The sequence below is a fragment of the Momordica charantia genome (genome assembly GCF_013281855.1).
Source record: "Momordica charantia cultivar OHB3-1 chromosome 3 unlocalized genomic scaffold, Mcharantia_2.0 BLBB01000003.1, whole genome shotgun sequence".
NCBI classification, from domain to species: domain Eukaryota; kingdom Viridiplantae; phylum Streptophyta; class Magnoliopsida; order Cucurbitales; family Cucurbitaceae; genus Momordica; species Momordica charantia.
The window spans coordinates 18,485,500-18,626,288 of record NW_028275161.1 but is presented as its reverse complement, the minus strand read 5'-3'; the positions used below and the strand labels follow the sequence as shown (position 1 = coordinate 18,626,288).

At 33.2% G+C, this 140,789-nt stretch overlaps 19 protein-coding genes and 1 long non-coding RNA gene across 27 annotated transcripts; 10 read left to right on the top strand and 10 right to left on the bottom strand.

Moving 5' to 3' along the window:
• Nucleotides 1-2,269: 2,269 nt before the first annotated feature.
• LOC111010907 (gibberellin 2-beta-dioxygenase-like) lies at nt 2,270-4,287 on the top strand. Its single transcript, XM_088121971.1, has 3 exons — nt 2,270-2,759; nt 2,861-3,206; nt 3,386-4,287. Exons 1-3 carry the CDS (start codon nt 2,359-2,361, stop codon nt 3,647-3,649), a joined length of 1,011 nt encoding a protein of 336 aa, XP_087978097.1. The 5' UTR covers nt 2,270-2,358; the 3' UTR covers nt 3,650-4,287.
• A 2,857-nt stretch (nt 4,288-7,144) lies between these two features.
• Nucleotides 7,145-10,243, bottom strand: LOC111010941 (SGS domain-containing protein). Its single transcript, XM_022284530.2, has 5 exons — nt 9,946-10,243; nt 9,438-9,587; nt 8,239-8,478; nt 8,092-8,151; nt 7,145-7,472 (listed from the first exon to the last, which is right to left on the bottom strand). Exons 1-5 carry the CDS (start codon nt 10,054-10,056, stop codon nt 7,368-7,370), a joined length of 666 nt encoding a protein of 221 aa, XP_022140222.1. The 5' UTR covers nt 10,057-10,243; the 3' UTR covers nt 7,145-7,367.
• Nucleotides 10,244-17,670: 7,427 nt separating this feature from the next.
• On the bottom strand, nt 17,671-21,593 carry LOC111010908 (glucan endo-1,3-beta-glucosidase 11). 2 transcript variants are annotated; one of them, XM_088121437.1, is made up of 5 exons: nt 21,330-21,593; nt 19,703-19,759; nt 19,309-19,616; nt 18,475-19,224; nt 17,671-17,902 (listed from the first exon to the last, which is right to left on the bottom strand). In XM_088121437.1, the coding sequence occupies exons 2-5, from the start codon at nt 19,746-19,748 to the stop codon at nt 17,813-17,815; spliced, it is 1,194 nt and encodes a 397-aa protein (XP_087977563.1). In that variant the 5' UTR covers nt 19,749-19,759; nt 21,330-21,593; the 3' UTR covers nt 17,671-17,812. The 2 variants fall into 2 exon arrangements, with proteins under 2 accessions (XP_087977563.1, XP_087977562.1); XM_088121436.1 differs by lacking the exon at nt 21,330-21,593 and having other exon boundaries at nt 19,703-20,524.
• Nucleotides 21,594-23,912: 2,319 nt separating this feature from the next.
• On the top strand, nt 23,913-34,090 carry CUL4 (cullin4). The gene is made up of 17 exons (XM_022284289.2): nt 23,913-24,342; nt 25,212-25,327; nt 25,448-25,794; nt 27,735-27,915; nt 29,101-29,223; nt 29,386-29,673; nt 30,293-30,418; nt 30,578-30,679; nt 30,809-30,862; nt 32,236-32,342; nt 32,443-32,503; nt 32,585-32,716; nt 32,877-33,014; nt 33,119-33,199; nt 33,291-33,371; nt 33,577-33,657; nt 33,767-34,090. The coding sequence occupies exons 1-17, from the start codon at nt 24,012-24,014 to the stop codon at nt 33,878-33,880; spliced, it is 2,463 nt and encodes an 820-aa protein (XP_022139981.1). The 5' UTR covers nt 23,913-24,011; the 3' UTR covers nt 33,881-34,090.
• Nucleotides 34,091-36,560: 2,470 nt separating this feature from the next.
• Nucleotides 36,561-37,121, bottom strand: LOC148212503 (uncharacterized). The gene has a single exon (XM_088122240.1). The coding sequence runs from the start codon at nt 37,119-37,121 to the stop codon at nt 36,561-36,563; it is 561 nt and encodes a 186-aa protein (XP_087978366.1).
• Nucleotides 37,122-42,275: 5,154 nt separating this feature from the next.
• On the top strand, nt 42,276-44,299 carry LOC111010871 (uncharacterized). Its single transcript, XM_022284450.2, has one exon. The coding sequence runs from the start codon at nt 42,825-42,827 to the stop codon at nt 44,244-44,246; it is 1,422 nt and encodes a 473-aa protein (XP_022140142.1). The 5' UTR covers nt 42,276-42,824; the 3' UTR covers nt 44,247-44,299.
• A 3,062-nt stretch (nt 44,300-47,361) lies between these two features.
• LOC111010877 (uncharacterized) lies at nt 47,362-48,123 on the bottom strand. Its single transcript, XM_022284455.2, has 2 exons — nt 47,779-48,123; nt 47,362-47,692 (listed from the first exon to the last, which is right to left on the bottom strand). Exons 1-2 carry the CDS (start codon nt 47,977-47,979, stop codon nt 47,519-47,521), a joined length of 375 nt encoding a protein of 124 aa, XP_022140147.1. The 5' UTR covers nt 47,980-48,123; the 3' UTR covers nt 47,362-47,518.
• A 4,402-nt stretch (nt 48,124-52,525) lies between these two features.
• On the bottom strand, nt 52,526-55,038 carry LOC111010867 (Galactose oxidase/kelch repeat superfamily protein). The gene has a single exon (XM_022284444.2). The coding sequence runs from the start codon at nt 53,887-53,889 to the stop codon at nt 52,672-52,674; it is 1,218 nt and encodes a 405-aa protein (XP_022140136.1). The 5' UTR covers nt 53,890-55,038; the 3' UTR covers nt 52,526-52,671.
• A 7,151-nt stretch (nt 55,039-62,189) lies between these two features.
• LOC111010932 (9-cis-epoxycarotenoid dioxygenase NCED2, chloroplastic) lies at nt 62,190-64,145 on the top strand. Its single transcript, XM_088121969.1, has one exon. The coding sequence runs from the start codon at nt 62,190-62,192 to the stop codon at nt 63,903-63,905; it is 1,716 nt and encodes a 571-aa protein (XP_087978095.1). The 3' UTR covers nt 63,906-64,145.
• Nucleotides 64,146-67,696: 3,551 nt separating this feature from the next.
• Nucleotides 67,697-71,973, bottom strand: LOC111010736 (pyruvate dehydrogenase E1 component subunit beta-3, chloroplastic). The gene is made up of 4 exons (XM_022284256.2): nt 71,447-71,973; nt 71,256-71,356; nt 71,108-71,151; nt 67,697-68,944 (listed from the first exon to the last, which is right to left on the bottom strand). The coding sequence occupies exons 1-4, from the start codon at nt 71,544-71,546 to the stop codon at nt 67,972-67,974; spliced, it is 1,218 nt and encodes a 405-aa protein (XP_022139948.1). The 5' UTR covers nt 71,547-71,973; the 3' UTR covers nt 67,697-67,971.
• Nucleotides 71,974-80,084: 8,111 nt separating this feature from the next.
• LOC111010646 (protein TIFY 5A) lies at nt 80,085-80,923 on the top strand. Its single transcript, XM_022284134.2, has 2 exons — nt 80,085-80,357; nt 80,450-80,923. Exons 1-2 carry the CDS (start codon nt 80,239-80,241, stop codon nt 80,742-80,744), a joined length of 414 nt encoding a protein of 137 aa, XP_022139826.1. The 5' UTR covers nt 80,085-80,238; the 3' UTR covers nt 80,745-80,923.
• A 309-nt stretch (nt 80,924-81,232) lies between these two features.
• Nucleotides 81,233-84,058, bottom strand: LOC111010645 (alpha/beta-Hydrolases superfamily protein). Of its 2 annotated transcripts, XM_022284132.2 has the most exons (8): nt 83,571-84,049; nt 83,317-83,361; nt 83,097-83,223; nt 82,769-82,838; nt 82,636-82,684; nt 82,286-82,383; nt 81,725-81,863; nt 81,233-81,517 (listed from the first exon to the last, which is right to left on the bottom strand). In XM_022284132.2, the coding sequence occupies exons 1-8, from the start codon at nt 83,925-83,927 to the stop codon at nt 81,371-81,373; spliced, it is 1,032 nt and encodes a 343-aa protein (XP_022139824.1). In that variant the 5' UTR covers nt 83,928-84,049; the 3' UTR covers nt 81,233-81,370. The 2 variants fall into 2 exon arrangements, with proteins under 2 accessions (XP_022139824.1, XP_022139825.1); XM_022284133.2 differs by lacking the exons at nt 82,286-82,383; nt 82,769-82,838 and having other exon boundaries at nt 83,571-84,058.
• Nucleotides 84,059-86,195: 2,137 nt separating this feature from the next.
• LOC111010873 (uncharacterized) lies at nt 86,196-87,186 on the top strand. Its single transcript, XM_022284452.2, has one exon. The coding sequence runs from the start codon at nt 86,421-86,423 to the stop codon at nt 86,979-86,981; it is 561 nt and encodes a 186-aa protein (XP_022140144.1). The 5' UTR covers nt 86,196-86,420; the 3' UTR covers nt 86,982-87,186.
• Nucleotides 87,187-91,981: 4,795 nt separating this feature from the next.
• Nucleotides 91,982-95,019, top strand: DEG5 (DEGP protease 5). 3 transcript variants are annotated; one of them, XM_022284323.2, is made up of 9 exons: nt 91,989-92,422; nt 92,535-92,684; nt 92,832-92,894; nt 92,996-93,085; nt 93,525-93,647; nt 93,983-94,070; nt 94,358-94,432; nt 94,661-94,710; nt 94,793-95,019. In XM_022284323.2, the coding sequence occupies exons 1-9, from the start codon at nt 92,204-92,206 to the stop codon at nt 94,853-94,855; spliced, it is 921 nt and encodes a 306-aa protein (XP_022140015.1). In that variant the 5' UTR covers nt 91,989-92,203; the 3' UTR covers nt 94,856-95,019. The 3 variants fall into 3 exon arrangements, with proteins under 3 accessions (XP_087977974.1, XP_022140015.1, XP_022140016.1); XM_088121848.1 differs by lacking the exon at nt 92,996-93,085 and having other exon boundaries at nt 91,982-92,422; XM_022284324.2 differs by having other exon boundaries at nt 91,998-92,422; nt 94,661-95,019.
• Nucleotides 95,020-95,132: 113 nt separating this feature from the next.
• On the bottom strand, nt 95,133-97,097 carry LOC111010777 (Small nuclear ribonucleoprotein family protein). Its single transcript, XM_022284325.2, has 2 exons — nt 96,940-97,097; nt 95,133-95,696 (listed from the first exon to the last, which is right to left on the bottom strand). Exon 2 carries the CDS (start codon nt 95,676-95,678, stop codon nt 95,340-95,342), a length of 339 nt encoding a protein of 112 aa, XP_022140017.1. The 5' UTR covers nt 95,679-95,696; nt 96,940-97,097; the 3' UTR covers nt 95,133-95,339.
• Nucleotides 97,098-100,306: 3,209 nt separating this feature from the next.
• On the top strand, nt 100,307-107,198 carry DELTA-OAT (ornithine-delta-aminotransferase). The gene is made up of 10 exons (XM_022284347.2): nt 100,307-100,743; nt 101,286-101,394; nt 101,635-101,865; nt 102,172-102,331; nt 102,547-102,602; nt 102,948-103,100; nt 104,534-104,631; nt 105,182-105,262; nt 105,520-105,753; nt 106,895-107,198. The coding sequence occupies exons 1-10, from the start codon at nt 100,598-100,600 to the stop codon at nt 107,052-107,054; spliced, it is 1,428 nt and encodes a 475-aa protein (XP_022140039.1). The 5' UTR covers nt 100,307-100,597; the 3' UTR covers nt 107,055-107,198.
• Nucleotides 107,199-113,166: 5,968 nt separating this feature from the next.
• On the top strand, nt 113,167-115,801 carry LOC111010828 (F-box protein At5g46170). The gene is made up of 2 exons (XM_022284397.2): nt 113,167-114,858; nt 115,369-115,801. The coding sequence occupies exon 1, from the start codon at nt 113,642-113,644 to the stop codon at nt 114,836-114,838; it is 1,197 nt and encodes a 398-aa protein (XP_022140089.1). The 5' UTR covers nt 113,167-113,641; the 3' UTR covers nt 114,839-114,858; nt 115,369-115,801.
• A 1,295-nt stretch (nt 115,802-117,096) lies between these two features.
• LOC111010949 (transcription factor TCP24) lies at nt 117,097-124,376 on the bottom strand. Of its 4 annotated transcripts, none has more exons than XM_088121531.1 (2): nt 121,588-123,623; nt 117,097-117,594 (listed from the first exon to the last, which is right to left on the bottom strand). In XM_088121531.1, the coding sequence occupies exon 1, from the start codon at nt 122,991-122,993 to the stop codon at nt 121,632-121,634; it is 1,362 nt and encodes a 453-aa protein (XP_087977657.1). In that variant the 5' UTR covers nt 122,994-123,623; the 3' UTR covers nt 117,097-117,594; nt 121,588-121,631. The 4 variants fall into 4 exon arrangements, with proteins under 4 accessions (XP_087977657.1, XP_087977659.1, XP_087977658.1 ...); XM_088121533.1 differs by lacking the exon at nt 117,097-117,594 and adding an exon at nt 117,657-118,844 and having other exon boundaries at nt 121,588-123,625; XM_088121532.1 differs by lacking the exon at nt 117,097-117,594 and adding an exon at nt 119,275-121,171 and having other exon boundaries at nt 121,588-123,624.
• Nucleotides 124,377-134,626: 10,250 nt separating this feature from the next.
• On the bottom strand, nt 134,627-138,339 carry INT2 (inositol transporter 2). Its single transcript, XM_022284371.2, has 6 exons — nt 137,980-138,339; nt 137,811-137,881; nt 136,552-136,887; nt 136,180-136,287; nt 135,490-136,092; nt 134,627-135,391 (listed from the first exon to the last, which is right to left on the bottom strand). Exons 1-6 carry the CDS (start codon nt 138,119-138,121, stop codon nt 134,909-134,911), a joined length of 1,743 nt encoding a protein of 580 aa, XP_022140063.1. The 5' UTR covers nt 138,122-138,339; the 3' UTR covers nt 134,627-134,908.
• Nucleotides 136,088-136,891, top strand: LOC148212502 (uncharacterized). The gene is made up of 2 exons (XR_015789801.1): nt 136,088-136,283; nt 136,647-136,891. It is a non-coding gene; the product is annotated as an uncharacterized LOC148212502 (long non-coding RNA).
• Nucleotides 138,340-140,789: the final 2,450 nt, after the last annotated feature.

The window sequence follows — 140,789 nt, the reverse complement described above, 5'->3', positions numbered from 1 at the left end:
AAACAACCTAAAAATATAAAATAAAATAATCTACCGTGTGAGACTCATTGTAACTTATCTTAACCCAAAATATACCTAAATTGTCTTGCCATTGAAAATAAACCTATGAAAAGTTTAATACAAAAAAAGACTAAGAGTTTCATAAAAGTAATAATAAACTCAATTACAAATCTATACATTCATCTTTCTATTACCATTAAGTGACAATGAAACTTAAAAAATATCATATAGAAATTAAAACTCTTAAAAAGCATACACATAATCACTCGAGGATGTCGAATTGAAGAGTAAGATTTTTCTGTTTCATTGGAACCCACCAAAGCATCCAAACCAAAAGCTCTTGTTTCTCCCTAATCTTAAGAATCCGAAGCTTAAGCCAAATCTGAAGCTAGAATAGAGGGAAATAAATGATTCTAGAATTAAAGTATATATTTAGTATAGTTGTGCTTTTATATGTATTGGCCAATCTTAATGGGATTATTGAAAATTTATGATAGTTTGCAATTTGGTGTGAAAGAGTCACTCTCAATTGTTATGTTATTTCCAAATGAGGTAGGAATCTTACCATTTAATGATATAGAGAGAGGATTTCATATGAGAAATGAATCCATCTTATTTCCACTTTTGGATTATTGGTAAAAAGTTCAATCACTTTGCACACCATCCAATGGACTCAAAATATTTGATTAGACAAAATCTATATATTATATAATCTTAGTTTTCTTTTTACTTTGTTAATTGCAACTTACAAGACAATATTATTACAATTTTTGACTTCATATTTTCCTTTCTTCAATTAATTAATGTTTTTTTAAAAAGTGGCCAATTTAATAGAGATTACCTCATTGAGATGTATTGATAGATTACTTTTTTTTTTTTTAAGTATTGTCAACATAACATATGAGTGAAGGGTACCTTTTGGAGGATCTCAACTACATCATAAATTTTTTTTGTCATTTGAGTATCCTTTTCTATATGTTGTATATGACTAAAAATAATATATAAAAGATATATTAAAAAATATAAATTTTATAGCATTAATTTCCATAGAGGAAGAACTAGAAAATATAGAAGATTACTCATTAGAAAAAGAGAGAGAGAGAGAGACAAAAGTAGAAAACGAAAAATAAAATAAATATGTTAAAAAAATATTTGAGATCCATTATTATCAAATTAAATGTTTGATACTTATTTACAGTGTATTTACAACTTCTGATCAAATAATTCAATGCTTAGAACTATTCAGATTGTGGCTCATCCGTGGATTTGACACCAATATTAATCACTTTTTTAAAAAATAAAAACACTAAAATTTTTATAATAAAATTTCTAAATAAAATTAAGTAATTTTTTACATTAAATTATAAGTTTAGTTCTTGATTTTTCATGAACATAAAAAATCTAATTGATCATTAAACCTTTAATATTGTATTTAATAAACTAATCAACTTTCAATTTTGTATTAAAATAATAGATATTTATCATTAGTTGGATCATCTTAATACTTAGGTCAGCAAACTCTTTAAACTTGTCCAAAATCAACCTACTCTATAATCTTTAAATAATACCATTAACGTGTCATCCTAAGCGCTGCATTAACAAATTCAACCACAAGAATCTATTAAACATAAAATAAAAAATTCAAGAATCTATTAGAAATATTTCATAAATAAATTATAATATTCAAGGCTGTGTATATATATACATATTATGAAGATATATTTTTTTTTTATGTTTACGGGTGAGCAGACCACTATTAAAAAATTGACAACTACATTTATATAGTTGTTTATTCCATGGTAAATAAAAACATATCATTTACCGTGATTGATAAACACACACAACTTTTATTTTTAATTTTTTTTAAATTAAGAAGATATAAGAAAAAATACACGTCATCACATGAACATGTGTTTTAGTGAATTGTAGACACAGTAAACTGATGAGTAGGCCAACATAGTAGTAAAGAGGAGTAGGCCATTGAAGCCTAAAAATTCGACAAAGCCTTAAAACTCACCATATTCAATTACAAGTAGTAATCAAAGAATCATAATTTTTCATTTTCCAAAAAAAAAAAAAGGTCCCAAGAACAAGAACAAAATATTTTTGTATAGATTCTCATTGGTTATTTCTGTGAAAAGAAAAACCGTGTCCAATTTTTCTTTCTTTTCTAATTCGAATTGAAAAGATAAACATTGAAGGCAAAATTAATAATAAATAAATAAATATTCGGCCTTTTTTATGGTATAAATACCCAACGGAAGCCTCGGCCAATGCCTCCCTCATCCTTTTCACAATTCAAATTCAAACCATTTCTTTCTTCTTCTTGTTGTTCTTGTTGTTGTGAGTTTTGTAACCATGGTGGTCCAGTCTCAGCTGGTGTTCGACCATTTTGCTCCGATCAGGTCGTGCAAACGCACCGCCGTGTTCGAGGGGATTCCGGTGATCGACCTGTCGGACCCGGACGCGAAGACCCACATCGTGAAGGCCTGCGAGGACTTCGGGTTCTTCAAGGTCGTCAACCATGGCGTCTCCGACGAGCTCATCGCCGCCATCGAAGCCCAAGCTCGGAGATTCTTCGAGCTCCCACAGATGGAGAAGGAGAAAGCAGGGCCGCCCGACCCATTTGGATATGGCAGCAAGCGAATTGGCCCCAACGGCGACGTGGGTTGGATCGAATACCTCCTCCTCAACACCAATCCCCAACTCATTTCTCAAAAATCCCTCTTCATTTTCCAAGAAAATCCCGATATTTTCAGGTACCAACACAACAGAGTACTCTGTTTTACTCTGTTTTAGAGTTAGTGCTCTGTTTTCTGGAACAGAGGTGATAAATTGTTGTATTTGTTTTGGTTTGCAGGTGTGCTGTGGAGGAGTATATAGGGGCAGTGAAGGGGATGGCTTGTGAAGTGCTGGAAATGATGGCGGAAGGGCTGGGGATTGAGAAAAGTGCCTTGAGCAGGCTGCTGAGGGACGAGAGAAGTGACTGCTGTTTCAGGATGAATCATTATCCGCCATGCCCGGAGCTTGAAGCTTTGAGTGGCAGAAACTTGATAGGCTTTGGGGAACACACAGACCCACAAATAATATCTGTCTTGAGATCAAATAACACAACTGGACTCCATATCTGTTTAAGGGATGGGAGTTGGGTCTCAGTCCCACCTGATCAGACCTCCTTTTTCATCAATATTGGTGACTCATTACAGGTACAATCCTCTTTTTTTTTTTTTCTCTGCCTTTCTCATGTGGGGAAATTCAAAATGGAGCTCCTTCTTCTTCTTCTTCTTCTTCTTCTTCTTCCTTCTTGTTTGTTCATTGTTCTTGTTGTTTCTCTTTCTGGGATCTCATTGTAATGGGTGGTTTTTGTGTTGTGTTGTTGATGCAGGTGATGACTAATGGGAGGTTTAAGAGTGTGAAGCACAAGGTTTTAGCTGATCCATTAAAATCAAGGTTTTCAATGATCTACTTTGGTGGGCCACCTTTGAATGAAAAGATTGCACCTTTGCCATCACTATTGGAGGAAGGAGAGCAAAGTTTGTACAGAGAGTTCACTTGGTGGGATTACAAAATCTCTGCATATAAATCAAGGCTTGCAGACTGTAGGTTGGGCCCTTTTGAGAAAAAAAATTTAACACCTCTGCTGACCTGAGAAACCCAACAAAAATAATTAAAAAAAAAAAAGAAACTTCCTTTTATGTCACAATGCAAAGAGATAGAAACAAGAGAGAGAGGCTGTTTTGGGATATTTTGAAGATATGTGAAAATTCTTCTGTCATTTCTCTTTTATTCTTATATGTGGTTATGGTTTGGGGACATGAAGTGAAAAAAGCAAAAATGGGTGTAAATCATAATCACATGATAAAATAGTGGAGAAATAATAGATGAATTTTTTTTTTTTTTTTTTTTGAAAGAAAGTGAGAATTAGAGAGGAAAGGTAGAGATAGAGATGGTAGGGAGGGAGGGATTTAGGGAAGGTTAGAAAACCAATAGAATAGGTTTGTTTTTGTTTTCTCATATGTTGTTCTTTTTGTTTGTTAAATATTTGCTTTTGGGTTTAAATGTAATAGTGAAGGACACCCACTTTAATTCCATCCTCCAATTCCATTAATGCCCTTGTCATCATCATGTCACCATGTCCAAATGACACCCTCGCCCTATGCTATGTTCCCCAAAATACCCTTCACTTGTAAATATTCTTGTCACATGAATTACCCTTACCCCCAATCCCCCTATGTATCAAAGCTTGTGGATTTCAATGTTATAATGTAATATATGTGCTTCTTGCAATTTCCCACCTCTCACAATGTAAACTTTCTCCTTTCAAATTATGTTTATGTTAACGACGTAAATGACCATAATATCAAAATGACGTCGAAAAAATAAGAGATCTAACAAAAGTTTATAATAGACATCGATAAGGTGATTTTGAAATGAAATCTATGAGTATTTAAAATATCTTTACATTCGATAATTAATCGAAGAGAATGTGTAAATCGAGCGTCAGCTGGAGGAATATCCCAACATGGACATTGAAAGAAAGAAGTGATGTTGACGAGGTTGGAAAGAGAGAGGAAAAGGGGAAGGTGAGGGTGAGGGTGGGGCACAATTGAGAATAAAGGAAGAAATTTTGTGAAAGGAAGGGGAGGGTTTTCCTTGTGGAGGGCATAACACAGCACCAACACCAAAACCAAAGGGAGTCATTTTCAGACAGGCTGCGTTTGACCCCTTCAATTTTGTAATTAGAAAGGCCATTGCAAGAAAGAATATTGAATATGGCCGCCACAATGTAACTGCGATGGAGACTAAAAAGTATCGATTTTATGATGACTATTTGATATAATTTTGAAATACTTTCGTAATTTTTTTTATACAGTATAAGGGTGCGTATGAAAATAGTCAAAGTATCACTTGGATGATGATTTTGGAAAATGCTCAACAACCACTTGGATGATGATTTTGGAAAATGCTTAACGTTGTTGAGTGACGTGTACTGGACCCTAACAAACTGAGGGAGAGCGAGCTAGGAGGAAGAGACCTGCAAAAATAGGTAGAACACTAAGACACTCAAGTTAGTCCTTAATTCAGATTTTCATACTTGGTTAGGCGAAGTGATGATGTGTTTATAAGGGATGAGTGGGTTGTTACGGTAGAACTGTTTCCAAGATCAGTCACCGACTTTTCATCGTAGATCCTACTCAATGGTGTCTTAACTTTTACCAGTGAGCTCGCTTGATCCCTAATGAATCAAGTAAGTGGTCATGCCAACTTCTTAACTTGACGTAGATTTTGACCAAGGAACTTGATCCACGCATTGGTAGCTCTACCCAACATAATTATACTCATTTCTTTTCTTTAAATTATTCGTTCTAACATCAGTCCCAGACACACCTTAATCTATCAACTATGAGGTCAGTAGTAACTTTGGCAACAAAGTTGAATTTGAACACCATCGTTTTCGAGCGCTCCCAATCCCAATAATCCCACCGCTATGTGCTGTCCTTGTTCGGCCACCTCTTCAATATGCTATTCTTGCGGTTTCTTCCACGATTTGCTTTTCTTTAACAAAATAATAATAATATTGTAAATAAATAAAAATCATTCCTTTTTTAAGTTTTTTTATTTAAAAACAACACACATATTTGGTCCATTTTTTTTAGTTAAAAATCTTTTTGAAGTCTTTCCATTTAAAAAGAAACACACCTATTTGATTTTTTTAGTTAAAAATACTTAAAAAGGGAGATTCCAAACCTTCATATTGAGAAAATTCTTAATCAATTCGATTATGTTTAAATAGATTATTTGGTCATAGATTCATATGTACAACTCAAATGTTTATGGTAAAAGATCATATCAAGGCAACGTGGTCAACTAATATTTTCCTAATTCATTACATATTAAGATTCAAAGACTAAAAATTTGTTTGGGATGACTTTTAAAAAAATACTTTTTAAATAAAATATTTTTTTCAACAAATGCTTTTGAAAGAATAAGAATTACTCATTTAAAGTGTGTTTAATATAACTTCGTGAGTGCTTTTTAATTTACAGTATTTGGTAATAAATAAAATAATATTTTTAAAAACTGGATCCCTTAAAAAACTTGAAGAAACCTTTGAGAGATAATGACTAAAAAAATGCTTAAACTAAAAGATATGTCACACCCCTCTAAATCATTCTTTTTTAAGTAAAAATACAATACAATGTGTACTAAACAAATATATATATATATACAACACAACGAGTAAATGTGCTCCTAAACCTTCTTTTTATTTGTGTTTAACCTAAAAAGAATTACAAAAATCTTATAGATTTTATTGTTTAGCTGCAACTAATAATGAAATTATCCTTAACCCTTTCTTACCACTTTGTCTCATTAGATTTTGTAACACTTTAGTAATGATGAATACAACTTATAAACTTTAATCAAAGTAAAAAAATCATATTAATGGTAATCACTAGTTAACCTACTTATTGATTAATCATATAAATGATCTTATGTACTATATCACTAATTAATCCATCTATTGACTAATTTATATATTAGTTAATTGAAGTCATAATCATTCATATAAGTATATTATATATATTTTTTTTGGTTATATTTGTTATTATTTTCTAATTGCTATTATCTTTTATAAATTATGTCACAGTTGTAATTACCCATTCTTAACTTTTATAAAATTGGGCCTAAAAGCATGTTATTTCGATAGGCCGTATGAGATTTTCAATGGTCGCCCGCAGTATATGGTTATTTCAAATTAACCCTTTATACATGATTTCTTTCCAAATAAAACTTTCACATTTCAACAACAGGTACGTCAAATTTCAAAACTTTGAAGTAACAACTAATTAATTATCAATATAAAAGGATAAGAATATGAATCAACAATTTTTTTTACCTGAATAAGTTAAAAAGGTGTAAATATAAAAACACTTGCCACATACAAAATTTTCCCTCAAAAAATAGTGCCAACCACCCATGGTAAAATCAGACCATACAACAATCCATGATGAACTGAGTTAATTTTAGTTAAACCCAAGTCAATTACATAGATTCAAATAAATCTAGTCGCATTACCAATTACTAAAACCAACCCAAAAAAAATTTGGGTTCGGTTGATCAAATTTAATTTTGCTCAAAACAATACCATAACCATGCCAAGTTGAACTTTTTATAGATCATAAAAATGTAAAGCAAGTTTTATACAAACTCCTTCAGAACTAGAGGAATCGAAAGGATTCAAACCGTAAAAGGAAAAGCCGACAGAAGGCAGTTCATTGATCATCACAAAAAGATAACAAAATATGATCTCATCGAGCTAAAAATCATTCCTAAAAGATGATAATTAGATTTGTCCAGCCAATTGTTCAAGGAAACCCTTTGAGTGGATCAGCGGTCTTGCCGGATCTGGCATCAGTCCACGCCTTTGCTATCGTTCTTTTCATCTCATCATCTCCATCGTCGTACATATTCTGCAGTTCCCATGATGTCAGCCATAATGAATCAGCAATCACACAGAAATCAGTGTTCAGCCTAAAGACAGACGCAACTTCATGTGTATCCTAATTGTTTATAACATTTGTCAGAGGCGTGTGTACCCACCCAACTCATACACCAGAACAGATATCCATAGCTATCACGAGTTGAAAACCACTTGACAAGTTTGGTTTTGAATTTGTTCAAAACAAAAATATAGCCCCGATAAGATCAAGAATTAGTTAGTTGGGATTGATGTAACATTTTGGGCTCATGAACTATTTTTTGCCGTGTGTAAGCTAAAGCCTACCTCAACTAATCTCATAAGATAGAGACAATTTTGATGTGTAATTTTAATGTGTGCCGTAAGTTATCTCCTTCAAGTCCATCTATATGTTACTTGAATGAATGAATCACATCATCATCTTTATCCACTCTTTTACCTCCCCAAAACTAATGGATGCTAACAACCAAAGCAGATATACTACCAGCATAAATGTGAGAGAGAAATTTAGGACCACCCCCAAAAAATCAAAGAAAGGGAAAGAAAGAGAAACATTCCTTCCTTTCCAACCCATAAACCCATAAAACCTCCACAGGCTAAGATGCTGTTACCTTCATTAAGTCCATGATTCCTGCCATTGGGTCACGTTCTTTATCTAGACCTGGCTTGAGCTGTAAGATGTAAATAGCAACAAAGTTAGTTGAATAAATACCTCAAAGATACAACTAAACCTCCACATACTGTGCTAAATAACTTGCCTTGTCCTCCTTCAAGTGCAAGTCTAACCAGTTCCCTTTTGAAGCTTTATACAACGTGATCACGGCCCTCGTTGGTTTAATCAGCAACTTGCACTTCTCAGGCATGATTTCCTTGTTCAACTTAGGAATGGCAAACCGGTAATTCTTCCCCTTGACATCGTGGAACTTGATATCGATTGACATTACCTTGTAGTCAGCCTCTACTTTTTCTTGCTCAATTTCTTCCAGAGATATATATATCTACAGCCCCCAAAAAGATAAATGATATGACATCCACCCGGATGGAAGAACATAATAGTTTAAAATATTAACACGCTCTAATTTTCATCAATGTTTTTAAAGGTTTTTGAGGCTTACGCCTTTCTTGAGGCAAGACTCTTAACTTTTAGCATCGAGACTTATGCCATCTTTGGACTATAAGAGACTTATGCCTCCATCAAAACCTCGCGAATGATTAGAAGAATAATATTAATTTACCCAATTCTTAAAAAATATAAAGGTTTACTTGTGTATGAAATTCTAATACATGTGCAATTCAATCTGTTACTCTTTTTACTGCATAAGGATTGAACAAGGGACATGTAATGGAGGCTTATGAACAAGGGACATGGGAGTTAACTACTCTTTTTACTACATATACTTTAAAAATGTTGAAGACAAAAATTTAAAGAATAAGTCAAATCATATTAGTGATGATAGTAGTGATGTTAAACTTGTCTCTTTAGAAATTTTTATGTAAGTTGCGGTGATTTCTTTTATACTTTTACATTATTATATTTAACAATACTTGATCACACAAATTTAGGATTTGTATAGTTTTTTAATTAAAATTGAGGCTTATGCCTTTTCAAGAGGAAAAGGCTCAATCCACATCTAGTTTTTTTTTTTTCCTTTTTGTGATAACCGTGAGTGTCTAGATCAGCTTACGCACACATCGACTAATCTCACAGGATAACCGCCTGACCCTACAACATTTGGTGTCGGGAAACACCATTTGATGCCGGGAAACACATAGGAATTATTACTTCCTAAGGTAGGTGACCATGGAGTTTGAACTCATTCTCTCTTAATTAACCTTAGCCTGTTGGACCAATAGGCCAACCATGATGGTTTCGCCTCTAGCCTTTTAAAACATTGATTTTCAAAACTGGGTTCTAAATTCTAATCGTGCCATGTAATGGAGGCTTAAAGTCTTTTACCTTCACTTTGTCATTGTCCTGATCCCAGCTGAATCCAGACAGTGGAGTGTAAATAATAGCTGGACCGGTGGGCACCTTAGCTGTTGAAGTTGAAATAGGAGTGGCAGTGGGAGTTTGTACGGTTGGAGCAGAGACGGATTCTTTCGACATCTGAGCGAATATGGCAATATAATTTAGGTCAGACAGGAAAATACAGAATCCTAATACAGATAGCAGCATAAAACGATTAAAGCAATATATGAAATTGAGGAAACAGACGTATATAGCTTAGAATTGACTTCATTATATTATCAGCCTCTCAAAACCATGGGAAAATACCTGAATGAATATTATATTTACTCCGTAAACTAAGTTTAACAGTATGACAAACCATGAGCTAACAGTAATTTCTACATTTCATCAACAACGCAGCAATAAGTAAGATCATTAAACAGGTGCGAATTAGTCTAAACATCTGGAAAATTCAAGAGAGGAAAAAAGAGTCCCAGTAAGAGAAACAGAGAGGAACCTTCTCTAAGTTGCGAATCTCAGAAGAAATGAGAGAGACAACTCGAGGTCTCTTGGCAATGCTCTGGAGGTGACGAAGCTCCTCCAAATCAAGAGACAAGTCTTCCGCCATAACCTGAATCTTCTTCGAGCTTGAAATGGAACTGGTATCAAGCAGCGGGAGAGAATTTGGAGGAAGAAGATGAAGGAAAGTGCATAAGCTCCGACGGCGACGGGGATTTCTTGCTGCGTCTACTTGGAATGGAAATCGCTAGAACCAGCGAGGGTTCTGGAAGGGCAAATTTTGGATTCCTTAAGAAGGTTCTGGATTCCACTTTTCTTTTTCTTTTTTTTTTCCAACTCCACGTATTCCATCCATTTAATTTCACAAATTATATGAATTAATTTAAAAATTATATGAAATTAGTTCATATGATTTGTGAAATTAAATTTTTATAACATATCAATTCTTTTATACATATTTGACTATCCAATATATAAAATAAGGATTCAAACTCATGGTCTCACAATCAATGATATATATCTTATTATTTATTTTTATAATATCTTTAGGGATATTGGTTGACATCAACGTCTACATTATGTCCATATTTCTCCTGATATTTTTATAAAATTAAAGCATCGACATTTTCGTTAGTCTTGAATTTAACACTAAAATGACAATTAGAAAGTAACAAGTGTACATTCATAGTGCCCTTCTTCTTCTTCTTTTTTTTTTTTTTTCTCTTTTTTCCTTTGTAAGTACAGTAAATTCGTAGCTATTCAGTTTTCAATAAATTGCTGTATAATATTTCAGTAATTGTTGTAGCATACTCGCCGCTGTTAATGTGGGCTTGGCCCAAATAAATTCAGGCCTACAATTCTATTTGGACCCAACCCATAAGCTTGATGGATCAGATCAAAATTTAGGGGGAATTCAACCTTCGGTTGTTTTTTTTCTTTTCTTTTGTATTTTAATGGGATTTACCCTTTGAATCCAATCTTATTTTTTATCGGTTCATTAGATTTTATCTTATTAACCTTTTTAATTGTTAAACAACATTTTAGTAACTTTATGAGATAGTTAATTATTTTCGATTTGAACTTTATTTTAAATTTTGTTGTTAAACTTTTTTCACATTTCGTTCAATAAAGTTATCAGAATTTATTTGTTTAAAAATTTTATTGTGTTTTTTCAAAATTTTAAGAATTCTTTTATTATTTTGTGAAAAAAATATTTATTTTTTTTATATTTGCTCAAGGTTACCTTTAAAATTCTCCATTATATCCTTCTATCAACAATTTGTTAATAAAAAGTTAATAAATCATTAAATTATTGTTTTATTAATATATTTAGGCAATGAAATATTTTGTCTTCACTCACATGCTTTCTAGTAAAGCAACTAGGAGGTCACCTAGGTCACTCAAAAATCAAGTACGCTTAAATTTAGAGTTCTTACGATTGAGTTAACGAAAAGGAAGGTGCACATTGTTAATATAAGTAATGACTATCAATTCTTTTAAGTCTTTCTTGACCATTCTTCAACGATCTTATGATCTCTCTCATTCGGATGTGGCATCGGTTCAATATTCATGTACGCCTCCTCTCTACTCGGGTATTACACCACCCATTAATAAAATTTGATCCAACGATTAACATTTTTTTTCCAAGTGGCATGTCCATATAGCAAGCTCACATATCAAATGTGCTAATAAAATAATAAATTGTCAAATGTGCTAATAAAATAATAATTTAATGACATATTAACTTTTTGTTAACAAATTTTTGTAGGTGAGTGGCTAATTGAGATGAGAATCTTTAATACATCAAGACTAAAATTGAGAATTTTGAAAAATTAAAGACAATTTGAGAAAAATCTCAAAGCTTAGGACCATTAGGTATATTTAACCTTTGGTATTTTATGTTAATAATAAAAATGTTATTTTTAGAAACTCTTGAATTTTTTTTTTTTTAACACATTCATTCGGAGGTCAAGAAAGGGTTGGAAGACAAGAACCAAATAAAGGGGGAAAAAAATTAAACCTATTTTTATCTTTATACTTTTAGGCTTTGTTTGTTTTGGTCTATACATTTTCTAAATGCTATTTTAATTTTTGTATTTTTGTCTATTTTAGCCTATATACTTTAAAAAGAATGTAATAAAAGTCTTTTATGACATATAGACTTCGTCAATCTATCTAGTTCTTTGACTGTTTTGTCCTCACTCACATGCTTCCTGTTGGAGTTCTTACAATTGAATTATCGAAAAAGAAGGTACACCTTGTTAGTATAAGTAGTGACTATCAATTCTTTTAAGTCTTTATTTATCATTCTTCTACGATCTCATAATCTCTCTCATTCAATACGGTAATTGTTTCCTATTTCTTGTTTATTTGGTTTTTATTTAAAAGAAGAACATAAACATATCTAGTATTTATTTCTTGTTTCTGGTTACCTAAAATTAAAAAAAAAAAGTAAAATTTAAAAATGTTCACGAAAGAAAGCAAGTTTTGAGATGGGATGAATCTATTTTTGTGTTGTCATTTTGAAGTTTTTAAATTGACCAAAAAAGAGTTTGAATGGTGATGGGCGATAGTGTGCGAAAGCGGGGAAACAAAAAGCCAAACGCAAAATTCGCCCATGCCCCTCCTACGTGGAAATTATACATATCTTCACTTCATGAAAGTCATTTCCTTTGCTTTTCACCTTTGAATCTTGAAAATGTCCAAAATATCAAACCTAATGCTAATGAATTTGATCCATATCCATCATTTCAATACAACCAAAGGAGATTGAAAAAAGAACCTTTGACTGCCCAATTGCCCACCAACACAACAAAGTTTAAAATAAATGCAGGCTCCATATCCAACTACGTCTAATTCCATTATAAACACTTTACACAAGGAGTTGGTGGATAACAAATCATTTCGATGTTAGGTTCTGTCGTTCTTTAGATGTGCTTTTGAAGTTCTTTTTATCCCTTGCTTGGGTCGAATATCCTTTCTTAGTACTTTCTTTGACAAAGTACTTTTGAGTTCTTTTGACTTTTCCAAAGTCATTTTTATATTAATGTCGATGAGCGAGGATTTTGAGGGAGACGTGCCTTCAAAGTATGGTAAAAGTATTGTTAGTTAGGATAAAAACATTCTCAAACATATATATGGAGAAAATTCGTGTAGATATCACTTGGAATTGAAAAGTAATAATCGATTTATAAAAATCATCGCCCTTTGTATTCAGTGTCACTTGAACTGCATGTAAATTAAGGGTTTCCCTCTTACCCATATAGTAATAGCTAATGAAAAAATGAGAGGAAACAGCCGTAGTTAACTACTTAATTTCACAATGGCTCATTCGCAGGTTGTTTGAAACTTCTTTCCACTGTGGTTAAAAGTTCCTTGTCAACATTCGAATGTATTGGTTAACCCACAAGGCAAAGAGAGGTCCTAATAAACATATTTTTTTAAATTACCAATGCAAGCAAATAACAATAAAATAAAATAACCCTTTACTTAATTAAGATATTTGGATAGGTGAGGTGTCCTGAAAATTTGTGGAAGGCACATGATCCCCACGTTGGGTTGATATCATATCACATTTATAGGCCAATCCTCATCACTACCCTCAAAGGCTGACCATAAATTGTCTGCACTTCCATCCCTAACCATCCATTTCACAAGAAAGGGAAACTAAAGGCTAAAAAGGAAGCTCCTTTACAAGTTTAGAAAGCACACCAAACCACCAATATTAATAAAATAAATTCCTTTTCTTTCTCTTTTTCTTTTAGCCACAGAAGAAAGCACCTGGCCGACCATATTATCACCCAACAATATGCAATGTCCCTTCACTTTTTCACACTTTTTTTTGGCTTCTTTCTCCGCCCCCTGGTTTTTGGGGGTTTTCTTCATGTTACAAAAAGTTGACATTGTAATCTAAATCTTGCTCCAATGATTATTTAGTGATGGAGATTGTATAGGAGAGATAGAAATTCTTGGATCTATGGATTGGGGTTTGGAAGAATCCAGAATTTGTGATATGATAAAAGTGTGTGTCGGTTTCTTGATTACGATTATACAAGTAAGACCTAGGAAGGATGAACGGAGAGAAATAGCCAATTTCGGGGACTATGTATAAGCCTATAAAATAATTTTGGGAATCTTTTGTACAAATCAAATAAGGACATAGTTTACACATTAATTAGAAATGAGGAGATACTTTATATATACCTCGTATTATGACACATGATTCGAACCTACGATTGTTTGATTCAACATATTTTGGTTGAGTTAGGTTTAAGTTTACTGAACAAAACTGCTCTGTTGATGATAAATAAAACTGTTAAAGATTAGTTTGAAAAGTGGATGATAGGGAGATATAGGAAGAGGGTTGGTTGTTTGTCCTGCCATGCTGACTCTATATTTTATCATTTTCAAACCATATTTAATTATTAATTAATATATGAAGTATCCAAAAGCTAATAATTTGAAATCATTTAAAACACTTTACACGCACTAAGATTAATTTTATAAAAAAAAAAGGTTTAAGAAAAAATCTTCAGATGTGATTTCTCATAAGGAATTCGAAGTTTAGGGTAAAGTGTTATACAATAAGATTACAATTTTTCCATTAAAAAATTGTCCTAGGAACATTTGTTTGGTGAGAATCTAAGATTCTTGTGAAACGGACATTAGAATTCTTAACATGACACACATCTGAAATAGGTTTCGAGATAAGTCAATCAGTCTACAAACAAGAATTGGACAACTTGACCCGCATTGCCCGCCGTAATAAATAAGAGAGAAAATTTAATTTGTTTGGAAATTCACATATCAACGATATCTTACTCTACATTTTTTGCTTTTTCGTTTGTTTTCATATATTTTTTGTTTTCATCTATTTTTTATATCTTTATTTTTACTTTTATAATTTAGATATATTGATATATTCATTGAATAATAAATACTTTATGTAATTAAATATATTTATATATTACATTTACTTATAAAATAAACTTAAATTAAATGATATAGTATCTCAATTTATTTTTAATATTTGGAAGGAATTATTATCAATTAATATTTATTTTAGTTATTATTTTAAATATATAATTTTAAAGGAAGGTTTTTTAAGGACCAAACATACCTTTAACATTTTTCTTCTTTAAACAAATATAATTTGAAAATATGATAAATAAATTTCACCTCATATAACATTAATTATATAATTGTCTTTGAAAAAAATATTAAAAGTTTAAAATGAAATTTATATTTAATATTAATAACTTTTTTAAATCTTATATCAATATAAATTCTACAAAATAACATAAAAAAAATTAATATATACGGTATTAATTTTAAAAACAAAATACTAAATTAATAAAAATAAATTTCTTATATAAATATATTATACTAAGTTTATATATAAATTATATATATATATTAGTAAGGATATTTTTTAAACATTCCATAAATTTACAACATTCCAAGAATAAATCCTTCAAAACAAAATGTAGCTATGCAAATATTTTTTCATATCTTTATAAATTTTCCTACAAAATAAATATGACTATATGTAGATGTCGGATATTTAAAATTTCAACCATCTATTCCAAACATCTGAAGATATGAGACATCTACGAGTCCTTTAGTTAAAAAAAAACATCATTTATGATATATATAATGCGCATATATACAACGGGTTATTTTTTCTTTACTTTTTATATTTGTTTGCTCATTTCACATTGGATTTTCAAGTGAAAAAGAGAGAAGAAAAAGCAAAAAACCTACAAAAGCCCTTCCAACATAAAAATAGCAACAGTTACATATGGATAATGGATTCCACGTCCCAAAAGATACACTTTTTTTCCTTCTTCTTATTGCAGCCAAGGATGCAGGGCATTCATACAAAGTTTTATGTCACTTTTTTTAAATGGTTTTTTTCAAATCTCTTTTCTCTCTTTTTTTTTCGGTCTAAAGAAATATGATACCAAATAATTGTACTATAATATGATGTGTTATAACAGTAACTAATATTCTTTATAAAAAAGTTTTTAAAAGAGAACGTAGTACGCTTTCGATGAATGTTTGGATTATAAATTTGAATTTCTTTCCTTTGTAAGGTAATGTTGTAAAAGAATTTGTTAAAATAAAAAATATTAGTTTCTCAAAACATTACACAATATTATATTTTAGTACATAAAAAATTAGGGGGAAATTTTTAATTTTTAGCCCTAGACAGGTTGTATTTCAATTTTCACGTTGAAGTTTCAATTTCATAACATTAAACTCTGAACTAAGATATATGTTGCGATTTTTACCCTCTATTCAATTTTCGTTAATTCATCCACTAATTTTAACCTTAAAAAACTCTAAAACTCATTAATTTAATAAAAATCATATTAATTATCATTAAATAACTTGATCAAAACTTACACATTTCAAAAAAAAAAAAAAAAGAAAAGTTTGAATCCTAGCTATAAATTTCATGCCAAATATATGTTGCATAATTTATTGGATGCACATGATATTTTTTTTTAATGATTTTTCAAACAAAAATTTATGAGAATGTCAAAATTGTGGCATTTTTAAAATTTAAAGGTGATTGTTGCAATACTTATTCGAATTTAAGATTTTGATGCATTGGAATTGAAGGATTTAAGATAAAAATGGAGGTAAGAATAAAAATTATTTTTCCCAAAAGAGTTACATATAAAAACAAAGTAAAAAATATATGATCACGGTCAATGTTACATATTTTCTATATAGTTTCATGATGCATAAATGAATTTCTTTTTAGTACAACATGTAAGGATGGTGGATTTGAATTTAAGATTTTTTAGTAAAAAGTAGATGTCTTAATTAACTAGTTAATGACATATAGTTTAATTGTTAAACTATATGCTTAGTTTGACATGATAATGATAATGATAATAATGATAATAATAATAATAATAAAAAAAAAAAATCAAAATCATAACTTATAAAATCACGTAGTAAATTTGATTATTTGACAGGTTAATATATAGCACTTTTTTTTTCTTTTCATTTTTTTTTTTGGTACGAAGACAATAATTTCATTTTAGATAAGATATTAAGGAGTTGTTATTTTAACTTAGTTTATTATTATTATTATTATTATTTTGAGAGTAACTTAGTTTGAATTAAGGCAATATCAAACAAATGACATGCCAATATATTCGAACATGATATAAGAGGATCTTTTTCCTTATTTTTCTCTCTCTCTTTTTCTTTTTTACTTTTCTTTTCTTAGTCAAAAGTGATACTTCTAAGATATTTTTAAGTCAAATTAAAATGAATAATAATCTTAAAGTATGATATAAAAAATGACAGGTGATGAGGTTGAGAGATAAAAATCTATAACAAAAATAAACTTCTTTTTTATTTCCAACTTTATTTCTTAAATTAACTCTATTATTACTCAATTATTCAAGTACTAATTATTCCTTGATGAGTCAAGAAAAATTAAAAATAGGCGCAGAGCACATTATACCACATGTCACGCACCATATGATCGGAGGAATTAAATTGTGCCGATAATGCAGCACCATATAAAGTGACGAAAAAGCCCTCAAGTTTGGGGAAAAGAAACCCCAACCACGGCCAGAAAACGAAGGATTGATTTGACTTTTCATAATTCAATACTGAATATTGCAGAGGTCGGATCTGGTTTCTTTCTAATTTTCGTCCCTAATTTTTTTAAAAGTTTCAATTTTGCGCCTTATATATTGATTTTTTTTATTAAGCACTTACATTTACTAAATGTTAAAAAAAAAACTTTTAAAAAGTACATAAACTATTCACTAAATCGAAAAGTCAAATATATATTTAGCCTAATTTTAATTACATAAGATTAAGAGAGACACTTTGGCTTAAAACGGTCCTCTAATAAAAACTCGAGAGGTCAGCAAATACACAAACATCCAGTACACCAAGCTTTGACAATATCCCATGGTTGCACCCTGTTCAAATCAATTTAATCCATTTCCAACAAAAAGGAAAAAAAAAACAAATTATCAGACTTAATTCAACAAATTCCCTCAACCACTTGGTTTTCTCTTAAAACTTCACAAAAAGAAAAAAAAAAATCCCTCATTATATAACAATTTGAATCAATGTATATTTTTACATACAAAGCCAGTTCTTTAGCTGGCAAAACTAACAATGTGACAGTTTTGAATGTGTGCATCCAACCTTATAATTACACTAATTGTTTAAAAACAAAGTAAGAAATTAATTTCTAAGAAAAAAGAAAGATAAAATTTAATGCTTACCGATGAGACATAGATAACTTACCACCACCATTAAAAAGTTATTTTCACATCTATCTTTCTTAATAATTGGCTCCTTAAGGATGACAATCCGTTAATTTTTATAAAAAGTTCATGTTTTTTGTATTTCTGTTAAAATGAAAAAGACAAGATTCTTCCTAATTGAAGGAGTCTACTATTTTTCTTATTAATTTTTTTTACAGTAGTGAGTAAGAGACACCGGTGAGCACTTAAATTTTATCGAATTTTTAAGGGTTTATTACCTTTAGATCGGCAGAAGATGTAAGAGAAACCGAGGCAGAAGAAGGGGAGGAGGAGGTGCCCTTGAAGGAGGAGAGGCCAACATTGTAGGCCATGGTGCCATCAGGCTGGTAAAGGCCGTAATTGCGTTCAGAAGTGGGACCGGGCTTCATATTTTCATTGAACAAAGCAAAGAGGTAAATCTCAAGGCGCATGTTGGGGCGCAGCGGCGTGCCTTCGTTAGCCATTTGTCTCCTCAACAAGTTCCTATTGTAATTGGCTGCATTGGCTGCGGTGGCACCGACCTCGTTCGGGTCCCCTCGTGAGGGCCACCCGGTCTCCGACACGCGCACCTCGATCCCCCCGAACCCCATTCTGGCCATGGCGAAAGCCACCGCATCGGCTTGGGCATACAGCATATTGTCATAGTGGAGGCCGGTGTAGGGGTCGACCATGCCCGGGCTGGGGTTGAACAGCACGTACTCGAGAGGGATGGCACCGGGGTTGTCTTTGTACGCGAAGTAGGGGTAGGCGTTGATCCAAAATGGCGCCTTTGTGGCCGCCAGGAATTGTAGGAATTGGGACATGATGGTGCTGATCTCCGCCTTGAAGCTGCCCGCGGATGGTGGGTATGATTCTTCTAGCACCGCTAGTGAGCTTGGCGTCGAGACTTTGATGGTTGTGTCTAGACCTAGCTCCGCTAATGCCGAGTGGATGCTCACCATCGCCGGGACAAGCGTCTCCATTAGCGTCATGTCGTCGTCGGTGAACACCTGATAGTTGAGAATATGAATAATGGGAATGAAGACAATATTTGCTCTTAAGATTTAGGAGCCAAGCCTTAAGTTGGAAGATACCTCATTGCCAACGGCAATGCCGGTGATTCGGGTGGCGGGGACGAAGGGCTTGATGCGGGCAGTGACCCATTGGCGGGCTTGTTGTGGGTCCATAAGTTGTGCCAACATTTCATTTTCGACGGTTACGATGAGCTCAACCTTGGAGTTGGCGAAGGCGGACAGAACCTGTGGATTTGTGTCGTAAATTCTTGCCTTTGTAATCCTCAAGGCTGTTAACATGTCCAGAACCTTGTCTGGTGGCGGTAAATTGTTGCCTATTTGGCCGTAGTTTATGCCCAGCGACGTAGCCTCTCTTAAACCCCCAAATCCTTAAAAAACACACACAAACAAAACATCAAAATCACATGCCCAATTTAATTAAACAACAGACGAAAGGAACACAAATTAAAATTACCTGAGAAAGAGAGAACAAAGAGAAGGAAGATCGTATGGAAGAACATGGCCAATAAGCCTGCAATAATTTGCACAGAGAGAGAGAGAAGGGTACGGAAATGGAGGAGAGGGAAAGAGGAAATATTAATTAAGAGAAAGAAGGAGAAAGCCGCAATTCTTTTCTTTTCTTGGTTTTTGGTTTTGGTGGTGGATTTGGGTTTTGGTTGCCTTGGGAATTTTAGCTTATAATGAATTGAATGTTACCTCTGAGAATGTTTTTTTTTTTTCTTTTTTATATGTTACATTCGAGTTTAGGATTTTGGAGTGTAGTTGTCTTTCCAGCCACGCCAACTTCTTTAATTTTCATCACAACTTTCTTCGTACCAAAGCAAATTGGAAAAGGGGAAATCCCACTACATTGGTTTAATTATATACGACGGGAATTATCAATAGATTTTGTTGGGTTTGGGGTTTGGGTCTCAAATTTTTATTCAATAAATCCTTGAGATTCTGACCTTTTTTTTCTTTTTTTTTTTGGTTAATTATCATGTACCACAAAGTAGGACTCTGCTGCTTCTCCACTACTTCTGCCCATAGCTTCATGCAAGAGGAAAATTAGCTGAAAGTCAATAGGAGAGATGTGCCCTCTTATTTCTTTATAATTTTGGCACCTAAAACATAATTAAGGTACTAGGGCTACTTAGGGATGGCAATGGGACGAGGTGGGGTCGGGTGCCCCATCCCGGTATCCATCCTCGAAAATTTGGGGCAGGGACGGGACGGAGAATTCCTGATCGAGGGTAGGGTCTCCATGGGAAACCCGTCCCCAACCTAATTCTTTTTGTTTTTTAATTAGTTTTTAAAGATTTATTAATACTTTATTGGACTTGAGACATTGGGTTAAACCAATTATAAAAGTTGTATAAAAATTAATATATATTATTATTATTATTAATTTATTATATATAAAAATATAAATACTAATAAAATATTAAACGGGTGGAGATCAAGAATGAGGCGGAGACCTCCCCCGTCCTCGGAACCCGATTGGGATCCCCAATTTGACACCGTCTTCGGTCAAATCTAAAAATCTCAAATTCGATCGGATCAGGTATCCGCAGGAATCGGCTCTCGCATGTATTTTTGTCATCCCTATGATTAATTTTAGTTATATCTAATTTCAAGGTTTAGATATCATTTTGTTTGGTTCTAAGCTTTGTTTATTCAATTTTAGTCTTTTTAGTACTATTTTTCTTCCTAATATCGATTCACCCAGCCAATATTTGTACTGTTAGTCAATATATGCGTCTCGGGTAGATCATGTCCCATCCACACATTACTATAAAAATTTTAAATGTAACATATTTAAATTTTAATGACATATCAAAATAGTTGTCTTTTACTGTTTCAAAAAAAAATAATTGTTTTTTTAAATTTCAAAATATCAAAAAGAGGTATTTTGAAAGTCAAAAAGTCAAATTTGCTTTAGATTATAGTTTTGATGATGAGAACACATACACACAAGAAGTCGAGGTGAACATATTTTGCAAAAAGTTTAGTTGAGAGTGGTGCGATATTAAACCCAACGTAATAGGCAGACAAAAAGTTTAGTTGAGAATAGCAAGAAAGTAAGGTTGTGTAGGACATACCTCGTACCTGTTGTCCCTTATCTCTCTTTTTATTTATGGAGGGAGTCTCCTCCAAATGACGTGTGGATCAGCTCAACTGGATATGATATTGTCTAGTCTTGTGATTCGGCCTAATCGATTTGACTTACGTGGCTCGACGCACGTCGCTTCCTTGACATCGCTTCAGATTATGGTAATTTCACTCACAATAAAAATGAAAGAAACACAAATAAATGGGACTAAAATAGACCTCCAAAGTTGAATACATCGAAAAGTGAGATTTAAGAATACGTTTCGACAGACATACAATTTTAAAGGCTAAAAAGAGGCAGGAGGATGTGTCTTATATGGTAGGGAAATTGTGGACCATCACTTTATGTGTAATATATTGGTACCCCACAACTTAAAAGTTATGGTCATAGCATATGGCATGTGTGTGTTTTGTTATATGGATTAAAAGGACTTTCAGATTTTGGTGTGTATGGATCCATCATCTCTCATCCTCATCCATCATTTCATACCTTTTTTCTTGTTGCCCAACGTCGCCCTTTTTCAAGAAACATGTAGAAATCTAACGTAATAGAGGGAAAAAAAAGTACTTAAAAACGGTTTATTTTGTTAATTACTGTTTTAATTTTCTGTTTTTGAATATTTGCAAATTAACAAATTATTTTTGTAGTTTTCAAAATTTGGATTTGAATTTTGAAAAAGATTTTTAAAAATAGATAAATAAATAAATAAAAACACGTGGGTGGAAGTTTTGTTTATAAACTTTTTTAAAACCAAATTAAACTACCGTAGTTATCAAATTAATAATATTTTAAATGGTTTAGATGTTTGAGTATTTCAATGTTTTGTTGTGTTGTTAAACAAAAGTTGTAATCTTACACCTTAAAATATCCGACTTTTGTTATCTAAATATTAGTTTAAATCACATCTTACTTTAGCTTCTAAACTTTTCAAATTGTTTATTTTTATAACTAAACTTTTCAAAAATAATAATAAATAACTATTTTGTTCTCTAAAATTTATATTACTCCTTCAAACTTTTTAAATGTTTTGGTTTAACTATTATTCTATCACTAAATATTGGTTTACTTAATATTCGCTTAGCTTCACTACGCGCGCTCATACCATTGTATTATCATGTTAATACACATTTCTGAAAAATAATATTCCTCAGCGGTTAAAAAATTAATAGATTAATGACAAAATAACAACGACTACCCAAGGTTATTATTTCTTTAAAGTTCAAATATCAAAATTAAACACTCTCGAAAGTTTTAGAACTAAAAGGAGATTTAAATCTTAAATTGTAAATATCATAAATTATAAAATATCCGAATGTACTAAAATAACCCTGTGGATGGGCATCCCATGGTGAAAGCCCAAACTTTTGTTCGTAGAAAACATGAGAAATGCGATGAATCCCATCTTCAAGAAACTAAGGCCCAATGATCTGGCCCAATAGCGTCTTGCTTGGGCCAACTACAAATATACAGGTTGTCTCGACTATTTTAATTATTCTTTTTTGTATAAAATGCTTAGAACATCATTTTATTTAATTAAATTTTAGATTAGTGTTAAAATGCCAACAGAAACTAAAATAATAATTTTTTTACTTCAATTTTTAGTCAACATCGATGTTTTTTCTTTTCTTTTTAATGAGAAATTTTGCCATCACTAGAGAGATTAAATGAAGAACTACAAATTAACAGAGGTCTAACTTCAATGCAGGCTCATGACATCATGTTAATACATATTTTTTAAAAACAACATTATGCATCTAATGGCATCATGTTAATACATATTTTTTAAAAACAACATTATGCATCTATTAAAAAGTTCAAAAATCAAGATAGAACAATTTGAAAGTTGTAGACCTTATTTAAATATCGTAAATTACATTATATACGAATGTACTCAAATAGCCTTAGGTTAATGGGCATCTATGATGAAAGCCCAAACTTTGTTCGGAAGAAAACACGAGACTAAGGCCCAACGATCTGGCCCTATAGTGTCTTACTTGGCCCAACTACAAATACACTTGCAGTCTCAAGCTCCCTAAGCCTTAGGCCCATTAATTCTCAAAATACTATATCTTTTCTTTTAAATATTTAAAAATTATACTTGTTTTTTTCTAATATAAAAAAATAAATTATACTTGTTGAAAAATAAACATTTTGCGTGGAAATATATTTGGTAGATTTATGCTTTGGTAGTAAAGTACAAACTATCTTATTTCATGTCGAAGGATTTTTAACATGTAAAGTATAATGTTTGAAGATATTAATAGTTAAATAATAAAATCCATAAAATATGTTTAGTTGCTGTGTTGTTTTATCTTCATCTAAAATGGAGATTCACTATTTGATAATTTAATGAGTTAAATACTTATATCGGACTAACCAGTCGTGAGTTTGAATTATCTCATTTCACATATTTTACTAAAGAAAAAGTAAAAATAATTTTAGTTGGGAATAATTTTATTTACAAAGAAACGTAATATTGGGGAAAAGAAAATGAAAAACAAAAGAAGGAAAGGGGAAAAAAAAAAAGAGATAGAATAGAAAGAGAAGAGAAGGAAGAAGGGGAAGTGTGTGTGTTGTGCGTGGGTGGTGGGTCGGGGGTGGGCGTCTTCTCAAATCAATCTTCAATTTCCTCTTTGTGGTTCCACTGGACAATGCCCTCTTGATCACTTTCATGTCTCTCCCCACCAAGCGCTCTGCTAGCACCGCCACCGCCACCGCCAGCTCCGTCGTCTCCTCAGCCACTTCCACCGCCTCCATCTCCCCCCCTATGAAGAAAACCAAATCCCATTCCCAAGCTGTTCCCAGCTCACTCGACCCCAACAAGAACGGCCTCCACCACCATGACCCCGATTTCGACCCCTCCTCCATGGCCCTAGACGAAGATCTCAAGCCCGACGACTCCCCTCTCATTGGCGACAGCCGCGCCGTCGCCACCAATTTGTCCCGCAAGAAAGCCACTCCCCCCCAGCCTGCCAAGAAACTCGTCATCAAGCTTCTCAAAGGTCTCTTCTTTCGATCTCATTCCGCATTTCTCTTTTTGGGGTTTTCTTGATTTTGCGCCTTTTCGACCCTAGGTTTTGTTTTCGCCCGATCGATTCAATCTCTTCCTTCTACTTTCTACTGATTTCTGTAATTTCGAGGCTTGGTGTTCGTGTTCCTCTTTGGGGCTTTCGTGTTAATTGCTGTTTTCTTGTGCGTGCTATGGAATTACTTCGGATTAAGCTCTAAGTAAACACCGGCACTTGGATTTTATTCTGTTTTTTGTTTTTCTTTTTCTGGCCGCTCATACGAGAGGACTTGGAATTGAGCTTTAATTGGACATATTTTCTGGTGATTTTCTTTCTGATTGCTGGTTGTACGCACTGGCATTTAAATTCTCACGTGGGTCCTACATAATTCCATGGTAGAACTGCCGAGTAATGATATAACAACTTTCTGATGCGAACGTCATTTTAAATTTACATGAGCTATGCCAGGATAGGAAATATCCTTTACTGTGCTTGGAGATTAAGAAGAGAAGGACTTTGCATAGAGTTAGGAAAGTTTATTCCTTTCCTTTATTCTTGGATAGAATTCTTGGTCTGAAATATAAATATCTTTTTATCAATATCTCAATTGGAAGTTAATGACAATGGAAGTTTTTTATTCATCTGCCAAAAATTGGTAGTCCTAAAGCAAATTTACTTTCAACTCAGTATTATTTTAGTGAGGTCACATCTACTCATTCACAACTTTTGTTTTTGTTTTCTGCCTAGCGTTTTTTGGTGTTGGTAGCATCATGAGTTGTGAAGACATGAATCATACCCTGTTAAGCTTATATCCTGTGTTGAAAATGGTTTAGAATTTCTAAATTTCCATTTTCTCTATGAAGCAAAACCGACACTCCCTGCTAATTTTGAGGAGGATACATGGGCAAAGTTGAAATCAGCCATATGTGCCATATTCTTGAAGCAACCTAATTCATGTGATTTGGAGAAGCTTTATCAGGTTCAATTCATGATAGTATTTTTCCCCCAAATACTTTGACTGAAATAGAAGGCAGTTTCTGAAATTTTGTAATTTATCCATACCTGGTGTATCTCAAGCAAATTGCTGTATTATATGCAGGCTGTTAACGATCTTTGCTTGCACAAAATGGGTGGAAATCTTTATCAGCGAATTGAGAAGGAGTGTGAAGTGCACATATCTGCAGCATTGCAGTCTTTGGTTGGGCAAAGCCCAGATTTGGTCGTTTTCTTGAAATTTGTAGAGAAATGCTGGCAAGATTTTTGTGATCAGATGCTGATGATTCGTGGCATTGCCCTGTATCTGGACAGGACATATGTCAAACAAACACCGAGTGTGTGCTCATTATGGGACATGGGCTTGCAGCTTTTCAGAAAACATCTGTCTTTATCTTCAGAAGTTGAGCACAAAACCGTTACTGGTCTATTAAGAATGATTGAGAAAGAAAGGTCAATCTCTGTTCTTAAAGATGCTATAATTTTGTTTTTAGGTTCCCTTGGGAACATCTGATAATTTTGTTTCGAGTATCATGGGTATTGCATATGCATGGCATGGTATTGCAATGCATGTATCTGCTTGAAAATAATTTAAGATTGTGGCTTCTCAGGGTCTTTTTGAGTTAACCAAATTAATAGTTGAGGTATTTGTTGATGAAAAAGCTTGCATACTTGCAATAAGTTGTTAGCAGGCTTAGTTTGTCAGGAGGATTCAAGTTCTTGGCAGAAATGGTTATGACAGAACCCTATATAGGTTTCTGTGCTTTGGAATGAGGAGTGACATGCAAATTTGATCATCTTTTCTTTTCAAAGATATTTTTGTGCATTTATATATATATTTTTTGAACAAGAAACTCATTGATTTAGTTAAAAGAACACAAAGTGATACACTGTCACTAAGAATTTGGAAAAGGCACCACGATCCGAATTAATTACAGAGTGTATAGGTACAAAATGAATTATCAACGGAACACCAAAATGAAACTTGAAATTTGGTGAGGTCAATGACTACCTTCTAACCTTTTTCTTTTGCTCGAATGATTTGGTTGTTCCTTCCTAGCCATAGACCAGCTATTGCTTTAATGGCATTAGCCACAAAAATTTGCATTTTCTAAACTGTGCCCATTGATCTAGCAATAGGAGAAGGTTTTCATCCTCTCTTTTTAGTCAAGTGATCTTACTTTTTTTTAATCAATCTTTTCCTTTGTTATTGAGATGTCAAATAGTTCATTCCTCCCTACCTTTGGCAATTTCTTTTCTTCATTACAGAAGTTGCATGCTCTCCTCCTTTGCATCCCAAAGTCCAATCTTATTCTCAAGATCCTTCTTTGCAGTAACCACTGCAATGAAAGTGCACTTATTCCATTCTTTGATTTGTGTCTTGATGTTTATAAGCTTCTTCATTAGATTGGGCTGTGCTCATTCTTTGATTTGTGTGCACTCATACTTCGATCAAATATTGGACACGTTGAGAGAAATTGCACTCATTTTTCTGCTTTGTTTTGAAAACTACTGGCAGATTGGAAAGTATTTGACAAGCTACAAAGAGAGCTAGGGGAACTATATTTTGCTGCGTACCCAAGAAAGACCTTATTGATATATCTCTTTGTCAAATTTTTCTTGAGCCCATTCTCTTTTGGCCTCTTCCTCCTTCCATCAATTTACAATTTATGGATCTAACAGGAAATATGATATGATATGATTATTTAATTTTTGTAAACTCAAAATGGTTCCTTGGTACTGTAGTTTTTAGTGAATTGATATTCCTTGTTCTATTATAAAATATCTTGATCTAAGAATTTTGTGTAAGTCATGGACTTTATATTTATGGTAGACTCAAGTTTAGGTGGTTATATAATCCTTTTTGTTTGAGATTTAACGTGTTTATAGTGTTAACATTGGGATAGTTGTTTGGGGATTAAACGTTTGTTGCACATCTTGAAACAATCCAAAATATCTGTCTTTTATGGTTGAAAATTTTATATTACAGACATCACTAATCAGTAATCCTTATATTGGTGAATGTGATTTGCATGTTCCTTTACTTCTTTCCCACAGGGAATTACTTGATTCTTGTATTTTATAAAGCTGACGCAATTATTAATGGCCTGCAATCAAAATGAGCTATTACATGTTATCTAGTGTATATTTCTTTATATTGGAATTTTTTATTTTTCTATTTTCCACCGTGTATAAGAATTTTGCAAATGTTATACTACATTTTCAACATTAGCTATTTTACTGTTGTCTGAATATTCATTATGAAATAAAATAGATTCTTTTTTTTTTTTTGTACTACTGGTTTATCTATTAGATTATTCCATGTTAAAATATTCTTATTTATACAATATGTAGAATATTTGTCTAACATAGATAATTTATTGGTATTTTAGGCTAGGTGAAGCAGTTAATCGGACCCTCCTCAACCACCTCTTGAAGATGTTTACCGCACTAGGAATTTACTCAGAGAGCTTTGAGAAGCCATTCCTTGAATACACTTCTGAGTTCTATGCTGCTGAAGGCATGAAATACATGCAGCTATCAGATGTGTCAGAATATTTGAAGCATGCGGAGGTGTGCATTCGTCTATTTTTGGAATAGTCTCCCATTTTCTTAGCCATGTTCATCTTCATAAATTGATTACGTACGCAGTAAATAATTTTTTTAAACCAAAAAAAGGAAAAATATTAAGGAAGAAAAATAAGGAGCAATGATTGCAAATCAGACCCAAGTCCAAGGTAGAAGATTGGGAAAATGCTCTTCTAGTTGTAAAAATCAGAAAAAAGGGCTAATTACATAATTTATTGGTGCTGGAAGCTCAAATAGAGTTATAGAACCTCATATGCTCCCAAATTAACTCATCTTCCACTTTTCCCCTTCTCAATTGTCATGAACAAAAGTCTTTTCCTAGTTTCATGATTTTGTAGAAAATGAGGTGAGGAAGGGGTCAAGAGACAATGTTAGTGAGGATGAAGTTTTCAACCGTAAGCGATTTAATCCAGCATAATTTGAAGACCTTGCTAAGATTCTCATAAGAGGACCTAGAAAAGAGGCAGTGTATAGGCTTTATCTTTACCTGTTGCACAGCAGCAACTCTGATGGTTAAGACACATCCAAGTGTGTCTGTTTTTGAATGGTTTCATTAGTGCTAATCTTTCTTGAAATCACTGTCCAGAGGAAAACAAAAAACCTGAACTTCGTAATTTTCACCCTCCAAATGAATTCGACCAGAGTGGGGACTGAAAAATTGGCTGTAGTGTGAAGAATGGCTTGGAAGGATCCCGGGGTTCTGGAAATCAGAACTTGGGTTTAGAATAAAGGGTCTGAGGTTTCCTTGGCTGGATAGCAAAGTGGACCTTTTCTTAATCTTCTTTTCTTCCTCTTTTATGTATGTCTTTCCTGAATTCAAGATCCTAGTGAAGACAGTTCTGGAATCCTGCTGAACACTCTGCACTTAACAGACAGTAAAGTATTGCTGGAAATCACTTGATTGTAAAAGTTGTGAACGAACGTGGCTTGGTAATGCTTGAAGGCTACTTTTCTGCAATGTGAAGTGTCACAAGTTTTTTATCATGATTGTAGGGTCAGCTGCAGTGGCTAGTTTTGGAGTTAATAGTTAATAAATATGAAGGGGTTGGGTGATTTCTTAGTTGAAAAAGATTGCATATCGTGTCCATTGAATAACTGAATGTTAATTTTCTTGTTTTGCTCTCTAGTCCTCCATTTATGTTAATTCTCGGTCTTATCCTGTTGTTCCAGGAAAGGTTGCAGGAAGAAAATGAAAGATGTTTGCTCTATCTTGATACAAGTACAAGAAAGCCACTTATAGCGACTGCAGAAAGACAACTCCTTGAACGTCATATATCTGCAATTCTTGATAAGGTTCCATTAAAAACTCAATTTTGTTTTTTGTTTTTTGTTTTTTGTTTGTTTGTTTGTTTTGTTTTTTTTTTTTGTTTTGTTTTTGTTTCCCATTACCTTGTTCTTCCCCATATTGTTATCTTGCAGAATTCCCATTTTTATTTAGAAATCTTTTGGATCTAGGGTTTTACATTGTTGATGGATGGGAATCGTATGGAAGACCTCCAGAGAATGTACACACTTATTTCAAGGGTCAATGCCCTTGAATCTCTGAGACAAGCCCTTAGCTCATATATACGAAGAACTGGGCAAAATATTGTCATGGATGATGAGAAGGACAAAGATATGGTTCCATCCCTTTTAGAATTCAAGGCTTCTCTTGATACAATATGGGAAGAAAGCTTTTCCAAGAATGAAGCTTTTTGCAATACAATAAAGGATGCCTTTGAGCATCTTATCAATCTTCGTCAGGTACTTCTCTCTTCATGTTTGTGTTCTTGCATTTTCAAATTTATTGTTGTAGCTTTGTAGGTAATTAAAATAAGAGGTGACATTTACATTCTTAAACTGCAGCATAATTGGAATAATAACCCTGTAATCGGTAATATTCTGTCTGGCGTACTTTGTCACCAGTGTTTGAAAATGTATATTTGGTGATTTGGGAGCAAGATAGGACACATCATTTATTAAGATTAAAAAAGAATTAATGTTTCACCTCGTTCAGTGAACAATAAAGGGGAAGAAGCAACACTAATTTTAAAGTTGCTATAAGCATGATTTGCTGGAGGAATTCAACTAACGTTTTCTTTTTTCTTCAGATGTTATGTGATCCACTCTGGACTTTGTTAGATATCTATAAGATGTCAAAAGACTCAAAACTATGGACCTAACTTGTATCTATCTGTGATTTAATTCTTTGGATCTATATTACTTTCAATACTTAGGCTCTGTTGCCTCATTAACTTTTCATGTCTCATAAGGGTACTTTCAATACTTGTTGACGTTTTTTTAATACCATCATTTTAGTCTATCGCGGTGATCTATGTTCAATTATGTGATCTAACAGCATAATATTTCCTTCTTTCTGTAGAACCGTCCTGCTGAACTGATTGCAAAGTTTTTGGATGAGAAGCTTCGTGCTGGAAATAAGGGTACTTCTGAAGAAGAATTGGAGGGTACTCTGGACAAAGTTTTGGTTCTGTTCAGGTTCATTCAGGTAGTTATCATATTAGTAGCAAGAGTCTTGGGAGATCTAATTGATCTAGAATTATTTTGCATTGCATTGCTTTTTTTATTTTGCCATATCTATGTTGTTTATGTTTGACATGGAGAAAACAATTCTTATCATCAACCTACCTCATTTTGTTCAATGTAGGGCAAGGACGTGTTTGAGGCCTTTTACAAGAAGGATCTAGCGAAGAGGTTACTTCTGGGAAAGAGTGCTTCCATTGATGCAGAGAAGTCTATGATCTCAAAAGTCAGGGTTTAAGTTTTTTTGTTGCAATAGTTATTGTTATTTACTAATCATGCTAACAAGTTCTTAATGCAATTCTTTAACTCGTTGTTACTTTAATAATATTAACTAGTTCTTTTGGCTTCATTACAGCTGAAGACGGAGTGTGGTAGTCAGTTTACGAACAAACTTGAAGGAATGTTTAAGGTGCATACTTGAAGGAATTTATAATTTTAATATAATTTAATTTGTGTTTTTTTAATTATTTTTTAAAATGTTGGACAGATAGTGAAATGAAACGAAATTAGACAAAATTACTAGGGAGAAGGGGAGGGAGACAGCAGCTCTCCATTGCTCTCCAATTGACAAAATAGAAAATAACTATGAAAGTGCTTAGACGATTAACACCATCTAGCAACTAAAAAAACACAATATCCTCCACCTCAATGGGGTTTCTGTTGTAATTTCTGTCATGCGAAAGGACCCAAGAGTAGCCACCATTAATCCAGTGACCTTAGTCTTCCTACAAAACTGACTGGACTGACATCAGAAATCTCTTATGTGGGGAGGAGAGCACTGTTAGTAGTTGAATAGATTGAAGGTGGACCACCATTTCTTCATTGTATAACTCACATATAATTTAATTTGTGTTTTTTTAATTATTTTTTAAAATGTTGGACAGATAGTGAAATGAAACGAAATTAGACAAAATTACTAGGGAGAAGGGGAGGGAGACAGCAGCTCTCCATTGCTCTCCAATTGACAAAATAGAAAATAACTATGAAAGTGCTTAGACGATTAACACCATCTAGCAACTAAAAAAACACAATATCCTCCACCTCAATGGGGTTTCTGTTGTAATTTCTGTCATGCGAAAGGACCCAAGAGTAGCCACCATTAATCCAGTGACCTTAGTCTTCCTACAAAACTGACTGGACTGACATCAGAAATCTCTTATGTGGGGAGGAGAGCACTGTTAGTAGTTGAATAGATTGAAGGTGGACCACCATTTCTTCATTGTATAACTCACATAGAACACTGATTTGCCTACTATCTTTCTATTTCTCTAGCAGAAAACACCACAATTAGGGACACAATATTGGTATTCCTCTTCTAGATTTGTTGAGCGTTGATTTCCCATGACCAAATGACCAATTAATAAACTTCACCTTATGCATTTTAAGCTTCAAAGACGTGATAAGGTCTAAAAGCAGATAAAGCTTATTTAGTTTAGTAAGGTGGTAGAACATGGATTTGTGGGAGAGTCTCTGAGCTTGTGTGCTTCCAGATCCTGAGGCTAGGGGAAGGGGTAGAACAGCAAAGTTGTTTTACTTTTGCTGTTATGGAGCTATAATGTTCAGACTTCAGAGGGGAGGACGAGGACCTTTTGATGAACTCAGAAATTCATATTTCCTCTTTTTATCTCCTATCATCTCTTTTCTTTTTCCTTTACTGTCTCAGGTCTTTTTTCTTCACACATGTTTTGCACTGAAGTTTTATAAGTTAGATGTGTAGGGTGCTGTATTTGAATTATTTTTCAGACTATCCCCTGAAATTTCTTTTCTGGTGCATTGTTTTAGGACATTGAACTGTCTAAAGAGATCAATGAATCTTTCAAGCAATCATCCCAGGCCAGGACAAAGCTTCCCATGGGGATTGAGATGAGTGTTCATGTTTTGACTACTGGGTAAGTTGTAATAATATGTTTATTTTATGATTTTTCTGTAACTTCCATTCTTAGTTTTGGCTTTCAACCATAATTTTGATGATTTACTGGCTGTCTGTAGGTACTGGCCAACTTACCCTCCCATGGATGTTAGGCTTCCCCATGAATTGAATGTCTACCAGGTTGAAATCAAGATAATAGTATAAACCTTAGTGTACAGATAATCTGGAGTGCTCCTTTGATTCCTTTGCTTTGTGTTATAGGACATTTTCAAGGAGTTCTATTTAAGCAAATACAGTGGGAGACGCTTAATGTGGCATAATTCATTAGGCCACTGTGTGTTGAAAGCTGAGTTCCCAAAAGGTAAAAAGGAGCTGGCAGTTTCCCTATTTCAGGTGAGTTAATTCTTGGGCATTATGGTTGGTTGTTTTTTAGGAACCTTTGGGGGCATTTTCTTTTATGTTCTTCCTTAGCTCTTGGATGAAAAGGATTTGGTTGGAAATCATTTTATTTTCTTGCCATGTGGAGAGATATAATCTGTGCATTGTCATCCAGACCGTGGTTTTAATGCTTTTCAACGATGCTGAGAAGCTAAGTTTTCAAGATATTAGAGAATCTACTGGAATTGAGGATAAAGAACTCAGGAGGACTTTACAGTCGCTTGCCTGTGGAAAAGTTAGAGTACTACAAAAGGTGGATGCCATCTTCATTTAATGTCTTTTCTTGGGGACAATATAAAAGTTTATTAATATGCTCTAAAGAATCTCTAATTTGATCCATCTCTCTCCTCTATTTAGATACCAAAAGGTAGAGATGTCGAGGACAACGATTCATTTGTGTTCAATGAAGGATTTACTGCTCCCCTCTACCGTCTTAAGGTATGGCAATTTTCATTCTACCTACTTAGGAAATACGATCATTTTATTTCAACCGCTATCGCCTAATTATATGTCATCACTATCAATGCAGGTAAATGCAATTCAGATGAAGGAAACTGTAGAAGAGAACACCAGCACTACTGAAAGAGTCTTTCAGGACCGGCAATACCAGGTTAACCACTTCTTTTTCCTCTTTCTTGTGAGGTGGTGTTTAATCCGAATTATTTGAACTCAAATATGAACTAAATAGAATTAAGGTCGGAAATAAGTACTTGAAGAATAGGACCTTGAAAGGTTGCTACTCTGACCAAACAACATAATCCACGGCTGATTACAAATTCATATTCCCTTAAATTAGTTTTGCATGGCACCCGCAGGTTGATGCCGCTATCGTTCGGATAATGAAAACCCGGAAAGTGTTAAGTCACACCCTTCTGATAACTGAACTCTTTCAACAGGTAAGACTCATTCTTTTTTTTTTTCCTTCCCAATGCATTCAAGTTGCAATATCTTCTTAACTGTGGATGATGATGTTGAGAACTGGATTTCTGTGCTCTATTGAAACAGTTAAAGTTTCCAATAAAGCCAGCTGATTTGAAGAAAAGGATTGAAAGTCTTATTGACAGAGAGTACTTAGAGCGCGACAAGAACAACCCCCAGATATACAATTACCTTGCCTAAAATAACCCTTTTCTCCTTGCAAACGTCACCGAAAATTTCGGCCATTGAAAGGAGATCGGGACGTTCTTCTTCAATCAAATCCTTTGTCAGATTAATGTACAGAAAAGAAAAAATTTAGTTTCGATATTTTTGGTTGCGTTGGAGGTTGATTGTAAAGCATAATTTTGTATCTGGTTCAATGTCTTATCTGTCTCTGGTAAAAGTTGTGTACCTCATGAAAATCCATCTTATCAAGCTTACGTTCATATCAAAACAAAGATTCCCAAATTGTAATTTGGTGAAAATTCTTCGGGAAGTAGGACACAGGACCTGATTTGGAACACATAGAGAGTAAGAAAAAAAAGTATATATATAACTTAGATTTAAATTTTGTTTTGGGGTTGAAGTTTTAGATTTAAAGTTTTTAAATGTCCTTTTTTAGTCCTTTCAAAACTTTACCTGAAAATATTTTAGTCCAACATGACACAGTCTTTAATTTTATAATTGTAAAAACTAGAATGGTATTTATGTAAATTTAGAATCAAATAGAATGTTTTAAGGGTTAAGAAAGGATTTAAATAGAGAAGACAAGGACAATTTGACCGACAAGATCAATTAAAATCATATATATCAATTAGGATTTTTTTTTTTGTTAAACTGCCACATTTCTGGTAAGATTAAAAAAGGAAATTATATATATATAAAAAAAAAGAAAAAAAACCTACTACCTTCTTGGATTGAGTTCATTGGTGGTCTTAGAAAAATGGTAATTTTTTTTTCTCGTTGTTTTTGTTTGGAGTAGTATGGACAGGATTGAAATGGTGATGTAATTATGGAACATATGTAAGAACGTGAACCATTGAGATTACTTAATTAAAATATATAAACAAAATTAAAACTTTTAAAGGACAGACTAAAATTGGACCATAACATGAAAGTTTGAATAGGTATAATTATTTATAATAGAGTTGTTTTAGTACAAATTAGAAGTGTCATCGGAACGGGACATGGACTAAAATTGGACAATAACATGAAACTATGAATATGTGTAATTATTCATAATAAAATTGTTTTACTACAAGTTAAAAGTTTTATTGGGACGCCAAAGCAAACATAGTTCAGCGGTAATTGACATATATCTCAAGAGTTCGAATCCCCACCCGAACATGTTGTACTAAAAAAACAAACAAACTGGGCAAGGAAGAGTATAAATTAAATTCCCTGTCCCGTCCGCGAAAAGAAACAAACAAAAGTTATTGTGAGATTGTTTCTTTTATTTTTGTTTTGTCCTAGCTAAGGGAATTTCTGTTAGTATGTTAATTGAATATGTAAAAGAAAGTGTGTTTTTTTGAAGTTATATCAACACATGAACACATTTAAAGGCAATACTATAATCTCCCTCACTTTCGTTTTCGTTTTGGATTTTTTTCCTTAATTCAGAGCTGTTTTCAAAAACAATTTTTTTTTTATATTATAGAACAAAACTTTTGTAAAATGGATAATTATCTTTTCCTCACAATCTTTTTTTCTTTTAAAAAATAAAGTCATACTTTCAAAATTATGAAAGTATGACTTTATTTTTATGTTACCCACTTCATTGACTTTTATCATTATAATAATCTATATAGAGAGTAAATTAGGTGCAATTATACCCACACTTAATTCATTAAATCAATTAGAATTTGGTAATTGAGCATGCTTGGTGCAAAAGTAGCTAGAGAATTCCTAACCATGTGGTTCATTAGTCAAAAGTGACTAGGGTTAATTAAGAGTTCAAACCCCACGATGACCACCTACTTTAGGAATTAATAATTTATATGTGTTTTCCGACACCAAATGTTGTAGAGTCACGCATTTGTCCCGTAAGATTAATCGAATTACGCGTCCGGACACGACAGTTAAAAGACATTTTTATGTCACCCAAAAAATTATAGGCTCTTGGACTAAATTGTGAGCAAGAACGTTACAAGTTCTATACAAACGAGCAATGTTAAAAAAAATCCAAAAAAGATCTTTAATGTCTTCCATTGTTAACAAGGAGATTTATTTTAAGTTAAAAGGAGCATTTCCATGTGATATTAGTTTATCGGTTAACTTACCCTTATTGTTGTTATTGTATTTTTAGTTTAACAATATGTGAAGGTTGTCCCGAGTATCTCGGGATATTGTCGACTTCGAACATGTCCTCAGAGCTTTGTTTTTTGTTTCACTCAAAAGGACTTATACCAATGGAGATAATTGTCTCTCTTATATATCCATGATTATTCACTCCTCTAATCAACGTGAGACTTTGTTAGCACTCTCCTTACAAACCAAGCAGAAGTAAGAATAAAATTCGAATCTCTAATATTTTGATCAAATAATATATTCTTTAACCAATTAACTAACTATACATGCGATTTAAATTCAAGTGAATTTGTCTTTTTAGCAATCAATCTCTTTGAATAACATAATTATGAAAGAGATTTTTTTTTACAAAAAGGAAGCCCAAGAGTTAAACTAAAATAAAATAAATATAGTGAGACAAAAACGTACAATTAATTCCATGCATGGGAGCCATTATTAACAGTAAAAAAGCCTCTTTATAACCAAGACACACACAAACAACAAAACATGCCACAAAAAACAGCACAATTTTTTCGATCGTGGCTTATTTTCTAAGTTAAAAAACCTCGTCGGATCCACAATCCCATTATTATTTTTAGTTTGAACTTTGAAGTCTCATTTGTCTATTAATTCTTTGAATAAATTCCTCCACCCTTCTATTCAATTCTTCATCTGTCATCTTTGAGAACTCATTTCCTTCTCCCTTTGCTTCGTATTTTACACTTTCCGACCTCCTCCCCATGGTTTTTCTCTTGGGTTTCTCCGACTTGCTTCGCTGGCAAGACCCAAAATCGCGTCTTCCAACCACGATTTGCAGTTTCTCTTCTGGGGTTTCTCTCTCTTCATCAACTATTACTGCCAGTGAAGAACTTTGAAGTATCTGAGTTTGGTTTTGATTGGAGGATACGTAATCTTCATAAAAATCGAGTCTTTTGTTTTGGGTGGGAGAGAAAATGCGATTATAATCAGCGGCTATGATGAGAATTATGAGGGCGTTGGAAATGAAGAACCAGAAGTTGGTGCTGTTGAAGAGATGAGATGAAAAAGAGAGGTTTTTGAAGGTGAAGATACTGGAGAGAAGAATTAGGGAGGCTAGGGAAGAGAAGAAGGCTGCTCCCTTTGCAAATTTATAAGGTGGATTATTTGAATTAGACATGTGTTGGGGGAAGAAGAAGAAGAAGAAAAAGAAAGAAGAAAAATAAATTAATGGAGTTTTGTTCTTTGAGTTGAGAATTTGAGTGGAGTTTGCAAGAGGGTTTTAGTTTGATTTGTGAGATACAAGGGATGGTGCATTATTAGGGCTTTTATAGGGTTTTTGTTGGGATATATGGCTAATTATTGAATTAGCACAAATTACTATCTTGCCCCTCTTTCTTTTTTGGTTCTATTTATCTTCCCTCACATGATCTCTCACATTGCCATGCAAGCATTGCAATCAGGGTAATCAAATTTGGAACTAAATGAAAATAGTCAAGAATGTTCTTATTAGCATTATAAATCTTAAAAGAAAAGAGTTTTTTTTTTCCTTCCTATAGGAAGAAGTAGGAGATTCAGACTTTGATAGAGGATTATTAATTTGTTGAAAAATTATTATTGATGGTAATTTGGAGCGTTAAAATGTAAAATGACGAGGTGAATTGAATTTGGTGGGCCGAATTTGATCCGAAGGATTGTGAATAGGGGATAAAGATGATTTGCACAAGGGAAAGGTGAGCAAGCTAGCGTCGGCATGATGTCAGCATACACTCTGATGCTTAAGTCAATATCAAGCCTATAGAAAGAAATTGCTTGAGTTTATGGAATTGAGAGGGAGGAATTACTAATTACCTCAAACACGGCTCGAAAATTTCTATATTTATAGAGGTTCTTTGACTTACTTTTACAAGTAAACTTAGGGAGCAAACCTGCATGTGATGTCATGGCCGTGTGGTGCCACCCGCAAACGGACAAGGGATGCAGTGGTGTGTGGTGGTATTGTCAAGGCGACAATGCGTGTTCGGGATCCGTGTTTAGCTGTATGGGTGGTGGACTGGCTGCAGAGAGAGCGTAGCTACTCTTGGAGAGGGTACAGCCATGACGGTCGTGTCCATGAAGCAGGTGGCGTGGCCTTTTAGAAGAGGCACGACCCTGCAGTGCCCACAACTCAACTACTCATACATTTGTTTTCAAAGGTTAGAAATTCAAATCTCAATGTTCCATTTTTTTTTTGGAAGAAAAATAAAATTTAATCAATTGGTTGTCTAGAGATAAGGTAAGATAATTATGTATGTTTTTTTTTTAAGTATTTATTTTGGGAAAATGGAGAAATTAATGCTAGCTCATCACAAGAAGACAAGTAAAAGGGGATAGTCTCGAGTGTAATGAGTAGGAAATATTTTTAGGATTCCTCTTGATACATGAATATTCATATGGGTGACATTTAGATTGTCACATTTGTAATGTTTGTTTCAACTTTTATAGTGAGGCTCGAAAATTTGATGATGATTTAAGATTATTATCGATGTGTTTTTTTTAAGTAATAATTCGTTCTAGTATGTTTTTGTCATATATTTTTTTTTTCTCTCCTACTTATTGATTTAAAAATATATGACGATATATTTAAATTAAATTATACTTTAAAATTAATAATAAACAAACAATTAATTGGAAAAACTCGTGTAAAAATCAACTAAACACTTGTGTGTAAAATAAAGTAAAACAGTACATCTGTTTTTTGTTTTTATTTTCTAAAAGTTATCTTGCCAAATTAATTTTTACATAAAAATTTATTTTAACACATTTCTTTTTAATGATAATTAAAAAAAAGATAAAACTTGATCTCAAATTCCAAAAAGGTATTAAGTGTTATATATAGTCACTTAAAATTCTTAAATATAAAATAATCATGTGGTTTGATTTTTTAATATGAAATTTATGGTTCAAATTCAAAATTATTTAAACTAGAAACTTTGTTAATGGTTTGAGAAACTCAAAACGGATAACAGGAAAGAGGAAACAAAAGTTTTTATTATTATTTTTTTCAAGATTGTATAATAATATTTAAAAAAATGGAAAACATAAAAGTAAGAAATATTAAATTACATACATTTCTCTAAAACAAAAACAAAAAGGGTATAGGAGTGACATTTTTCAACATATATTGCTCTTACACGTGGACGATTCAGGTTAAATTAGCACCATGATTGGTTAATCATGATCCGCATCAGCAGCCAACATGGGACCCGACTCAATTTAATGTCTGCCACGTGTAGAACATCCTGGATAGAGACACTATATTTGTCTTCTTCTGGTAGTTTTTATTTTGGAATTTGTGTTTCTTTCATCTCAATCCCTAAATTTTTACATATTTTAATTTTAATCTCCCAAAATTATAAGTTTAGTTCATATTCTTAAAGTGTCTAATATATCAATAAATTTATGTGAATTTCAAAATTTTTAATTAGTTCATAAATTTATTGGATGCAAAATTAAATATTTAAAAATATATTAGATATTTTTAAAGTTTAAGAACTCATTAAATACCATTCTAAAATTTAACAACTAAACATACAATTTACTAAAAATTATTTAGTCTTTGTTATTAATTTTAAATTTTGAATTGAAATCTAATACTTGACCAAGCTTCGAACATTTGTCCATCATCTATGAGATGACATTTACTCGCGAGGGTGTCAAAATTTTAAGTTTTTGCTAAATAATTTACTTGAAATATCAATAGAGAAAACTTAAATAGTCTATAAGCAAGATTCAAGGATTAAAATATTGAATATTTAAAAGTTTGAGGACAATAAATAATTTACTTAAAATATCAATAGACCCAAAATTAAAATAGATTTACATACTATTCTGGGTGGTATATTCTGGTCTTTACTTCGTTTTCGTTCCTATACTTTTAGTTTTTGTTCATTTGAGTCTTTATACTTCTAAGATGTCTGTTTTTTTGTTCCTACATTCTCAAAAAGCGGCCATTTTTTTTATCTCTATTTACAAAATCTTAATACAAAATTTATACATGATAGAAAGTCTTTTAATACAAATTTATGATTACATTTCAAGAAAATTAGTGAATGAAGTATTAAGCTAAAATTATGATGGAAAGAAACGAGATAAAAATAAAAATAAATGGAACAAAACAATCATTTTTAAAAGTATAAGAATCATCATGGATGTTTTGAAGGTACAAAGATTAAAATAAACAAAAGTTGGAAGTCGTCTTGAAAGTATAGAGATCAAAATGAACCAAAGTCGAAGGTATAAAAACTAAAATATAATATTTAAACCATTAAACTAATAGCATATTTAAAATTTTCATTGGGATATATATTAGCATGATTATTCCAATGAGTATGATATTCATGTGCAAAAATAACGTTTTGGCTTCTAATTTATGCTGGGTGATTGATTGAAATAAAAAGGTCAAATCTTTAATCATTTAATCATGCAAGCTTAATTATTGTTAATTAGGAATTTGAGGTAACGAGTGGAACACTCCAAAAGACAGTTTCTCGTATATATAATATATATAGTTCTTCACGAAATGTAGATCATGATATCTATGGTTATTTATTTTAATTAGATTTGGATGTCTGTCAAAAAAAAAAAAAAAAAGGGATTTGGATGATTTTCAATAAGAAGACTTTCGATAAGCATATATAGGGATTTATGCTTATATGCCTAGATATATTTTATAGTTTTTGATATGTCATCATGTTTTGAGAAGGATTCGAAATTATTCAATAATTTGACTTTATGCTTTTGTTAAAAACATGAACCTATGACTTTGGTCTCAAAGAATTAGACTTTTTGAAATGTAGTCAGTTTATGTGTGGCTTTACACTCGTTTCCGAATGAAGGGAAGAAAGTCCCAACTACACGTCTTGTAGAGTTTGAATTGAGGAGGGAAGTATCTCCATTCGATCACAAACCCACTACGCCACCACGTGCCAATAGTGAGATGATAATATGTACCTAAGTCTATCTCATGTTGTATTAGTTTTCAAATATTAGAATTTTATTTATTTATTTATTTTTTACTTACCTAGATGTTTTTCATGCCATCCAATGTAAAGTTAAATTGGGTTTAGGAATTTCAGGGTTGAATTTATTTAGTCCACATTTCATAAGTTTTTAATAAGTTCATAAAATTTTAAAGTTGGTTTTATCAATTTTATGTCTAATGTGTCAGTTGTTAACTCGAGATAACATTTGGTGACTTATAAATGTTATAACTAATGAAATTAATATCAAATGTCTATTAGATAGAAAAGTGAAAAATTAGACTTTTTAAAAGATTTTTAAAAGTTTAAAAACTAAATAGACACAAATCTTAGACATCCAAAGATAGTCTGATACAAAGAACTAAATTAATCAAATCCAGTTTTAATTAAAGATATCAAAACTTATAATTTTACCTTTCTTTTTTTTTTAAAGAACTTTCATTAAAAAAATGTTTAAATGCCATTAAAAGCTACATAGTTGAGACAGTTAGCTGCAACACGTTGACAAATCGCAATGAAAAAATTTGACATTCACAAAAAAATACATGTCTAAAATTGATGGCCTCTCTCTTCATTTGATTCCCTATACACATAATGAAAAAAGACCATATAGAAAGTCAAAACGAGCTTAGTTCAACAGTAATTGACATATATCTCTAATCAAAAGGTTGTGAGATCGATCCCCAAATCTCACATATGTTATTCTAAAAAAAATTGCATAAGCAAACTTTGGATGGATCAATCCATGATTTTTTTTAATACTTTTTATGTTTTTTTAACTAATTAATTTCAAATTCATACACACCGATTAAATCTGTTTATTTCTAACCTCCTCTCTTAATTATCACATACTCTTTTAAACAACTTGTCTCTTTACAATAACTCTCTCATTTCAGTAATCACATTATTAATTATTTGTCTCATACACAAAAAAGATGTATACTTTTTGCAATTAAGAAAGATTTTACAGTTTTTTTTTTCCAGAATAGTTGTAACCCACACAACAAATCTGTCTTGATGAGGTAAGCTGTAAAATTGCTCCAAGTTAAGTATAATTAAAAAGCATACTTAATTTTGAAGTTCAAATGAACTAAAAATAAAAAAATAAAAAATATATCTTTTTAGTATAAGTACTTACCATCGTTATTTGTTAATATTTATTGAGATATCTATATATGATTAAATTTATTCTAATCTATCAATTTAAATTTGTGGGCTCATGGGAGATTTAACATGTTTAGTATCGGATAAAGAAGAGCTCAGTTTAACTCCTACCCTTGAACCATTCACATAGACCATTGCTGACATGTCACCTAACCGAGAATCTTATATCAACACCCGAAACCTATTCTCACCAAATACACTTCCTCAATAGTTTTTCTAACACTAAGTTTCAAAAAACCTACCTCTCAAATCTAGGGTTCCTAAGCCCTCTACATAAACTCCAAATACCTAATAAATATTCTCAAGAATTGCATCCCAATTCCCAAATGATATATATACATATTTCCTCTCAAAAGCCAATGTTTCAAAGGGAGGTAGCTAGAGCGAGAGGTCTGGTCTCTGCTGTGTGCTGGCTGAGCATCATTGTGGTGTCTGCTTCACACAGGTTCTGAAATGAAGCCCAAGTCCCATCATTTTACAGTTTACACACTTGTCTATTAAAAAAACACAAAAAGAAGCCTCTGCTCACAAACATTTCCCCTATTAGTAACTCCCTCTCTTCTCTCCTTCCACTTCCACTTTTCCACCACTGACACACCTTCCTCTTCCTCTTCCTCTTTCTCTTCCTCTTCCTTTCCCCACAAATACAAACCCCAAACTCAACTCCTTTCCACTTCCACTTTCTTCTTTCCTCTCCCATGGCCATGGCTTCCCTCTCTGTTTCCCTTTTTCTGTTCCTTCTCTTTACCAGCAGCACCACCTTCTCAACTGATGAAATGGAAGAGGCAGAGCTTTTGGGGCTTTTTGAAGTTATGACCTCTCTATTGGATGACCCTGATTGGCCTCTGGCTCACCCCCTCCCCTGCTCTCAAACTCCATGGCCTGGCATAAAATGTGAGATTGCTCAATTCCCTCCTCTGTTCCATGTCACCAACATCCACATTGGCCCTGATGTTCTTGACCCACCTTGCAAATCCTCTGCCTATTTGTCCCATGCCTTGCTCAAGCTCCCTTATTTGAAGTCCCTTTCAATCTTCAGCTGCTTCACTACCTCCTCAGTTGCTCTGTTTCCTGCCCTGTTTCACTCACTGTCTTATTTGGAGCAATTGGCTCTCCAGTCCAATCCATCTCTCTCTGGGGAGATCCCTTCCAGTTTGGGGAATGCAACAAATCTGAGAGTCCTGAGTCTGTCTCAGAACAGCCTGAAGGGGCAGATTCCTGAAGGGATTGGTGGATTGTTGTGCCTTGAAGAGCTTGATCTCAGCTACAACAATTTGAGTGGTGGAATTCCCCAAGCCATTGGTGGGTTGAGAAGTTTGAGCATTTTGGACCTCAGTTGGAATGCTCTACAGGGAAATCTGCCTTCTTCTTTAGGGCAGTTGCAGCTCCTCCAAAAGATTGATTTGGGCTCAAATAGGATTCAGGGGAAGATACCTCCAAATTTGGGGATGTTGAAGAAATTAGTGCTGCTGGATTTGAGCCACAACTTCATAAATGGGCCAATCCCACAAACATTTGAAGGGTTAGAGCATTTGGAGTACTTGATATTGGACCACAACCCATTAAACTCTGTGATGCCTTTGTTCTTAGGAAGCCTTGAGAAGCTCACATCAATAAGCCTATCAGAATGTGGGATTGAAGGGCCAATACCCAGTTCAATCTCTTCTCTGAGAACCCTCACAGCCCTGTCTTTGGGCAACAACAATCTAAGTGGGGCAATCCCAGCAGATTTGGGGCAACTTCCAAAATTGGATCTTTTGAATCTGAGCCACAATCAACTGAGTGGAGAGGTGTCTTTTCCAGATGAGTTTGTGAGTAAACTTGGGAAGAGATTGGATGTAAGAGGAAACGAAGGGCTGTGTTCATCATGCAGCCAAAGGCATAAGGAGATTGAGAAGAGGAATAATATCTCAGTTGATTCTGAGGAAACCCCATACTGTTTGAATCCCAGTGGAGGAAGAAATGACAGTGAACAACAAACAGCAGAAGATTGTAAGAGAATACAGGCAGCATGGAACCAATTGGAAGAAAATGGCTCTTCTCAGACTCCAACTTGGGACAAAAATCTTATGCTTACTTTTTGGGCTTTTGTTGCAGTTGTTCTGTGTTCTGGTTTGTAGTAGTAAAACTGAAAACTACTTTTGACTGATTTTTTTTCTCTCTTTCCTTTTTGCCTTTGGAGGAAAAAAAGTAAAATTTTACCCATGAGGTGTATTAATTTTTTTCCTCAAAAGTTTTGATTTCATATTATTAAACTTTGGATTTAGATAAATGCTGCACTTTTATGTTTAGTTGAATTCCTGCTGATTCAACCACTAATTTTAATTAAAAGCAAGGTAAAATATTTCAAAACTCACTAATTTTACTAAAATCTAACTTTGCACAAATTTAAGTTTTCAATATAATACATAATATCGACTACTAAAAACACACTATATATATATTTTTGGAAAAAACACAACTCTAATATAGATCTTTTAAATTGAAATCCGTGTATGTGTTTTGTAATACGTAGTAGCCCATTTGGTAATATTACCGTATTTTGTTTCTTGTTTCTCTTTTCCCACTAATGAGAAACATAAACATTTGATAACTGCTTCTATGTTTTTTCGTTTCTCATGTATAAAAAACGTTATTAATATTGGGTAGAAATTTTGAAAACGAACAAAAGATTTTGAATATTTAATTTAAAATTTTAGAAACCCATAAAAAATTATTACCATTATCAAACATGTTTTTGTTTTTCTTACAATTAAAAAAAAACAACAAAATACGGTTTATTTTTACTCATTGAAAAAGAGAACGAGAAACAAACATTACCAAGACGATTCTTAATTCAAGGTAAAGAAGGCAACATTTGTCTAGGTGTGAGACGTAAAGTTTATAGTAAAAATTGATATAAGTTAAAAAGGGGTAGAAATGGTATTATATTTCATTTCTTGTAACAAATTTATTTGTTAGCGATGGTTGAATGGAAAAGCTGTGAGTTGGTTGGTGAGGTCTGAAACTTAGCTCATTTATTCCATCAGTCATTTCCATGTGTTAAAAGTAAGACAAAGTTGATGCAAAGTGCAGAGTTGGCTTGACATGACTTGCACTTGAATGAATCTTCATGCAAAGATAAGATTTCTTCTTCTTTTTTTTCTCTCTCTTTTTTATTTTGTTTGTATCTTATAGGAGAAAGGATGTAGCTGCAGGCTGCAGGCCAGGTCTTATCAGTTAGGTAGCTGCTTCTCCATTATCTTTTTAGCACACAGAGAAGAAACTGAAGTCTAAAATAAAAAATATATTTCTTGATTCACTTCTCTCTCTCTCTCTCTCTTGAAGTCTAAAATTTGAACTTTTCTTCTGTATTGGGTGTTGTGTGTTGGTTCTTTGAAGATTATTAAAATAAGCTTATATGAAAGGTCTAATATCACATCAACTTTCACTCACCTTTTTTCTTACGTTGGGAAGGCTGCAAAGATTCTACTCTTGCACACAACAAGGAGATGCCATAATTAAGGATTGGAGTTTTGGTGAGATGAAGGGGGGAATGGAATCTTGGCTCTTAAAATGGGGATCATAATTAAATAGGTAATTAATGTATAGATTGCATAAAAACAATTTCCAACAATGATATAGATTATTTATTTTCTCTTTTTCTTATTTAGCACACAAAATATACGAGTGAAAATTTAATTTACTGTTGAGCTCAGGTTAAAAGAGTGAACTTTTATTTTAGCTTGAAAATTTCGTGTGGACTTTAGAGGGATGTAAATTTTCTCTATCTATTGTGAAAAAGCAATTGAAGCTAAAAACTACGCAAGAAAGTTGATGAGTGCAACTTTAGTTCAAATGTCAGTTGCCCTATTCAAAGATCTTCCTACATGTAGGTTTATATGAAATCGTGGGGAAAAAGTGTACCATTTCATGAAATGTCGAGTATTTAAATTGCTTTCGTTACTCATAGTTCGTTTTCGACTTTCTCGTTAGAAGATTTATTGCTTGTAGGGAATCCGACTCAACAATTACAAGTATTTTGAGGTCTCCTGCCAGGCGAAGCTTCTCTCAGATTCCAAGAAGCTCTGATTTCAAAAGATAGAAATCTGTGGATATAATTGTTTCCTCGTTGGAAGAAGTATATGTATATGCATTCAGTTTTATATATATCAAAAAGTGGTTGTTGCGAATGTAATGGGGAGTGATTTAGATCATTTCAAGAAAATACAAGTTAGTGGTTGGGTTGTATAAGAAAAAAACAAAGAAATTAAAAAAACAGATTTGTGGTTTAGTAAGATAAGGGCTACCACCCTACCAAAGCAAGCATAGTTGAGCCGGACATATATCTCCAATCAAGGAGTTCGTGAATTCAATCCCCACCCCCACATATTCCACTAAAAAGAAAAAGGCTGCCAGAAGAGCCCAAAAACTCCTCCAAATACTATGGGCTTAAATCTTCCAAAAATACCATATTTTGGATCCTCACGTGGCAATGGTGAGAAGTCATGGAAAGATATTTTTGTAAAGAGAGAAATAAAGATAGGAAGGAAAGGGGAAGAGAGAGAAAGACAAAATGAATATGAATAAAAAAAAATTACACATAATTAAAAATAACATAAATTTTATAAAATATTTGACTAGTGTCGAAGTTTGACTCGAGTTAGGTTCTTGAGACAAGGGTGGCTGACCATCGAAAACAAAAACTAGGATAGAGCCAAAAGTCTTGGGCTAATACCCATTCACTCACATATCCAATCACCATTTTTCCTCTCAATTCACTTTCAATATTTTACTGGTAAGAAACTGTAATTTTTTTTATCAATGTGGGTGCCAAAAAATACTTAAATCAGGTAAAATCCTCGATTACCTCTCATTGTAATTGAGAAACTAGGAGAAGATTTTAATATGGTAAACAGGCTGTCATGAAATTTGAACTCAATTTCTTCGAAATCATTTTACATTTTCAAATACCCAATACCACCAAATCAAAGCAGTACCTATTTAGAAATTAAAAACCTAAACTATTGTCTTAAAACACAAGAAGAAGTTATATACTTTCATGCCCTAGGACTCTAGGCCATATCAAAAAACACATCCTTTTAATAATAATCATATATTTTTAGTGAAAATTAACTTATATAGAAATTGCTAACATGCTACATACATTAGGTTATTTTAGTTACATAGAAATTTTAAGTCAAGGTCATAAAGGAAGTACCCAACAAAAAAGAAACTCCCTCTTTAAGAAAAATATGAAGAATTAAGGCAAAGTATTTATATAAGTTACATATGCGCAGTGAAATGTATTCATACATTATAAAGTCCCACACCACACACCGCACAACACAAGAGCTGGATATATCCTAAGTTGCTAAAAATGAAAAATGGAGAAATAAATAATAAAAAAAATCTAGAAGTGATGAGTAGTGTAGGGTGTGAGTGTTTGTATGCGATGCTTTCTCTTCTGTAAAAACCTCTGCAGCGATCTCTTCATGGAGCTTGATTTCTCCTCCGCCGATCTGGTCCGACATGTCGTCTTCCTCTCCTCCATCTGTCGCGTGGCTCCTATTATGATCGCTCTCGCCTGCCAATACCCATAACCCAAATTAATTACTATTGAGTTAGGTTTGTTCTTGACAATTAAAAGGTAAATTTGAGCAATATATGTACCTGGAGCTCTGTAAGATCAGTAACAGGGAATCCATGATGATAATTGACCATGGGGTGGTGGTGGTCGGAAGTTGAAGTGGTTGTTGATTCAGCGGCGGTGGCGGAGGAAGGTGGCGCCGGCGGCGGAGAGAGGCAGAGCTCCAAGTTGCAGTGGAGGGTGTGTTGTGGTTCCATTGGAGGAGTTGGGAAAATCATGGTCATATAAATTAATATTCAGTTTCAGAAGGAGAAAAAATGGGTGTAAGTTTCAGAGAGCAATTGAAGAAGCATTACAAAAAAAAATTGTATTGTATAAATATGTTTTGAAAATGTGAGGCGCGTTTGGTTGGCAACTGGAATTGGTAAGTGGAGAAGAGAGAGGGATGAGATAATATAATATAATATAATATAATAATAATAATAAAATTCACGAGAAACACGGGTGGGCCCACGACGCGCCACGGTCGGCAAACATTTAATTAAACGCTGCGTTGCGAACTTGCGGTGTAACTAATAATGAACCACGTAACGAACACGGATCCCTTTTCCTTTCTTTTTAACTTCTATCTTGATTTCCTTTTTCATTTTCAAATTTGGATGGCCCAACCCATAGTTTATCTCCTATTTAAATATTATTTTGATCTTTGGATCACAATTTTTTCCTTAGCAAGAAGGATAATTCAACCTACCACTTCTAAAAATGTAGCAAGATGCCTTAACGGTTGAGTTATGTTTGTGTTGGTTTTTACGATCATAATTTTAGCATGATACTTTACTCATTGATTAAATTTATTGAAATGCAGCCATAAAATTTGTATTGAAATATTTTTACTGTATGTAAAATATGTATTAAAGTTTTGTAAATAGAGAATAAAATGGTCATGGTTTAAAAGTATAGGGATTAAAATTGATGTTTTAAAAGTAAATGGACTAAAATGAATAAAAAATTAAAGTATATGAACTAAAATAGACGTATTGAAAGTAATGATAGGAAAATAGTTGAGAAATTTAAAGAAATCAATAAAATAAAATAAAAAAAATACAAGAATTTACATGAAAACTCCAAATTGGAGAAAAACCAAGAATAAATCTATTACAATCGCATAGATTTCTCTTATTTGACTCTGTTTACACAAAACAGTCTCAAATATCATTCAATTAACTAGAGTTTGTTAAAGTGTTTCAATAAAACCTAAAACTTTGACCTCTTTTATAGCACCCTCTTCATAAATCTCTCCGATGTAAGACAATTTACTCTAAACTAAACTAAAACCTTAAAAGTTAATTTCCAATCTCCAATCAACCAAAGAAGGATAGGTTTTATATGCACTAATGAGTATATGACGAAATTGCGAGGGATTGCTTTACTGCAATTACGATCAAAATTTCTTTTTTCACCTTTTTAAAAGTTTAATACTAGTAAGCCACCTTGGACTACTCTCTTTCCCAACTTTTTGGGTAAAATACGTTTTTAATCTCTGAATTTGAGAATAAATGTCTATTTGATTTTAAGTTTCAAAAAATGACAATTTGATTCTCGATCCTTAGAAAATAGTTCTAAATGATCCCTGAACTTATTTGAGTAATGGAAATATCATATGGCATAATTGAGTACGCACATTTTTTAAATGATGTGGCAATATTAATAATTTTATTTTATTTTTATGTTTTAGTGCAATTTGCTTTTTATTTTTATTTCTCTTTCTCCCTCCCCTTCTTCTTCTTCCCTTCCCTGGGTTTTGGTCGAATCGGAGATTTGGAATGTCGCATGTTATTCCCAGCACCATCGCTCATTGACTCTGCATTTCGATCTTTTTCGAATCAAGATTTCTGAATTTCAATTGATCAAAATCAAGAAGAAATTGATGGATATAAGGCTCCAATTCCAACATATGAGGAATAATGAAGAGATGACGTTGGATTTTATTAACTGAAGGTGAAAATTAGAAAGATGGATCCGAGGCGAAAAAGCATGGAGGAGGGGAATCTTAAATCATAAAGGAGGGAAGGAGAAGGGGACGAAGAGGGAGACAGAGAAAAATAAAACAACGAATCGTTAAAATAGAGTAAATAAAATCAGGTGATAAAAAGGAAAAAGGGGAAAAAAATTAATTTACACGTGAAGGAAATAATGAGGGGGGCACAGCTGGGGTTTCATATTACTATAGATTTAGTGGAAAAAAAAATCAAACTAATTTAGCCTTTTTTTGGCTTCATCTCCATGTGATCAATGCCTCTCAAATTATATCTCATATCCCACCAAAATTAGGTATGCCCCACCTTAGCCCATTATTCAACTAAAATTAGCATCTCACTCTTATTATTTTTAATTTACATGTGTCTCTTTCATCCCCACCACATTTCTAACCAAAAAAAATCCCCTAGAGAAGTAACTTGTATATTCAATATCTATCTTATATTTTCTTTTCATATATTTTAATTCATATTAGACGGCCAACTCATCAAAATGTGGTAAGTATCAATAAGGAAGGATACAACATGATATATAATGTTTATATTTGATATGAAATGTGATGTGTTTTGGTAAAAAGGTGAATCAAGGACCATGGACACGCATTGAGGAACATGTTCAAGAGAAATTTTATTTGATCAACCACATAGTATACTAGCTGGGCGGTCAGGTATGGTCTACCTGCCTCGATTGAGTTGTGTCGGTTAGACTAGGGCAATTTAGCTCACGTCATTTCTTTGTCTTCATTTGAAGTAAACTTAACATGGTGATTTTACCTATAATAACTACAACTCTCATTGTTTTTAAGTTGATGTATTGAGTTAATAATGTGTAGTTCTTAATAAAGAAAACTTTGACAATTGGTAGCTAATGAAATTAATAAACAAATTATTTTTTGGAAAGAAAAAAAGGAAACATTTTCTTTATCCTTATTAATTAAGGATTCGAATAATTTTACTAAACCTAAGAATGAGGGACTAAAACATCAGAGGAGCAAAATATCTTAACCACTTAGTCATGCTCATATAGTGGTAGTTAATGTTGAACATTTTAGTGTTGAGTCTAAACAAAACATGTTTGATTTTGTGACTGACTCATTTATGTAACTTAATTTTAGATATTTCATTCATTGAGTTGATTTATGTAGTTGATTCAATTATGATTTATTAGTCAAAGAACGAGATATATTGGAAGAAAGCATGCATAAAAGGAAATTAGTTGATACAACATTTAAATATAATAAAAAAAAATAGGCAATAAAGTACTACTAACAATTTTTGTGCAGAACAGTCCCCAAGTATTTTTTTGGCTTCTTTAATAATGCTTAAATATGTTTGAAAAGCACTCCCACACATTAATGAACCTCATTAATGCTAAAACCAACAACCATATAATAGAATTGGCTAAAACGAATGCAAATACAAAACCATTTGATCCTTTGAAAAGAACAACTCAACCAACAATATTCAGTTGATTTTGTAGTTTGACAGATCAACTGGAGAGGACAGCTTCACCATTTCCTGATTGAAATCTTGCACTGAGTTTCAACATTTTTTTAAAGTCCTCAATCAATGTTTCAATTTTCAAGGGACATTCATCTTAATTACCATTTTTGTTTGTTATGACTCCTAATTGGAGCTTGCTTTCCTATATTAGAGTACTCACGAGGCTGTGTTTGCTCCAAAGTCCACGCTCGAAAAGCACCGACTATTTTCTTATTAAACACACTCAAAGGTTCAAACATGCAACATCGAGGTAGGTATTACTCAAAGATTACATGCTCTTGCCAATGGCCGTCTTTGAGGCATTTTAATCTTTTAAAAAATCTTTATTAAAAAAAAAAGTCCAAAAAAGTCAGAGAAAAGGGAAAGGGCACTTTCCCACCTTGCAACTCTTCCACTTCCAAGTTGCACACCAGACTGTCAAGCCATACTTTTCCTTCCAAACTCTTCTTCATCCTTATCACAATCAATCATCATTCATCATTCTCTCAAAGAAATTGGACTGAAAGTTACCTTCTTTCTCAATGGGGTGTTTCATGGAAAAGACCAAAAAACACCACCATTGTTTGAATTTTCATACCCATTTCAGTTCCATAGGACTCAGAAAGCACTTGATGCAACAAAGTCGGAAGATGAAGAAGCAAGCAAGCAGTTGCTGCAAAAGTGAAGGTCAAGACAGGCTACATGATTCAAGTTAAATGTCTTTTAAAATGGTACAAGATGGAAACTTCTATGTGTTCTTGAGGCTCTATGGAATGACCCAGAATTGAAGCTCATGAAATCTGGAGATTTTACATATGGGTGACTGGAACAAGAAAGAATCTGAACACTCACGAAAAAAGAATAGGAACAGATATTTTTGGTAAGTCACGCACTTCTCACACCTCAGGGAGATGAACTGATACCAACTTGAGTGTAGTTCAACTGGTTAAGACATATATCTTCGACCAAAAGCAAAGGTTCGAAACTTCATCTTGTTGGGCTCAAAAGACAAAAGAAAAAGGAAAAAGGGATGAACCGATACTTTTACAAAAAAGTCAAAAGCATCAGCAAAAAGGAAAAAAAAATACACAAATAGTAAATGTTTGAATAAGCTTGCTTTCACTAAGACCTGTTCCTGATGAGCCACACAAGGTCAGTTGGCACATGTTCAGGTAACTCAGGAAACAATGTAAACAGAGACAGCTTTGTGCTAGCTAAAGACTGAGAGGCAGACATAAAACTGCAATAATTTAAAGTTGTGCATTATGCATCCGATTAATGATGAAAGAGGAAAAGAAGAACCGACGAAAGATTGACGAACTTAGTCAGTACTCGATACATGCCAATTTGAACAAACACAATTCCACACATCTATAATCAGATATATAGCTAATTCTCTTTGTTTGTAACATATTCAAAATCATACAAGACATTTGGGGGAGAGGGGGGAAAGGGTAACTAAGCAAACAGCACCTGAGAGCTTGAGGGTGTCAAGTCAGAGAAGCATTCTGGCGCATCAACGACATTCCAAATTACGTTAAAGCTCCATTTTTTTTCGCCCATCCCCTTTTTGCTTAGCCGAGAGATACGGCCCACAGCTACATGTAGGTTCCTACCGACAACGTATATGGTTGAGTCACATGCATTCACAGCAAAAGGTTTGCATATCTGCTCTGGTAAAGGAGGCCCTTCAATAGCTTCCCAGGAATCAGAAGCTGCATCATAAACCTTAAGCTTCATTCTTTCAAGCTCTGAAACAACAAACAAGTGTCCATAGACCACTACACTTGAACCAGTCCAGCCTTCTCTCAGCCCAATGGCCATAGTTTCCCAATTATCAGTTGTTGGATCATAAACCTGTCCCCTCGGAGCCACATAGAAAGGCCACAGCCAGCCTTCCGTTACTAGAAGCTTCCCATTGAGAACTGCAGCATCATATGAAGCCATATTCGTTCCCATGCTTGCAATGGAGTTCCAACTCCCTTTGGTAGGGTCCAAAACCTCTGCCGAGTCGAGCTCAAAAAGATCAGTGCTATTTCCTCCAGCCACATAAATCTTCCCATCAATGACTCCACTGGCGAAGAACGACCTCGCCGTAATCATTTGATTCATCACAGTCCAACGATTCTTCTGCATCTCATACTTCAAGACCAAGTCGAGAGGGCAGTCAACATCCGAGACCATGCCACCACAAACAAAGAGAGTGCCCTCATGAGGGATCGAAACACACCTAAAGCCATGGGGACAGACCTTGTCCTTGCAAGGCATGAGTGGGATACTATGCCAAGAGAAATGGATAAGATCAAGAACCTGCCACTGAATCTTTCCAGTGCATTTGTGGAAAGCAAATACAAAAAGCCAAGGTTCTTTGAAACCTAACTCCTTCCTCCTAGTGAAGAATCTCTCTTTACTACCCAGTAGCTGATGCCATCTTTTGCAAACAACCCGACAAGCGGCGTGGCAGTGGACCGGTAACCGGAGGAGGCAGTTAAGTGCAACATCATCTGGAAGACCCGGAATTAATGGTTCCCCACAAAGAGATGACTCCAAGTCTGATGAAGGATTTAAGAGATTAGATTTGATAATTGCTAACCTAAACTTCGGGGATAATGTCATTTGAGAATCACCCAACTTAAGCACTGGTGTTTGTTGAGATGACAGTCGAACCCTCTGCATAACTATCTCTAACAAACGCCAAAAGCCTTACAAAACAAATCAAATCAACCAAGTGGTTCGATTAACTCTGAAACCCCTTATTCACAGCAACAAATCTTTATTTGATTTCTTTTGGGTAATATGAATGGTTGACTCAGAGAAATAAATCAGCACTCTAAAACCCAAAGTCAAATAAAGAAGCTGAAGAACCAAGTTACTAAACTGATTATCCTCATAAGAACTGTTCCCTCTGTTACTGTAGACAACTCAACCTAGAAATTTATCTAAGCCCATTAGTCTTGGAAATGAAAACTTCCACTCTTTAGCTTCATCGACTATCTCTTATCATCCTTACATCTGTCTGTTTAGATATACTAATTTGGGCGTACGAACGCTACAAAATTTCACAGCAAACAGCTGAAAAGACAAATACCCAGCAAACGATACCCCAGTAGGAGCCCAAATTCTTGCAATCACCCCTTCAAATAGCAAAATACTTAACGAATTTCAAAGACCCAATTCACAAATACGACGGAATTCGAAATTTCGGACACCAAAAAGTCCAAAATCCAAAATCCAGGATCCTTTATGCTGTTACGTATCAGAAGAAAACCCACCCACAAAAAGCAGAAAGAAGAAATATAAGAAGCAAGGAAATCGCGTAGCCACAAGTACTTACAAGAGCAAGGGGATTTACAGAAAAATAGTCACAGAGATGGTGACTTTTTGATCAGATTTAGAGCTCTGGTGACTTCCAAATACAGAACAGAGGGCGGGGGGTGACCTGTAACTCTTTACAATCCCCATTTCGCCTTGAAAAAGCAAGATTATTTTATTTTTGTGGCAGACGTAGCTCCTCAAATCTCGATTTCTCTTGCTCCCACGCGCAGGAGGAGGAAATTGTACTCAATGTCACGAGAGCGACTGTAGCTATTAATCAAGAGACGTGTTCTTCACGCGTTCGTGGAAAAGAAAGATTGAAAAGAATTAAAAGCTAAGAATTTTGGGCGAGGGGTGGGGGCTTGGGCTCTTATCTTCGTTAATTGAAGCTTAAACTCGAAGCCGAAAGCAGAGGACGCGTAATCTGAGCACAGGGCCAGAGGATGAGAGGAATATAAATTTGGCGAAAGGGTTTCATTTTCATACATGAAACAAGAGACGGCAGCCACCGCTATTGGAAAATCCTTCGCAAAATCATGACATTGAGAATGTTTTGGAAATGGGAGTTTTGGAATTTATCTTTTCTTATTCTCTTCAAGGGAAAGATAACATTTTTCAATTTTTTTGTAACTTAAAACTCTGAGTTTTCCTTGAAAGATTAAACTTTGCTTTGTAGGTTGGCTTTTGATGATTATAAATAAAAAATATATATATAAAGCGGAATATAGTATCATTTTGAGAAAACTTCAATTTCTTACCTAAATTTAAGTGGACAATCAATTTCAATCTTCAACTCCCAATTTCATCCATTTAAACTATAGATTTCAATAAATAAGTGTAATTAATACCTATAGTCAGTTGAATTTATTGTTGAAGGTTTTTTATTGGTTGGATTTAGCCCTTTGGTTGTTTAAATTTGGAAGTTTTACTTGATTTTATGACTAATTTTTGGATTGAATTAAGTTTAAGCATTCCTCGGACATGATTTTCCTAATATAACAAAGGTAAGAATTGATGATTAAACCTCGTCTTAATTGTTTAACTATGTTCATGTTGGTTTTTTTTACATGATTTTAGGTATTTAGTTGGTTGAATTTTGTATTATTTGTTGGTCATTTAATAAGTAGTTTTCAAATGTAATTTTGAGAAGGTATAAATTGAAACACTTATTTGGTTAAAAATATCGAAGGACTCCTATAATATTTCGATAAAGTTATAATAGACCAAAAATTTTTTAATCTTATGATGAAAATTAAACCAAATAAGCTGGTATGAATTGAGTCCTGGTTAAATATTTTGCAACTTCACATTTTCAGCTTAAAAAATAAGATTAATATTTTTAATGAAAGTAGGTTTAATAGTAGGAATAATATTACAACAATTAATAATGATTTGAGTAAATATTAGTGAAATTAAAGATTTGAAGACTACATTCAACTAACCTATGGGGTCCTATAATTTATGTCAACATCAAAATCTAGTTTTATTCTTCTTTACTACTTTCAAAATTGTGGGTAAATTAGTCTCCAAAAAGTTGTTCTTAGTTATTATTTTTTTTAATTAATAAAATATATATATATTTTTTATTAAACATGCTTTTTCAAAGAAAATGAGCGACTAAAATGTGTTTGCGGCACAAAACTCTCCATAATATAAAATAATATCCGTGCAATTATTTCGGTGGGTTGGAAAGAAAAAGACTTATTTCCTAACTTTTTTAGAATACCAAACCCAAAAAAGAAAAAGTTATTCAATTTTAATTTTAACACAAGAACAAATAATAAATCCATTTTTTGTTTTTTTTTTCTTTTTAAAGTAAAGCGATAATATACTCATATTACGATGTGATTGAAAAGACAATCGGTGATTTTTCAAGAGTAGTTTATGTAATTTAATCAAACAAAAAGTTAAGAAATTATATCCGAATAATTCTATCTCTCTATATTTCTTGAATAATTTTATTTTTGATATCTACCCAAAATGATTTATACTTATAGAAATAGAGATTATGTTTTTATCTGTATGCTCATAACTTTTCTTACTTCTAAAGGAAAAAAAGGAATCAAGGAAATGGAAAAAGAAAGAAGAGGAAAAGGGATTCCTATACCTTTGGACAAGAAATAATCATAATAATAATAATAATAATAAATAATAAATAATAGAGATGAGGAATAAAGTTGGGATAGGAATTTAAATAGTTAAAGAATCAGGATAAAATGCCAAACCAAAAAATAAAGTTGAATATATATATATATATTTATATGAAGCACGAGAGAGAGGAATTTGGAATCTGTTTATTAAACCACGTTGTTATCTCCACAGCCAAACAAATAGTTATGGGATTTTTTATTTGTTTTTTGGGGAAAATATATCCTTTAAAATTTTAAGCACTATAATAAGTCTTATTAATTTGCTGTGAATATTGTAAGCATCTTCCAAAAAAAGATATTTCTTTGTGTAAAAATAAAATACAGAAAAATGGTCCAAACAAAACTCAGCTGTTTTTTCTTTTTCTTTTAATTTTTATGTCTCATTATCTCAGGGCAAGGGGATAGACCCAATAAGTTGGGCCGGCCCATTGGAGCGATTAGAATATTCAGCCCCTTTATGATCATTTTGAAAGTGGTTGGGCCTCCTCGAAATGGTCCACGGTCCAAGCCCAAGTTAAATCTCTCTTTATTACATATTTAAAACGTTGTATATGGTAGCCAAATTCTCGCATTTAAATGAGTCTTCACATTGTTTGAGCAGACACGTACAAAATATTATATATATATATAGTCATCATCTTCCATGTTCAAAGGGAGGTCTCCATGGAAAAAATGTCATTCTCCAAGTACTATTTATTTTATTTTTTTTATATTGACAATGGCTCCATGAGTTAGGCTAAAATTTCTAGATATTTATCAATGAGGTGAAGCACGTCAATCTTCATTACGGCCTCTTTCTTGTAAATATACTTTGAAAGAAGATGTTTTGATTAGGTTCTACAGTACCCAACGTAAGTATGTTCTATTCCACTAGATACGACCACAACTTTCGATAATTCTAATCGTACAAGTCATTCAATCACAATTATTACCATAATTGATTGGACGAGAATGTGAGAGGAAGTCACACATTAGAGGTCAAACGAGATGAATTGGATAAGAAGTAGGAGAGGGTAAACATTAAATATTTGAATTCCCCATCATCCTTTAACAAATGGGTTGGTTCAGAAGTGGCAAAACATAGTACAAAGCAGAAAAGAAAAATTAAGCAGCTTTAGTTGATATTTTCCCCAAAGTGGTAAAACATAGATGCACCAACTTGCTTTTATACAATGCCCCACCTCTACAATTATATGCAGTTATAAGCACTGTTGATTTCCTCCCCAGCTGAATTATTATTGCAACTATTTCCCTATATTGCTGGAACCTTTTGCTTTCTCAAATCTCTGTTATGTGTCATAATTTAGTAACAAGTTGGCATCACCAACAAGACATTATGTTGTCCTCTCGTCTTGTTTTGATTGAGGTAAGACTTTGTCTCTATTCTCTAGAGAGAGGGAAACCATATAATCAAGTCAAGATTCAAGTTTGTGGACGAAGAGAGAACACATTTTTGCTATTGAATTTGGAGAAGTACTGCTTGGATTATTTGTGATATTTATCGAACGATGGTATATTTTGAGAAACTTAATGCTTTTCTTTACCAATGGATTTGATATTTATTGCCCTTTTACTTATTATGCCCCATGTGTTAGTTTTCATATGTGATAGAAAGGTCGGGAACTCTATCGTAAAGGGACAACATTTCCGTTAAAATGAGACATTTATATTTTGATAAGCCTCTTATCTTTTTAATGGTGGGATCCTTAACAGAAAGAATCTTCTGGTGCTTAACAAAGTGATCACCAACCTTAGAAGACATATAATCAGGAAAATCAGTGGTTGAGCTATCTGACAGGCCGTATGTTCTAGTGAACAGAATCAACGTCTGGTTAAAGGTGATGTGCTCATAGTAAGACACAGATCGATGACTATTTGAAGGAAAAACTCGATGTACTTTATTCTAGGGGAGAATTGTTAGATGTGCGACCAAAATCCCATCGACGATGGTCCTTTGATCAAGATAAGTATTGTTGGGTGCGAGACAATATCATAGTATTGAAGACGCATTGAAGAGTAGTTACTTGTCTCTGCCACCTATGATTTTGTAAATTTTTCTTCCAGTCCCTCTCTCTCACGTGGAGTCCTTTTCCTAGATGATTATCAGTTAGGTAAATACCAAAATATTTAACATTATGATGCCATGTATCCCAAAATTAAGCTAGGACAGAGAAATAATGTACATTTGTATAGGGTATACAGAGGGGTTTTGGGGCAGCTGCTCAATACTAATTATTTATGCTGTACTATTCTATTCTTCTACATTATAAGACATTTGACAAAGGGAGAAGTAAAAAAAAAGTTGGAAAATTTGATGGGTAGTGAAGTGACCCAGAAGAAAGCAAACAACAAGGGTAGTGGAGAGGAGAATATTTCCATATTTTGCTTCAAAACACTACCATTTCTCCTTTTATAAAGTTTGAGCCTTTACTCATCTTTTATTCACTGCCACATATGTTTCTATAACATCATTTCACCCTATATGTTTTCTTCAAAATTTTTGTATGTATCCTCCCACTTGGCCCTTCTCTCCACATGCCATAACAAATCCATCCAATTCTTCCCTTGGCTGTTACTTTACACTATATCCTTATGTGTTATGTGTTAAAATTTTCTTATGTTTATGATAATGGAAAATATTCTATCTATCTGTGTCTTTTATTCACAAATTTGATGTGTCATTAAGTGCTATACATTAATTTACCTAATTTAGAGGTATAAACAAATGAATTAGTATCCAAAAACCCTATTTATTAGTTGTTCCAGGTCTCTAATCATAACATGTTTAGAGAAATAAATATAGTTTCGATCCACATTAAGCTAGAATTTGGAAAATTCATGATATGTATATAAGTACAAGATTTTTCGGTATAATCAAATGCAAATCCATGTAACTAAACTTAGGTTCAAAAGAAACAATATCATAATATTACAGAAGTATGGAGAGATGATCGACTTGAGGGGACAATAATCTACTTGAATTCTTAATCAAATATTAAAAAGAGAATATCTTAGGTTAAAGGAGAGAATGTCCCTCCCTTCATTTGTAAAGAGAAAAATATCAAAGGAATCAAACCATCAGCCAAAGGAGAAAGAGGTAGGGGTCCTCCCATCTTTAGTAATTATATGCACAAAGAAAATGTCGAGGTATGATCAAGGAGAAAAGAGAGGGAATATACCAAAGTGTGTAATAGGAAAACTCGTCATCAAAACACATCTATCCCACATGTTTTTGTCTCGTCTCGTCTCTTCTTTCCATCAAGAAAAATTAATAAGAATATGTAGTTGTTCACTCATGATGGTCAGATGTACACACAGAGAGATACATTACAGAATTCGTATGCTTCTAACTAGAATCTCTTATATTAAATGTTTACTTGAATAGTTTAATGAGATAGATAGTTAGAGCAAGATCATCTCAATCCGTTCATTTAGATTTAAACATTATTTTTTAGGTTCTATTTGAAAGATCACTTTTTTTCATTTCCTTACTAATACAACATTCTCGTCATGTAAATCAAAATTATATATATATATATATATATATATATATATATATATATATATATATATATATATATATGTGGTTCTATTTGAAAGATCACTTTTTTTTCATTTATATATATATATATTATTGGGTAAATGTACATTGTATATGTAAACTGAATAACACTGGTAAATAGATTACAACATAACTAGCTACAAACAATTATAGATCTTGACAACTTGATGAACACCAAAACTTTACGAAATGTAGTTGAGGTACGCTTTAATAGTACTGACCTGAAGACAAATATTAACTCTGCACAAGTTGCTAGCAGACTATGAGAGAATACTTGTGATAGGAAAAGAACTCAAATGAGAAATGTTTGGATATCTCAAAGAAAACAACTACTATATATAGTTGCACAAATATTTTCTGGTTCGTGAATTAATTTCAACTTTAACAAAATGAAGGAAAAAACTCTTCATTTAAAATATAACTTCAACTATAACAAAATAAAGTTAAAACACAAAATTGAAACAAAAACGACATATGAAACAAATAAAGAATTTGTTACAAAATAAGATTCAAATTCTTAATACATGAATTTAATTTCTGGATGTTAAATTCGTATATTCAACGATTTTATCAATATCTTCAAATACCACTTTGTTTCGCACATTAAAAATCCAACATATATCTATTCCGTCATGGTTGCTTCGAAGCTGTTCCCGTAAAGAAAGGTCACAATTGAAAGGTCTATATGATCGAAGAAGGCCACTTTCGAAGGCTCTGAATAAATGATGTTATGGTTGTTTGAGTTTTCTTTAAAATAGATTTACACTTTATTGAACTGAATCGAAAAAATAAGAAGAAAAAAGAGTAAGAGGAAGCTAAAGTTGATTTTGTATTCGAAAATTCTTCTCTTTTTTCTTCTTTTTTATTATGTTGAATTTCATAGAATTTGTGTGGATAGAAATAGTAGTTGTTAATTTGGAACTTTTGGGTGATATTAACGGCTATTTTACTAATTTTGACTCTTCCTTTGAAAAAAAGAAACATGGGAAGTATGCTCGGAAAAACTCCCACCATAAGAAATAAAAGTTGCATTTTATTTTAAAGACTCAAATTTCATTTCTGGTTCTTATGCTTTTAATTTAGTTTCAAAATATTATTTACACTTTTAAATATTTTGTTTTTGTCTTTGAGTTTACAAGACATCACTATCGTAAGAAAAGAGTAAAAAAAATGACTCCATTAAAAAAAAAAAAAACATCTACCCTAGCCATTATCTTGCCTTTTAAAAGAATGCTTTAAGATCCAACTCAAATTATGCTTGACGTGTGCTATAGTTTGTTAAACAAAACGTCATATCATGGAATTCATGCATTGAAAATTTATGATATCAAACTTTTGCTACTTCAATTAATGACAGAGATATTGTCAAAGATTCTCACACTAAAAAGATAAAGACAGCTAACAAATATTTATAATATAAGTGGCCTATCTTTCAAAGATTTCGAGGTGAAATTCCATGAATATTGATATAGTATCAAAATCTAAATAGGATCTAAATAAGATCAATAAGCCAAAAAAGTCACAGTTTGAAAGATGAGATCTAACATTGAAAATGTCTAGAGTGAAACCTCGCGAGTAAATTAATGAGGATAAATGTAAGAGGTTTAACATCCCCAAGTGCCAATCGTGGAAAATAACCACGTGCTCCTTTCTAAGATTGTGTGAGGTGGACCAAAAATTCCCAAATCCTCCATCTCCATGCCCCTATATATGCCCTTTTTAGTTCTTCCCTCTCTCACATTTTCCCCCAAAAAAAAAATAAATCTCTCTCTCCTCTCTCTCTCTCTCTCTCTCTAGAATTCCAATTCCATTTCTGACAAAGAAAATCCTTTCTTTTCATCATAAATATGGCCATGGCAATTTCTTCAACCTCACACCACTCTCTATTTGAACAAAAAATGGTTCTCCAAGCTCTCTCCTCCTCCTCCTCAGCCAAAGTTGCTGTAGAAATGGGCTTGGGCATGGGCTTTTCTGCAAGGCCCATTAACATTGGGAAGAAGCCCAACCAGAAAAACGAGGGGATTTCGTGCGCTCTAAAATCCCCGTCTGTGTTCCATTTCCCGGAACAGCCCAATAAGCGACCAAGGATCACTGAAGAGGACAGCTCCAGGTGTCGTCATCCTCCCCACTGGAACTTTCTGCAAAAAGGTGCTTCAATGGCGTTGGACATGCTCGAACAAGCCTTGCTCTCCAATAACGACAATCGGAATCTTCCGAAAATCTTCGACCCACGTGTCCAAATCGCCGGAAACTACGCTCCGGTACCGGAGCAGCCAGTCTGTCACGAGCTTCCGGTCACCGGCACAATCCCCGATTGCATCAATGGCGTCTATCTCCGTAACGGCGCAAACCCACTGTTCGAACCCCTCGCCGGCCACCACTTATTCGACGGCGACGGCATGGTTCACGCCGTCACGATCGGCGGCGGCCGTGCCAGCTACGCCTGCCGGTTTACCGAAACAGAGAGACTCATCCAAGAACGCGCCATCGGCCGGCCGGTCTTCCCCAAGGCCATTGGCGAGCTCCACGGACATTCCGGCATTGCCCGTCTTCTTCTCTTCTTCACACGGGGGCTATTCGGCCTCATCGACCACCGTCGTGGCACCGGAGTCGCCAACGCCGGCTTGGTCTTTTTCAACGGCCGCCTTCTCGCCATGTCGGAGGATGACCTTCCGTACCACGTCCGCATCACCCCCTCCGGCGACCTAGAAACCGTCGGTCGGTACAATTTCAACGGCCAGCTCCAGTCCCCGATGATCGCCCACCCCAAAATCGACCCGGATTCCGGCGAGCTCTTTGCCCTCAGCTACAATTTCGTGCACAAGCCATATCTAAAACACTTCTGGTTCTCACCGAACGGGAAAATGTCGCCGGAAGTTGAAATCCCGATGGAAACTCCGACGATGATGCACGATTTCGCCATCACGGAGAATTACGTCGTGATTCCAGACCAGCAGGTCGTTTTCAACCTCCGAAAAATGGTCCGCGGCGGATCTCCAGTGATGTATGACGAGAAAAAGAAGCCCCGATTCGGATTCCTGCCCAAAAACTCCCCGGATTCCTCAAATCTCATCTGGGTCGATTCGCCGGACACGTTCTGTTTCCACCTGTGGAATGCTTGGGAAGAAACAGAGTCGAACGAGGTGGTGGTGATCGGATCATGTATGACGCCACCGGATTCGATCTTCAACGAACGCGACGAGGAATTGAAGATCGTGTTGACAGAAATCCGATTCAATCTGAAAACAGGGGAATCGACTCGGCGCCCAATTCTCCCGGAATCGGAGCAGGTGAACCTGGAGGCGGGAATGGTGGACCGGGGCCGGATCGGGAGGAAGACCCGGTTCGCGTATATGGCGATCACGGAGCCATGGCCGAAAGTGAGCGGAATCGCGAAAGTGGACGTGCGGTCGGGGGAGATGAAGAGGTACGTTTACGGCGAGGACCGGTACGGCGGAGAGCCGTATTTGATGGGGAAGAGCGAGAAGGAAGAGGAAGGGTTTATAATGGCGATGGTGCACGACGAGAGGAGGGGGAAATCGGAGCTTCAGATAGTGAACGCCATGGATTTGGAGATGGAAGCTTCGGTGGAGCTGCCGACGAGAGTGCCGTACGGTTTCCATGGTACCTTTATAGATGCCAACGATTTGGCACATCAGGCTTAGCAGTTAGCAGTTATGGCATCCTCTTCCTCTTCCATTTTTTTCTTTTTCCATTTGTGTATGATATGAAACGTAGTCTCCTGTAAAATGGGGTTCATTTGAAGTTGTTGAGTTTTTAGGATTGTTTTAGATTTTTTTTTATAATTTTAAAAAGTGAATAGACTTTTTAGCTTTTTAATATTGTGTTTAGTCCACATGTAAATTGTAAAACTTTCTGATAGATATTTGAATTTTAAACTTTTAGTACTGTGTTTAATATATTTTTAATTTAAAAGGTGTAACAAATCGCTTAGCTTTCTATTTTGTGTTTAACATAATCCTAATTTTACTAGATATTTTTAAAACTTTATGGATCTAAATATAAAATTTCACAAATATATTAGATAGAGAAGTTTTTTTTGTTTTTTTTTTGTTTTTTTTAAGATAGACACCTTTTAGAGTTAAAAAGGGCCCGTTAGATACAAATAGGAATGAAAATATAGTGACTAAATTTATAATTAACTTTTTTTTTCTTTTTTTGAAAAAAAAGAAATGTAGGGTCCTGTTTGTAATTGTAAGATGTGTGATCAAAGAAGTCTCTCTCATTTATTTGATAGTGTAAAAAGGGTAGCTACTCACATAAGTAGTTTTGGTTAAATTATAAAGTTTAGTAAATAACTTCTTTAAAAGGGCGATTATTTAGGTCATGTATTTATAAAAATTTCTAATAGATAGGTAAAATTTTGAGCATCGTATTTATTTAATCTTTATACTTTAAAAAAATATTGCTATTGGAACTTTTCAATCTTATGTCAAGTGAGCATGGTTAACTCACATCAATTTAACATTTTATCCTTTGCAAAAATAATAACAACAACAACGTTTTATACCACCAAATGCATGAATCCGACTAAAATCAATTTACCACATGTAATCTTTAAATACTACTATTATCTTATCACTATGGTTCATTAGAAAGTTATTATACGAACCCTACGAACACAAACACGTGAGGAGCCATTTGTTTTATGGGAATCCAAGATACTCATAGAAGGGATATTTGGATTTTCACTTTTGTTTTTATAGAAAATGTAATATCCATGAAAGAAGCATCTTAGATATATTTTGGATGCTTTTGAAACATAGATTTGTTGGGGGAGTCCTTGCTTTTAGATATTCGTCCTCATTTTCCTTAATCAATATTTTTTTATCTTTATTTTTAATTTTATAATTAAAATAAATTAATGTACTCATCCACTTATAAACAACTCTATACAATTAAGTATATATTATATATGGGGAATTGAACTTACAACTTCTTAGTTGGAGATATATATCAATTACATTAAGCTATGCTCAATATATAAAAAGACAAAATATAAATTACATGAATACTCCTAAGGTTTTTCTGGAACAACTATATAATTTTTTGATATTCTCATATACAAATCTCGGAAAACAAATATAACTATTCAAACTTTCTCAAACATTATTATAAATTTTCTGAAAACAGAAACAGAGTCCATAAATTGTGAAGGCAAGGATGGAAAAGTAGAGGCCGGCGACTGTGGTCTATTTTCTCACAAGTCAAATTTGGCTTTTGGGAGAGAGATCTGCAAAATTTAAGCTTTTGTTTGTCCCCCGAAATAATAATAATAACTTTTTGCACAAAATTCCACCGTCCATAGATCCCATGCCATAACCCACCATTTTTATATTTTGTTCCTTTACACATATTTTCCAAGAGCCACCATCAATCAATTAATATTTCCTAATATCTCAACAAAACACGTTTGTCCAAGAATCATACTTAGTCAAAGTATGTTTGTACACATATATTTGAAGTCATCAACTCTATGGACATCGTAGACATGCCCTATTAACTTCTTCCCCTATATCCTTGACTTGAGCATAAGAAGTCGGATGCGATCTCGTGGTTATACACCAACAATCAAAGAGAAAGTTACGGGTAATCAATCTATATCATCTTTTGGACTTTATAGTACTTGATTATGAGAGCAAGAAGCGAGATTTACGGTATCTTAAACTTTCACTCTTCAACTCAATTAAATGTCATTTTTTCTATAATTATTTCTAATTCTCACATTTTAGAATGTCTTTCAATTTTATATATATAAACTCTCTCAATGTTGTTCGTGCTATATTCAACATGCCTAACAAATTAAATTCAGTTTTGTCAGGCAAATAAACTACAAGATGGCAATATTAACCTTCTTCTTCATGCATATATAAGAGTAAAATATCCTCCTGCAACTTATCAATCTAAGTAAATCTACAAATCTTGTTATAGATGTGCCTTGAAGGTTCTTCATACTTCCTTTCAATATTAGCAAGATGCCACCATAAACAATTGATCATTTAATAGGATCTCAGACCTCTCTTTTTATTACTATTTATATTCTAAAGATCGATCTTCTTTTATTTCAATCAATGATTTATAAGTAACAATGTTAGAGAATACATATAAGTTGTTGAGATCATAATGCAATTTGAGGTAAAGTACTTTTTGCGTCTTCATTTGTCAGAGAAGGCTGCGGTTTGAGCTCATCAACCTCGGAGTTAGTAACTGACTAAACTGAAAATTAGATTCATGAAATGGACCAAACTGAATCCCAGCTCGATCTGTAGTGTGGCACGTGTGAAGGGACATTAAAGTGCCTACAAAAATGGTCGTGTTTGGCTCCGACAGCCGCCGCCGCAGGTGACAAAACAGGGCCGAAGAATCTGTGTCAGTGTGTGTTGTGTTGTCATTTTAAATGGTAGCTGTGTAGCTGCCACACAGCTACTTTATTTGGGTTCCACGTAAATGGGTCAAATGTTGTAAGCTGTAAACAAATTAAAGAATTTGGTTTTGAATCTTATGAGATAGAGATAGATTAAATTAGAGTGTTGTGTTGTATATGGTGTGACGAAATGATGATGCCAAAAATATTTCTTCCATCGCTATGTGCAATATATTCTTCTTCTTCTTCTACACGGTTCACCGAAACCAAACTTCTAATTTTGCGCATAACACAAAAACGTGTCCCTCTCCCCAGCTCTTTCATGACGTCCCTTCCAAGTTTTCAAATTTTCTTTTGGTTGTGAGTTGTGGGTGAGGACACGTGGTGCTCCTGCGCAAATTTCGCTTGCCCGATCCCTTCTCAAATGTGAGTGGCCTGCAAAATAGAGATTAGCAATCCGATGCTTACTTAGCAGTGGAATTTGATTGCTAGGTTAGCAGTGGAGTTCGATAGCTATGATGTGCTTCGAAACATACCAGAATACAATGGTCTTATGTTTGGAACAGCCAACCTAGTGGTGGTGCTGATTGTGCTCCGTCGATCCCACCATTAGGGTGCGGGATGAGTTAGCGTGGAAACGTATTGGATCTGATTCCTTCAGGCTGGAGATCGATTTTTGGCCCATTTCTGAGATGTTGCCACGTGACCTATATTCTGTACAAATGTGGATTTTTAATTTTTGTCTAGCATCTCAAGAATTGAGAATTCTAATGGCATTGAATATACAATTCTATCCTTCATTATTAAACATTAAGAAAAAAGAAAATGTATGAAAATGTTCTAAATTTCGTTACTTGTTTTTCCTTCATTTTCATCCTGGTTATTTGAGATTTGTGAGGGAAAAAAAATATTCTCCCTGTTGTCCATCTTTGTCATCTAAATCTTTTGCCTTAAAAAAAATCCTCCATTTCTCATCGTAGCAAAACAGTGCAGCCAGTCACTGTGTTAAGCTTGTCGCCATGAGCCCATATCATTGTAAAATATTGATGGAAGAAGACCCTCAAAAGATAATTTCTATATTAAAAACCAATAATAGATTCTATTGAACTGGTAAACCCCATTTTGCTCTTTGCGACTGAAAATTACAGAAACAAGTTCGACAGAAAAATGGATGCATGGGAGACAAAAATTAAAAGAGGTAAAAAAACGAACGATCAAATTGTTAACATAATTCCCAACAGAGAAAAATTGCTCAACAGATCTCAAGTATGTGAAATTTTCATTAAAGCTAACTCGATGGAACGCAGACTGAAGACGAAGCACAACTTTGGCTATAGCTCCTTTAATTATTGGCAGAGCTGTTCTACAGCAGTGACAATCTGGGCTGGCTGAACCACAGTCCAATCTTCCAAAGTCCCAGCATAAGGAGTTGGCACATCCTGTGAAGACAAACAAACAATTGGTGCATCCAAGTAATCATGGAAGTTCTCCGTGATTGCTGCTGTCAAACTAGCGCCAATTCCTCCAGTTCGCATGCACTCCTCAACGATTAGTACGCGGTGAGTCTTTTTCACTGAGTTCCCAATCGTGTAAAGATCAAAGGGCTTCAATGACCTGATGTCGATTACTTCGGGATCGTAGCCTTTGTTTACCAGAGTTTTAGCAGCCTGCATCACATGATACCTCATTCGGGAATACGTCAAGATTGTGACGTGCTCTCCAGGTCTAACCATTTCAGCTTCCTCGAGAGAACAGATGTATTCTTCATCTGGAATCCTCTCTTTCAAGTTGTAAAGCAAAACATGCTCGAAAAGGATCACTGGGTTCTCACTCCTGATTGCAGCTTTCATCAAGCCCTTTGCATTATAAGGTGTGGAACAAGCAACCATCTGAATTCCAGGGATTGATTGAAAGTATGACTCAAGGCGTTGCGAGTGCTCAGCACCGAGTTGACGCCCAACTCCACCAGGTCCACGAATAACTATTGGTATTTTGAACTGGCCGCCAGATGTGTAATGAAGCATTCCACAATTGTTGGAGATTTGGTTGAAAGCAAGAAGAAGAAATCCCATGTTCATACCCTCAACAATCGGCCTCAGCCCAGTCATTGCAGCTCCAATGCCCATACCCGTGAAGGAGTTTTCAGCAATAGGCGTATCAAGAACCCTAAGATCACCGTATTTGGTAGCTAGACCTTTGGTTACCTTGTAAGAACCACCGTAGTGACCCACATCTTCACCCATGACACAAACACGTGGGTCCCTATCCATTTCTTCCTCCAAACCTTCTCTTAGTGCTTCAAAAAGCAAAAGTTCGTGCCTGAGAAGAATAATGAAGCGATTAAATACAACAGAAATTTTAACACATATATTGATTATTGTGGGACAACTAAAAGTCACCTAGGAAGGGCCACAAGTCAGTTGATTAGTATGTATGGTGATCTAACCACATTACTCAACTTAACGACGCATGAAATAGTAACAAAATATATCAATGCCCTTTTAAACTAGGTGTGCTAGTGCAATCAACTCTCCATTCTTCTTGTCTCACATTCCACATGTATAATGTATAAAGCAAACTACCCATAAATAAAATCACATATGAAACAGAGCAGATTTAAGAACTATCATTGGTTGAATAAACAAGAAGAATTCCTTCTTTGGGATAGAGAGAAAGACAAGAAGCCTTAGCATACCCCAATGAACTCTGGTAAGGTAAACAGGGGCGACACCCTCTAGCATTTTTACAACTAACCGCCCACCAATTTACAAGGCATGTCCCCCCGTTCCCAGTCTAGCAAAAACCTCTCTTGTGGTCCAACCATAAACCAAAAAGGAAAAGAAAGGTCGATCAAGAAGGAAGTGTTTATGATCCCCCATGGATCATCTACACAACACATACCACTAAGCCTGCAAGCATAAGAAACCAAGCCTCTTCTAACTTAAACTCCAACAAACCAAATGACCTTAGGTAATGGACCCAAGCCAAACTGCAAGGAGAGGACTGAGGAGGACATTGAACACTCAGCAGACTTCTTTGGCATTGAACCATTTATAATTACGAATAAAGCATATTCCTACATTGAGCATCAGACTAGAAACTCACCAAAAAACCAAAGGGGTCTTAGCCAGATAAACAAAGGGATTATCTACAGATAGTCAACAGCTGCAGAGGCCTTTCACTTATGTAGCCCTGGTCATTGTAAAGCGACTGATAGGTATTCTTCTGCATGTAAGTGTTGATATTCTCAAGGTATTAAGTCTTTCACCATCAGAGACATAGTTCCTAAAAAAGTTAGGGCTTCACAGATTTCTTAATCTCGACCAGTCAACCAATGAACTGAAATCATTAGTCTTTACAAAATAATCTCTAAGGTGCTTGCCACTAGACTCAAGGACATTCTCCATGGTACCCTCACTCCAACTCAATCAGTTTTTGTGGCTAAATGTCAAATCATTGACTTCATTTTAGCAAGTGAAATTATGGATACCTCAAACTTAGGAAGCAAAAGGGGTAATTACTAAAATCAACTTTGAGAAAGCATACAACATGGTTGACCAGAGTTTCTTGTCATAGGTCCTCGCTAAACAGGGCTTAGACTCTGAATGAGGATCTAGGACATGTTGTACTTCCAGCACTTCTTTCTTCGTGCCTTCTTGGTGGCTTCTATACACAAGAAGTTTTTTTTGTAATTATAGCCTTCTTTTGATTGGAAAGTTTTAATTGTATAGTCCTTTGGGGAGGGTTCTCTCTACCCTCCGCCATTAGGTTGTTTCTTCCCTTTTTTGGGCTCTGATTATAATATTCTTTCTGTGTTTCTTATAAAAAAAATAAATAAATAAAAAAAAAAAGCACTTCTTTCTTCATATTCCTCTACAGGCCCTTCAAAATCTCTAATTCAATCAAGGCGAAACTCTCAGCTGTTGCGGTTTCCCTTTTCAGAATCAGAACCCCTTCTAAAGCAGCATGACAGTATCTATTTTAAGGTGCTAACAACTCTAGAGAAAATCATTTTGCTAGAAGGTCAGCCTATTGCCACAGGAGGTCTTGTTACGATAATTTCAAGAGAGCTATTTAAGTAGTCAAGCATGGGATAGGACTGGGGAAGTAAGGACTTCCTCACTGTTAGCCCTATTAGCCCAATGACGACCTTCACAAAATTATTGGCAAAGTCCATGATGAAGAGGAGGAGGCTTCTTTGGCGCCTAGTGCATGCAATATAGTTTCCAAATGCAAAACACATAGCCTAGTTCCAGAGGAAAAGAAATCCCAACATTCTCTAGTTAAAAGTTAACATATATGATAAAATAACCTAAGAATTTCTTCGTCCCTCTCCCGCTTATTCATTGGTTTGAGTAATTGAGTGGAGGCAAAGTACAGATGTTGAAATTTAAAGATCGAAGAGCAAATGAATAGTGGGAAATGTCAATTAACGGAAAGAAATAGTATTTTGCATTCAGGGATGGGAGAAATATAGCATACCCAGGTTTCGATGTTGTCGAAGCAGATGAAGTATCGGCCTTGGTCTAACAAAGAAACAAAACAGGCATGTCATTACTAAAAAGTAAAAAATGTCACTTAATTAAGCAATAAAAATAGAAAGTAAAAGCAGGGTAAGTAAGTAACTAACTGCAACTGCACTAGTGATCAAGCTCTCGGAGCGAGATCTAGGTCTAAGAACGTGGTTAGCGCTTCCGTCAGATCGAACAACCAAGAACCTCGGCTTCCTCTCTGAATCAAAGCAAAACAAGCTGCAATGAGATAACACACATCCGAATTCCGAGGGAAACGAAACTAAAGGAGAGGGATGAGAGAAAGTACCGAAAGCAGAGAGGGATCTGGGGAGGAATTTCTTGGAATCTAAGGAATTGGGAGGTGAGAGAGTTGTCCCAGCTCCAAGCCCCTGGAAAAGAGTCGCCATATCGATCTGCTGGGCGCAGAGAGGGAGAGAGAAGGAGAATTTAAACGAAAGAGAGAGCGAAATGGGGGCGGAGAAACTGAGGAACGAAGGTGACGAATTCGAGCTCGCTAATGCCGCTGTGTGAATGCTTAATGGTTACTGCGTTGTTCGTCTTCTTCGTCTCTCTCCAAGCAAACGCAGCGGCTTGGCGATTTAATTGCAGCAACAACAACAGCCACATCCACATGCTCCGCTTCGTTTTCATCGCCAACTCCAAACAAACCCTATTTTCTTTTTCTTTTTAATTTTTTTCATCTTTTACTTTCGCATTTATGGATGAGCCCCGATCGTCTACTTTGATGTTCTCCTGCAACCCCTCACGTGTACGAACGTCGTTCGGTTGTGTTAGTTCACTCATTGATGGGCCTTGCGAAATTATTGTATTGCCCTTCACCGTGTGCGACGTGGATGGTTTTGATTCGACACTGGAAAGCCCACGCTAAGTTCGTTTTTTAAATTTGTTTATTTTTTGTTTAATACGGATGTTAGCTTTAATGCATTAAATTTCTGGAGTTGGGCGACATAATTTGGTGGCCTCCTCTCCTAACTTCTTTTTTTCCTTCTTTTTTTAAGCAATGCAGTGTAGATTTAGTGATATTTTACAGGTTGTAAGTTTGAATTTCTATATTTATAATGAAAATTCTTATGAATCAAATAATACATGTTGAGCTTAAAAATAAAAGGTAGATTTTCGAAGGTAATGTTTTCATTTCTTATTTCTTATTTATATTTTTTTAGTGTTGTTTTTTGTTTCACATTTACAAAAAAAAAAAAAAAAAAAAAAATCTTTTTAAAATTATATAGAAAATTTAGAAACAACGAAATGAAGTTCCTGTTGATTATTCTCATTTTTAATTTTCTTAAATATAAATAAAAGTATTACTTTATATTTTTTTTATTTCATAACATGCCTAAAAATATTACAAAATAAATATAACATAAAAATTGAAGTATTTAATTTTCATGCAAGACTTTTCTTGTTTAATTTTTAAAGTTATTGAGAAGAAAAAACCAAGAAATAGTTACCTAGTTTTCTTTTATTAAAAAATAAAGTATGAGAAATCAGAAATAAAAAAATAATAAAAAACGAAAACATTACCAAATAGGTCTTAAATGGCTTTTTTTGTGATTTATATCTCCAAATAGTTTCATCTCAGTCTACACAGTAAGTCTTAGTCTTTTTTACCTAGGTTCTTCTCAATCATCTGTCTTCCTTTGACTTTCTTCCAATGGCTGCGGACGATTTGTTCAGAGAATGAAAAAATTTCAAATTAACCACGGAAGAAGATGAACTTACCATTGTCATTGAATTGTTAGAAACGGGAAAATGTCTTGATCTTTGCCTAGTGGGTAAGTTTATCTTCTCTCCCAAGGTTCACTTTGAAGGTCAGAAATACCTTCTCATTTGTTCTTTCTTTCAAATAAGAGGAAAAGATTGGCACTTTCTTCGAGATAAAATCGGTTAGGATGGTAGTTTAAGGGTCCGTCATGTTTCAATTGATATCCATAAACTTTTATGGCGGGGAACTAAAGCTAACCTCGATGGTCCAAATGGGAGGCTGCTGGATATACCAATGCTCTATGAACAGTAGCCAGATTTCTGCTACCATTGTGGCCAGGTGGGTCATATTATAAAAGATTGTGATGATGTTTCCGACCATAACTAATGAACCTTGACTTCACTATGAGAGGACCATCAATGGTGGCTATAATCGTATAATTAGGACAACACAAATTAGAATGAAATAAGAGATGTATCAAGAGCAGGAAAACTCGCCGGAATTTACAGCCAGAGTAGTTCTGTCTTCGGATATGGCAATCACGATTTTTTCTCAGGAGCGGATTTTAGGGATATTAATGTGTCAGATTCAATCTCCAATTTCAAGGGAAGAAATTCTATCATTGTGGAGAATAAGGCAACTGTTGAAGAAATTATTTCCCCTCCAATCGTGGATAGTAGTGCCATAAAAGACAAAATTCCTTCACTAATTGAGAAGTCTCCCCCAACGGCATTAAATGAGGTTGAGGATGTTGTGACTTTGAGGCGTGGACGGAAATTTAATTCTTGTTCTTTGAACTAGATAGCTGTTTCCTTTGTAAATTTTAAATGTAGTGGTTGTAGTCACCACTCTTCTTATATAACCATTAGTAGTATTATTTCTTATTAACGTCTTCTTTATTTGATAAAAGAAACTTATAAGTGATAATTACATAAAAATAAAAATGAGAATAAAAAAATAAAAAGAATCATATCTTTATATATATAGATATATTTTTTTAACAACAGATAGCACACAAGAACAAACTAATAAACATCAAACAAAAGACAGAATTTGCTACCATTGCCTTCTCGACGAGTGAACCCAAAATGGACTGAAGAAGACCATGATCAAGCGCCGCCAAAAAATGTGATTCCCGCAGGTGGATAAGTTTGTATTCGAATTGAAGAATTTGAAATCGAATTCTGCTCTTCTCTATTTTCTATCGCTCTCTAAAATTTCTCATATCCTCGCCATCAAACCCACACAAAAGATGGAATATCCGCACCGTGCCAGTTTGCAAAGTTAAAAGATATATATTCTCGATCTAAAGATCAAGATTCACGTCTTCATCTACATGTAGTCGTTAAAGTCAAAAATAAAATTAAAATCTTATAAATGAAAATTTAATATTGGACATGGTTTTCTTCGCATTCTAGTTCTAGAGAGCATAGGTCGATTGTATATATGTATAGATGGGGCCCTTCTTGCCTAACGAAAAAAATGCAATTATTTTTTTATTTATTTACATTTTTCATTTCCTTTGTTTTTGGGTGTACTAAGTTACTAACCCTAAAAACTTCTCCGACAAAAAGTTGAGTCACCAACCAAATATAGGGGTCTATGTGCGCCAAGTGTGTATTTCTTATTCTAAAAGAATGTTTAAAAATTATAACATTTTTTAAAGATTTTTCTTTATACTTCAAGTGAAGAAAATGGTGAAAATATATTTACCATCTCTTAGTCTTAGATAAAATCATGCAAGAATTCAGTTAGTAATTAAGAAATCTCTAAATCTTCAATCTCTAGCCATTTTCTAACTATATATAGAGAGAGGAAGATACAATTACATTATAACTATCTAATTTCCTCATCTAAACTACTTTATAGCTATACAAACAATTTAATTAAAGAGAGGGAAATAAGTTTAAGAGAGAGAAAAAAACCATCGGCACATTGTATATGCTCAATTCTAACTATATATGTAATCTCCTTGCGTACGTACAGTTATGGGGACAATGCGCATACCACATGTTTGTACTAAAAAACGAGTTGTACGAAAAAATAAACTCTTTTCATTTTGAAAGGTTTTCTTCGATGAATTTCAATTGACTAGATTTACTAGATGTTTACGTAGGCTTTATACCATAATAGTTCTTAATATATAAGGAATATTCTTGACTTATTATATGTAAATTTTTTAAGAAAGAACAATGGTGGTTATTCTAAAATTCTACATCATCCATACAAACAAAACAAAAACAAAAAAATTGAAACTAAGCTAACCAGCTATGTTTGTGTTCCACTTTTATTTTAAAAAATAAGTAAAAACAAAACTCAAACATCCAAGTAAATAATTTTATCTAGACAAGGCACGTTAGAATTTGGTACAGCACTCCTGTCAACTAGCTAGTAATCAAAAAGTACATTTAAAAAAAAAATACTTCTAGAAGAAAATTATATATTGTTAATTAGTATTATAGGTCAATCAGATATTTATATTCGACCAAAAGATTGTGGGTTCAAATCTACAATCCTACATGTTATACTAAAAAAATTAGTATTTATGGAATAACCTTAAATAAGTAAATTCCTATTGGTGCATTAATTTGAAAGAAAAACACACACCATTATTCATGCATATTTTCAACTATGTAGGTAATATTTCTTTTAGTACAACAATTTGGGAATATGGAGTTCAAACTTCCGAGTTTGAGAGAATGAGTATATGTCAATTACCGTTGAGTTATGCTCGTGTTGGAATGTAGATAACATTTTAGAATGATGTAGGCCGGTCTTCCATTAAAGTAATATATCAATTAATTATGTATCTAATACTAAAGATTTTTGTTGACAAATCTGATCAATGTCATTTTCTATATTTTTATTGAGAAAATGAAATGGTTACAAATATGAAATTTTTAGCGTAAGGGTGATGAATTTGGAGTATGACTTATTATCTTGATACTTTGACAAATCCGATAAATGTTAGGTATGTGATTGCTTAATAGTCAACTTTTTTTTTAGTTCAATTAACCCTATGTTGTTGTCTTTCATAATGTTGTTGGTTGCAATTTGCTAACCTAAATTTAGTGAGCCGCGTCTTATTTATCATTTTCACAAATAGATAAAGTTGCATATTTTGAACGCTTTGTATATAAATTTGTTTATGTACCCACTGGAAAATTTCTAATTTCTAATGCTATATGAGTATCTACTCTTTCCATTCACAATTTAATACATCGATTTATTATTTTATTTTAAAGACTTGCATCGTTCTTAAATTCTACCGATGTGACAAACAGTGAATAGAAATAGCTATAGTATGAAAAACTTCCAATATGTGTTTCGAATCGTGGATTTAATCATCCAAGTGTCTTGTTACTGTGACAACACCCAAAGATTTAATAGTTAATATTATAAATATATTTCCTAATTAATTAATAATAGATTGGTGGACCTAGTTTAATTAAATTAAAATTGTAATCTATAATTTGAATCGATTCAACTTGTTAGAAAAAGAAATATAAAAAAGGGAAGAAGAAGAAAGAAAAAAGCCTATCGGGTCTTCCTAATGAAGGATTTCATTCATCATCGTGGTTCAATGTATGTTAGTCATATCTCAATACTTAATCAAAGTCCATAAAATGTGACAAATATCCCATGAAGATTCGCTTCTAAATCTCCACTTATGGCTTTCGAGTTGTTAGCTCATTCTCCAATTATTAGTTTGGAAGCTTATGATTTCATATCCAATGTCTCTCCTCGTGATACTATTTTATTTTATTAAGGATATTAAAAGAGATTTAATGATAATTTATTTTGAGAAAATGATTTTTATATAGTTATTTTAATGTTTGGTTAACTTTTTTTCAAGTGATTTTTAGATAATTAAAATGATGGTAGATTATTCATATTTGAAGCTAAGAGAGAACGAGACTTAAAATTTAGAGAGATTTTACAAAAAATTTTAGAGAAAATAAAACAAATTTAAAGATAAATAATGTGTGAGAGTGACAAAAAAAAAATTGTAGAAATGGAAAATAAAATACAATTTCTCAAATTTTTAAAGTTAGAATAAAGTGGAATAAAAAGAGAAATTTGCAATTTAAAAACAAAAGTAGGTTGAAAGATTTGAGTTTTTCAGCCGTATCGCAAGGAGCGCTCAAGCGCCCTATAATTAATTTTATTTATTTTCTTTTCTTTTACTAAAAACCACTTGATAATTACTTATGGTTTAAGATTTTTTAAAATTGTTGGAAAATTATTATCAAATATGTCATTTAATCTAAAATTACTACATGTTATTTTTAAATGGTAGTGATTTTGACATGATTAAAAGTAATTCTAACCTCTGCTGGAATCACCCCAAATATTATTAATTTTTAGAAAATAGCTATTTTCACATGGAGGCCCTCATCATCATAGTAATAGAAATTAAAATATTTACTCTAATAACAGTTTGGTATAAGAGATAAAGCCGGAAAAAATGTTATTGACAAATTTGGAATAGGGTAGAGTAAAATAACGCCACGTTTTTGAAATATACTTAAAAAATAATACAAATAATAAGATAATTGGCTACTGAGGAGCCAGCTTTCGGTAATCTGGGCCGTAATTTCGAAGAGGAGTCCAAATTTTCAACGGCTGAAAATGAAGTGGCGACCATAGATTATTTGTTATGGGGACTGCGTTATCCACGTGTCTTTTTTCTTATTATATTATCCACGTGTCAAAAATATGTGGTGGAGCTGGAGGCAGACGGCCAAAAATTGTGGGCTCTGCTTTCGGCCCAACCTCACGCCGAACCCACTCGCCGATCTCATCTCCTTCTTCCAGCACGTGAAAATTTTAAAAATAATTATTATTATTACTAGCCAAAATTAAAAACAAGTATTATTGATTTTTCTCTAAATTGTTTTGCTTTTAAAAATAAAATTAATAATTAACGATATGACTGGCCTTTCTGTACAAATCGGATCATGTTTATATTGTTATGGTTTAGTTTATGAACATATAACATTTTAATTGTCCTTTCAAAAATGGAAAAAAAAAAAAAAACCTTTTAATTGTCTTCCATGTGGGTTTTAATTTTTTCTCGTTTAATGCTTGGATCTTACAATTTCTATATTCAAATCAAGTACAATAAAAGTTTTGTTTGGCAGTTTATATGTTTTATAAAAATAAAAATAAAATAATAAAAACAAATTATAAATGGTATCTAATTGAGTTCTAAACTTTAAAAATTGTCTAGCCAGTTTATAGATGTGTTCGATAACATTTCATTTTTAATTTTATGTTTCTAGAAATTATTCTGGTTTTTTGGTATTTGTTTACCAAAGAGTTTGAAATTTTATGATAAGTGAAAAATGCTTGAAATAGTATTTATGTTGAACAATATACCTAATTAATAAATCTCTACATTTAGAAAGGCGGTTCTAAACCACAATTATAAAGATGAAGTTGTGTTGTTCCAAGTAAAAATAGAGAAACAGAGAGACAAAATTTTGATTTTAAAATAACATAGATTTTGGATTTTAATTTTTAATATATGCACAATTTTGAAATATCGACTTTTTTTTTCTTTTAATAGAAAATAGCAATTCATGCAACTTAATTCGTAAATAAATTAGAGCATATAGGTTAGAGTACTTAGTTTGTAATCTATCTATTTTATCTAATTAGAGTACTTGTTTATTTCATGTGCTATTACATTAAAAAATCATGTTTTTTTCTTCAGTTTAACAAATGTAGTAAGATTCTTCAATTTTAGAGAAAGTAATAAAGTTGGATTATATATAACATATATATCTTGCGTGTTAGAGAAGTTAAACTTTTAAAATTTTATTAACCAAAGAGATACCACTTAAAATTTATAGTCTAAATTTACCCATCATTTATTAAATAGATTTTATTGTTTTAGAAAATTAAAAACTTTAGAAAAATGTATTTAAAAATTGCGAAGAAAATGCCTTTTTTATTTAATATTACCACACAGGACACCTTCCTTTCGAAATTGTTGAGTCTTTGGCTGGATCCTTTTTCTAAGTCTACCATTTATTCAATATATCAGACTCTTGCCTTACAGATGTATATAATTTTTTGTGTTAGTCTGTGTAATTAGTTAATTTAATCAATCTCTTGGTTAATAGATTTTATTTCATATTTAATTATAAGACATGGTTTGATAACTATTTTCTATTTATACTTTTAAAAATTATGCTTTAAATGCAACACTTCAATCTATCCACGTTTTTAAAATATTTAAATCTATGTTAAGATTTAAAAGTGAAAAAAAAAATTTTAATTTGTCTAACAACTTAAATATATTTTTCTTTTCAAAAAAATGAAAAATATATCAAAGAAATAGTGAGAAGATAGAGATAACTTTTAAAATAGATAAAATTAAAAATAAAATTATTACCAATAAATCTAAAAAACTACATTAACTCCTAGATAGTTTCTTTTTTGTTTTTTTTATTAAACAAACTTCTACATAGTTTGTTCAATAAACAAACTGACATTTTTTCATTAAATATCTAGCCGGATAATTTTTGAAGTAGGAGGAACCAATCTGAACCTAATTCAAATGATTGAGATATATAATTTCAATTAAAGAGTTTGAATGTCCATATCCACATATTATTATACTAAAAATTGAAGTACGAAGATTTACGGTTTCTATATCAAGAAAAATAATTATGTTATTAAATATTCACTGAATATTACCAAAATACACCCGTACGCCCACGATCTCCAACCGATAAAACATAATAAAATTCATACAAATTAATTTTGGAAAAACCAAAACGAACCTAGTTCAACGATAATTAATATATATCTCTGAAAAAAATAATTTTTGGGATGAAAGAATTATTGCGTCACATGACATAATATCTCGGTTGGCGGTGGATTTAGTAAAAGAAAACACAAACCACGGCAGAAATAATAAAAAAATAATATAATAAGTAATAAGGTCAATCTACGACTCCTAAAAGAAGATTTTAATTTTCAAACCCAACTTTACTTTACTACCAATAATTCTGGACAAATCTAGAGAGAGAAAATCTTGCCGACTTATGCACGTGATTAAAATGACACAAAAAATAAATAAAAATTCACCTCCCAATCTATAGCGGCGGATGGTTTCGGTCCTTAGAAAACCAAGCTGTCTTGTCATCCTCATAAACAACATTTCAAACGTGTTTTTTTTTTCTCTCTCCGCCTGCTTTTTTTGCCTCTCTCTTCAAACACGCATACATATAAATAAATCTTAATCCTTTACCCCGATTCCTCCATTTCTGTGTGTAGAAATTACAAACCCATCTTCTCCAATCCTCTGATTCTTCGATTCCTTTGGCTCTTTTTTCCTTCTCTCGATTGCTCTGTTTTTAATGGCGGTTCTGCCCGTCTCCATGGAGCGCAACTGCAACTTGGAACTTCGTCTCTCTCCCTCTACTTCTTTCTCCGGCCACGATTCCGGCGACCAACAGCCCCGCCTTCACCACTTCTTGTAAGTTTTCCTTTTTTTCTCCCTCCTCTTTTTCTTCTGTGTGCGTGTGAATTTTAATGTGGGTATTGATTTTTGGGTTGATTTTGTGGCAGGGGTGAAGAATCGAGCAAAAATCCGCAACAGATGACTATTTTCTACAATGGAAGAGTTTGTGTTGGCGATTTTACAGAGGAACAGGCTAGAGCCATAATAATGCTGGCGACCAGACATACGAAGGAGGAGAAGACGACATGTCGTCGACAGACATTGGAACCGTCGTCGCCGGAGCAGACTAATTCTGGAGCCGGAGCTGGTTCTGTTTCAGGGATCTCTATGAAGAAATCTTTACAGAGGTTTTTGCAGAAAAGGAAGCATCGGATTCAATCTGCTTCTCCCTACCATCATTGAACATCTATTGCTCTCCACTCTTTTTTTCTTTTTTTTTCTTTTCATTTTGTGATATTTGAGATGTAGTGATGATGATGCTAGAGTTGTAATTGGTAGAAAAAATATTTTTCTGGAGTTCTTTCAATCAAAAATTTGAAAAGGAAAAAAAGAAAAAGGTTAATTTTTGATGTTTGGGTTTATCAGATCTTGCCACATTTAGTTTGTACTATAGGATGTGTATTACTATGATTTCAGTTTCGATCAATTCTTTGATTCAATAGAAACATTTGAGAAAAATTGCAAATTTGTAGTTGCCATCGTACCTTCAAACTTTCGATTTCAAGGATAGTGATGCAATTAAACATTTAAATACTAATTTTTTTTCATTATTTATATCACAGTTTTCAAATTTTATAGGCTTAAAAGAATTGGGTTAAGTTGTAACAGTTCAAGGGTGGTTTGGTTCCAACTCTTCGTAAATCTAAAGGATACGGTTGTGACAACGGATATAGAGTTTTGAGGTGGTTTTTTTAATTCTTCCATAGAACAGTTTAAAAGTGAAATTTATACATCAATATCACACTGTTATTTTGAACAAATCTGAAGAAAAGGTGAATAATGATAAAATTCTTGGAATGTTATTATGGTTATGATCCTAAACAATTAAGCCATGTTAAAATAGCTTCTGCTCCTCTCTGCCAAGAACAATCCAGCATTATGTCATGAGCAACCCCTTGCACACAGATTGGTGTGACACTGTAAAACCTGCCTGTTTCATTCAACCCTTCAGCATCCTACACAAGAACCAATCCCCCATCAATTATAAAAGATGTTTCAATTTAAACGGTAGCAATTGAGGATTTGTTTGATGATGGTTTTGTTATAGAGTTTTGGAAATTATACCAAAAGCTAAAAGCAAAAACAAAGATGTGCAGATGAGTAAAACCAGATGGCATTGGAAATAATGGAATAGATTGAATAAGTTGAATATGGAAATTTACCACAATGAAATCATCACTTGCACCCAGCACAAGTACTTCAATGCAAGATTTTGGGAGGGAAGGGACCGGAAGGGATGCATTCAACTTCCTCAGATCAAATAATGGCATCCTTGAGCTTTCTTTCATCAGTTCTTGATATCTGAAAGAGGAGGTTTTGGGGGGACACAAGAAGAATATTTGTTTCATTAGAGAATGAAGGGATTTCATAGTTTTGAAGCTGAAAAAGCTTGTAGGAAGTTGTTGAAAAACTTCTGAACACAGAATGCACAAAGTTTTTCGACTTGGGTTATGTGAGAGTAGCAATCATTGAACAAACTAATGTACTCTCCACCTAATCATGGTAGAATGAGCAGTCCCCGAACCAATAATATTGCCAATTTACTTAAAACAAACTTTTCTCCTTGTTCCTCGTGAAGAAGGAATCTTTTGTTTTCTTATGGTCATCCTGTTATTTTTCTTATCAAACTAAGATATTAATTTCAAATTATGCACTTGAGGAATGGAAAACTAACAATGACAGCAGCAACCAAATCAACTTGAGCAATTTTTAACTATACAAACCGTAAAACAAGATGATCTTCCATTGATGCAGAGAAGAATGTTTCCTTGCAAAGAGGAAGTGATGTTTGAAAAGCCTTTGCTGCCAAACTGAGTGTCACCTACTTGAATTCGGAAAAGATATTCACGAGTCGTGTGGGAGCACATTAGAATACTGAAGTTTAAGTAAATATTTGTCATGTTCATATTCATGTCCTCAATTAGAATACCTTTATTAATAAAATATAAGATGGAAAACAGAAGCCACCACTTATGATATACCCAATGAACCAAGATAAGTCAATACCCATATAAAAAATTATGCAGAAGCCACCCGACACTAGTTATTATTTCTCAAAGTCACGAGCAAGTACCTTAAAAGCAGCAACGGGTTTGGAAAAGAGATAACGCCATAAGAGTCCGCTGGAGGAAGTGAAGAAAGATGTCAAGTTGGGTTGATAATTTTCATGAATAAACAACGTTGAATTCTGCAGCATGGAGAAGTACCTGTTACCGGAGGGAGGAACAGAACACACAAGAACAGCTCCAGTAAGCCTTGGGAACAATCTATCTGTATCTAGATAGTGCATCAAGTATAAAATAACTAAATAAGGATTAAACAGATATTTGTATAAAATAACTTATCCTTGACACTTGCAAGTTGTACTTGATATGTACATATGAAAGATTGATCTTATTACATAGAGTATATTTCAAACTAGGAGAAAGATAAAGTCTCCACTCTCCGCATCTTACAAACCTTTTGGATTATGAATTATCCCAATTAGATCTGGTTCATTTTTGTCAAGATAGATTTATGAAAATGAAAGGCTACCTGAATGGTCATGTTTGCTGTTTGCTATGTAATACTGTACAATAAGCCCTCCAAATGAGTGCCCAAGCAAGACTGGTGGTGTACTAAAACTTCTATGAATGAAGTCAGCAATATCACTCGCATGTGTCTACTACAAAAATTGGAATGAAGAAATAAGGCCACCAAACCAATACATACATCTAAAGAACAGATAAACTTTTCAGCTAGATAGTTAAATTACCTGTAGAGTACCAGCAACCGATGCAGACGGTGCATCACTTTCACCCTGATAATTCATACAAAGTAAGAAATAAGATTGGATGCAAACAATTCAGTAGCTTTTTAGCCCACAAAAGCAATTTTAGGCTCCTTGAGATGCAAATGAATTAGCATTTGGGCAGTTTATACTAAGAATTAGCAATTAGCATATATGTGGTTCAGATCATGAAGAAGGAAATCAATTGACATTTTGTGGAAGGGGAGAGGGAGACCCACCTGACCCAACAAGCTGATAGCATAGCAGTCGAACCCAGAAGCCGAAAAGAATGGAAGCCAGTGTTCTGCCCAAGACCAAGCAGCGTGGTAGCTTCCATGGACGAAGATAAGAGGAGGGCGTTCCACATTTTCAGCCCTTGTTTCTGCTGATTTGGCAGAACCCTTCTGCAGAATCACCTCCATTTGAAGACCGGATGGGAGCTCGTGAAAAATGCGGCTCTGTTCCTCCTTCAGCTTGAATGGTACTCGCATTTTGTGGGCTATAGGGAGCTCGGCATTTGCCCCAAATCTGGGTTTTGGAGTGCAAAATTTGGGTCGGAGGAGGGAGATGGGGTGGGTCGAAGCAACAATTGCCATGAACTTTGAGAATTCGATCCTTCAGTTCACTATTTGGATCTTTAGACAGTAATAGAAAGAGGGAAAAGAAATTAAAAACGGTGCATTTTGAAACCTAATTATTCTTGTACGGATGAACAATTTCAATTTTGCATTATATTACACAGACGCGCCAAACTGGCAAAGAGAGAGAGAGAGAGATTCATGATCAAAAGGTCTTAAAAATTTTAATTATAAATTTAGTTTATAAAGTGCGTGATAACCATTTCAATTTTGATTTTTTTAATTAAACTTCATATTACTTTCACTTTATTTATTTTATTATATAGTTTTTAAATATTTTCAAAGTCTAAGCTAGATTTTAAAAATTAAAAATAAAAATTTTCAAAAACTTATTTTTATTTTTAAAATTTAGCCAAGAATTTAAACATATTTTCAAGAAAAACTTAATGAATGAAATTGTAAAAATCAGGCATAATTTTTAAAAATAGAAAACTAAAAGAAAAATGATAAAAAAAATCTCTAAATTTAGATCTAAATTTGTATCTTCTCATAAATGATTGAGGTGTCTGTTGAATTATGATTTTATCCTATATTTTAAAAGATTGTGAATCAAAGTCTATTAGATACCTATTTAAAATTAATGATAAATATGAAGTGATAAATTTTTTATAACAACCAGGGATAATTAAAAATAAGATTATTAGGAAAAAAAGAAAAGAAAACTATTCTTCTGTTTACTTCAGAAGTTTCCCGTAACTAATTAACGTCTCCATCAACTATGTCGGACACGTGGCAGACCTATAAGTGATGTGGGTTAAATTTATCACTTGAATCGTCCACTTGTAAGGTCATTAAATAACTATAAAAACTCTAACATGGCTCCAAAAACTACGCTACACAACTATCCACCCTCCAATTATTGCCTTTTCTCAATCCATTAAATTTCTATGAGTACATCAGCATTTTATACGTTTATGAGTTCGGCATAATATCGATCTAACTCAAAATATCAAATTTATTTAAAAAAGATAAAATATTTATTGGTTAATTTTTTTTTAGTATAACATGTTTGGAGAGGAGATTTGAACTCACCACATTTTGGTTGGAGGTATATGTCAATTACCGTTGAATATCGATATATTATGACTTATCCATAGTATTAAATATCCATCGAATTCATGAGTTCGACATCAATATGAGGGTAAATCGACATTTCCATGATATTACAAACAAAAAAAAATCGACAAGATATGAAAAACATCAACAAAATATAACTAGTATAGACATGTTATTAATATCAATTATTTTTAGCTTATCTAGAAATGATAAAATACTTATATATTTCTTAATTTAAATAATTTTTAAGAATTTTTTATTTTTATAACTTTTTCAGAAATATCTATCGACATCGACATTTAAAACGTTAAATTTATCTATATTTTTTGCGATATTTTCATAAAATTCAAAGCTTTACATTTCTATTGACATTAACATTTAAAATATTGTTTTGTCTACAATGTCATAAAATTTCAATATATATTTGGAAGGGATGATAATTCGAAGGTATATATTATTGATTACACAAATGCTTAATGCACTCGAACCATGAACAAATGATAACATAATTATTAGTAATATAATCGAAAATGGAAGATTGCTATGTCAAAACCTAGTCGAGCTAAGTTAGCGATATCTCAGATGATTCGAAAACTTTCATTATGGAGGTTTATAACCTACAATCAACCAGATCCAATACAGTGTGGTGCTCGCTTTAACACCTTTCAATAGTCTGAATAAGAGTAAAATGACTAAAGAGAGTTGTTATAGTTTATAACAACTCTTATGGTAAAACAAATCCTAAAACAGTACCTTTTGTTTTTTCTTTTTTTCTTTTTTATTAATATTTGGGAAAGATGAATTATGAGAGGAAAATAAAGAGATTTCCTTGATTAAAAAGAAAAAAAACACGTGTCCAACCATATTTTCACAAATATTTTATTTTTCTTAAAATTATAATATACTTTTAAAGTTGACTCCTAAATAGCTTAAATATCTTATTTTTACAAAGTAGGCTGTTTTATGTTTTATGTATACAACAAAATGCAATTATTTATTTTAGTTCTCTTGCCTGCGTGGTTAGTTAAAGTTTAGGCCTTTTTTATATTTTATAATTTATTAAATAAAGAAATTAGAATTATTGAAGCTTCCACTAAACAAAAGCAAGCTTTTGGTGCATTTAAATTGAAAAATAAATTATATATGTAATGAAAAGGACACATGAGTAAATAGAAGAAAAGGAGGAAAAAAAGTTGTAATTAGGGGGGTGGTGCAATAATGAGGAATTAACCCTAATCATAAGTTTCATAACCCATAACCACCCTATAAAAAGGCCTCTTTTGCAATTCAAACTTCCATATCAACTAATTTTCAAAAAAAACCCCAAATCAAACCAAATTCTCTCCACAAACCCTAAATCATAAAATCCAGTAGCTGCAGCCAGCAGAATCATCAATGGCGAACAACAAATTAGCCGAAGAATACCTCAATTTAATCGCAGAAGGAGCTCCTTCTTTCTTCGCCTTTTTCCTTCTCTCCATCTTCACTTACGTCTCCGTCCTCAACCTCTCCGATCTCCCGACGCTCTTCAGCGACGCCAAATTCTGGTTCTGCATCTCCAATACTCTTATTTTCATAATCGCCGTCGATTTCGGAGCCTTCTCTCCGCCGCCCGAGCAGATCAAATCGAAGCAATCGGAAAACAGCGCAGTGAAAATCGTTCGGGAGAGACCTAATAAAAGTTACCGAGAGACGAGGAGAGGTAATTCGGCGAAAACTTACCGGCGAAGCAAGTCGGAGAAAGCGGTGGAGAAGGAGAGGAAGATCGCGATGAGGAGGTCGAAAACGATGACGATAAAATTACACGACGAAGAAGAAGAAGCGTCGAAGGAAGATAATGAATTTGAAGAGATGACAGATGAAGAACTGAATAGAAGAGTTGAAGAGTTTATTGAAAGATTCAACAGAAGGATTCGACTTCAAGATCTCGAATATGGGGATGCCGATGGAGCGTAGATAATTTTATATGAATATACAAATACAAACTTTGTTTCTCTGTATAATACAATACTGGTTACATAGAGACGATTAAATTTTCCTTTTTTAAATATTAAAATTTGTTTGGTAATTAGGTGAATATTTTACTCATAACCTCATTTATATATCAACAAGGACAAATAAAAATTACATGCATCTAAATATACTTTACCCATTTTCTTGAGCTTCGAGGTTATCCCTATTATGTAAAAAAATAAACTTGCACTATAAAATATTACTATCGATATTGGGTGTGATTGTCAAATATGAACGTAGCTGAAGTACCTATCTCCAATTAAATGGTCAAGAAAATCATAAGTTCATAATTAGTTTTTATAAGCACTCTTTTTCTCATTGTAAAAACTTAGCTGAAGTTTTAAAAGGGTTTTCTTAATAGAAAAGTTCGAAAACAAAGTCTCTTTTTTAAAAAATTAAAAAGAATATTATCATTAAATCAAACTTTAATCTTAAATATTATTATTTTGATTATTACAAATCTAAAATATCACGAATTTATATAATTAATATAGATGACTGAATTTTAACGATTATATCTCGGACTCTCTAGTTCTTTCAAAATTTTAATTTATATAAACATTTACCATTGTAGTATATTTTATAAGAAATGAAGCGAAATGAAAAGAAAATTTCAGGGAGTAATATTTAAACTATTTATTTTTTGGATCCATAATGTTTTCAAATGAAGCTTTGTTACCTTTTTTTTTCTTTTGAGGAAATAGGTTAGCTTTATTACCGCTGGTGGATAATGAATTTTTTTTAGTTATTTTTATAGTTTAAATAAAATGTGAAATTCATATCAATGGCCTTTGAGTAGGTAATAGTAGAGATTATTAGAATCCTAGTCATTTGAAATAATGCTTAAGTAACAATTAATCAAATTTAACCCAATGACTAGAAAAAAATTATTTATGCTTTTGAAAAATAGGAAAAAAAATCAAATTCATCTTTCATTTATTTTATTCAAACTTTGAGGATGATGAAACCTCCTCATTTTGTTTCTTATTTCTTATCAATGCAATTTTCTCATAGCATAAAATGTTATATGGAGCAATACGATTCATATGAGAATAAAGATTGGACCGTAAAAGAAGAAGGAAGAATTGAGACCACCAATGACTGGGGTCGGCCCAGAGCATAAGGGCCGGCCCACTGGAGAGTCGACCCCATCTTGGCGCTGAGGTGCCGAGCCCTTCTCCATTTTAGGTCGAGAAGGCTCTCGGCCTCCCTCCTGATCCCAGTGCCAACCAATCAATGTTCGGGCCCAAACCTGGTAAAAGGCCCCGCATGTATCACGACCAGTAAGCCTGACCATCTGGAGATGACCTAGGGTTGGAATTCGTGAAACTCTAAGAGAAAGATCAACCATAAATAGGGGAGGAATCACCCATTGAAGGTAAGCGAAAACACACACCAAGTACTATTGCTTGATTATTCTCCTATGACTGACTTAGGCGTCGAAGCCCGTGTGACTAGTCACACAAGTTTAGGGTTACTTGATTTTGCAGATATTCAGTCCCTTGATCATCGAGTTTAGTGCACATTCTGGAGAGAACGGAGAAGACCAAAATCCCAGCACTAACATAAAAGATAGCTATTTTAAATTTAAAACTAGCTTCATTTATATATATATATATATATATATATATATATATATATATAAATAATGGGTTTGCTTTCTTTATTTGTTGGTATATCCCTAGACATTAGGCTCTTATAATACAATTAAACAAATCTATATTCTATTTTAATTTTCAAAATGATTATTGAAATTTAATGATTGATAAATATAATTATTCCTCTTCACATCACTATCATAAATTCGTGATTTTTAAAAGAATAATTTTCTGTGAAAAACGCTAAAATAAAATAAAGAAAAAAAACTACTCGGCCAAAAATAAAGAAAAAAAATAATTACTTGACCAATAGGTAAGAGGTCGAATCCCAAATTATTTAGAAAATAATTTTTCTAATAATAATATTTTTATGAAACATTAATTTTCCGAAAAGTGGAATTTCAAATATGGATTTTTATCTTATATGATATAACAAAATAGTATTTCTTATAAAAACGAATTTCTTTAATAGAAAAAGGAGAATACATTAAAAAATGTATAAGAACCTTTCCATAAAGAATGATATTTTTAATAAATACTAATAAAAACAAAGTGATTGTTGAAGAAAAATACTTAGCCACGTACCCACTAGCTTTTTTGGATTTGAGTGTGAGATTTTTTAAAATGATATACATAATCGCATTTAGTTTCTGATTAAACTTAAAAGAATACGCGTGGCACTATTTTTCCATTTAATCAATCGTTCATCAATTCTAATCTCTTCATTTTTTCTCTTCGATGGAACTTAAAGTGAAGATAATATATGTTATACTTTTATATTAAAGTTTGTTCTTTGTTTAATGATGCACATGCTTTAAGCTACTGGGCCTAAGTTTGATTCAATTAATCTCCAATAATATATTTGTTTAAATTTATTAAACTAATAAAAGAGAAAGGGATAGAAATAAAGGTGAAAAAAAATCTCTTCGTTAATTGTAGAGTACTGAAAATTTACCTATTTTTTTCTAATACAATATGTGAGTGTTGGAAATTCGATCTTTTAACGGGTTGAACTATGTTCAGGTTGACAAATTTTCACTTATTTATACATAAGAAGAAAACTACTTGGACTAGAAATAATTCAATCACAAACTAATTACTCTTAATATGCCCCTCAAGATGGACATTGATATCCATAACGCGCATGTTGGATAACAAAGGAAACAAAAGAGTAGGAGGCAACGACGACTTCGTAAAAGAATCAACTAGCAACAATCTTTTCTCGAATAAAATGACATCCAACTTAATACATGTAGCGTGTTCACCTTTTTTTTTTATCTCTAGAACTGATGTCGTGTGCCTTATGCTAGTGAATCTTTATAATCAGGACTCGTTGTCTGGGTTGAGCAACATTGTGACCAACACAGTGTTTGAACACAAGACTTCATGACCGGTGATATCACAAAGCCCTATGTCATTACCACTACATCATCCCCCAGGGCACATATTTAGTGCATTCATGATAAAGGGATTCAAAACAATATGTATGACAGACTGAATCACTAATTAACACAAAAAAGAAATGCGGGAAGCTCAAAAGGAACAGAAAGATCATGCAGAAAACTAGTAAGCCAAACAATCTCACAAGCACAACTCAAAAGTACGATATTCAACCTCGATAGAAGAACAATAAATAGTATTTTGTTTCTTGAATTTCTAAGCTACTAGGAATCACTAAAAAAAATACACAAAAAGTAGTAAGAGAATGTTAACTAAAAATAATTCGATAATAAACTAACTACTCTTAATAAAATTTGTTAAAAGTTAATAATTTGAGTAACTCATGTTATTCAAAATGTATTTATGTTTGGAATATGTAAGATTAGCTTGTTTTGGATTCTCACTTTCTTTTTTTGAGTTCAATTATTATCGAGGTATGGATTTAATTTTTAACCTCAAGAAAAGCAATTAATACTTTATCCAATGAGTTACGCTTGGATTAACAAAATACTTCTCTAACTTAAAAAAAAAAAAAAAAGAATAATAAAAAAAATCACACGAAAAAAAGGAAAATAAAAGAAAAGCTCCCATCTAAGGATGTCATTTTTGGTACTGTTGAATTTTAGGAATAATATTTACATAAATAACATAAAATTAAATATATATTAAATATTAGTAAAAAAGTTTGAAATTTTACCAAGTTAATATAATCTAAGTCAAACTTAAATGCAACTTAAAACATATTAAGAAAATTCATTTAAAACGCAAATACATTTTTAAATATTATTTTTTAGATTTTTATTTAAATTTTAAAAACATTTTGAAAAATAGCTATCGGTGGGGAGGTAATATTTATAAGCTTAATTTTTAAAAATTAAGCTGGCTTTTCAATGAAATAAATGTACTTGAAATTATAAAAAGAAAAGTTGTGTTGAATTTGAATATTTAAATTTTGTGGGTGGGAAAAGAAAGTGTAAATTTTCCGTGCCACGTAGCTGCTTTAATTGCAAAGGAAAAGATTGTGGAGTTCATAAAGAAAAGCCCTTCCACCACAAATAAAAAGGTAAATTCACCATCTCTAATCAATATTTGACACCTCTCCATTTCATGTTATAAAGATTTGTGACAATAACTCATAATCACCAAACACTACCATTTGCACCTTTCTTTTCATCAACTTATAATTGCCATTAATCTTCAAATTTTAATTTCATATAAATTAAAATTTTTGAATAAGTGAAATGTTTATCACATCTATTAGATGTGATTTGGCTGCATTAGGTGGTATGATATTTCAATAGACAAAAAATTTCAGCAATATAATCCTAACACGAGCATAGTTAAATGATTAATTATCTATTATTACTCTTTATGAAATTAGAAGTTCAAACTTTTACCCGCGTTTGTAATGCACTATTATCTACGTATAATGGAACTAATGTCTTGCTTTTCATAATAGTTAGGAAAAAAAGAATCATATTTTACTTTAAAGTAAAATGTAACAACTTGTATCAATTAGCTTATATGTTTCCATTTTCATCCTCTATTCAACTTTTGCTAATTCACCAACTAATTTTAAAATAAAAATGGATACAAAAATATCCAAAACTAACAAATCTAGTAAAATCAAGCTTTATACACGATTAAGTTTGATTAATATATAAAATCGGCTATTAAATAACTTCACCAAAACCCACAAATTTCTAAAACTAAGAAACCCACTCCAATTTCATTTTTTGTTTGAGTCCTATCAATTCCATACGAATATATGTTTTATATCATTCCACGTAATAATACTTTTTCAATAATCTTTCAAACGAAAATCTATTCGAGAGTAAAAATTGCAATACTTTAGTAGTTCTACTCTCAAAACTAAACCATTTCAGATTAATTAACTTCTTAGATTTACCCTTCTGGATTAAACAACTTTCAGATAAGTTGTGGCGAAAGAGTTAGAGCATAGCTTTAATCTTTCATAGGGATAAGGGAACTTCAAGAACTTCAAAATTTATAATGTTCGTTTGTTTCTAAAGCATAATGTTCAATTGATTAAGGTTTGAATTGCAGTTGCTGAATTTAAAAAGGGAAAATCACGATAAGAATCAAGATCAGAGGAAGTGGAACACCATGGCGTTAGCCTCACTGGGAATTCATCTTCTTCCAATTCCAGCTCCCCCAAATTCTTCCCACAACTCTCTACCCTTCACTTCGCGAAGAGCCCTAGTTTTTGCCCCATCTGCTTTGATGGCTTCCCTCCTCGCTTTCCCTCTTCCCACTCACGCCGCTCTCCCCCAAATACAGGCCCAGGTTCCACAAGAAGAAGATCGAGTCGTCGCTCTCTTTCAGGTCCCTCTCTTTCTCACTCACCATAACTGCAGAATTCTTCAGTTTCAATTGAAATTTAATCTTGCTTCTTTGTTTTCTGTTTTGCTCTGTTGGGTCCCAATTCCAAATGTAGGATGCTTCACCTTCTGTCGTTTACATTAAGGACCTTGAATTAGCTAAGAAACCCCAGAACTCCTCTGAAGAGGCCCTGCTCGTCGAGGATGAGAATGTCAAGGTCAAAGGGACTGGTTCGGGCTTTGTATGGGATAAATTTGGCCATATCGTATGCTCTTCTCTCCTTTAATTCTTACTTGCCTTCATTCTTTGTGACTGTCATTTTCATTTTATTGATTTTGGGTATCGGAAACATTTCTTTTTCTGTTCATTTCACAGAGGAATTTCATTAGGGCTTTGTGATTACTTGTGGCAGGTAACTAATTACCATGTTGTTTCCGCATTGGCTACTGATAACAGTGGATTGCAGCGTTGTAAGGTTTTGTTTATTTGTTACTGTCTTTTGAATTGTTATTTATGTCTTCATAATGGAAGATATATTATCAGTCTCTAGCCACTCCATTTGGCTTGCTTCTGTAGGTAAATTTAGTCGATGCTAAAGGAAATGGAATTTATAGGGAAGCAAAAATTGTAGGTTTTGATCCAGAGTATGATCTAGCTGTTCTCAAGGTATAGAACCAAACTTTTTTTTTTCTTTCCTAATTTTCTTTGAAGCTTCTTGTCTGCTCTGTCGTGTTCAAACTGGGTGCTGTCTACTCAATATAGAAGTTGAAATGATTTTGACATTTACAAAATCCCTCTTGAGATGGTGCCCATATATATTCTGTTTCGTTTTGTTCTAATTTAGCTCGAGACTCAAGGGGAATACCAGATTGAGTGAATTGTGTCTCGGTGATTCTCATCCTGTTTTCCGTTCCTTATGTGATGTGTGAAAGCAGCAGATTGGGAGGAGTGGAAAGTGAACCCTGTGAGCTATGGAGTGATGATGATAACATGTCATTTGTTTTCTATTCCATAAAACAGGCTTCACTGTTTGGACAATCTGTACTGTCAATCTCTTATACTATACCATGATTTGCTGAGTTTGAAGTTGCCATGTAACATCCAGGTGGAACTTGGAGGATGTGAACTAAAGCCCATCGTTCTCGGTACCTCTCGAAATTTACGTGTTGGTCAGAGCTGCTATGCCATTGGCAACCCTTTTGGTTATGAGAAGACACTAACAGCAGGGGTAAGACATCAATAATGTTACTTTCTCCATTTAATTCAGAGGAAACCCTCTTTGGATTTTCTATTTCAAAGCTAAAACTAAATTGGATAGTGAAAATACTTCTCTCTTATAATAAACATATTTCTCATAGGAGATATGATATCTCTCATCTCACACACATTTATGTTTTATTTATCAAAGACTGTGGATGAAGTAAGAGTTTTTCTAAGTGTCACTGTCAAGTTTCCTACTCATAGATTGATGGTGTTCTTTACCAAGAAACACCTGCTGAGAGTCAGCATAGTGGATTGACTAAATAATCGAGAACTGTAAATCATTCAGGGTTTGAATAGCAGGTGATCAGTGGATTGGGTAGAGAAATTCCATCACCAAATGGAAGGGCCATTCGGGGGGGTATTCAGACAGATGCTGCTATTAGTTCAGGTTCATGGTTCAACTACCTGAAATCAGATACCGCCATTTCTCAAACTTGTTTTTTCATGCCTTTTCTTCTGCCGCTTTCTAAAGATTTTCTACTTCCCATCATGTATATTGCAAGAGTGAGCCTTTTTTATTCTTGACACTAAAGCGCTGTTAAGCTCCTTGTACATATATGGCAGCTTATCTTGTTCCTTTCTAATCTGGCTTGATTTCATTACTGCCCCAGTCACCCGTAATAATCATCATCATATTTTAACTTTCCCACATTTTAATGCATTAGAGTTTTACAGGGAATTCAGGGGGGCCATTAATTGACTCCTACGGTCATGTAATTGGAGTCAACACAGCAACTTTCACTCGCAAAGGTAAAGGGCCTCAATTTCTTCATCTGCTTAGTTTGTCAGAGAAAAATATGGCTGATTTCTTTGCCTTAAAGCTTAGTAATTATCAAAGCTAACTCCATCTCTCTCTCTCTCTCTTTTATTTGCTACTTGAAAGAACATAAAATAGTAAAGAAAGAAAGAAAGGACTGCGGTTTTTTTGTGCCAATTCTATTCGAAGTTATATTATTCATCTTTGTTTATGCATTGCAGGAACTGGAATGTCTTCTGGTGTTAATTTTGCAATTCCAATAGACACAGTTGTACGTACGGTTCCATACCTTATTGTATACGGAACACCTTACAGTGAGAGATTTTGATAAAGTTTTACAATCTTTTCACAAGGGAACACAACCATTCATGCAACTCCAACTCCTCTCCAAGACCGTGGACTGCACCGTAAAATGACAATTTGCTAACATAAATGAATTTGCTTTCTTCACAAGTGTTATGATTCATATGAATTCTTTCTAGATCTTGGTCTGAGTTGTGAATAATTGTTTATTTATGGAATATTACTCTTCCTTCCCTCTGTTGGGTGGTTCAATCATTGAAAATATTATTGTTGTACAGATTCAAAGAGTTTTTACTCATCTGTTAAAACTTTCTAGCCTTAATTTCTGGAGTGTAGCTTTCCAAACTAGAAACAATTCAGTGTTTCTGTCTCCATCCAAATAGCATGCCATTGTTGAAGATTCCACTTTTATGCACTTGATTCAATGAATAAAGAAAAGGAGAATATATTCTGGTTATCCACAACCTTGTAAGAGAAAATTTTTTTTATCTCCTTATCCCATATTTCTACTGAAAAGAAATAATCATAAACACTCTCTTCAAACAAGTGTGCTAGTCCTTTTTTCTCCTTTCTTAACCCCAGGCTTAGTCTTGATTTCTAGACTGATAGCAGCGCTAATTGTTCCACAATGGTACTATCTACATGACAGGACACACGGCAAGAGTTGGGGATAAGAATAAGGCCGAGGCACCGTTGTTCCATCGGAGAAGGTGAGCTACGTCGAGTACTACGATACTCCACTGCATCTTGTAGAATGATATTTCCTTGCTTGTCAATGCAGTGAAAAGTTCCCAGGAAAAATCTTCCATCTTTAATGCCTATGAGCATTCGGCGAAACAGTAGCTTTCTCACCTTTGCTATGCAATCTAAACTGCCCGGATTAGACTCGACATTGCTCCCAACCTGAACCCTGGGTCCCTCTGATTCTTGTTCCATGTATGGTTCGATTGATCCCTGTAAGTGGGGAAGGTTGTTGAATATAGTTGATGAACAGGACCAAGTATACGATCAGAATTGCAACTTAAATCAGTATGACAACTCAATTAGTGGAAAACAAATGGGACGAAAACCGTCCTAAAGAAATATATGAAGATTTTTTGAAAAAGGGAAAAAATGAAAGCCAGTAAAAGAGAGATTAATGTAAACCATGAACTCTTTACTAACATCCAATAGACACATAATACACTCCAAGAGGAGAGCAGCCTGTATAACATCAGCAATGAAGGAAAAACTAATGGAAGGAAAGATCTGATCTTAATAAAGCAACTCCATTATAACAAACAAAGTTCTCAAAATCTGTACCGCAGGCTTCGCCATAGGAACAATCCCCATTAGAGGAACTGCCACATAAAAGGGCATATGAAAACGACTGAGAATGGATGGAAATGATGATAACTTTACCAGAAAACATGTTAAAAGAGATCTAACCCACCTCAATTATCTAGTTATCTCAATAAACAAAACCAACACTTTGGAGCGTATGAACTGAGCAAAGAGTCCAGCATACAGCTGAGAATAGCTATTTCTGTTAAAAGAATGTCTCTCATGATAATCATCAGAGATGATAATTGATAATGCAGTGAGGACCTGTAGGAGGTACAGAGGGAGGAAAGTGAAGGAACTACTCAACTGCACTAGCGCTCTTCGTAAATCTGACTCTTTATGCGTGAGAGTTTCAACAAGTATAGGGTAAAGCATGAACACAATTTCCTTTAAGCTAGAGGAAATAGTTAAAAATGGTTATCTTATGGCAGCGGTTTATAGAGCAATTCTGAGTAAGGTATTAGAATCCACAATCACTAGCAACCTTCAATAATCTAGTAAAGCAACTGCCAAAACTTAAACCCTTAATCTCAAAGCTAATTTATCAAATTCCCTTCATCCATTGGGCACTCGGACTCGGAGACCACTTAATTTTTAACCTAACATTCAGCTAATTCATGTTCGAACCTAGAAGAAACCCAATAATAATCAGATGGCAGTGAGAAAAATGACTAATTTCGAATCACCTCGAAGGCTCGAAGATAAAAATTTGCTTGGCTTATTAAATCCGATTAGAAAGATAAATCAATCCAGCACCCAATAGGGCTATCGATAGTACGGATTTTACAGAGAAGAATCGTGGGGTATAAAATTTAAGCAAATATTAGCATTAAAACAGGGGAATTAATAAAGATAAAAAGCTCAAGAATCGTACCTTCCCGCAGTAGAAAGAGAGGCTAAGAGCTAAATTGGCGGGCGATTGCAATTCTTGGCTTCTCGTAGTCGCCGCTGATGAGAGTGGAGGCCGATCCAAATAAATGAAAATTTACTATTAAAAAAAAACTATTTTTAAGGGGGGAAAAGGGGGAAACAAATGCAAATTATTTCACTCTTTTGTTAAATTATTTTTCTTTTTTGTCAAATCAGCAAAGTACAATAAACTATTTCACTTCTACATCAATTAATCGTTAGTCAATTACAGTCGAACAAGTTTATAGACCATTTAAAATCCTTTTGCAAAATCCTAGGATTAAAATATATTTCCCCCTTTTTTTTTTTGCTTTCTTAGTAAAAAAAATCCCAGTCATTGGTATGAGTGGATTTTATATTTTATTGATATTTGTTTAATAAATTATTGAAAATGATTGAAGAAACTTTGAAATCTATTATAAATTATTAATAATGCTAAGCTATATAAAATTGATTTCAACCAATCACCAATTTTTTAGTTCAAATTATCAACTTTTAGAAGGGTATTGGATGCCTTATCAATTCATCACTTGTATTGTAGTCAATTTATCATGTAAATTTGTGATATACTAAAGTAGCATATATAACCTTTTAAGATTAAGATACCTATCTCTGACCAGAAGGTCGTGAGTTCGAACCTCTACCCCTCACAATGTTGTATTCAAGAAAAAAAAGTTGCATATATAACGTTTTTTTATTAGTTAAATTAAAGGTTAGTCCATGAATTTTTAAATTTGTATATAATAGGTCTATAAACTTTAAAAAATATATGATATATCTCTTTAACTTTATATTTTGTGTTTAATAGATGAACCTTCAATTTTATATCTAATAAATCATTGGCCTGATTGACATTTTCTAAAATTCATTGACTTGTTAGATATAAAATTGAAAGTTTTTTTTTAAATGAAAAGCACAAGATAAAAAATTTATGACTCTATTAGGCATAAAAATTTATTTTTGTGTCTAATAGATCCATTAATTTTAAAAATTATTAATATATTAGAGATTTATTAGGCACTAAATAGATTGTTTAAGAATCTATTAGACACAATCCTGAAATTTATTGATTAAACTTGTAATTTAATCTAAGTTAAAAAATTGATGGTTAGAAATTGAACTTTGACCATTTAAATAAATGATTAACATATTAAATTCATAAGAGAAAAATTATTGACATGTTTTTGGAAAAAAATACATTTTCGGTTGGTAGGGTTTGAGCTAAGTGTGTATACTATCTTTGAGTTTTAGACTTTTTAAAGTTAGATAAATTGTTCTATCCACACTTGAGTTCGTCGTATCCAACAAATTATAGTCTGCTACCCGTATATATTATTTGTGAATGTGAGTCGGGAATAAAATCAAGGAGCACATTTTCTTGCTCAAAAATCAATTGGTGCGGATGCCCCTATGTTTTGACTCTTTGAATTTTTCCTTTGGCTTTGTTTCGAGTGTCAAAATACATCAACTTATCGTTAGTCAATTAATGATCCAACAAATTTATAGATACTTTAGAATTATTTTACAAACCCCATAAATAAAAAATATATCTCTTCTAAAACTCTAGGGATCAAATATACATCCATCTCAAACCGTGGATCAAAATATATTTTTCCTGTATATATATTTTTCTAATAATCTACTTTTGCTTTCTTAGTAAAAAAATCCCAGTCACTGGTATGATCAGTAGTGGATTTTATATCTTGTTGATATTTGTTTAATAAATTATTGAAAATGATTGAAGAAATTTTGAAATCTATTATAAATTATCAACAATGTTAAGCTGTATAAAATTGCTTTCAATCAATCACCAATTATCAACTTTTGTAAGGGTATTGGATGCCTCATCAATCCATCACTTGTATTTGTAGTCAATTTATCAGGTAAATTTGTGATATGCTAAAGTGGCATATACAAAGTTATGTCAAGTTTTCTTTTCTTTAGGTTAGGCCACGATCTTTCAAATTCATATGTAATAGATATATGAACTTTAAAAAATATTTGATGTATCTTTTAACTTTATATTTGTCGTTTACTAGATGAACTTTCAATTTTCTAAAATTCACTAACTTATTGGATACAATATTGAAAGGTGTGTTTTTTTTCCTTAAAAGAAAAGCACAAATTTGAAAATTGGATTCTACTCGTCACAAAATTCATTTTAATGTTTAATAGATCTATTAATTTTAAAAATTTTGAATATGTCATTAAATTGAAAGTATAAAAATCTATACCACATGATTAAACTTGTAATTTAATCGCTTAAGTTAAAAAATTGATAGGTAGAAATTGAACTTTGACAATTTGATCAACATATTAATTTTTGTAAAAGAAGATTATGGACATACATTTTTTGAAAAGAAAAAATACATTTTTGGTTGGCGAGGTTAGCTCTATCTTTGAGTTTTAGTCCTTGAGGTTGGATAAATTGTTTTATCCACACTTGAATCGGTGATATAAAAGTCGATGTGGCAGTTACTTGCTAAATTAATTGCTAACTTGGCCAATTATATTAAATTTATAGGTGACTAGACCATATGACGTGGTGATCATCTCATTCATTCTTATTTATTCTCTATTGTTTTTCTTTCTTCATTTTCTCTCTCATTTCTTTCTTCCATCATCCTTCTCCTCTTTTGACAAAGCTACATCGGTTGTCTCTCATTCCTTATTATTGCTACATCTCTGCTGCAAATGTCACTTCAAAGACCATAAATTTAAAACTTCACCATTCAATAATGTATGCATTAACTAATTAAAACTCGATTGATACATGTCATAGTATTATTCGATTTAGATAATTATAATTATATATAATTAATTTAATATCTAGAAATGTAATAATATTTAACTTTAATCTTTAAAATTTTTAAAACGTATATTTAAATTCCCGAAGTTTGAAAATTTTTTAATACTCTATTTTTTATGTTTGTGGTCAATAAACTAATCATGTCATTGTTTAACATCTCCTGCTAGCTTTCATTAGATTTAACCATTTCTCGAACTTCAATAATTAAAATGAATTTTAATAATCAAAATGAATCATTTTCTATTATTTTAAGTAATCACAATTTGAAGATGGAACTATATAGATTAAAAAAACACAAATAAACCAGAAATTATAAACATTCATCACGATTCTACGGAGAAATAAATAAATAAAGATTTGTTCTTTGACAAACATTTGCAGTTAGAAATCAATATATAGAATGATAAATATTGGTTGATTCATTTGCTAATTTTAAGATTCCTATAAAGTTGCTGCCTGGTGCTCGTTTCTTGAATACCGCGCCGCGTCACGGGCTGTGTGTCCAATACGAATTCTTTTCGGGGCTAAATTATCGGCCGTTGTTGTCATCCTGCGATGTCACGACAAACGAGCAACAGTCTACAGCCTGAAACCACTGGGATTCTTAATTTCAAGAGAAAGGTTTATCATTTCAATCGCTTAAGAGATATTTTTAACCTACTTCAGTCCATTTCAGGAAAACATACCGTATCCGTATAAAAGGCTTTATCTTAGAATTTGGGATTTTGATATTTCGCCCTGCGGAGGCTGTGAGGTGAAACCCAGAAGGGAATTTGTCTGAGATTTCAAGATTTCGTGAAAAACCCCTTCGTCAATGGCGTCCAGGAGGCAGTTGCAGTGTTTGGTAAGCCGGGTTTGCAGGGGAAGGAGGCCATACTCTACGGTCCCTGAAAGCAGCGCCTCTTCTTTTCCTGCCTCTGAGAAGCTCATTGACCTGGAAAAAGATCACAGTGCCCATAAGTGAGCTCCACATCTCATGTGTTTGATTGTGTTGTTTCCTCCGCTCAACTCTTGCTCTTTATCTTGAATTGAAGGTTGATGTGGGCTTTGGATTTGCTATGCTGTGTAGTCTGTCGTTTTCTGTTGTTCTAGCTTATGGGCTCTCTCTTTCTTTCTCTTCGTCTCTCCCTCTCTCTCATTTTAATGGTGACATGCTTAGTCCTTGGTGTCAATCATTTTGCGAAATTGATATTTACAAGAGTGGGTTTGATGTTTAAATTATTGACTAGATAAAAAGTTTTTGTAGTCCTTATTTTTATTTCTGGTACTAATCAAATGGCTGGAGTCCTGTATCAGGCATTAGTTTAGATGCCTAAATCAAAAGCCTTGAGTTTGCTGTTTGTGTTCATTTCTCCCTTAATAAGTGGCTTGTAGATTGTCTATTATTATGTTATTTGTTGGTAGCTTTATGTAAGATGCCCAAAATTGTGACAGTTTTAGTTGTGGGTGTACTTCTTTATGTTGATTCTGCCCTTATTGGTGGCCACTTTGTGATGTTGCAGCTACCACCCAATTCCAGTTGTATTCTCTGAAGCCAAGGGATCATCAATATGGGACCCCGAGGGTAAGAGATATCTGGATTTTCTAGCAGCTTATTCTGCTGTCAACCAGGTATTCGAGTGTAATTAGTTTTCATGCAGTATGTGAACTAAATGTGAAAGTTATTTGAATGGTGTATGTGTTTCCTCCTTTCATCACAGAGCAAATGGGACAGGTTTTGCTAAAAAAATTTGTTCAAATGTGTTCATTTCTCTTAACGTTGATTTTAATTTTTAGCGATCATTTCTAAGTGACTTGTTTGACTATTTATCATATGTTATAATCAACTAACTTATTGGCTTTTGCCTGTAGGGACATTGTCATCCAAAGATCGTCAAAGCATTCCAAGAACAAGCAGAGAAACTCACTCTTAGCTCTCGAGCCTTCCATAATGATAGATTTCCCCCATTTGCCGAGTATTTAACAAAAATTTTTGGCTATGATATGGTGCTTCCAATGAACACTGGTGCTGAAGGAGTGGAGACTGCTTTGAAGTTGGCAAGGAAATGGGGTTACAAGAAGAAGAAAATCCCCAAAGATGAAGTATGGTCTCAAGAATTTTTTATTTATGGTTTATATCACGGTCTTTAAATTTTTTAGGTTTCTCTGTAATCCATTTTACTTTGGAACATTAGGCATATTGACCTTCATAGCAGTGCAGACTTAGTTGCTGTTAAGTGCACATGGGTGCTGTAAGGAGCTTAATAAACTACTTGTCTTAAAATTTTAAAGTAAGACTATAGTGATAAGTGTTAGGGCATATTGTTATCCTAATAAGATCATAACTTATCCTCAAAGTTTGTCATGATTAAATGACCTTTGAAGTTATATCTTCTCTCACGTGTGCAGGCTATCATTGTTTCATGTTGTGGATGCTTTCATGGCCGTACGTTGGCTGTTATTTCCATGAGCTGCGACAATGAAGCGACCCGTGAATTTGGGCCATTGTTGCCTGGACATCTTAAAGTCGATTTTGGTGATGCAGTTGCCCTTGAGAAAATCTTTAAAGGTTGAAGTGCATATTGTCCCAAGACATGGTTCCCATCATCTTTGTGATTTACATTCAAGAATTTTGTTACTAAAATAATTATAAAGGAGACATATCGTTCATGTATTTTCACTACAAAACAATCATTTATATTGTGTTTGTTTCACTTGGTAATTATAGGGATTTGTATTTGGCATTGGTCTAACTTATTGTCTGTCATTTTCATGCGAGTGCAGAATACGGAGACCGAATAGCTGGATTTTTGTTTGAGCCCATTCAAGGAGAGGCTGGGGTATGAATGACTGGATCTAATCTCTTTTTATATTATGGAGGTTGATTGCTAAATGTGCTCGGGGCCATTTATATTTGAGTTTTCACTAGCTACAGATAATAATGGATTAGAAAGATCTTACATTCTGTAGAACCAAAACCATATGCCATTAGCCCATTACAAAATTTATCTTTTACGACTTGGATTTATGAAGGGTCCCTTTCTACATTTTTTCTGTATCTGCTCTGCCTCTCTCTCTCTCTCGTGGTTGTTGAAGAATGAGGATTGCTTCCTAATTTATTGACTCTTACAGTTTCCTTTCTGAATTCTGAATCATTTCTGTGATTATATTTGATGTTATTTTAGGTTATAATTCCCCCTGATGGTTACTTGAAAGCTGTACGAGATCTTTGCACAAAGTATAATATCTTGATGATTGCTGATGAAATACAATCTGGCTTAGCAAGGTCAGGGAAATTATTGGCTTGTGATTGGGAAAATGTCAGACCAGATTTAGTGGTATTGCTCTCTCTCTCTCTCTCTCTCTCTCTCTCTCTAATTTTCTGTCTCACGTTCAGTATTTTCTCTATAATCCATATGATGGGACTTCTTTTTATTTTCTAGTTTGCTCTCATGGAGGTCTGTAATATAAAAAAAAAATACCATGGATTTCAATATGGTAGAGGATGGTTGATCAACATTCCTCATTTCGAAATGATGTAATAAATTGTTGTGTTGTCATTCCAAGAGTACGAAATGCATTTAGTTTGTTTCATTCTAGTGTTGGATTACTTGTAGAAACAATATCCAATTGGCTTCTTTTGGTTTATATTGGCCTAAAATACATTAGATCTCCCAATTTGCTCTTGAAGCTTTTAGTTATTGGAATAATGAAAAACCTTCCAACTATATAGGCATGGTCAGCTTTCTAACCCCCTGCCCCTTCTTTGTGAAAAAAGTTTCCAATTCTTCCCAAATTTACGTTTATTTATTTACTTTAGCCAATTTGTTTCTTATGTAAGTTATCCTTTCAGAATATGAAAGTACATTTGGTTCAAGCTTGTTTGACTTTAAGAATAAATATCATGAGTGGGAAGCTTCTTGCTACAACATGCTGTAACATATTTTACCAGTCTACCTAAATCTTGAAGGATTCTGTAGTAATATATTTGCATAGTTCACGGCAGTTTAATTTTAACATTATCTCCTAAATTAGATTCTTGTTTCCCTTATATTCAATATGTCTTGACCCTTTATTTTAATTTTTCTAGGTGAAGATATAAACGTAGCATTTAAATGATTGTTAATAGTCTAATTCAACAAGTAGAGAATTATTATTATTATTTTTATAAGAAACCGAGCTGTCGTTCAGAAACATGAAAGGATATAAAGGGACATACAAAAAACAAGCCCAACAAAAGGAGAACTGCCTAAGAGAAGGGACCCCAATCAAAAGAATACACCTAACTGGTAATTACAAATGGCCTTAGAAACCGATACCTTTAAGAGGTATTAAATCTAACTAAATCTCAAATTTCCTCCCAAAACCTCTCCACCCTCAAAAAATTCTATTATTCCTCTGAATCCAAATACCTCACAAAATTGCAAAAAAATAAGCTTGACACAACAAGACCTCTCTATCTCGAAAGGGGGGGCAAAGCAATTCAACAAGTAGAGAATTGGTGCTGCTGAAGTTGGTTTCAATTTTGTTTGCCATGTTTCGAGTATAATATGAATGTCCATAGATTTGAGTAAAAGTTGGGTGCAATTTCAGACTTTGCTGTTGTATTTGGTATAAGATGCCATAAATTTAGAGGGATATCAGTTGATGCTGGTATCAATTGATGCTTATTTATTAATATGGTTATACCCTAATGTTTTCCTTCCCTAATGTTTTCCTTAGTACTTGAATTTCTTCTACAAATAAACTTCTACATGACTGTTCATTTCAGATACTGGGAAAAGCATTGGGTGGTGGAGTAATACCTGTGAGTGCTGTTCTTGCTGACAAAGATGTAATGCTTTGTATCCAACCTGGGGAGCACGGGAGGTGTGTAACTTGTGTTCAGATTTATAAAATAGACTCTTTTTGGTTTTCGCCTAACTGGTGACTTGTAATCTCCAATTATCCTTAAGGTTCAGGTGTTTCCTTTCCTTCCAAGGAGGCTGATTTTCAGCAACTAACCAGAACAAATCTTAGGGGCCCTAGATCCATAATCATAATCTGGGTTGGGATTAAAACTGTTGAGCAGAGGGAACATCTGTGTCATTTACAGGCCTCCTATAATTCAGGACCCAATTGAAATTCTCTACACCTAACACTTCCTTAACTGCTTTGCTTTTACTTTAAGCTAAATTGTATATTCTGGGAAAAACTGCATTTAGAGAGGCTAAGAAGCCAACTAAAAATAGCCAGAATTTTGTATGCAATCCATCCCGTTATTCGACTTAAGAAACTGTTTCCTTGTTATCTCTGTTTTGTACTGTCCCATGTATTCTTCGCTCTGTATTGAAGTTGTTCTTTTTATAATTTTTTTTTTGAAACTGTTGTGGTGATGTCAAGTTAACACTGACCTTACTGTTAATATCACTATGCACAGTACTTTTGGAGGAAATCCATTGGGAAGTGCAGTTGCTATTGCATCACTCGACGTGATCAAAGATGAGAAACTTGCTGAAAGGTATGATGAATTGTTGCCTATTTTTTCTCTTTATCAGTTCTCAAAGGGGAAAATATCTGTAGATTGAGGCCATAGAACTACTTTCCAGATGTAGAAACAGCTGAGTCAGAGAACAACATTTAGTTTCTAAACTAGGACTTGAGTAGGGCCTTGATACTGCAAGTATACTTTCCAGATATATTCGTCATTTTCGTTGCTCTCTTTTTATCTTATTGATATAATAAAATGTTGAACACTGGTTTCCATACGATTTACAGATCAGCTCAGTTAGGAGAGGAGCTTAGAAATCAACTAGTCAAAGTTCAGGAACGATTCCCGGAATACATCAAGGACGTTCGAGGTAGAGGTTTATTCAATGCTGTGGAGCTCAAAGGCAAAGCTTTGTCTCCTGTTTCTGCATATGATATCTGCATGAAGTTGAAGGAGAGGGGAGTTCTTGCTAAGCCAACACATGATACTATTATTCGATTAACTCCTCCACTCTCCATAAGGTATGAAAAATATTACAATTAACCGTTTTCTTCTTGCTGGTACTCAGCCTGATAAAAGTTTACATATATAAATTGTAAAAAGAAAAAAAGAATTAGAACTGAGTACGAAGTACTGAAGTAGGATGCTTAGTTGCAGTGCTATTATATTGCCTTTATATTGTTTGATCGAATGTTCTCTTATTCCCAGTGACCTGTTGTTCATCTAGCACTAGGTCCATTTTTTGTTGCTGTAGATATGAAATAATTAAAATCATCATCTTTTCACCTAAGCACTATGATTTGAAAGCTTTGAAAAGTTATTTTTTTTTGGGGGGGGTAGGGAAAGAAGTAAAGAGAGAGAAAGTACAAGAGGGAGCTGGCTATTTAGACACCTTCAAGGCCAGAACTTGGACTTGGTCGTGCAGAAAGGAAGAAGCCAGAAGCACGGATTTGCAAGATGAGCAAAGAAGTCGCCTCATGTTTGGACCTACTGGCCAAGAGATAGTCTTGGACAGGCAGTTTCTATGGAGCATAGGCCTTCCAAAAGGGGAGAGAGAAAACTCGAAGCGGGAGTTGGCACTTTGAGCGCCTTCAGGAAGCCGGGAACTTGGACTTGGTCATGGAGAATGGAAGATCCTTCCGGGGGTGCTAGAGGCTAATTTGAAAGTCTTGGATTAGACAATTTCTATGGAGCATAGGCCTCCCAAAAGGAGAGAGAGAGAACTCAAAGAGGGAGATGGCGCTTTGAACACCCTCAAGAAGACGGAAACTTGGACTTGGTCATGGAGTAAGGAAAGACGCTTCCGGGGTGTTTCAGGCAAACGGGAAAGAAGTAAGGGAGAGAGAACTCAAGAGGCAGGCACCATCAAGAAAACCCAAAGAGAGAGGGGGGGGAGTTGAGTTGGCGCTTTGAGCGCCTACAAGAAGACGGGAACTTGGAATCGGTCATGGAGTAGGGAAGACGCTGGGGGAGTTACAAGCAAATGGGGAAAGAAGCAGCGAGAGAGAGGCGCCATTGAGAACCGAAGAACAAGCTGAATAATCTCAATAATCACAATAATAGCATTAACAATTTCTTAACATAATTGAAAATGATGAACAACATTAGTTCTGTTGTGTCTCATATATTGAATGTGTGTTCTGATCATAAGCATTTCTGCAGTTGGGATGAGCTGAAAGAAGGGTCAAAGGCACTGAATGATGTGATGGAACATGATCTTCCACAGCTGCTCAAGGAAAAGCCACACAATGCTTCCTCAACTCATTCCAGTTCCAACATATGTGATCGCTGTGGAAGAAACCTGTATGCCTCTGAAGATTAAAATCTCTCAACTGCTCTTTCCCTCCATCACAAGCCAATAAAAAATGGGGTTTCTTTCAACTTTTCTTAAACATTATGTATTGTATTCTGCCACTCTGGATTGCCATTTAAAGAAAGATTGAGGACTAAAGTGGAATATTTACAAGTACGTGCCTAAAAGTATAGGGGTTATTGTGCACTCGCAATTATTATAAATTCAGGAAAAACAATATGAATTATTCTAGAAAATAGGTATCTATGAAAATAAACTAAAATAAAATTAGAAAAGATTACTTTCATATCCAATTGAACAAAACAGCGCAAGGAAAACCAAAATGATTTAAGGCGCAATTGTAAATCTTTTTGTATTAACAAATAAAAGAGGATAAATTAAATCCACATAGATTTAAGATTAAGATATTGTTTCTGTTCCTATACTTCTAACTTTACTATCAATCATTTTAATCTCACTTTTGAAACGTTTATTTGATCTTTAATATAACACTACATTTAATATATTTCTTGAAATGTAGTTTTAAATTTATATTAAAACGTTTTCTTGGGATATAAAACTTATGTTAAAATTATGCAAACACATATCAAAATAACAACTTTTTAAAAGTGTGAATGGGACAAGAGTAGAATAAAAATTTTAAAAGTAAATAAATTAAAATTAAAAATACACGCAATGAAATAATATTTGAACATGGATTTAATGAATTCAGGTTCAGTCACATCACCATCCATCAATAAAATAAGGTAAAAATAAAATGAACACCATATTATAAGTTAACAAGTTAAATGATAAGTACTTGTCAAACTTAATTCCAACTTGGGTTTAGAATTAGAGAGGATCTTGGCCAATAGCCTATCACTTAACCTTTCAAATCATTGAGAAATTTATGCAAATGGAGATTTTTATAATATTAAAAAAAATAAAATGGAGTATATAATATGAGAGACATGGACATTTTATACACTAAAAGGAGGGACAAATTAGAGACACAATAATTAGAAGCTTTTGGTGGTTGTGCAATTATAAAGCCAGGACAGCTTCTTATATTTTACAACATTTAATTTAAATAGAGCTAGGGATTAGCTATCCTAACAAAATATTTAGAAACTCTCTCTTTTTTTTTCATTATTAAAAAAAAAATATTGTGGGTCATATCCTAGAAATTTCTAATGAATTGTTAGCTGTATTACATTAATGTATGTTGACATTTATTCCAAAAAAAAAAAAAAAGAGCTTAGCTGTTTTAGTATCATATTTGGCCAATCATTTTCCATTTTGGATTTATTTTTATGTAAATAAGTGTCAAATTCTCCTTGCTATATATCTCAAAGCATAAATATTTAGAATTTTATTCTTGGTGTTATCTCTTTATTTATTTATTTAATCAAGTTGATGAATAATTTAAATTATGTTATGACATAAGTGGAATAAGAGTATTTTATTTTTTGTTGGTTAATATTTTTCTTTATTGCCATGACATATTTTGAGTGTTTATTCTTGATTAAATATCAAATAGTATTTTATTTATTAAATGAAGTTATTCTCCCCCTCCAAAATCATAGATTTAGGAACAAATTTTACAAGTTTAAAATTCTTTAAATTAATTAAAAAAAATAGCTTTCTAAACAACTCATAATCTTCATTTCATAATTCGCAATCAGTTATTGAATCAAATCAAGATTATTGATATAAATATTCCAAAACAACTTTTAAGACGTTGAATCATCTAACAAAAAAAAATTATCAAATCAAATGAAATGACATATTCTTATATACGCAGTTCGGAAGACCTATAAAATAAAAAAATTTTGAACTTTCGTTTTTTTCCTCTTCACCCCCTCACTTCCTCAAAATTACTTGAATTGCCCAAGTCCAAATCTAACAAAAAAATTTTTTTTTTTAAAAATGAAATGGGGCAGCATGAGATCATCAAATATCACATGGACACATTTTTGTTTCACATGTTGTTATGGTCTTCTTCCCTCTTTAGGGCATAGGGCTTAGGGCATTTGATTTGATATAATTTAATGCAATTACTAAAAGAGACATTTCTCCTATGGAATCCAATCCAACCTTCCTTCCCACTTGTTCCATTAAAGTATTATATGGATTCCTAAAGTTATTTATTCTTTATCCTTTCCTTTTTCCCTTTTTAGATTTACATTCCCTTTTTCTTTTTCCCTTTGATTCTTAACTTTGGGAATTGTTTTAGAGGCTATAATACAATTGAGTGAAGAATAATTTGGGCTATAGCACCTACATTGTATTTATTTAGCTGAATAATTTTTCGAAATGATTTAAATTAGTTGGATCATATCAGTACGAAATAGAGAGATATTATGCCGACATTAACTTAATCTATACATATACTAATTTTTGTTCTTGTCATCATTCTCACATGATATGACTCTCCACCCATTATTAACGCCATTGCTATATCTAAAATTTTCTATCTCTGTTTTTAATTATTTATTTCATATTTAAAAAAAAAGGCACAACTTTTTTTTTTCTGGGTGGGAGTGTCTCTAAGCTACCTTAAACACAACTTGAGTAATCTCACAAGATAACATTTGATGATCATGAAACATGTTGGATTTTAATATCCTAGAAGAATAAGGGGCGACATAAGATTTAAGTTCAAGTTTCAAAAATCTCTTTATTATTAATTTTTTTACTTACTCCAATAACCATTAACCATGGCTGTTGGAATGGTCATATGAGAGATTTAACGTGATAATTTTAGTAATACATGTTTGAATAAGGAGTTATACCCCACAAATGGAAAGTAATTTCAAACTTGGACATGCTAAACAAGAAATTCCGTCTCTTCACAACGATTCGTGCTAGTTTATTCAAATAATACATCTCTCACGAGTTCAAAAAAGTACTCCAAGCAAAGTAACATTAGTCTTTATCAAAAACATCAAAATCTTTGTAAAATGAAACTATATGATATTCAAATTATTTGATTTGAATCATAAATTTGGGAAAAGAAAAAGAAGGCATCCATATTCAAAGAACTAAACATTAAATTTTGGAGATTGCTATGATCCCATGAATCGTTTGTATGTGATTGTACGGTCAATCCATACGGAATTCGGTTCACAATGTATAATTTTGTACTTCTCTTCCCAATTCTTTTTCAATTATTATTTACACATTTTCTTTTTTTAATTGCTTCCTAGACATGGCACGTGCCAAAAACACTGTTCTACTTTTTAATACATCATTTATTAATTACTTTTAAATTTTAAATTTTTTTTAGATCTAATCCAATCAACCTTCATGGGTGATAATTGATACCAAGATGGGATTCATCATCCACTCCTTCAATAATTTTTCTTATGCATTTATTTATTCACGCGCTATGCTTTAATTACATCTTAAATTATATTTAAATTTTCTAATTACATTAAAACAAACAAATATAGGACTTTTATTAATCAAACTCCTACGATGTGTAATCAAATGTTGAGTCCTCTCTTCTTATTCGTGTATATAGTCAAGTTTTTGGTCTAATCAAAGAAAAGTAGGGCTTGATATTTGAAAGACTTCTTATCACGTAGGAAAATTTGCAAAATTTTAGAAAAAAAGGAAAATGGGGTCTCCATTCTCATAACAAGTGTCGGCATTGGGGTTTGGTTAAGAGATAATTTAAGTACAATGGGGAGTATTAAGAAAGGAGATTAAAAAGTTTAATGTCCGTACCAATAAATATATATATAAATATGAAGCAAAATGTTGATGCTTCATTTATGAACCAACCTCTTCTTTGTCCCACTTTCTTTTAATGCCTCTTTCTCTCTCTCTCATTTGGTACCATATCAGTGTACTTTAGTTACCTTCATTTCATTTTTATTAATTTTCCTTTTCCTTATTCTAATGTACACGTATTGTAAATATTATGTTCCAAGTATAATGGAGAATTTTTCATACTACTCTCGTTTATTGTTTGCCAAATCAGCATCTATTTAAGAATGATATAAGATCCTCGTAGTACTGAGGCTAAAAGTTACTAATAAAGATATGGTCTTCTTCTCTGATAATTGAGTGAATAGCAAGTATCTAAAATTAAGCGAAGTGAGTAGAACTAAGAGAAATTTGGTGATGGTTTTGAACATATTTACGAGGAGGTTGATAGAATATTAACGGCACATGATTGGTGTTTTTAGTATTGATTATTGTAAATTTAATTATGAAGATGGTGCTTTCAAGTAGCAAGTGATAAAATTTAAAAAGGAATTAATTAAAGATAGGTCCCCTTTGTAGACCAGTTGGGCCAACCCAACCCAACTTGGTTATGACCCTAAACCCACCACACCAAATTCATGCAGTAGTTGCCCCCACCTTAACATCCCATCTTTCTCTATTTTCTTTATTTTTCTTTTCACACATAATAGTTTCCAGTTTGTATTAATTAATGATGAAATTTTGGGATTGGAAATAATCAATACATTCTTGATTTGATGTGACCATTATAAACCTTTCTTCAGGTTGGTTCGGGTGACTAACTTGATCAAATTTAGTCGACTAAATTAGGTGGGTCCGACTTGATCGACTTAACTTGGGTGGTTTGACCCACGTCGCTTCCTTAACCTCACTCTAGGTGTATCTAGTACGGTAATTTGATCCGTAACATAATTGAAATTGGAAATAAATCTTATTGTTTTTTACATTTACGACCATAAAATCAAAGGTTTATATTATCATTTATAATGTAGAAAATTAGGTAGAAAAAGGGGGAAAATAAAGCACAGAATTATTAAATTAGTGATAAGAGTTGTTTGTCCTATTAATTAAAAAGATAGAACTACAGATTAAAGATGATTCTTTGTTTGGCTGCATCCATACCTTTTTCTTTTACCCAAAAAAGAAAGTGAACATAATTTGGTGACAGAAAGATTTAACATTTTTGAATAATAGATAGATAGGGGTACAATTTGAATTTTATTTTTTTTTTAAAATACTTACCATATTGGTTGAATTAGTTCAATCAGATTGATTAATACATGTACATCTTTTTTTTTTCTTTTTTTTTTTTTGATAAAAACATGTACATCTTTTTTTCTTGAAAAAGATGCAAAATAATTATTTGATTTGATATTGAAACAAGAATAGATAAACTTTATTGCACAAATTTAATATGCCTTCTAAAAAATGTCACAATTCTTTTTATAAAAATATAGCATAAGTTTGACTTTTCTTTCTACATTTTATATGATATTTGAAAAAAAAAATCCTTAATTTGAATTATGCTATTTTTTAAAATTTTAAACTTTAATTTATATTTATTTTATGTTTTTATATAAATGCCTAAAAAAATTCTAACTAATTAAGCAGTAATAATAAATTATTTGAAAATTATAAGAGCGCTTAAAAAGCATGAAATATTAATCCATGATATTTCTAAAACACTTGTAACATATAGATTTATTCATTTTAATTTTAATTTTGTATTCTCAAAATATTTATTGTTACGTGCATACTTAGATTCCTTCACTCACTAAACTTTATTCATTTCATCTCATTTCTTTTCATCACAATGTTAGCATGACACTTTATTCACTAAACTTTTTGAAATATAGCTATAAGTTTGTATCAAATGGTTTCCATTATACATTAAATTTGTGATAAAATTTTACAAATAGGGATTAAACTGGTCACTTTTTAAAGCATAAGAATCAAAATGGACGTTTTTTTTATATACGTGAGTGTTCGGATCAGCTCACGCGCACATCGACTAATCTCACGGGACAACCACATGACCCTATAATATTTTGTGCTAGGAAAAGAAGTATTTAAACCTAAAACATAAGACGGAAGAATACGATTAGTTTGTAATAAATCAACATCCACCCACACATGTATAATAAACTACCTATAGTTTTAAGTTGTAGCTCTAGAGTTAGTATAGGCCTAGAATATGATATGTTTAAAGTAAGGAGTAAGGAGTAAGATTTTTCTGTTTGGAAAATAAATTAAAAGAAATGAGAGAAAGAAAAAAAGAAAAAAAGAAAAAGAAAAAGAAAAAAAGAAGGAACAACTTTTACTACTTTAAGGGAAAAGGAAGAAAAAATAAAGAAAAAGAAAAAGGCGATAACATAACATAAGAAGAAGAAGACGAAGAAGAAGAAGAAGAAGAAGAAGATGATGGAGAAGAGAACCCATTAACCCAACACCAACACTCGCTCAAAAAAAAAACACAGCTTTTTCCTCTCTTTACGCGCATTATTCAACTCTCTCTCTCTCTCTCTCTCTCTCTCTCTCTCTCTCGTTTTCATGTGTCGCTCTCGTCTCTGAAAAGACAAAACCGTGGATCTATGAATCTCCCTCTTACCCTCTCAATCTCAATCCCAATCTCAATCTCTCTCCCCCTTTCTCACCCTTGTTCCAATTCCTTCCATTGAGAAACGATTAGGGTTCCAATTTCTGGTTTTCGTTTGTTTTCTCTCATCGCGTAGATCTGTTCCCTTTATTTCCTCATCCCCTGCAACCCCATCTCTGTTTTTGCTCTTCCCTTTTGATTTCAGCCTTCCTCATCTGCTCTTTCCCCTCAATTTCTGCCATTTTTCTCTCTGTGGGTGTCTTTAATAATGTCGTCCTTGCGCCTAGATCTGACATCTAAGATCTACCCGGAACCTGACTCCATCTTCTCCTTTAATTCTGCCTCAATCGACCACTTTGATCGTCTTCCTGATTCCCTTCTCCTCCTTATATTCAACAAGATCGGAGACGTGAAAGCCCTCGGTCGCTGCTGCGTTGTTTCTCGGAGATTCCACTGCCTCGTGCCTCAAGTGGAGAACGTTGTTGTGCGCGTGGATTGTGTTATCTCCGATGATGATTCGTCTTCTTCCTCTTCCTCCTCTGGTAAATCTCGTGGCCCTTTTTTTAATATTTTCCGGTTCGTATTTGGCGGCATTGTCAAGCCCCTCCAAGCGTTAGGCCAGTTTTTGGGTCAGACACGCGTGTCGTCCAGTTTGGCATCCTCTTCCTCTCCCTCGTCTCTCGCGGTTGGGAGCGAAGAGGATGGCGAAATTGATCAAGGTGGCGTTACCCATCACTCCCCAACCCAAGTTTTGAAGAATTTCAACGAGATTCGTTTCCTTCGGATCGAGCTTCCGAGCGGGGAATTGGGTATAGATGATGGGGTATTGTTGAAATGGCGAGCCGATTTCGGATCCACTTTGGACAATTGTGTGATTTTGGGTGCTTCTTCGGTGATGCACTCCGGCTCCATCAAGCCTTCACTTGCCCAAGATAATGGGGCTGATGGGTTCTGTATTGCCAATGGTGCCGCAGTCGATGATAATGGAAGTATTCCCGAATCCTTTTACACAAATGGAGGTCTAAAATTGAGAGTAGTATGGACGATTAGCTCGCTTATTGCGGCTTCTGCGAGGCACTATCTGCTGCAACCAATAATAGCGGATCACAAGACTTTGGATAGTTTGGTTCTAACTGATGCGGACGGACAGGGGGTGCTGTGTATGAATAAAGATCAACTTGAGGAGTTGAGGGTGAAGCCGTTGTCTGCTTCTTCGGCATCGAAGAGAACCCTTGTACCGGCTCTGAACATGAGACTTTGGTATGCCACACACTTAGAATTGCCTAATGGCTTGATATTGAAGGGTGCTACACTGGTCGCTATCCGGCCCAGTGAGCAGTCTGCGGTGAAGAAGGATGTTTCTGATTGCTCTTGGGCTTCAACTGCTTTCGAGGAACCTTATAGGACTGCTGCAAAGATGTTAGTGAAGAGGAGAACGTACTGCCTTGAGATGAATTCTTTCTAAAAGGAAATTAGTAATTCGAGGTAAATTTTTAATCCATTCAAGTTTCTCCTAGTCTTTGATTCTTGCAATATATTGATTTAGATCTTTGTTATATTATATCTATGAACAACCGAATTTGTATGTAGTTGTGGTCTGTCGGCTGCTACCCCTGTGGTTTGTAGGATGCTCATTTGGATTCTTTTTTGGGGGAAATGAACCTTAGGAGTTAGGAGTTTGGAAATGAAAATTATTGTTGCATAGTTTCTTTCAGTTCATTATGGCCTGGGACAATATTTCATTGTTCGATTATATGAATGATTGGGGTGTTTCTTAACTGAACGTGATTGTAACTAGCTTCACTTCATATTGGTTCTCAAAAGCGGCTCACTATATATGTTTTTAGGATTACGTACTCTGAATGAGTTTATAATAATCCAACTTTATTTGCTTTCATGGTGTGCTTTTCAAAGTTTTACTTCCTCTTGTGGTTGTCTAGGCTGTTTTTAAGTCTTCAACAGTTTTTGGTTTGTAAATGTTGTTTGGATTTTCAGGTATAGAAGAACAATGGTAAAGAGAAAGGAAGAAACTGCATACCTTCAGAAAATGATAATCAGGAAGGAAGTTCTTATTGATTGGCGGCCTGACAAAAGTGGATGGCAACGAAACCAACTTCTGATTGGAGTGGCACAAACGAAAGAGGGGGAAAGAAAGAAAACGCATTCGTTGTTGGCATTATAATACAAATGGTTGACCCTTTTTTGGTAAAGGCGATCGTGGAAAATGCATCTGCTGGTTGTTTTTGTTACAGGCATTTGCTATTTGGAGTGCAGGCAAACAGCTAGAATGATGTTGTAAAAGCTTTGAGTTTTTAGTCCCTTTAACTTCTGTCCTTCCTGTATATGTGAATACTGTAGGTGAGACTTCATATTATGATCTCATGTGATATAGTTTGAAGTTTATAAATGTAAGCCTTTGTTAAATCTAGTTGAATAATTGTCATTGTGGCTGCAAGCGTCTGACTGAACCATGAGAGAGTGCAAAAACAGAAGAGAAGATAGGATGGCTAATTCTGCCCGCCTTTTTTATGAAACATAATGTGGGAAAGGAAAGAAAAACCAAATGGGAAGTGGGGAAAAAGGCTCTATTATTATTGTGGGCAACATGCTTTTTATGTACACTCTGAGAACATATTATGCAAAACAGTGGAAGTGTACTCTGTTATTTCTATTATTGTGCAATGCAACTTAGAATGATTGATTATACATGTAGAATGTGAGTGGGACATGGAATGGATATTGGCAGAATATGAGAAGCTGAGTTGTAAGAGCCAAATTCTTCGATAAGGCTAAAGCTTTCATTGCCCAGGTTTGGAAAATGAATGGTGACACTCAGAAACTGGCCTTAGTGTTTCTGTGAGGGGCCTTATCTTGTTTATGATATGTCTACTGTGTCCTATGCGCCATTGTTTTTTTTTTCTTTTTCACTGTTGAGAGTGAAGGAAGAGGAACATCTTTTTTGTTTGGTAGGTCAGGTGTGTCCATGGCTTATCCGCTGCTACTTTCCAACTTGACTCTTGAAAGACTAGTTTATTTTCATCTTGTTCATGATTGTGTATCATGTCTTTGCTTTGTAGAAAATGAGTTGGAACGTCTCGACCGCAACTCGAATGATTGAAGAAGATAAACTAGGCTGGCCGGCCATTAGGTGGAGATGTGGATTTTAGGCTTTCTTTTCAATTTTAATTGAATTTTCCTCTAGGTGTCCCTCGCTGATTCACATGGGATTCATGTGCCTCGTGCTACTCAGCATTGGATGAGAACAACGCTGCTTCGCTCGGTAGCTTGACACTTTTGTGGTCTCGTGTCGTTACCCTATTTTCACTGTTTATGTTCCTGTGCTCTCATTTTGCTTGTTCCTACTATGAGAATCACTTGCTTTTGTTTTCTCAGGTTATTAAGACAGTTTTAGTTTAATTTGAAAGGTTGACCAATAGGAGGCTTCCAAATACGCACTTGTTTTCAAAACCAAGTTGTCAAGTTATTTTTTTAATAAAAAAAAATGATAATATATAGTTTAACTAGTTCAACTATACTTGAGTTAGCTTCTATTTACAATATTTAAACCATTATAAGATGCACATGATATTTGCTTCCCTGTCATGGTTGGATATTATCCATGTCATTACTGGCTTAATAATGCAGGCTTAGCTGCCTAAATCTACAATACCAAATTTCCTCAATTCAACATCCTCTCCTTTGCCAATCTCTGAAGACAATTAATTGAAACTAATAATGATACTAATTAGTTTAATTAAAAGAAACAGCTGTTTGGCAGTTTTGTGGAGCTGTTTGTCACATGAAAACATCTTCTTAATCTTAGCTTTGTAGACTTGAGAATGCACGTGAAATAAAGTCTCTCAAAACTCAAAACACACGCCCTCTCCCTCTCCCTCTCCCTCTCCTTGACTTTTCAGCCACTATTACAAATCTCACCATCTTTCATTTTCTTATAGATTAATATTATTGCTACTAATCTGCCTCACCTGTTATTCTTATTTCATTTCCTGCCACAAAAATATATGATGCCATGTCCACCATTCTTTTGCTGCTACTTGCTTTCTGGTTTCTAATGCAATTAAACATCGGTTTACTTGTGGATTGCAGATTATATTATAACCACAAAAAAGACTGGAAGAAGATTTGAGATGATTTCCCAAGCTAATCTATGAAAGTTGTTATATTTGATGGGATGTCTCTCTCATCTTGGAATTGGAACATCTGTAAATGTAGATTGATCAAAGAATGAATTTGGTAAACAGTTTTGAGTTTGTAAAGTGGCATAGGAACAAACCAATTCTTATCTTATATTCATTCAAATCTTTGTTAATGAATGAAGTAAAAGCAAACTGGACATAAAACTAGCTCACAGGTTGTTGGTACTGATTTTCTACACCAGAAACATGCATTACTTGTGGAAGATATTACATAAACACATGAAAAACATAAATAAGAATAAATGCGAGCTGAAGAAGGAATTCAAAATGGATAAAGCAAAGAGAAAGCAAGTGTTTCAGAAGCATAAAAATGTATAGACCGAACATGGAGGGCAGTAGAAAGTTGTAGTTCACTCACCATGGAAAACGACATCCACTGAAATCCATAAGAAAGCTGGTTTCTGGGTATTGCTGCATGTTCTAAGGTTTAATTAGATTTGTTTGATTCCCTCCCACATGACTCATATAGCCTTAATTTTTTGAAGCCCAGTAGCCCATTGGGTCTTCAACCACACAAATGACCGAGCAGTGTCAAATTTTCACACTCCAAACAAACAAACAAAAGACCATAAATCAAAGGATCGATCCTTCACAAACTTTACCAAAATCTAGAAAATTTTTAGCAAGCCGTCTCATTTTACTGTTAGTCAATCAATAATATACTGTTATAGTTAATCGATTCACTACAATCAATGATTGATACACTACTATCCATCATCAACTAACTGTTGTCTTTAATTGAATTGCTAATCGGAATTAAAATAATCTCTACATTTAAAATAAATAGTGACTTTGATTCAGATGTCGTAATCTTTAATTCATGTTGATGAATTGATGATTTGCGCAAAGTCAGGCGCCTATAGATGTAAATATTTTTTGACTTGAGAACTATATTTGGTTGATGATAAAAATCCTCAAAGTATAATAATAATAACAATAAAGAAATAATATGTTACTTTTTTCAAGTATAATGTTTTCTTAAGTAACAGAATAAAGTTAGAACCAGCAACTGGGTATTAATGGTATTGTTAGAACAATCTCCACTATGGACAATGGTTCCCTCTACCATCTTCCAGTAGTTTTCTTTTTCTTTATTAAAAAAGTAAAGTTACATAGAGAGGAGTTTAGATCTTATTTTCCTGAAAAGAATTTCTTTCCAATATAAAATCACTTCTAGCAATGAGTTCTCCCCTTCACCTAAAAATATGTTCCTATACTTTTCTTGTCTGGATTCTGATTTGCAATTAATGTACTCTATTGACCAAAAATGAGATAGTACTCTTATCAGAAAAAAGAAAAAAAAAAGGACAGTACTTATAATCTCATTCATATAACATACGATCAAATCAGATTAAACTGTAAGATTAAAAGAGGAAACAGTATAGAGTGGCTCGAAAGCATGATCTTCTATTCTAAGCAAATTGTAGATGTACTTTATATTTCTAATTCTTTCAAGAAGATGCTTGTGTTTATTAATTTTCATTTGATTTCGAACTGGTAAAGAATACTATTTAAAGGTCATTAAAACTCTAACATCCAAAAAAACACTTAAAAACTTAGAAGATATCCAACATTCTAAGGTAATGATCACAAATAGGATAGCAATTACAACATTGAAACACTTTTTGAGACTGGTAAGTGTGACACTTTTTCTTTAAGTACTATTTGAAAAAAAGAAAAAACAAAAAAACTAACCAAGTACTTTTAAATGTTTTTTAAAAAATTTCTTTGCGTCCAAGAAACAATAAAAACTTTTAAGTGTTTTGGTCTTGTCAGTATGCTCAGAAGATCTGGCTTCGTTTCTTCGACTGTTTTGGGTAGAGCTAGCACTTCCTAGGTATCTTAGGACGTTTTTGGAGGAGGTGCCCCCCCCCCCCCCCCCCCCCCCCCCCCACATGATAGGGGGCGGTTCTTGTGGCAGGCGGGTTTTTTTGTCTACTTTGTGAGGTATTTAGAATTTTTAGAGGGTGGAGAAGAGGTTGGATTCTGTTTGGGACCTTGTTAGATTTAAGACTTTTTTGTGGACTTTGGTGATCTCTAAAGCCTTTTGTAATTATCCGTTACATGTTATTCTTTTGGATTGGACCCCTTTTCTTGAATGGGTGTCCTCTTTTGGGCTATTTTTTGTATCCCCTTCTTGTTGTTCTTTTCATATTTCTCAATGAAGGTGGGGATTCTTATGAAAATAAAAAATAAAAAAAAGATGCAACCCCTTAGGAATTAAGTAGGTGGCCATCATGAGATTTGAACCCATTCCTTCTTAATTAACTCTTGCTCTTTTGGACCAATGAACGCCATCATCATGAGATTTGAATCCATTCCTTCTTAATTAACTCTAACTCTTTTGGACCAATGAACCACCCATGATGGCGTTCGACTTTGCCATAAATGATAGGTACCAGCAAATAGTATAGTACTTTGCCTCTATCAGAGAAGAATCATGTATGAGCATATGACCTTTACTTATCTAAGATATGAATTGATTTTGTCCAACCCTACAATCAACTCCATAACATGAATCCTGCTAATAAAGCTATACTTCTACGTTTCTAGCTGTGTTCATGCACTTTGCATTCATTCAGGTTCTAGACAAAACAATGGCAAAGATGAATCTTTAAGCTACATTTTGTCACCCCCTATTACTAAATCCAAAAAGGTCGCTCAAATTGCTCCAATTTAGTACAAAACTTTTGAAACAGTGATAAAACTTTTTAACTAATTAAAAGCAATGTTCAGACGACATCTGCCTATATGATTAAAGTAATTTAATTTTTTTTAAAATTAAAGTAGTTCTAAATTATTTTAAAACACTTTTAGATTAGTATTATTTTTCAAAACTACTCAAAGACGCTTAAAACACTATTTTTGAAAACCATCTCAAACTCACTTTTAATCCTTTTCTTTATAAATAGATATATTATTTTGGCCATTTATAGGGCTTTCCCACTTTTAACAATACCATGTACACTCTTGTGAGATTAGGGTCTTAAAAGAACCCAAGGGCATAAAAGGGCTTCAAATTTGACTGATTTACTTATCAGGCACATTCAAATTACACTCTCATCTACCAAATAAGCAAATTGTGTTCCCTATATTTTAAAAATAATTTTAAGCACATTATGTAGTAGTATGAACTACGTATATGATCTAAAAATAACAGCCTAGGTCAATAAATTGAGATTGAAAATAAAATATATGGTACTTGAGAAGAAATTTAAAAATTTAAAGATATGATTAACGTATTTCATTAATCACAACGCCAGAATACAGTTAAATACTAAATTTACAAATTTAAGTCTGGATTAGGTAAATACTATATTTATAGGCCTTAGGGCAAGGCAAAGCAATAGTTACTCTCGTTTCAGTTGGTTGAACTCTAATTAACAGGAATCTAGTTAGCCACTGGGGATTTCACCAAACCCTATGAAACCCTAGCTAGTTAAAGACTATAGCTGCTGCTACTGAAACAGCAATTAAAAGAAGAGGAAAACAGTGAAAAGTTGTCCCCTTTTGTGAAAGTGCGTTTCTTTCACTCAGTGGCAAACACATGGCATGGCTTAGTTAGAAGGAGCTTCTAACACCTGTCATGGACATATAAACATAAACATAAACATAAACGTATGATGCTAGAGAGAAGGGAACCAACAAGACAACACGATGGGGAGTGGCCAGTGGGGGACAACAACCCTCACACCAATCCATGCAGGAATCCTAATATTCATAATAATATATATTGACAAAAACGCAACCAATAAAATATATGAGACCTACAAATGTATGTCCAATAATTCATGTTCTTGTGACCATCAAAACAAGATCAGACACAACACAGCACAGCACAGCAACACATGGATCCAAAATGTCGAGAAATCCAGTAATAAGGAAACCGTGTGGATGAACGAAGAAATAAACCAGACAGGAACATGAACAGGAACATAGGCAACGAACTTTAATTAAAATGTGAAATAGGAAATCATCGGGGGGCTTTTTGAAATACCTGGAAATGGGCTGGAAGAAATGTGCTTTCTGAGAACTCGATCATCAGTTCTTTCCTTTACCCTTCTGATCTGAGTGATGGCTACCGTCGGCGTAGCAGAGTTGCCAGCTGCCATCGAACAACGTGGGTGTCAACTGATGGTGATTTTCCAACTGGGGAGCAGTCGGCGTCGCAGCTCCGATGAAGAAGGGTACGTTTGCTCCGTCTAAGTGAGGAAACCTCTGGAGGTAAGGCAACAAAGACGGTGGAATATTGGACTGAAGGGTCCCCCTATTGCAACCAGCAAGGCCGGCAGAGATGGTGAAGTTGAGATTACAGTCGTTCAAATTGTCTGGGACGAGCGAGAAATGTTGAAGCCGATCCTGGGTATTGTTATCGGCCGCCGAGACGTTGAATTGCGGAATCGACATGGGTAATTGGTGCTGATTCCCCAAAAAGATTTGCCCGGAAAATCTCGCAGATTGATTGTGGCCCGGCCGTGAAGACGAGGACGACGACGGTTGGCCGATAATCCCAGATGAGGCGGCGGCGGCAGCTAAGTGATCCATGGCCGTCGCCTTGTCGAACAAAGTCGGCTCCTCCACGGCGTTGTTTTGAGGAGCCGAAGTGGTGCGGCCAGTGAGAAGCTCAGTGAAAGAAGGGTTGTTGGGAATGGAATGGGCATCGCGAGATTCTTGCTCACTTTCCTTCTCTTTCGCAGTTCTCTCCCTCGCTCTGTCACGCGCTTTAGCTCGATTCACAAGAATTTCAGAGCGGGAGAGAGACAATCCCGAGCCCTTGCTCGTCTCCGAGGTGCTGCTGCATGCGGACCTCGCCCATGAAAGCTGCTGCCTCTGATTCTGTTGCTGCTTTTTGTGCTTACCGTCGAGATCCATTTCCGGTGAATCGAACCCCTGGTCAGTGCCATCGCTACCGCCCATTTTCTCGTCGCTTACTTGCCTTGGAGTTTCAGGGAAAGATCCGTTCAGCGACGGAAGCTCAGCAATAGCGTCGGAAGCAGCCTCGATCAGCCACTCCACGGCTTTGCTGGGTTGTTCGTAACCCAGCCGATCTTGAAGATCGTAGAACTGAATCGCGGTAGCGACGGAGAGCCGAACCCGTCGGTCCCTCAGCCCTTTCGACGTCCATACTTTACTGTGCCGATCCTTCCCGCCGGAAGCTCGAGCAACCCTAATTATACGCGACGAGTGGTGCCATCCACGGAGATGGTTGACACCAACGCCGCCGCCGGAGGGATTAACGTTGCCAGCAACCACACCGACGCCGACGCCAACACCGACCCTTTTGGAGAATTCTTTGTCTTCTTCATCATCTGGGGAGTGGCCTATTTTGTTGGAGGAGTCATTTCGGCCATTTCCAATTCGTGGAAACCTACAGGGTTGCTCTTGAATATCCACCACCTCCATACTACTTTCATTCCTTTCTCAAACAAAGACTAATTATACAACACAAGACGCTTTTTTGACCTCTGGTTACTGCAGTGATTCTTCCTCTCTTATACTTAAAACTCCACACAGAGAAGGCGTAGGCGTGGTGGGGTTTGGTTTGGTTCGACTTTAGAGTAAGAAAAGAAGGAGTTTGAATGGAGTGCAGGTGGGGTTACTGTCCTATACACATTGATGATGATAACTCAACAGTACTTTAGCTCTGTAGTGATAAAAAGGCCTTTTTCTACGCTTCGATATATCACATTCCAAGTCAGGAAGAGAGCCTTTTTTCCCCTCCTTTCAAAACCAAAATCCACCTTTCTTTTCTTCCACTCTTCAACAATCTCCCCTCTCTGCAACCAAAAGAAAAAAAAAACCCACAAATTATATCTCCAAAAAAGAAACACCCAGATTTCAATTCATTCATTCAAACCCTCTCTGGTACAAATACGTAGAATTCTTGGTGGGTTCTTAAACAGCCAGCCCTATGTGTAACGCCAAAACTGAAGCTTTTATTAAAGCAGAAGCCAAAAGTCTTCCCCCTCGACCCTCCCCATCTACCAATAATGCCTTTTATCTGAGCTTTCTCTTTAAGCTGATACTCAGATTCAGACAGACAACGGCATTTAAGACCCTCTCTCTGCCCATAAAATGACAGACACTACATTAATTCCAGTGCTTGTCAACACATATCTTGGATTCTAAACATTATTTATTCATTAAAGATATATTACCCACATCTCTAAAATATATATATATATATATATATATATATATATATATATATTCAATTTTTCCATCTTTTTTCCCCTTCCAGATCTGTTGCAATATAGCTATTACAGACCTAGCTAACTGCTGGCTCTTTATAGAACGATTTCTTTTGAATTTGACAAAAAAGAAAGAGTAAAGTAAACACAGTGTTGAATAACACGCATGAAACTCAATGTGGGATTTGAATTTTACCTCCTCCTAAGCTTCTCTGGCTCACCTTTTGCTTCTGTCTGCTATATTCCTCGAGGGGAAATGCAAATTCAAGAGGAAGAGAGGAAATGAGAACCGAGAGCTCTGTGTGAAGCTTCTGAGAATGAAGGGGTGAGAAAATGAGGGAGTGAAAGTGGAGTTATATGGGAAAAAAAGGCAGAATCTCGATGGATACGAAGGCAAGAGGAAAGAGAGAGAGAAGAGCAGTTGGTTTTTTTAGTTGGAATTGAAGAAGGAAGAAGGAAGAGCTCGAAATTCAAAGTGACCCTTGGGTGGAAGGGCAGGCAGTAAGTTTAATTTTGGGTTTGGTTTTAGTTTACTTTTTTCTTCTTCTTCTTCTTCTTCCTCTTTTAATTTCTTTCGCTTCAGCAATCCAATTCCACAGAGCTTGTGGGAAAAGGAAAAAACACACTTCATTAGGGATGGCAATGGAGTGGAAATTTGTGAACTCCATGTCTAGGATTCGAATTCGATACCGGTGCCTTGACATTTTTCTGCGACTTGGTTGTGCTACCATTTTGATCTGAGCGGCTTTTAAGAGTGAAAACTATCTCTAAATCCTAGAAGTTCGGCTTTTAAGAGTGAAAACTATCTCTAAATCCTAGAAGTTCACCCAAGTTAAAAGATTGTTTCAAACCAAGTAAGAACTTTGAACTTTTACGATTGAGCCACCGAAAAAAGTGCACTCTTATTGGTATTGCTAGCTAAAACCGATTATTTGAAAACTTTCTTAACCACATCATATTAGAATCTCTCATTCAAATGTATTGTTGGTTCGTTCATATAACTCTTCTATTGTAAGTCACAGAATTGGAATAGGGATGGTGGCTTCCGGCTTGTTTGGCCCGTTTGTAAATGTCGTCCCATTTCTTGTTTTTTGTTTTGATTCCTGCTTTTTTTTTCCAAAGTTATGAAATCTCAATATAATTTTTAAAATATTTCTAAAAATAGACATAAATGATTGTCTAAGGCTTAAGTTTCTTAATAAAATTAGAAACGAAAGAAGGTTGCAATTAATTGGTGATGTGAAAATAGAAACTTGAAAACAAATGATTTAATGAAAATTAGAGTTGTATTTTTGTAAACTAGTAGTATAGTTACCTACTAAATATTTAGTCCAAACTAAAATAATATTAATTAATTTATTAATATTTTTGTTATAAATTTTGTAGAATTATTAATTTTATATGTTTTAATTTTAAAAAAATAAAAGGATTTCATAATATGAAATAATATATTGATAAAAAAATTATTTTATTTTAATGTAATTCTCCATTTTAAAGTTTTAAATTCAAAATCTAAAACACTAAAAAAGTGAAAACATAGATGTTGTTTTCAGAATTTTCGTTCACTAAATTCATTTGATTAGAAGAAACATAATCCGGTTACATCTCAAACATGCTCTTAATCATTTAGCAACTATTTATATTTGTTGTTTCTCACTCCTTAGAAACATTTCCTAAATTGTATAGGCGGAATTTTGAAAACAAGTTTCTTGTTTCTTGATTCCATTTCCAATCAAATAAAGTTTTCTTTTTTTTTTTTAATTAAAAAAGATGAAGTACAAGGAATAGTTATCCAAAACAATTATATTTTTCTTTATTTAAAAAAAAAAAGAAACAACAAACAAACGGAAACCAGTCTTTGTTTTTTATTTTGTACACAATTTCAATTTTTCGTTCTTGCTCCATTTTCTTATTTCACAGTATTCAGGGTAGATTTTGTTATTTTCCTTTTCAACACATAGAAAAGGGAAAAAAAAATCCTTGGCATTTCATTTTATGTTTGATTATTTTATAGATAGAAAATTGATTGAATTTTAGCAAGTTTTTTTTATATATATAAAAACTAGGTTAAATTATATATTTTAACTTTTTATTTTTTCTACGAACATAAGCTGTTAAGAAATCTTGTACTTCTCTGAGAGAGGGAGGTCCAATATCTAATCTCTATATTTATTGTACTAAAAAAAATCTTTTTATTTATTCAAAAGTTTTTCAGTTATTTAGCCATGGATTAGGTGACACGATTTTATCAACCCATTTGATAAATTTAAAACCAATGTGTCAAATATATATTAGATTTGAGAGATTTATTAGGTTGGTCAAAATATATGTTCGAGTAATCTCCTAATCTATTCAACTAAATAAGCAACAAAAAAAAATTATCGTTGTTAAGAACATAAATTAAAGATAAATATCATTGTAATTAGAATATTTTAAAGCTCAGACTAGTTAAACTACAATTTTTAAAATACGGGAAGAAGATATATATGTAATTTAATTTGAAAAGTAAAATTCTTTTGTTTTGTTAATTAAATATAGGAGAAATCAACTTTAAACTATTTAGGTAAAACATTAACTTTATTTTAAAAGAACGATGCTTTCTATCAGTATAGAAATAAATTTTAATAAATGTTATAAATTTAATGTCTGAAGTTTGAACATCATATCTATTTAATTATGAACTATATAAAATTAAAAATGTATTACATTCTAAATAATGGATCATATTTCAATCTAATTTCTAGGATTAATATCATTCATCAATTAATAGTATTAAGACGCAAAATAGTCCTTATTCAAAATTTATAGACCATATATGTTAAACTTTTAAACTTCAGGACAAAATAATCCTAAATATATAATTTATCTAAAATAAACCCTACTAATTTTTTTGAGTAGTACAATATGTAGAGGTGGGAGATCGAATTTAAAATTTTTTTTATTAGAGATATATGTTAGCTGAGCTATATTCAACGGGTTTTTTTTAAATGAAATATAGATTTTATTCATGGAAATTACCACATTTGATTACATATTCAACTGTTAATAGGTGGAAAATATTTATTAAATGGATATTAAAAAATGATATTTATTAAATGGAAAAAGGCCAATTTTTAGTTAGTTGCTATTATAGTTGTGCTTCATCTTCATGTTGCAATAGTGGTGCCCATTCAATTTAATGCTCCTACATATTATTCTTCATAAAATTATTTTTTCTCAAAACTTCTCCATAATTTTCAAAATTACGTCACGTCTCAATTCACCAAACTTTAAATATTGCGTATATGTTTCCATTTCAACATGATCGATAATGCATAATTATGAGAATATACTACATAACAAAGTTATGGATTTTGGGATAATATGGAGGGCAACGGTAAATATGACAAAAACATTTAATAAAACTAACAAAATAGTAACTACAATTTATTTTTTTTTTCAAATATAGCATTTTTTTAAAATTATAAGTTTACCCAAATCGTATACACCATTAATATATCTGTAATATATCTTACTACTGATATATATATGTGATATACTTCTGATATACTATTGATACGAGTGTATGATATACCAACAATGTGCCTGTGATATAATCTGATATACTACTGATATGAGTGTCTGTACAATATGTATGTAATATACATTTAATATCCTACTGATATGAATATCTGATATACTATTGATATAAATGAAAACTTTTACTATATTTGAAAATTTAAAAAACGTACGACATATTTTGAAATGCATACAAGACTTTTGTTACGCACTGTAATTTTCCTAAAATGTATCATTTACAAAAATCAAAATTTGACATATAAAGAAAATATCGCTAATGTCTTGATTGTATGAACTATGTTTTAGCTAGTGATTTTTTTTTTCTTTTTGTAATATTATTATTATTTCATGAAAAACAAAACTATGTAATAAAAGTTTCAGAACATGGAGATGAAGTTGGTGCGTAAGAGCTAGAGGCTATATATATATATATATATATATATATATATATATATATATATATATATATATATATATATAGGTGGTAGCATATCATAATTTTACAACACCACACCAAAACTAGTGGCGATGGCGTGCCACACAAAATGTTAATTAAATATTTCTTTTTAGAAGTTCGGTATTGTAATTTCTTTTTTTCTTTTTATAAAGCGATACAAATAGTGGGATAATTTGAAGTTCAAACTTTTTTTAATAAGGGTTTGATTAGTTAAATTATAATTATTTTGGGTAGTCATATTGGTTAAAGTGAAATAAATTTTACATTGCCTGCAAGCATAGTTCCTTTTTTTATATTCGTGAGTGTCTTGAAAAATAACCATCATAAGATTTGAACTCATTATCTTTCAATTAACCTTAGCCTATTTGGACCAATGAATCACCCATGATGGTTGTCAAACGAACATAGTTGAAACGATAATTATCATATATTTACAAGAGGTCGCGAGTTCGATCTCTCACACCTACACGTTGTACTAATAAAAATATATATATATATATATATATATATATATCATTCAATTGGTATAATATGAGAGAAAAACGTGTCTAATAAATTTGAAGATAGAAAATTGAATCAAATTATTTTCTTAAACAGTTTTACATAATACTTTTTTATTGAAATATTATGATTCAAACAATTCAAACTAAGACTTAACAAGTGAGCTTATTGATATCCAAAAATTATACTAATCAATTAAGTTATATTTAAGTTGGTTAAAATAGTATTTAATTAATGTATATCAAAAAGTATAATAAGATTCATGCATCCACTTCGAATTAAAAATTGAAGTTAAATTCATATGACGAAGCAATAATTTTACCCAATGCTCAATAATTAATTAAATAATTTAACACTGAAGGTAGTTCTGACTTCTGCCAAATGCTGAATATGCGCAAATTATTTTCTTAATTAATAGATACAATATCTTCTCTTTCATTGATAAAGATATAAGGTCCAATATATCTGCACATTTTTATGATGAAAATCAAAACAAAGGTTTATAAAATATATAGGATTCCCAAACCTCGAGCTAGCTTTCTCTATAGGTGGATGATGTACGTTTAAATATGGTAAATAACTGAATTTTTTATTTTATTGTCGTAGTATACCGAGTACGGCTTACTGGTTAAGACACTTGGATCTAAAAGTCGAAGATTTTATATCCTACTCTATATTTATCGACATTTTAATATCAAGACATAATATTATTGTATTTTTAAAAAAGTTGAATCCAAACCATTAGAGTATAAATCTCATTTTGGCCAACGAACTGTCTCTCAACTTTCGCAATGTTATATTGAGTGTATTTGACTTGAAAATAAGCAATCATTTAAATCCCTTACTTTTAATTTAATTTTAACAAATTAAAAATCCACTTTATGTGTTAACCTAAACATGTATTATTCAAACATACGTCAATTTCGAGTATCGAATAAGCAAATTTAAGATAGAAAGATAATCAACAAAAGATCAATAATCAATTTTATAAAGTTTATGAACTAAAATAGACATTATGAAAGTTCGAAAACTAAAAATAATTATTTTTGAAATGTTAAAAACTAAAACAGGCTACATCTTACTAAAATATAAGAAATCTAAAAGTTAAAAGATCCCGACCTTGTTAAATTATTATAAAAAAGAGTTGGACATTTTCATTATTTTGCCTCTATAACTAACTTTGTTAAATTTAAAACATTTTTGTGACTTCGATTTTAAGCCTTATACATTATTTTTTATAAGAAAATACAAAAAAAAAAAAAAACCTGGAAAATGTATCCTAGTTGTGAACACATCATGGAATCGAATTGATCAAGTTTCTCTAGCATTGCCGCACCAAAAGTCATCAACTTTATATTGTTGGAGATCTGGTTGATTTTCTTGGGGCAAGAGTTTGATCGAATTAAGGATTTTATTCTTATTTCTTTATTTCTAAAATTTAAATAAATAAATAACTATAAATCGTGTCCGTACAAGTAATGATGTGTCTCTTATCTTCCCACCTTCACCCCATATTGTTATAATGTTTTGATTCTTGCCCAATTAATTAACTAATTAATCAAACATTTTATGGGCCTCTACAATTAGAATAATTATTTCCAATTTATTAACACGAACTTACTTCAGTAGTTAAAAGACATAAATTTCATCCACCATCTAATACTCACCTAACCCCAACATACTTAGCTAATATGCGTAGAGAAATAAGATAATGTAATAATCTTTAACGCTTTGAGCATAGTCCCGACGACTTTACTTTTGGTTTCACCCGAAATATCTCATATCAATAGACATAATTGTCCTCATTTATATAATCATGGATCATGTTCTTCTCTAACCAAAGTGAGATTTTTTTTGCATTCCCCTTACAAACCCAACAATGTGTTTATAAATGACAATGACTATATCATTATATGATAAAAACTGACATTAAATCTTGGTGAGATTTTTTACCATAGGAACTAAAATTGTTAAGAATTTTAAACTATAGTTGTTACATGTTAAAGTTTAAAGATTACATTGTTAATCATTTAACAATGCCCAGTTATTTTTATTTATTTTTGTTTTCCAAACAATCTACGAGAACTAAGGAATTTATGTAAAGAAAAAGATAATTGTAAAAAAATAAAATCAAAATATCCTAGGATCAAATGAAATCTACATTCATGTCTCCCAGCAAGTTTGTCCTCGAAAATCAAAGCTCCCATTTGTTGCCGGAAAAAAAGGAGTTAATATTAATTTAATCTCATTAAACCAAACACCCCCCAAGAGCCAAAGCCAAAGCCAAAGCCAAAGCCACTGTATTTGATGCTAACTTTTTATTAATAATTATTTTCCACTACATAAAGCTGTCTCCTTTATTCTCGAAGCTTGCTATTCTGTTGACGTGGCGCTTGTTGATTGGACCAGGTGTGATATGATGAGAATTGAGAGAGGAGGGTGTGGTGTGTTGAGAAATTGTATGGGGGTGGGTGCTGTTAGCAATCTTGTGACAGGCTCGAGAGGGGCAAAGGCACGTGTCCTCCTTTTCCTTTCTTTGAGGAAGAGAAACAACTTTTTATTCATTACTTTTATAAAAGAATTATATAAATCGACTCATGAGTCATGCCACAAGGACTTTAAGGAAGATGGTCGGGATTATACCCTACATGCTATCCTGACTGACTACAATGTAGAGTTGCATCAAATGAGCTTTGAACTTCGTTTAGTGAGAATGGTTCTATAATTATTGTGTGAATTTTGTGACATGTCAGCAACTTTATTTACACAGTTAGAGTTTTGACATCGTGGGTGCCAGCTCGTTTCTTTGTCACTCATCACAGTTTTAGCGTGCAAGCTTAATGAACAAGGGAGCGCATTTTTTGGTGGGTGGTATGTAAAATGTATTAGTTTACAAAATTGAGAGTTCACTCTATTTATTGGGTGTAGTTTTCAATTTGTGAGGATGTCTTTCTTCTTGAGATCAATTTATTGTGTAATTCTTCTTCTACCATCATTAATGAAAGATTGAGTTTCTATTTGGAGAGTAGATGGACACCTTGGTAGAACCATCGACTGTGTTAGATCTTTGTTTTCTTGTTTTTGCTTGAGTTGTTGATAATTGTTTTTCACATATTGTTTGTTAACAAGATTTTTAGATCTAATTCTCAAGATTCCGTATAAAAAAAATATCTATTTTAGTTTTTAGAAATTAAAAAGTAATTCTAAATGGTTGAGAGATGAAATGTGACGTAGATATTGTAGCAGTCAACATTGATTAGTGAAATCCATTTAAAGACGAGATGAAGGAGTAAAGAGATAAAAAACTGTGCGTAGGTTAAAAGTTATAAAATAAAAAAAAAACACAAAAAAAAAACCTATGTGGCCTCATTTTAAAAATTACATTAAAGTCTAGTGAGCAATTGAATTCTATAGTTATAACTTTGTTAGTGGTAAAGTTTAAATGCAACGATTTGATGAGTTCAAATCACATAGTTCTTTGTGTTTTATTTTTTGGGAGAGGAGATTTCATAGTTATCGATGAATGCGAGAGAGACACGTGTCACAATCTTGGAGAAGCATGAGACCCCCGATGCCTCAACTTGCTTTCAGCCTTTGACCGTGACCCCCCACGGTACTTTTTTCACCTTTTTCTTTTTCTTCTTTATTTCACCATAAACTTTTACCCCCCTCCATTTCCCTCTTTTTTAATTTGCCTCTTCTTTTTCTTTTTAGATTATTTATTTATTTTTTCCTTTTTCACCGTGAGTAAAGAGAACACGCACTCCAAAATAAACAGGTTAAATTACAAAAAAAAAAAAAAATTGGTTTGATAATCATTTTGATTTTTAGTTTTTCTTGTTTTTAGTGTTTTGGTTTCTGATTTTTTGTTTTTAAAAAACAAAAATCATATATTTTGATAACCACTTTTTAATTTTTGTTTTTAAAAAACAAAAACCTAAAACTTGGTAACCATTTTTAGTTTTTTGTTTTTGAAAAGTTAGAAAATTGAAAATATATTAGACAGAGAAAATTTTATGTAGACTAAAGATAACAATAGTGTGGGTATGAGTGAGAATGCTCTCCCCCATTATCGAGCTCATGAAAATTTCTAGTCTCCGTCTCCACCTGGGTCCGAGAGATGTTCTCGAGAAAAATTATCGGTTTTATAATTGTTTTTAATTATTTTTAGAATTTAAGTATAAAAAAAATGTAATAAATATATATTAATTATTTAAAAAATGGAATTGGGGACGGGGTCGGGACATGCATTTTCTATTTTTGGGACCCGACCCTGCGGAAATTTTTGTCTTCCCCTAATGTAGAGACATGAGATGTAAATAAACTTTTGGAAGATCAACTTTAGAGAGATAAATAAAAATATTAAAAAAAATAGTGATAGAAAAGTTAAAGACAAAAAGAGAAAAATTTTGGAGAAAAAAATAAAGATATAAAGAAAGAGAAAAAGTATAGTGGAAAATAAAAACAAGATTCAAAATATAACTTTCATAGAAAATAAATACAGAGATAAATAAAAGTAAAGAAAATTAAACGGGAAAATAAAATAACTTTTAGAGGAAAAAATTTATTACCAAGAGAAGGAAAAGTTATAAAATGTGAAATTTTAGAGAAATAAAAAGTTAGGAAAAATATTAAATTTTTAGAAATAGTGGTCTATTAGAACAAAACAAAAATACATAAAAATTTGGAGAGAAACAAATAAAAATAAATATTCAAAAAATGAAAATTTTAGAGGGAGAAAAGTAAAGTTTGTAGGCAGAAATTTAGAAATAAAAAAATAGAGTGAAAATAATTTGTTTAGAGATAAATATGAGAAAGAAAAAAAAAAGTTGAGTACTAAAAAGAAAAAAATAGATTTTGAAATATAAAAATCTGTTGTTTGAAAACGTACTTTTTTTTAATTTACATAGAATTTCAAAATGGTTTTTAAAAAAAAAACAGAAAATTGAATTGATTATCAAACAACAATATTTTTGAAAAACTAAAAACTAAAAACCAATACGCTTAAACATCCGTTAATATATTGAGTGGAAAGCTGACTTTGTAGAATTTAGCACCATGTGACAACTAATGTTTTGATTTTGTCCTAAAAAACTTCTTAATCAATTATTAAGAGGGTTTGCTCTCAATTGTCTACCAAAATTTCTCTTAATCCTCATTTTAGAAACTATAGTTTGTTCCTCATTTCTTTTTTTTTTTTAAGATTTATTCCCAATAAGCTTTCATGTTAATTGTTACGTCGCTCCAGATGTTGGTCAAGTTTTAATATGTTTGTTCAAAATATATTTTTGAAACGTTTGTGAAAGGTCAAAAGTAATATTGAAATTTTTGGAATGATATAGGTATTATTGAAAGAAAGAATAAAGTTTGAGAGTTAGCCAAATAAACTAATAAGACCCGTGATTTTTTTATTACTATTTTGTGGAAAGTGTAGAAAACATGAGGTTGAGAAACAAAATTATGGTATTTTTGTCACTTGTGCTATGATTCAATCTAAAGGGGATCAAATTGAACGGGACAAAATAAGATATTTGTTTGTATTTATATTCCACATATCATAACAATAGTATACTTCATAATTAATTAGTTAAATCATGCCCAATTTATTAAAAAAATTAAAAAGGTATCACATTAAATTATAATATAATTAATAATCTTATTAGTTTGATTAAATTCTACTGAGATAGTTAGATTTTCACTAGGGAGGATTAAAAAAATTGACAGTTCATTACTATCTAAAATAGTTTATGATTTTGCATTTAGCTGTCAAATATTTAAGGGTAGTGAGCACAAGCCATAATTAATTAGATTTAAGTATTTTTTAAAAAATTTAATTCTTAAAATTACATTTTTTTAGTACTTCTTAAAATTACATATAATTACATAATTTCCCTACAAATTCTCATGGAGGATCATAACGTAATCCTCTTCCTCGCCCACATCCCCAATTTTTGTAGTAGAAATTTTAGCGGGAAAATAATTGATCAATCTCCCATAAACATTTTACTAGGGTTTTCTTCGCAGAGTTGGGGCTTTTGATTTCAAGCTTGCATCGTCATCTCACCCATCACTGTTCCTGCCCGATTCTTCTTTCCTCGATGGGAATGGAATCATGGGACACACTCTTCGTTATCTCATCTCTTCCTTGGATTTCGAAGCTTCATTCTATTTCGGTGCAAACACATAAAAGAGCTAATGGTAACGTATTTCTTGAAACATATTTTCGATTTCGTTTTGAATTATCTACATTTAATTGTTCGAATGCTTCCAATACTTTTAGTTTGTTTGAGTTGGAAGATTTAATTAGGGCAATGCGCTTGCTGATGGTGTTGGAGAAAAATATGGAATTCATAGGTCAACATTAGGCCATTTTAGGATAGCCAATGCACTTGGTTTGTTCGTTGATCCGAAATTCAAGTGAATGGTTCTAGTAAATGTTTTACATATTTGTATCTTGCCCCCATTTCCAAATATTTGCAAATCCCAAACCACTGTTGGGAGAAAGCGGAATTCTATATTACTGTCTATTGGTACCAGTAAACACCAAGCCTTTAGAATCCGAGCATTCTTGTAGAAATTTATGTTGTATTTCACTTTTTGATACTGATTTTTCAGGCGCCTGGGCTTTTCTCCAATGGATCTGGCCTCTTCTCCCAGAACTTCAAATGCAAAGCCCTCTTCTCAAGCATCTGCTCAATCTCCTCAATTGGAAGGCCCTTTGTTTCTGGTACGCATATCAGGACAAACAAAAGGGCTACTACTGAAATCAAACCGAATATTAGGAATGTCCAGGAAGTCCCAATCGATTGGGTTAAGGATAAGAAAGATTGAGCAACAATAAGGTTTGAGATCCAATTTGCAGTGGCTGCTATTCCTCCACCGACTCCACGGTATCTTAAAGGGTAAATCTCAGAGTTCACAATCCATGGCACAGTTCCCATTCCTGGAGAGAAGAAAATAATGTAGAGAGCAAGACCGATGAGAGCAAGCCACCCAAATTTGCTAGGACATCCCCTTGTATACCATAGTCTATCTTCTTTATGGCATAAATCCTTCACTGTGTCATTTGCAACCAAACATTCCCCGGGAAATAACTAGAAACAACAAAAAGGTGTCATATTAACATGTGAAACATAAAGAAGGAAATGTTATGCTGCTATTGTATCTCTATGAGATTGGTGCTTGGTTTTACCTTATTAGCTGCTGAAGCACAGAAACCACAATCTGGAGATGAGGCTTTTAAACACCTCATACAGTCCCAAGAAGCAGTATTGCTAGCCAAACTGTAGTCTGGGCACGTGTAGGCGTTCAGTTGAGTGGTTTTAGTAGCACTCACTAGTGGAGAGTGAGACGTTGTTTCGTGAAAAACTGCTGATAGAAGCCCGAGAGAGATTATGACACCAAATAAGCTGATGACTAGAAGCTTTTTTCTCCCTGTTCTATCGATGAAATATATGCTCACAATGGAGCCAAATGCGTTGAGTCCAGCAGTGACTAGCGAAAGCAGTAGTGCAGTCTCATTGGATGCAAAGCCAGCCAATTGAACTATAGTAGGGCTATAGTACATAACTGTATTTATGCCCACGAATTGTTGGAAAATCTGGAGCCCAACCCCTGCATAAAGTCCCCTTCTCACCGTTTTGGTTTTCAACAGCTTAATCAAGCTAATTTTCTCAGAAGACTCTTTCTCCTTGATCTCTGCTTCAACGGATTCCTTAAGATCTCGAATCTCTGCTGCTACCTCATCTGCTGAATATATTTTTCTTAGTATCCTTTCAGCCTCTTCTGACCTTCCCTGTTGAACCAGAAAATTGTTACGGTTAAAGCTTCAAGCTATCATACTTATGAAGACCAAATACTTGAGGCGAAGCCACAGTATCACCTTGCGGTATAACCATCGAGGTGACTCCGGAAGCAATAACATTAAGATGAACTGCACGATAGCTGGAACACACGCAACCCCAAGCATCCATCGCCAAGTCCCTGGTGCCTACATGAATACCCTCTATGCTTTAGTTTTTAATTTCATTTTATATTAAAGAAAAACTAATATCTTATAAGTTCAACCATCACTCTTGGACAAGGAAATGGTTCATCTTATGCATATTACAATCCAATCTAACTGAAAGGTAGCTTCTCTTAACTTGTGGGCTGGCTTTGATCATCAGAGGAATATGAATAATAGTGCAGAGATTAACGTTTAGTAGCTGAAAGTATCTGGACCTACTGTACAATGATATTTTACATGATTTACCTTGGTAAAAGCCAGGTTGATGAGGTAGGCCAGAAACTGGCCACCAGTGATGAGAAATCCATTTGTGCTCACAAGAGCACCGCGGATTTTTGCAGGGGAAGCCTCAGAGATGTACAAGGGGGAGGTCATGGAAGCCATTCCCACACCAAGTCCAACAAAAACTCGACCGACGATGAGAAGGGCAGGGCCAGGTGCAGCTGCCATGACCACAGCTCCAATGAAGAAGAGGAAATCTGCTATGAGGATTGCACTTCGCCTCCCGTATCGGTCGTTCATCCATCCTCCAATTGCTGCTCCTATTATGGCCCCTGCAATTGCCATGCTCACTATAGTTTCCTGTTTGATGTTTATACCATCAACAACTTGGTGTTCAGTTGCATTGCTAAACTGGAATTCTAACTTGTGAGTTGAGGTTTTGAACTTTCAGTGAGGTTGGTTTTTCCAGGATTTAGAAGCAGAGATCTCTGCTATTTTGGGTTGAAGAAGAATTGGTGTAGATGGATTTAAATCCATGATAAATGAAGCCATCAGTTTACGACCATTTGATAGTATTTTGTCTCTAGAAACAAACTCATTTACAATGTCTTTGTTGCTCTTTTCTAAGCTTTTCAAAATTCTAATTCAAAAAATTGAAACTAAGAAAATATAGTTTTTAAAATTTGAATAAAAAAGTTAACTTGTGCAGGAATGAAAATGATTATAGTTGGAAAATGCATTTGTAAAAACGTTTTACAATTAGGATGTTAAAAGAGTATATATTGTTCTTTTAAGTTGAATGCTTCTACGCTATTATTATTATTATTATTAATATTATTTATATATTATTAGATGTTTAATAATTTTATAATTCCGTTCATAAAATAGTTCATCATAAGAAGAATGTTTCTTTTTTATTTTTAAAAAAGGGTTTTTAGTGTTTACAATTAATTATTAAAACATGTCCATGGTTACTTATTCCTTGTATTTCATCGTTTGAAACATTACTTGTTAACAAAAACAAGCTTCCAAATTTCTGTAAGATGAAGATCCAGCGTGACAAAAAAAGCCATTTTATTTCTTTGGGGTTTTCTGATAAAGTGGACAGCAAAAAAAAAGTGCAAAGACCAAGACAGCCATCTATTGACACTTGTCCCCAAAAATGATCACAAAATTCTGTGTACTACTTATCTATACAAGCTTGCACAACAAAAATGAAACCCCAGAAATTAAAATTAAGGTAGAAAGGGAAAAAGGAAGTCGTGGGATGAAATTAAAATGACCTGTAAAACAGTGTTTTTATCCACAGCCTTGAAATCATCTCTGATGTAGAGAAGAGCTCCAGAAATGACCCCTGAAAATGAAAAACAACATGCATCCTGTTCCTGATTCCAACCAAAAGCTGAAGAGGAAGAAGAGGAAGAAGAAGAAGAAGAAGAAGAAACAATTTACCAGTGTCATAACCAAAAAGAAGGCCACCAATTCCAGCAGAGAATGCAAGACGAAGAACATAAGGCTTTTTCCAAGCCAGAGAGAAGCATTCTCTGAAAGCTGAACCATCTCTGCTTCCATCAATTCCTATTCCTCCCTCCATTACTCTCTCCTTCTAATTCCTTCTACTTCTCAAACTCCCAAAAACAACAACACCAAAAAAAACACAGAGACACAGCAAAAAAGATAGTCTTTTTTTGTGGGTTTTCCAGGAAAATGGATGAGAAATTAAAGCACCAAACTTTAAACCAGAAGAGTCAAGAGAAGGGTCTGGAAATGGGGTTTTTTTTTGGCAGGGAAATGGGAGAGAAAGAAGTGAATAAATAAGAGAAGAAAAGAGTGGGGGATGTTGAAATACAAGTCAACGAGTGTGAATTTTAGAGTCTGGTTTAAGACAAAACATGATGATATGTTTCAAATAAATTTTAATTGTGCTTAAGTTGGAGTTGGCCTATTTGAAATAAAGTTAAAAAAATTTCTAAAATATTTTATTTTAATGTTCATAGTAGAGTCACATGAATGTGAATGAATAAGGTTGTCGATACTGTCCATAAAATTGGCTGTATTTGGACATTGGTGGTATGGACAATCAATTCTCATAAGCTTAATTTTGTTTCTACTCTATTACAAGCCTTCAACAAGGGTTAACTAACAAAAATTACCTTTTTATTTTGATTTCAAATAATACTAGAGAGTATAAACACGACCACGTTATGAGTTATGAATTTTCGAATATGTGTCCCACACTCGAGGATCGAGTAATTTGATGATTCATAAAATATGACAAAAGACTATAGTTCATTAATTGAGTGAAGTAATTTTTTCTTAAATTTGATTAATGAGTTTTTTAACTTCCAATTTTAAAGAAAATGAACTAGATGTTTTTTTGGCTGAGTTATATTCATGTTGACTAGTGAAGTAGTCGTCCAGTAATGTATATGTTAATTTAAAAACATTATACTTCCCACTAAAAATATCTACTTTCATCCTAATATTTTAAGGATGGAGATCAAGTTGATTGAGTTTTCATTTTCTCTATTTACCCCATTGACACCTTTCTTAGGACTAGTGTATTACCACGTGCAATGCACGTAAATTTTTTTTTTAATTATAAGGTAACTTAAATTTTATATAATTTCACGTAAAATATTTTAAGTATAATTATTTTTAAAAATAATTAAGATTAATTTTTATATATATTTATTATTATTGACAGCGAATTACTAATAATAAAATGCACTATTTATAATTAATTGTTAATGATATATTTTGTAAATAAATAAATTAAAAGTAAAGGAAAAAATTATATATTAATAAAAAAGTAAATACGTATTTTAATATTTTTATTTTTAAATTATTTCAACCTAATATGGGTCCTTTATTTTATTTTTTTAATATTTTGTTTGTTTATTAAATATTTGTTTAGAGCTGACATTTTGTTATATATGTTGAATTTTTTAACTAAATATAAATTATTTTATTGATTTAATTTTATATTATAATTAAAATTATTAAAGAAAAATTCTTCAAATTATATTATTAGAAAATAAAATGACCAAAAGTTTATATTCCACCTTTTAAGATTCTATACAAATTATTGTTTATAATTAATTTATTAATTAAACATTTTTTTTATGTATTGACTTCTATGATTGTTTTTTTTTCAACAATAAGAACATGAGCTTGTAATTATCTATATTTTAAACAAATATTCTAAATAAAATTGCTCAAAAAAGAAACATTCCAAATAAAAAATGTACACTGAACAATAAAAAAACATTAGTAACAAAAAGAAAAATCCAAATCCTAAACTAAATAAAATTGCTAAAAAAAGAAACATTCCAAATAAAAAACACACTAATTAGAAAAATAACAATAGTAACAAAAAAAAAAAAAATCCAAATACTTACTATACACTCATCTTTTAGAGTAAATATGTTCATTCTTGAAGATTGCTTGACATATACTATTATTCAACTTTGTAAAATTGTGGAATGGTAATGTCACAAACCTAGTATTCGAGATATGTACATTCAACATATGCCTCCCTTGCAACTTGATGAATATGTCACAAATATCTTGAGATGTTTTCATGATTGAATCATCTTTGAGAGATGTTTGAAGTAACTAAGAATAAAAAAGTATTGAAACTTGTGAAAAACATGTAGAAGAAAGCCTATTTTTATAGTAGTAGAGGATAAAACGTTACAAAAGCCTTTCAAATTCTAAAACTCTTGAAATTCTAGTATGAATTTTAATTGAAGAAAAAATTAATTTTATGTTGTTGGAAAACTTTTTGCATTCTAACCTTTTATATTCCATGCATTTATAGTATGGATAATTAATAATTAATAATTAATTTAATATTTGTAATAATATTTAGTAAAGGGCAAACGTGTCCAAAAATGTTTTTCCTACATCCTACCTTTTCAATATAGTATAGATAATTTTAGTAATAATTTGATTGATAGACAATTTAATTTGAATAAATTTTTTCTTTTTAGTACAATATTTGGAATGGGAAATTCAAACTTACTACCTCGGGATCAAACATAGATATTTATCCGTTAAGCTATACTTACATTGGCATAAATAATTTGAATAATAATTTGTTTACAAGATTATTATTTATTAGTCAAAATATGACTTTTCTTTTATATATAACTTAACTTGTTTTTCTATAAGAAGTTGGACTAAACTTTGAAAGAGAAATTTATCTAATTTGTTTAATTATTCGAAGAAATAATACAAAAGCATCCACATTTGATACT

Coding starts and splice junctions, on each gene's coding strand:
- INT2 (XM_022284371.2), bottom strand. CDS start 138,121: ATGGAGGGAGGAATAGGAATTGATGGAAGCAGAGATGGTTCAGCTTTC. Junction 136,288..136,551: donor TCAACCTGGCTTTTACCAAG/GTAAATCATGTA, acceptor GTATTCATGTAG/GCACCAGGGACTTGGCGATG. Junction 135,392..135,489: donor GTGCTTCAGCAGCTAATAAG/GTAAAACCAAGC, acceptor TGTTGTTTCTAG/TTATTTCCCGGGGAATGTTT.
- CUL4 (XM_022284289.2), top strand. CDS start 24,012: ATGTCTCTCCCCACCAAGCGCTCTGCTAGCACCGCCACCGCCACCGCC. Junction 30,863..32,235: donor AACTTGAAGGAATGTTTAAG/GTGCATACTTGA, acceptor GCATTGTTTTAG/GACATTGAACTGTCTAAAGA. Junction 32,343..32,442: donor GTTCATGTTTTGACTACTGG/GTAAGTTGTAAT, acceptor GGCTGTCTGTAG/GTACTGGCCAACTTACCCTC.
- LOC148212503 (XM_088122240.1), bottom strand. CDS start 37,121: ATGTCTAATTCAAATAATCCACCTTATAAATTTGCAAAGGGAGCAGCC.
- DELTA-OAT (XM_022284347.2), top strand. CDS start 100,598: ATGGCGTCCAGGAGGCAGTTGCAGTGTTTGGTAAGCCGGGTTTGCAGG. Junction 103,101..104,533: donor ATGTCAGACCAGATTTAGTG/GTATTGCTCTCT, acceptor TGTTCATTTCAG/ATACTGGGAAAAGCATTGGG. Junction 105,263..105,519: donor GATGAGAAACTTGCTGAAAG/GTATGATGAATT, acceptor TACGATTTACAG/ATCAGCTCAGTTAGGAGAGG.
- LOC111010777 (XM_022284325.2), bottom strand. CDS start 95,678: ATGGAACAAGAATCAGAGGGACCCAGGGTTCAGGTTGGGAGCAATGTC.
- LOC111010645 (XM_022284132.2), bottom strand. CDS start 83,927: ATGGCAATTGTTGCTTCGACCCACCCCATCTCCCTCCTCCGACCCAAA. Junction 83,224..83,316: donor CGGTTGCTGGTACTCTACAG/GTAATTTAACTA, acceptor TTTTTGTAGTAG/ACACATGCGAGTGATATTGC. Junction 81,864..82,285: donor GAAGATCATCTTGTTTTACG/GTTTGTATAGTT, acceptor CTCCTCTTTCAG/ATATCAAGAACTGATGAAAG.
- LOC111010941 (XM_022284530.2), bottom strand. CDS start 10,056: ATGGCGGAAGACTTGTCTCTTGATTTGGAGGAGCTTCGTCACCTCCAG. Junction 9,588..9,945: donor AGATTCGCAACTTAGAGAAG/GTTCCTCTCTGT, acceptor ATATTCGCTCAG/ATGTCGAAAGAATCCGTCTC. Junction 7,473..8,091: donor GAATCATGGACTTAATGAAG/GTAACAGCATCT, acceptor TGGGAACTGCAG/AATATGTACGACGATGGAGA.
- LOC111010736 (XM_022284256.2), bottom strand. CDS start 71,546: ATGGCGACTCTTTTCCAGGGGCTTGGAGCTGGGACAACTCTCTCACCT. Junction 71,357..71,446: donor CAGATCCCTCTCTGCTTTCG/GTACTTTCTCTC, acceptor GCTTTGATTCAG/AGAGGAAGCCGAGGTTCTTG. Junction 68,945..71,107: donor TCGACAACATCGAAACCTGG/GTATGCTATATT, acceptor TATTCTTCTCAG/GCACGAACTTTTGCTTTTTG.
- LOC111010828 (XM_022284397.2), top strand. CDS start 113,642: ATGTCGTCCTTGCGCCTAGATCTGACATCTAAGATCTACCCGGAACCT.
- DEG5 (XM_022284323.2), top strand. CDS start 92,204: ATGGCGTTAGCCTCACTGGGAATTCATCTTCTTCCAATTCCAGCTCCC. Junction 92,895..92,995: donor GTGGATTGCAGCGTTGTAAG/GTTTTGTTTATT, acceptor TTGCTTCTGTAG/GTAAATTTAGTCGATGCTAA. Junction 93,648..93,982: donor AGAAGACACTAACAGCAGGG/GTAAGACATCAA, acceptor TTTGAATAGCAG/GTGATCAGTGGATTGGGTAG.
- LOC111010871 (XM_022284450.2), top strand. CDS start 42,825: ATGGCCATGGCTTCCCTCTCTGTTTCCCTTTTTCTGTTCCTTCTCTTT.
- LOC111010873 (XM_022284452.2), top strand. CDS start 86,421: ATGGCGAACAACAAATTAGCCGAAGAATACCTCAATTTAATCGCAGAA.
- LOC111010646 (XM_022284134.2), top strand. CDS start 80,239: ATGGCGGTTCTGCCCGTCTCCATGGAGCGCAACTGCAACTTGGAACTT. Junction 80,358..80,449: donor CCCCGCCTTCACCACTTCTT/GTAAGTTTTCCT, acceptor ATTTTGTGGCAG/GGGTGAAGAATCGAGCAAAA.
- LOC111010867 (XM_022284444.2), bottom strand. CDS start 53,889: ATGCAGAGGGTTCGACTGTCATCTCAACAAACACCAGTGCTTAAGTTG.
- LOC111010949 (XM_022284541.2), bottom strand. CDS start 122,993: ATGGAGGTGGTGGATATTCAAGAGCAACCCTGTAGGTTTCCACGAATT.
- LOC111010932 (XM_088121969.1), top strand. CDS start 62,190: ATGGGCTTGGGCATGGGCTTTTCTGCAAGGCCCATTAACATTGGGAAG.
- LOC111010907 (XM_088121971.1), top strand. CDS start 2,359: ATGGTGGTCCAGTCTCAGCTGGTGTTCGACCATTTTGCTCCGATCAGG. Junction 2,760..2,860: donor GAAAATCCCGATATTTTCAG/GTACCAACACAA, acceptor TTTGGTTTGCAG/GTGTGCTGTGGAGGAGTATA. Junction 3,207..3,385: donor ATATTGGTGACTCATTACAG/GTACAATCCTCT, acceptor TTGTTGATGCAG/GTGATGACTAATGGGAGGTT.
- LOC111010877 (XM_022284455.2), bottom strand. CDS start 47,979: ATGACCATGATTTTCCCAACTCCTCCAATGGAACCACAACACACCCTC. Junction 47,693..47,778: donor CTGATCTTACAGAGCTCCAG/GTACATATATTG, acceptor GGGTATTGGCAG/GCGAGAGCGATCATAATAGG.
- LOC111010908 (XM_088121437.1), bottom strand. CDS start 19,748: ATGTTCTTCCATACGATCTTCCTTCTCTTTGTTCTCTCTTTCTCAG. Junction 19,225..19,308: donor GCATTGCCGTTGGCAATGAG/GTATCTTCCAAC, acceptor CTCAACTATCAG/GTGTTCACCGACGACGACAT. Junction 17,903..18,474: donor CATCTTCTGCCGATCTAAAG/GTAATAAACCCT, acceptor TGATTTGAACAG/GGTGCAACCATGGGATATTG.